Consider the following 139735-nt stretch of genomic DNA (forward strand, 5'->3'; position numbering starts at 1 on the left):
AGTCAAAGATTCAAAATAACCTACATCTTACACTGCCAAGAAAAATCTGGCCTCAACTTTGGGTTCATGTCACACTACAGGTGACCCTATTACACTACACTGTCTCTCACACACACCGTCTCACAGGTTTATACTCCGTCTCACACACTCTACCAAGCACTCTCACAGCAAACATACACTATCTCACATGCACTCACACCCAATGTCTATTGGGTGAATTTGCATTTGCAGACACATTCTATTTTGCTCAAAAAGCATACAGGCGTTCAACCCATATAACATTTCATAAATTCCTACTTTGGAAATAGAACCAGTCGGACTCAAGACTGGGATACAGACAGACTCTAACCTCACACATTTTAATGCATTGTCTGAGTTGAGGTGTCACTTATTTTTATTACGTTTTCTAAAGAATGTGACTTAAAAGTAGTTCTGGGATATAAATATTAATGAACTGAAACCTGCAACCCATTCAAAAAGATTAAATGTTTAATAGCAATCTATGTTTGTTCAATATATCGCTTTAGTTGCATGACACCATGATCTTTTGCTAAAAATTCTGTCTTATGATCCTGCTCCATGGCTACCTGATGAAGGGGTGGCGCTCTGAAAGCTAGTGATTGCAAATAAACCTGTTGGACTATAACTTGGTGTTGTGTGATTTTTAACTTTGTCCACCCTAGTCCAACACCGTTACCTTCACATAAAAAAAACTCTTAGCAATCTTCAGAGCTACCTTCAAATATTATGTAATAAACTTGCCTACAATATAACTGCTTTACTTCTCAAACCACTTCACAGTTCCTAAACCAAATATCCTAGACAATGAGACCCGAGTAATGATGAACTAATAGCCCCAGTCGTTATGGGGAAACCTAGTTGACATTAGTAACAGAAAAGTCAGATCCCCAAAAGTAACCTGACTGGATAGATCATAATTTTGTTTTGTCACCAAAACAATCTTTTTAAAATATAAGCACGCACTGTTGCAGTCTTTGTTCTAGGAATAAAACAAAAGTTTATTAACTGAAACAAACATAAACAAGAAATAATAACACTATTCCCATGTAACAGTGATTCAACGTTTTTGTTTAAACACAGTAGAAATAACTCAAGCACTCAATAGCTATAAATTGAACAGAAACAATAGCCTTGTAAATCAAGATACCTTTCTACATCGCATTTTGCAGTTCTAAGAACATCTAGTGCTCTATCTAGTGCAAAGACCCATTCCAGCTCATTTCCAAGGGGAAGAGATTTTTTTTTTAAAATACTCTAATGGACTTGAAGCAATTAAAATCTTAACTCAACTGATTGAATTCTAAATAGGTCTCAATTATTATGAAGCTCCTGACTTAGTACAGGACTGGAGAGAAGCTATCACTGTTGCAGCCTTAATTCCTTCTCTTTTTAACTACAAAAGCTTAACCTCATTTCATTTCCACTGACTGTATAGCAACATTGTGGTCTGGGATTAATGATAACTTCTCATAAAAAAATTTCAATGCTTTAAACTCCTTTTAAGGAATGCTGCTTCGCAGATGTTTCTCCATCAAATATTTCTCAGCACTTTGGAACATGATCTTCTTTCAAACAACGTCACAGCACACAGTAAAAATGTAAGTCAGTCTGGAAAGTTTTCCCCCAAACCCCTTGGGTAGTTCCTAGGAACTTTGGATAACTTCTCTCATTTGGATTTTTGGCCATTGTAGTTTTAAAAGCTAATGGTTAACTCCAAACACACAGGGGTAAGCATATCTTTAATTCAAAAAACCCAAACTTGCAGTAAATCATATTAAAATACACATATATGAATCTTACAGTTTTACTACAGTTATCCATAAAGGTTCTGGTTTGGTCCCACTGCATGCATTGAACTTAGGCTGCAGAATATGGATCGCTCATCTCAGGAGTAGTCCCAAGATATGCAATTCTCTTCCTGAAAAAGGGCAGCATTGCAACTTCACACATAATATTTGTGGTATTTAACATGACCTGATTTATCCTCAACTTGTGTTGCATTTACTTTGAAAAGTGAAATGCACAGAACACACATTGAATTGGACAGATAGACAATTCATTTTCAAAAACTTCAATTGCATTCTACAGTTGGAATAAATAATTTGTAAACGTGTCATGAGAGTAGTAGGCACAGCCAACTATAGTTTTTCTTTATCTCTTTATTCATTCAGAGATGAACTAATACACATTATTACCAGCATCTTAAATATCCAAATTGCTCAAACCAGATATTTTCTACAGGGTGTTTGGCTATAAAAAGATTAATAGCAAAGTCCACTTCTAAATATTGTAAAAATATTCCTGAAAAAACAATTAAGTGGAGTTGGTCACAACAGAAAATCACTAATATAGTGATTCTGTTGCTGATGCAAGAAAAATTAGAAAGAACTGACTTAATTTCTGAGGGACAGAGTAAGAGAAGGAGATAATGCAATACTGAGATCAGCATATTGTCTTCCTCTCTGACCATCAAGTAGTGTTAAACTGGAAAGGATCATGACTGTGTTTGAGGAGGCTCCATCTGGTACTGAAAGGCCCTCCATCACCACGAGAACATTCAGAATTATCTTCAACCAAGGGTGTTTATTAAAAACAAACTACAGAAAATTACAATTAAAAAGACCCCCAACTGAAATCATGGTTCATTTGAAACAAAAAGATAAAACTTCTATTTATACTTCTTATCAAGTACCAATGCATTTTTCAGCTGAACCTCCCAGTGTAACACATTGCTGGACTAGGGTTGATGGTGTAGGCAATGCTGACATATGTATATTCAGGAACATTTATACAGCGGAGTTTCCAAAAAATGGATTACATAAAGCCTCAATATTAATGCCAGAGATTTCAGATATAATTTCTCTTTTACACAAAAGGGCAGTAGTTTAACTTCCTAGTGTTCCTGCAGATGTGTATATTTGTACATATTTGCTTTTAAGTTAATACCTGACATTAAACAAGCAGATTGCTCACGTAGTTCGACTACCCACAGTCCTAACTGGTTTGGCCATGGTTAAACAAGAATTACAATGAATAAAACTAGTGGTCCATTCTCAAACAGTATGTAAGGCATCTGTTGTAATAGCTTAGCTCGTTCCTTTCCAGTTGCTCACAGATAGTCCAATTCCAGAGCTTGATACAACGACATCAGATCACCATTATCCAATATTCTCCAAAATGGCATGTTGTGCTGGAATTAAGAGTGTGCATATAATTAAATATGTGCAACAGGTAAACCCTAGCTCAAACAATTTTGTAATATTTGATCCAAAAAATTTTCTAAATAGAAAAAAGTCCACTCTGAGAATGGATTAAAGCGCAGAGCAAAATTACATGTGAAAATTGGCAACACACATTATGTAAAACTGGAAACTCAACCTGTGTAATAAAACAAAGAACTACAGATGCTGGAAATGTGTAACAAAAACAAATTGCAGAAATCCAGTAGGTCTGGCAGCATCTGTGGAAAGAGAAACAGAGTTAACGTTGGGCCCAGCGATCCACGTTTGGAACACTGTCAGACCGAATGAATTTCTCCAGCAATTTCTGTTTTTGTTTCAATTTAATTTAGGATTGCAAAGCTCAGTCAGTCAGTCTTCAGGTAGAGGGTTATATGTACGAAAGAAGGACATTTTAAACTGTAATATTACTCATGAGGTCATTTTGACAAAGTTTGTCAAAGTGAGATACACAAGCGTTAGCTGCAGACACATTTCATAATAAATTAGAGGACACTGTACAAACTTTGTCAAAACGAAAGTCTTATTCTTTATAGATAGTCCAGATGAATTAATTCAAGAGTCCTCTATCAATTGGTGCATGAGAGTTGTAACATGGATATCCACCATGTGTGTGTGGGGCAGGGGGGAGTCCAAGGATTGAGTGACCGTTTGTTTCTGTGATCACTGTTTTCAATAGTCATGACCAGCAAAAATACCAGACGCAAAAGAAAAAAACTATAGCAGATTTTTAGGTGCATAAAATGCAATAAATAGAAGATTTTGAATATATCTCCACAGAAAGAGATACTTTCTGGTCATATTGATGACAGCTACTTGGTCAACAATAGTATTTTGTTTTGCAATCCATTCAGAGTCACAGAGCTCAAACCCTCCAATCCTGCAGCGTCCTTGTAAATCTTTTCTGAACCCTTTCAACTTTCACAAGTTTCACAACTAAAGCTGGGAGACCAGAACTGAACACAGTATTCCAATAAAGGCCTAACCAATGTCTTGTTACAGCCGTAACACGACGGCCCAACTCCTATACTCAATGCACTGACCAACAAAGACAAGCATTCCAAACACCTTCACAATCCTATCTACCTGCAACCCCATTTTCAAGGAGCTATGAACCTGTACTCCAAGGTCTCTTTGTTCAGCAACACTCCACAGGTCCTTACCATTAAGTGTAGATGTCCTGCCCTGACTTGCCTTTCCAAAATGCAGCACCTCACATTTATCTGCCACTCCTCTGCCCACTGGCCCATCTGATCAAGATCCCGTTGTATTCTGGGGTAACCTTATTTGCCATCAACTACACCTCCAATTTTGGTGTCATCTACAAACTCAAGGCAAAATATCAATAGATGTATACAATATAACATCTGAGAGATCAAGCTATTTTCAACAACACAGAAAAGTGCATAACTACATTACAACGAAGTCCACTTTGTTTAACTTGGCAATAATTTCATTCCAATGTGCTTCTTCTGAAGGACTAGATTATGACCAGAGATATCGGCTTGGATTTTCTGATGATCAGAGTCATTCCTGCAGCTTAATTTGGAATTGCACACCGGGAACTGCCTGGGAAATTGAAGATCCTCGTGGGCAACTCCGCCATGCTTGGAACCTTCAGAAAGTATCTAAGCCAGAGAATTCAGAGGGTTCTGCTGCATCTAATAGCTACTCAGGAAATGTTGTTAAAAACAGTGTAACTGCTGAGAAACTATTAAACTTACCATACAATTCCACATCCACACCTCCCTTACATGCCTAGATCGTGACCCAACAACACCCTCAGATCCCAGCCCCCACACTGTGGGGACCGGACAACCCTCCACCAGTCCTAACCATGCCCTATCCTGGACCAGACACCCACACCACTTCCAATACCTGGAATCAACACCTACCCCCCAGCCCCTCTACCACTGGATCCAACATCAGTTTCCATTGGATCCGATATCTTCCACCCCCAATCCCCCACCCACAACATAGATTTATTTAGCTGGCCTCCTTCCCACCTTGCCCTCTGGTGCCCTAATATTATACTTACATAATTATTCTCTCACAGAAGCTGTCAAAGTGGCTGTCTTTGATGACGGACACAAATCAAAGAATAAGGTAAGTGAAAAAGGGGGTGGCTTGCCTTCCCCTAACTATCCAGTACTGCCAGGGAGCTGTAAGGCGTAAAGTTCTGTTCTGCATTTCTGAAGGAGCTCTGGTCAGAATCTGTCAGAAATGTGAAGTTCTTTCCTAACTTAAAAAAAATTACAGTAAATGCCACTCCTTAGAAAATCCAGCCTATGTTTGCAATGCAAGTTGAAACATTGAAAGGAAACGTAAACAAAGATCACCTAGTAATAGATTTGGAAAGATATATTCTTTTACTCTTTGAACTGGAACAACTTTCTCCAAGAAAAATTAGACCTCGATATTAGTTTTTGTTTTACCATTCTGTGTGTTGTTTATGGCTTCTGGCTACATGTGTACCTGGAACACTAAAGAGGTTTCAAGCGCTGTTGACAGAGAGGTCATCAATATGAATGGAAGTCTGTCCTTTTTCATCTATTCATGTATTCTAATAAAAATATATTTTAAGAAATTCAGCAAACTACCATCTTGTTTAAGAAATGCATCTTGGCAAACGTATCTCAGGGAAGAGAACCTTTTTTATAAAGCTTAAATTTCAAGCACACTTGTTAACATGCATGAAAATAGACAGGAACTCAACAATTTATACAAATGGAAGTAAGTAGCCAGGGAATGTAAAGGATAAGATTAAAAAATCTGTTTGAAAATGATAAGAAAATAAACAATACAATACAAGAAAATTGGGCTGAAAACCTGAATAACAACTGGTCTAATTTTGGAAAAAATAAATCACGGAAAAAACTAAGAAACAAAGCAAAAAAAAAGATAAAATGCTTGATCAAGTTTCAGACTCCATTTCACAGGTCAATATGACAGTTTAGTGTGATCATTTCAGGTATGCAACATACACTCAGACGTTAGCATTAAGCTCATACCTATTGCACAACGAGACATGATTGATTCAGGGAAGGTTATACAGCAAACTTCAGCAAAATTTCAAATAAAGCAAATGAAGGAAGGTGAAACTAGGATTTTCAAGTAATGGATGTTTAAAATGCATTTTCCAGACAACTGGATTTGACCCTGTTTCAAGTATAAGAAAGCAGTTTACCCTGCATTGATCTGTTAGGCTCAAACCTATGCGAAAAAGTTAGTTATGCAATAGTTACTAAAACCTAGAGAAACACCACTTTCTACAAAAAAAAAACATACATTATGACAATTTAAAACTATCATAGCTCATATTTTGCTAACCCTCAACCCTGGTCAGCTATGCATCCTTTTGCAATTTTTGACACATCACTTTAATTGTGCTGTTGCCCATCGTGTCTGCTACTTTTGTATCAAATGTGCATAATTTATATTCACTGAAAACCATTTTAAAATTAAACCTACCTGTTTGGCTGCGTATTCCTCATCCCGACCATCCCCAATGACTACATACGTAACTTTCTTCCCAAATCTGGACACAATCCGTTCAAAACAACTTTCTTTGCCTGAAAGAACAAAGAATTCATTGACTTTTGCAGCTTAGCCAAGAGGAGGTTGTGCTTATTAAGGCTTTATGCACTTTTCCATGTCTCCTTCAAGGCCAACTGTTAAATAAAAATAAAATTTCCCGATAATAATGGCGAGCATCAAAACAAACTTTGCTGAAAAGACTCTCGGGAGCAAAGTGAAGTGTACTTCATGCAGCTTAAATGTTGTGATGTTAAATTAAGGCTCTTTCTCCATTCAGAAGGTTTTAAAAGACCTCCCCTTCACCCTCAGGACAACTTGATGAAAAGGAGGAAATTAGCCAATAAGTACTTGTCTGTAAAGTGCATCCATAGAATAGAATCCTTACAGTGTGGAAACAGGACCTTCGGTGTCCACAAGTCTACACTGAGCCTCTAAAGAGCAACCCACGCAGACCCAAACCCCTACCCCATTACTCCGACGAATGCACCTAATCTAAACATCCCTGAATACTATGGGCAATTTTTTAGCTTGGCCAATCCACCTAGCCTGTACATATTTGGACTGTGGGAGGAAACCCATGGAGACACGGAGAGAATGTGCAAACTCCACGCCCGAGGCTGGAATCGAACCCGGGTCCCTTGCACTGTGAGGCAGAAGTGCTAACCACTGAGCCACTTTAAAAGTAGAAGTTGGCAATAAACAGCTACCTCATTTTCCCACCCCAGACAAGATTAAACAGTGAAAATCGAATAGTTTGACAACACAATGTTTATTCTCGAGAACTGATTTTTATATTAAACTATTAATAAACTTTTTATATTAAAGCTGGTGATTTCAAGAAAATGTTCTAAGCAGCTGGAACCTGTACTGTGTCAGTCTAAACTGGCAAGCAGAAGAATAGATTGAATGAAGACATCAGCTGGAAGTCAACATTCAACACAGGCAGACTGTATACTGTTTAAAATCAGCTAGTAAATAAAGGCTCACAATGCAGTACACAAGCATAAAATACATCTTTTCTTCAATGCGGCAAACTCATTCATATTTGGATACAATCCATATATATTTAAGAAAACAGTGTTGTGAAGTGGGCAGGTTCAAAGCTCCTTGAAAGGAAAATTGCTGGTAGATAGGATAGTGAAGGTGGCGTTTGGTATGCTTTCCTTTATTGGTCAGACCATTGAGTATAGGAGTTGGGAGTTCATGTTGCAACGTTGGTTAGGCCACATTTGGAATATTGCGTGCAATTCTGGTCCCCTTCCTATCGGAAGGATGTTGTGAAAGTTGAAAAGGTTCGGAAAAGATTTACAAGGATGTTGCCAGGGTTGCAGGATTTGAGCTACAGGGAGAGGCTGAATAGGCTGGGGCTGTTTTCCCTGGAGTGTCGAAGGCTGAGAGGTGACCTCAGAGGTTTATAAAATCAGGAGGATTTTATAATGAAGTCTTTTCCCTGTGGTGGGGGAGTCCAGAACCAGAGGATATAGATTTAGGGTGAGAGGGGAAAGATATAAGAGGGACCCAACAGGCAACTTTTTCACACAGAGGGTGGGTGTGTATGGAATAAGCTGCCAGAAGAGGTGGAGGAGGCTGGTACAATTGCAACATTTAAAAGACATCTTGATGGATATATGAATAGGAAGGGTTTAGAGAGATATGAGCCAAGTGCTGGCAAATGGGACTAGATTAGATTGGGATATCTGGTCAGCATGGATGAGTTAGACCAAAGGGTCTATTTCTGTGCCGTACATCTCTATGACTCTAGGTGGAAAAATCAATGGTCCAAGCTGAGAACAAGAAGACATTCATTTCTACCAGCCAACACCAGCATGAAGTATAAATTGAATACTGAATATTGCTTCATTTACCATGATAACTAGTGTTAACAACTGCTTAATGTCCCCATTGCACAGAGTTCTATGCTGTTGATGTCATTCAATGGTTAAATTGCACAAATAAACTGACACCAAACTTCATTTTAATTTAAAACCTGTTCATAATTACAGCCCAATCACAACTTTCCAGAATCCAGCGTGCAGCACATTCTAAAAATGTGAACATGGAGATACAAATGCAGACACTTAAAAAAGCAGGAATAGACCATTCGGCCCTTCAAGCCTGTTCTGCCATTCAAATATAATCATAGCTGATCATTGAACTCATTACCCTGTTCCCACTTTCTCCACATCTGCAAACATGGAGATGTTACATTTACATTTAGTTCCTTCATCTAAATTGTTAATATATATCACAAATAGCTGGGATACAAGCACTGATCGCTGAATACCCCACTAATCACTGCCACTTGGAAGACGACTGTCTGTATCAAATTTTTACTTCCTGCACGCCAACCAATTTTCTATCCATAGGCGAAAGGATCCTGATGAAGGGCTCCTGCCAATAACGTCGATTTTCCTGCTCCTCGGATGCTGCCCATTTCCAGCACCACTCTAATCTTGACTCAATTCTCTATCCATGTCAATACACTAATCTGAATCCCAAGCACTTTAATTTTACATGTTAACCTCTTACGTGGTAACTTACTGAAAGCTTTCTGAAAAGTCTAAGTAAATGATATCCACTATTTTATCAACTCCACCAGTTACATCCTCAAAATTCCAGTCGGTTTGTCAAGCATGATTTCCCTTTCATAAATCCATGGCAACTCTGTACGATCCTGTCACTATTATTCCAAGTTCTCTGCTACTTTAATAGGTTCTAGCATTTTCCCCATTATAGATGCTAGGCTAATAGATCTACAAATTCTCTTTTCTGCTTCCTTTAAATAGTGGAATTGCATTAAATACCCATCAATCCAAAGAAACTGTTTCAAAATATATAGAATTTTGAAAGATTACGACAGATATAGATTATTGGGCTTTATTCCTAATTTTCCCCAGCACCTTTTTTCTATTAACAACATTATTCAGTTCCTCTCTCTCACTAGACCTCCTGTGTTACCAACATCTAGAGTCAGAGATGTACAGCATGGAAACAGACCCTTCGGTCCAACCCGTCCATGCCGACCAGATATCCCAACCCAATCTAGTCCCACCTGCCAGCGCCCGGCCTATATCCCTCCAAACCTTTCCTATTCATATACCCATCCAAATGCCTCTTAAATGTTGCAATTGTACCAGCCTCCACTACATCCTCTGGCAGCTCATTCCATGCACGTACCACCCTCTGCGTGAAAACGTTGCCCCTTAGGTCTCTTTTATATCTTTCCCCTCTCACCCTGAACCTATGCCTCTAGTTCTAGACTCCCCGACCCCAGGGAAAAGACTTTGTCTATTTATCGTATCCATGCCCCTCATAATTTTTCAGGCATTATTTGTGTCCTACTTTGTCAAAACAGAACCAAAATAGGCATGTGATTCGTCTGCTATCTCTTTGTACCCCATTATAAGTGATTTTATTGAAATGCAGGCAAAACAATATTTACATTCTTGTTTCTGACTGACAGTCCTATATTTGTCATCACTAATCTTTATTTTTGCCTTCAACTATCTATAAAATATTTTACAAATCAGTTTGTATGTTCACCATAAGTTTACCTTCGTATCTATTTCTCCCCCTCCTAATCAATCCCTTTGTTCTCCTTTGCTGAAATCTAAACTGCTCCCAATCCTCAAGTCTATGCTTTTATGGGCCAATTTGTGTGCCACTTTCTTAGATGTAATATTATCCATAATAATCCTAGAAAGCCATGATTGGGCTATCTTGTCCATTTTGTTTTTGTGCTACACAGGAATGAAGAATTGTTCCAATTCCTGAGTGCTCTTTAAATGCTAGCCATTTCTTATCCACTGTAATGAAGTGGGAGATGGCACGGGGCCGGGTGATACTAGGCACACGGACACGCAAGATGGCCGCTGAGCCATCAGTTGGCCAGTTGACACACTATGGGGAGAGACAACAGAGCAAATACTGACACTGCCACCAGAATGCCAGCACAATGCTCTCTCAACTGAGTTGATTACTTTAAAGCGGGTGGGGGAGAGAATACACGAGTAGCGTATACTGCCTGCCGATGTGTCTGGGTCCAGCCAACACCTTTGATAAAAATACTAACAGTTTGATACGGACTCAATACAGAGTGATAATGGCCAGGGCTGCAATAATTGTCCTTCTCAGGAAGAGCAATTAGCGCCATTATTATAACAACGGACTTCCACACAGACATTGAAACTGACAATGTCTGCGCTGAAACAGACAACGACCACGCTGAAACTGACAATGACTGCACCGAAACTATTAACGAATCTGCAATGTTTACCATAAACAAACCATATTACAAAGACAATAACCTCATCACTGGCCTATTATTACAAAATGGATAAAAATATCTTCATGTGCTACGGGTTGAGAGAAGAATCACAGCTGATCATTGAGTAGTTGGTGTCCTTCTCTCCCCGGAGCTTGGAGAATAAGCTCTGCCGTTGAACCCCGACTCTGATTCAGAGGTTGGTGATTTTCCCCACAACAATAATCCCTTTAAGTAATGTTCCTGAATTTATCATAGCCAGTTTGCACTCATAGCATCATAGTTTCCTTCATTTAGTCTTAGAACCAACTGTATAACATCATAATGAGAAATTCTGTCATATTAAAGTCACTCTCAAGACACCCTCAATTATTACTTCCTCATTATGCAATACTCAGTGCTGGATGGCCTGTTTCCTAATTAGTTTTTCAACTTATTGATCCAGCAAACCATCCCAAATACACTCCAAAAATTCCTCCTCTATGTTACTGATTTGATTCGCCCAATCTATATGCAGATTAAAATCACTTATACTAAAAGATGTATCTTTATAGCTTGTGCCTCTAATGAGATACACTATACCTGGCTACTGAATTAATGCCAATGCACCAGGAGATGTAATGTGCATTCCTCCAGTATCATGTATTGTACATGATAGTGTGGAATAGTCTTCAATCATGAGTGGCATAAATAGCCTATTTATTGAGCATCCGCAGTAGCACAATTTGAGGCGACAATAGAATCTGTAGTTTTTACAGTAGCCTCTTTATACACAGTTCTTACATACATTAAAACATTTGGCATTATGGTTGTACATAGTTGTATCTATTGTACACAAAGATTTGTATGGCATCTGTCCTGAAGAGGCAGGAGATGGTTTAAAGGGGGTAGCGGCCCTATTTAATGTGCATTTAAAAAGTACATGCCAGTGGAGGAAATTGTTTGATGTTCTGTAATCTATTCAGGTGTCAAGAGACTATTATTAAGGGCTGATTAATGTTATAATCTTTGTATAGTTTTGAGTGAGTTGTGGAGACATGATGGTAGAGTGGGATTGTTCTGAGTAGGTTACAGTATTAATATTTATTCACAGGTAGCTTTTTATATAAAGACAGGTCTAAACACTGTTTGCAGTTTGGGGAAGAAAAGAACTGAAAGGCGTAAAGTAGTTGTAAAGGCTTAGAAGGGTGGTTTTAATTTGACTTGTTATAGTAAAATCGTCCACTTCATTACAGTGCATAAGGAATTTTTAAAAGCATGGTTTTATGAACCATGGAATGAATGAATGGAAACACAGTTTGGTAAATTTAGTGCGCTTGCGAGTGAGTTGGTAAAAGAGAATACAATATCTCACAATCTGCACTTTGGCTTCCTAGGACACTGAAGACAATGGTGCATACAGAATTCATATGCACCTTGGAATCAGAGAACCAACTGCATGCACCCTTGAGAATTTGATTGGCATGATGGCAGAATTACTAAGTAATTCACCTTAGCTTAGCTAATGTAAGGCATTATAATAGAAAACATTACCATGAATTCAAGCCCATATGAGGCCACAATAAGATTAGCCAAACTTACCATGCTGAGGTTTCTGGCGCTGTCCAATGCAACCAATAGCTTGAACTAAATTCATACCAGGCCCAGATGTGAACCGTGTTCTGATTGTCCTATTCAATGCAGTTCTCTCTGCTTATTTATTTAATATGCACAGAGTCTCATTTTAATTGTGAAATTTTGAACACAATACACTCGAAACTAACTGACATTTTCAATGTCAGTTGTGGCTTATTTAAATAATTATTTGCCTGCATTTCAATAAAATCACTTATTCCAATACACTCAAAATTTCAGAACTAACAATGACAAAAGCAGAGAAGGCTCCAATGATCAATATATGCTGTAAATGCATCTGGATCTCATCAGGATTACCTGATGGAAAATTACATAAATCTATAATACTTTGGAACATTCAATACAGAACAACACAACACATGAGAGAAAGTTAGGACTGCAGATGCTGGAGACCAGAGTTGACAGTGTGGTGCTGGAAAAGCACAGCAGGTCAGGCAGCATCCGAGGAGCAGGAGAATCAACGTTTTGGGCATAAGCCCTGATGAAGGGTTTATGCCCGAAACATTGATTCTCCTATAACAACAGATGGTCAAAATGTGGGGCTATATGGAATATTACTATGGAATTCACTAATCAGAGGATAAGATATTGGGAAACAACGAAAAACACATTTTCAAACTTTGCTTATTTTCCCTTCAAATCTACACTATTTTAAACAAATTATGTTTCCAGGTCTTTACCCAAATTACATGATGAGAAGTTGCAAGAATTTTCACAACAGCCTATTGCAATTCTCACCATTGCACAACAGTGAGAGAGGACCTAAAGACAGAGACCAGCACCAAACCAAGCAGGACAGAAAAGAACCCTGTCAGTCACCAGCACCTAAAAGAGCGAGAGGGGATGCAGACTCCAGATAAAATAACACTGAAGAGTCATGTATAGGCCAGGCCAGGATGTCCCTGAAGGACATTACTGAGCCAGATGGATTTTTTTTTAGACAATGGGTTCATGGTCATCAGTAGATTCTTAATTTCAGTTATTTTTTAATTCAATGCAAATTACACCATTTCAAACCCCAGATCCCCAATACACTAGCTGCATTTTTGGATTAACAGTATAGCGACAATACCACTAGGCCATGAGGAAAGATTGGAGGAGATGGCATTGTCTTCTCCTTTTCAAAGAAAACAAAGTAGTTTGGTGAAAGGTTTCAAAATAACAAGGAGGCTGGACAGATTGGGCATGAAGAAACTGTTTCCACTCACAAATGGATCAAGAACAAGAGGGCACAGTTTTTAAATGATTTGCAGAAGAAGCAACTGCAAGGTGAGAAAAACAAATGCACACGGTGGGTAGTTGGGGTATGGAATTCACAACTTGGAAGTGTGGAAGAGAAAAATTCAAACATTTGAAAAGGCACTGTATGATTATTTAAACAGAAAAAAAAGAGTATTCAAGGTTACAGGGAAAAAGGCAGGAAATTGGCACTAAATTAAATGCTCAGAGAACCAGCGCAGATGTGATTGACTGAATATTGTCCTTCATACACTAATCAGAAACACAAAATTGTTACAATCACAAAACATGAATTTCCACTTTACGTTGACCAGGCTTATTTGTAATGCAATGATTGAAGTTTGAAGACAACCAACCAATTAGTTGTGCCAATGAAGCAGTGTTTAATTATTCAATAGGAAACCATCCAAAGACAATAACTGAAAGCAAATTTGAGAAGATTTGTAGCTCAGGTTGAGGTTCTGGATGTAAGTTTGCTCACTGAGCTAGAAGGATCGTTTCTGGATGTTTCATCACCATACTAGGTAATATCTTCAGTGAGCCTGCTGGTGGTGTAGCCCACTTTCTATTTACATGTTTGAGTTTCCCTGGGTCAGTGATGTCATTTCCCGTGGTGATGGCATTTCCTGTTTTTTTTTCCTCAGGGGGTGGTAAATGGGATCCAAGTCAGTGTGTTTGTTGATAGAGTTCCGGTTGGAATACCATGCTTCCAGGAATTCTCGTGTCTCTCTCTGTTTGGCTTGTCCTAGAATGGATGTGTTGTCCCAGTCGAAATGGTGTCCTTCCTCATCCGTATGTAAGGATATTAATGAGAGTGGGTCATGTCATTTTGTGGCTAGTTGATGTTTATGTATCTTGGTGGCTAGTTTTATGCCTGTTTGTCCAATGTAGTGTTTGTTACAGTCCTTGCACGGTATTTTGTAAATGACATTAGTTTTGCTTGTTGTCTGTATAGGGTCTTTCAAGTTCATTAGCTGTTGTTTTAGTGTGTTGATGGGTTTGTGGGCTACCATGATTCAGCAAGCAAACCTACATCCACAATAACTGAAAATAAATTTGAAACCAAATCCCTTACCTATTTTTGTGGCACTGTAAATATTTTCAATAGGGAAAATTTCTCCTAGCCCATACAGCAACACTTTAGCCAGAGCTGGAACAAGTTGTGTTGTTGTGACCAGAATGTTAACACAGTTTCTTCTGGAATAAAAAAACAAGATTTCAAACAGTCTATCATTTTTCCGAATATTCATTATTTTCTTTATCTTCCCATTCTTTTCCATTTAATTCTTTATGAGATTACTAAACTGATGTTTGTCACTTTAGCTGTCAGCTTCAAAATCTCGTACAACTTAGAATTCTTCCACTTTTCATATTAACCATCCTTAAGCTCTTTCCAAGCAAGATTATTTGTGCTTATGTGCAGTTTTATACAGGAGTCCACTGGCTCTTGCAGACTAGATTGAAAACTTCAATTTAACTTTACATACAACGAACAGACGATTTCAAACATTGTTCAGATAAAATAATAGGAAAACAATACACAGCATGTACTCAAATTCACTATTTGCATTTGAGAGACAAGACTCCCAAGAATGTAAAGACATGAAATTGTAATTTAAAAAGTGCAACCACAAAGTTTGTACAAATCTTAACCTGGTGAATCAGAATAGGCTTTTATTTGAAATACCAGAGCATTGTCTAGATGAAAATGCATTAGAATGATGAAATAACAAATATTGTCAACAGAATCCAAAAACATAATGTTTTATATAGTAGTGAATTCTGGTACCTTGACTGAATTAGCAATAGTGATTTCAATGCAGTTGCTAGCCAGGAATCAGTTAAAACTTCAACATCAGCTCTTAACTGCTTTAAGGAATCCTTCTTGGCTGGACTGAGCAGCTCTGTTGCCAAAAGATTATACTTGTTAATTTTGCTTCACCAATAATGAATGGAAAAATAATTCTTAAAGTGGCCTACTTACAACTTTGCTATAAAGAAGCTTACCCCCAACATTTGTACAGTATGTGTTGTATATTTCTTTTACACGCCGATATCGAAAGGCCAGCTTTCTCATCCAATCAATGCCTCCCTGTACACCACCACCTGTGCAAAGGCTCGATCCAGACACTGATCCATGAAATCCATCAGTAGTAAAGTTATAGTTACTGAAATCAAAAATTAAAATATCTTCTTACAAAAGATTGTTCAAATGTAAAAGAAGTTGCTTTCATCAACAAAGGGCATGAAAAATCTTTGGCGGGCAGGATCAAGGATAACCCCAAGGCCTTTTATGCGTATGTGAGAAACATGAGAATGACGAGAACGAGGGTAGGTCCGATCAAGGACAGTAGTGGGAGACTGTGTATTGAGAAGGAAGAGATAGGAGAGGTCTTGAATGAGTACTTTTCTTCAGTATTTACAAATGAGAGGGACCGTATTGTTGAAGAGGAGAGTATGAAACGGACTGGTAAGCTAGAGGAGATACTTGTTAGGAAGGAAGATGTGTTGGGCATTTTGGAAAACTTGAGGATAGACAAGTCCCCCAGGCCTGACAGGATATATCCTAGGATTATGTGGGAAGCAAGAAAGGAAATTGCAGAACCGTTGGCAATGATGTTTTTGTCTTCACTGTCAATGGGGGTGGTGCCAGGGGACTGGAGAGTGGCAAATGTTGTGCCCCTGTTCAAAAGGGGAATAGGGATAACCCCGGGAATTACAGGCCAGTTAGTCTTACTTCGGTGGTAGGCAAAGTAATGGAAAGGGTACTGAGGGATAGGATTTATGAGTATCTGGAAAGACACTGCTTGATTAAGGACAGCCAGCACGGATTTGTGAGGGGTAGGTCTTGCCTTAGAAGTCTTATTGAATTCTTTGAGGAGGTGACCAAGCATGTGGATGAGGGTAGAGCAGTGGATGTAGTGTACATGGATTTTAGTAAAGCATTTGATAAGGTTCCCCATGGTAGGCTTATGCGGAAAGTCAGGAGGCATGGGATAGTGGGAAGTTTGGCCAGTTGGATAGAGAACTGGCTAACCGGTCGAAGTCAGAGTGTGGTGGTAGATGGTAAATATTCAGCCTGGAGCCCAGTTACAAGTGGAGTTCCGCAGGGATCAGTTCTGGGTCCGCTGCTGTTTGTGATTTTTATTAATGACTTGGAAGAGGGAGTCAAAGGGTGGGTCAGTAAATTTGAAGACGATACAAAGATTGGTGGAGTTGTGGATAGCGAGCAGGGCTGTTGTCGGCTGCAAAGGGACTTAGATATGATGCAGAGCTGGGCTGAGGAGTGGCAGATGGAGTTCAGCCCTGTCAAGTGTGAGGTTGTCCATCTTGGAAGGACAAATAAGAATGCGGAATACAGGGTTAACGGTAGGGTTCTTAGTAAGGTGGAGGAGCAGAGGGATCTTGGGGTCGATGTTCATAGATCTTTGAAAGTTGCCACTCAGGTGGATAGAGCTTGTAAGAAGGCCTATGGTGTATTAGCGTTCATTAGCAGAGGGACTGAATTCAAGAGTCGTGAGGTGATGTTGCAGCTGTACAGGACCTTTGTAAGGCCACATTTGAAGTACTTTGTGCAGTTCTAGTCGCCTCATTTTAGGAAAGATGTGGAAGCTTTGGAGAAGGTGCAGAGGAGATTTACCAGGATGTTGCCTGGAATGGAAAATAGGTCGTACGAGGATAGATTGAGAGTGCTGGGCCTTTTCTCATTGGAATGGCGAAGGATGAGGGGTGACTTGATAGAGGTTTATAAGATGATCGGGGGAATAGATAGAGTAGACAGTCAGAGACATTTTCCCCGGGTACAACAGTGTGTTACAAGCGGACATAAATTTAAGATGAAGGGTGGAAGGTATAGGGGGAATGTCAGGGGTAGGTTCTTTACCCAGAGAGTGGTGGGGGCATGGAATGCGCTGCCTGTGGGAGTGGCAGAGTCAGAATCCTTGGTGACCTTTAAGCGGCAATTGGATAGGTACATGGATAGGTGCTTAAACTAGGACAAATGTTTGGCACAACATCGTGGGCCGAAGGGACTGTTCTGTGCTGTATTGTTCTAAGTTCTATAAAGCATAGGCAAAGCTACATAAATGTGCAGGATCGGGTATAGGATCCGACGAGCAGCAAAATCGATGTTTCGGGCAAAAGCCTTTCATCAGGAAACGTCGATTTTGCTGCTCGTCGGATGCTGCCTGAATTGCTGTGCTCTTCCAGCAACACTGATCCAGAATCTGGTTTCCAGCATCTGCAGTCATTGTTTTTACCTTGGGTATAGGATTTTTAGCTCCTTGAGCCTGTTCCACCATTCATTTAGATCAAAACTTATTTGTATCTTAACTTCACTGACTTGATGGGGTACTTTAATTGTTAATATCCTTGCCAACAAACAAAAAATCACTAGTTCAAATTTCACTACAGTTATACACAAGGAGAGAGTTCCAGATTTCAAATACTGTGTGAAGAAGTTTTAAATAAAAGAAACACGTGTATAAAACAGAGACAAAATGCAAACAACCAATCTCTGACTTATCAATTTCAACCAGAACTTGTGTCATAGCACAATGAATTAAGAGTATAAGGCTTTGAAATTAAGATCATTACGTTAAGTCTTGTCCATTATCATCAGCTGCAACATCTTCCACGTGAACTTGATCACACTCCTGTTGAGTAATCAAGGCAAAAATATGAATTAGGAATTGTGCAGAGAAAGCAAACTCTCGGTTCCAGCCACCATGTTAATATTAGAGACCTAACATATGAACAGCGATACAATCATATAGACTCTGAGTTACATAGCACCAACAATCCATGGGTTTTTGTATCAAACTTCACGATCATGCACATTTGTGCAGTTTCTCAGTGAATAATGTTCCATTTTAGCCTCCCAAGAACTAGATTATAGAGATAGATGAAAGAAAAAGCTAAATGATTACTGTTTAATGTTGAATTGTCTGCAACACAGTAGATATCTCAGCCTACCAGTCCTGAAAATGGATGAAGTCTTGGTTTGAATTAACATTGTGTCCATTTTTTATCTGCTGCAAAAATGCAGTCTTTGTTCAGCAATACCTGAACAATAAAGATATTTAAAGTCCAATACCAATCCACAAACTACTGCTCTGTAGGAGGCATCAATACTTAACAGAACTGCAATTTGTTTTGCCTGAATAAAGTTAGGTCTTGATCTAATTAATGGTCAAGTATGGGTTCTAATGGTTGCAATGAGTTCAAAGCTTAAATGGAGAATGTTAAATTTTTTGACATGCTAATACTTAGTCACTAATCAATGTTCATTACCTCCAAATCATTGAAGAACAAGTGTGTGTCAGCAAGATCAAAAATCATTTCCTCCATTTGCAGTCCTAGTGTCAATGCTGATGTTGGATCCTGTAAAATAATCACAAGTCAATAAAGTCAGTATACACATAATATAAAAGTCCTATTTTGAGAAACTTTTAAACAAAATGTATGGGCTAATTAGTTGATGTCGAGTGTAGGGTGTCCCTGACAAACAGCAAAGTGTGTCAAGAGTCAACATATAATTTCAGATCCAAAGATAGCTTACTGAGACTCTGGAGTGTAATAGGAAGACTGAAATGAAAGAAATAGGTGCTTCAAAGCTTCCTTTCCTGATTAGCATCCACTGCCACTTGAACAGGAATGTGTTATGTAACACATAGAACAGTACAACACAGGAACAAGCCTTTCAGCCTGCCATGTCTGTGCCAAACATGATGTGATTCAAAACTAATCTCATTTGCCTTCAAATGGTCCATAGCCCGCTGTTCCCCTCCTGTCCATGTGTCTGTTTAAATATTTTTTTAAACATTGCTATTGTATCTGCTTTGAGCACGTTCTCTGACAATTGTTCCAGGCACACAGCACCCTCTGCATAAAAGACTTATGGAAACATGGCTCAGGGATAGGCAGGACTGGCAGCTTAATGTCCCAGGATACAAATGCTACAGGAAGGATAGAAAGGAAGGATAGAAAGGGAGGCAAGAGAGGAGGAGGAGTGGCATTTTTGATAAGGGATAGCATTACAGCTGTGCTGAGGGAGGATATTCCCAGAAATACATCCAGGGAAGTTATTTGGGTGGAACTGAGAAATAAGAAAGGGATGATCACCTTATTGGGATTGTATTATAGACCAATAAGGTGTCTTGGTTAAGAAAAAGAAGGAAGCATATGTCAGGTATAGACAGGATAGATCGAGTGAATCCTTAGAGTATAAAGGCATTCGGAGTATACTTAAGACGGAGGTCAGAAGGGCAAAAAGGGGACATGAAATAGCTTTGGCAAATAGAATTAAGGAGAATCCAAAGGGTTTTTACAAATACATTAAGGACAAAAGGGTAACTAGGGAGAGAATAGGGCACCCTCAAAGATCAGCAAGGCAGCCTTTGTGCAAAGCTGCAGAAAATGGGGGAGATACTAAACAAATATTTTGCATCAGTACTTACTGTGGAAAAGGCTATGGAAGACATGGAAAGTAGCTAAATAGATGGTGACAACTTGCAAAATGTCCAGATTACAGAGGAGGAAATGCTGAATGTCTTGAAACACAAAGGTGGATAAATCCCCAGGACTTGACCAGGTGTACCCTAGAACCCTGTGTGAAGCTAGAGAAGTGATTGCTGGGCCTCTTGCTGAGATATTTGTATCATCGATAGTCACAGGTGAGGTGCCGGAAGACTGGAGGTTGGCAAACGTGGTGCCACTGTTTAAAAAGGGTGGTAAAGACAAGCCAGGGAACCATAGACCGGTGAGCCTGACCTCGGTGGTGGGCAAGTTGTTGGAGGGAATCCTGAGGGACAGGATGTACATGTATTTGGAAAGGGAAGGATTGATTTTGGATAGTCAACATGGCTTTGTGCATGGGAAATCATGTCTCACAAACTTGATTGAGTTTTTTGATGAAGTAACAAAGAAGATTGATGAGGGCGGAGTAGGTGTGATCTATATGGACTTCAGTAAGATGTTCAACAAGGTTCCCCATGGGAGACTGATTAGCAAGGTTAGATCTCATGGAATACAGGGAGAACTAGCCATTTGGATACAGAACTGGCTCAAAAGGTAGAAGACAGAGGGTGTTTTTCAGACTGGAGGCCTGTGACCAGTGGAGTGCCACAAGGATCGGTGCTGGGCCCTCTACTTTTTTTCATTTACATAAATGATTTGGATGCAAGCATAAGAGGTACAGTTAGTAAATTTGCAGATGACACCAAAATTGGAGGTGTAGTGGACAGCGAAGAGTGTTACCTCAGATTACAACAGGATCTGGACCAGATGGGCCAATGGGCTGAGAAGTGGCAGATGGAGTTTAATTCAGATAAATGTGAGGTGCTGCATTTTGGAAAAGCAAATCTTAGCAGGACTTATACACTTAATGGTAAGGTCCTAGGGAGTGCTGCTGAACAAAGAGACCTTGGAGTGCAGGTTCATAGCTCCTTGAAAGTCGCAGATAGATAGGATAGTGAAGAAGGTGTTTGGTATGCTTTCCTTTATTGGTCAGAGTATTGAGTACAGGAGTTGGGAGGTCATGTTGCGGCTGTACAGGACATTGGTTAGGCCACTGTTGGAATATTGCGTGCAAGTCTGGTCTCCTTCCTATCGGAAAGATGTTGTGAAACTTGAAAGGGTTCAGAAAAGATTTACAAGGATGTTGCCAGGGTTGGAGGATCTGAGCTAGAGAGGCTGTTTTCCCTGGAGCGTCGGAGGCCAAGGGGTGACCTTATATAGGTTTACAAAATTATGAGGGGCATGGATAGGATAAATAGACAAAGTCTTTTCCCTGGGTCGGGGAGTCCAGAACTGGAGGGCATAGGTTTAGGGTGAGAGGGGAAAGATATAAAAGAGACCGAAGGGGCAACTTTTTCACACAGAGGGTGGTACGTGTATGGAATGAACTGCCAGAGGATGTGGTGGAGGCTGGTACAATTGCAACATTTAAGAGGCATTTGGATGGGTATATGAATAGGAAAGGTTTGAAGGGATATGGGCCGGGTGCTGGCAGGTGGCTCTAGATTGGGTTGGGATATTGGTCGGCATGGACGGGTTAGACCGAAGGGTCTGTTTCCATGCTGTACATCCCTATGACTTGCCCTCTGATAAACATACCTGACTCACCTTAAACGTTTGCCCCCTAGTTTTTGACATTATCACCCTGTAGAAAAAAAACCTATAACTATCCACCGTATACCTCATATTTCTATATTCTTCGATCAGGTCACCTCTCAGTCTCCAATGCTCTAATGAAAACAATCCAAGTTTGTCCAACCTCTCTTTATACCTAATACACTCCAATCCAGGCAACATCCTGGTAAATTTCTTCTTCCCCTTTCCAAACCATCTCAGTGTGATAACCAGAACTACCTCAAATGTGGCCTAAGTATTAAACAGCTGCAATTTTACTTGACAACTTTTATACTCAGTGCCTCAGTCAACGAAGGTAAGTATACCATACACCTTCTTTACCATCTTTATCCATCTCGAGAGTGTGGTGCTGAAAAAGGTTAGGCAGCATCCGAGGAGCAGGAGAATCGATGTTTCGGGCAAAAGCCCTTCATCAGGAGTGGTTTTTAAATTTTAGATTTCATCATCTGCTTTGGTGAGATTTGAACCCATCCACAAAACATTATCCAGGTGTTTTATATTATTAGCCCAGTGACACTGCTGTTATGCCACCAACTCCCCTTTTTCTCCTTTCATTCCTGATGAAGGGCTTATGCCCAAAATGTCGATTCTCCTGCTCCTCGGATGCTGCCTGATCTGCTGTGCTTTTCCATAACCACACTCAACTATGTTCTTCAGCATCTGCGGTCCTCACTTTCTCACACTTTATCCATCTGTTTTACCACTTCCAGGGAGCTATGGAATTTCTGGTAAATGACCAATACTAAAACTTTGTGAAAATTGCATCTAGATTTATAAATAGTAAATAAATTGCCCCAGGTTTCCAAATAACATAAATTACAAAGCAAAACTACACAATTGTGCAAGGAGGAAGTTAGAGGCGGCATTTTTCAAAAAAACTTGTGTAATGAGAAAATAGTGACATTCTGTAAAACCAAGAACAGCATCAGGTGCATTTTATAAGACCAGTGTTTAAACATGACACGAATCACGTAAAAGGAAATTAACAGCTATAATGGACTACTGCGTGCCTCTTTCTTACAGCCATTTTGAAGGTAACGTGGCTTGAAAGAGCAATCATGTCTATTTTTGCTAATTAATACAATAGCTGGCAACTGCCACACTAACCAGCAATTCTTAACTATTATTAGTTCAGTTCTGCTGCATTCTTTAGTGATGAGTGTTGAAATGACAGAGCTGAAAATTAGGACACTTACTAATTTCACCATCATTCTGTAAACTTCCAGTTCAGATTCTGATATAATTAAAAAAATTATCAAACTAGCAGATCACCTGGTGTCCTGATCATAGAATGTTAGAGGAAATTTTTTTAAACAGTTAGAAAGGAATATCACAAAGTATTATTTTACTGAAATGTTTCTGCATATAAAACTTAATATGTACTCCAACAGTACAAGTTGCAATTGATCTGGCTTCATTTGATCAGTTGAAGGCTGTGAGACTAACAGGAATTCAGGTTAATTAGCAGATGAAGACCTTTTTTTATTTAAAGGGTGATGCTGAAACCTGTACAAGTGTTTTGTGTTATTGAGTTAGCATGCATGTATTATGCAATTGCTTTTTTATTTAAAGCAGCAAAAATTATTATGCAGATTTGAAAAATAGACTTATTAAAACTAATTCATTAGTATTGTTCGGTTTCCAATTCTTTACTCTACATGAGGCCTTTCAAATCATTGCTGTACCTACCTTTCCAAATTTTTGTGCATATGATCCAGTAAGTAGTGAATGAAAGATGATAATGGTTTCATCCAAGTCCCACACAAACACACGCTGTAAAGGAATACGTGGAAAGATTATTATACACAAGGGATAAGTTACCTTTCCAAATCTTCCAAGCTATATGTGAAATACCAATTTTTTTTAACCATTTCTTCACACTCAATGCAATTTTGTTGCATTAAGCTTCTTGCTTTGCATTTTATCAGAGTGTTCAATAATTTCATTCTCAAGGACCATTACTAAGACAAACAGCAAGTTCAAAGCAGATGATGATAACGAAGATATATAAATCAGGAAGTTTAAATAAATGAAATTGGTAATGTCCAATTAACTCAGACAGTAGAGAATTAATTATATTTTTTGGTTAAAAAAATGAACATATACCTAAGACAAAATACCCTAATTTATTATCTCTTGTAGAATTCAAAACAATGCCCCTGGGTTTAAATGTCTGATTATTATCCAACCAAGCTGGCTGGGCTTTGAACAGCTCTCAACGTAAAACCTCAACATGACAGGAGGGAAAACAGTATTTAAATAAACTCAATATCTTGATAACTTCCAAGGCCTGTTTTATTATGAGTTCTGGCAAGAGATCTGGTGTTCTATCTGGGGTTGGTTTTATCGCTTTGATGTTGCAGTAGTTTCTCTACCTAATTATCATTGCAAAGATTTGATGATATATCAATGGTCACTGACAGCAATGACATGGTGATGTCAACAGGCAAATTCACAAATCTTTCCACATTTCCAGTCAGTGGCAGGAGTTATAGTAAAGAGCTTGCCCATTCTAACCTCACCCTCCTACACAAGAAGTTTGATTAAAAGCTAAAACATACCTCCAGTTCATTATCAGGCAGTGGGGAAAAACAATTCCTCTTTCCTTTCCCCTTGGACTTGCCACTTGGAGTTTTACGAGATCGCTCTTCAAGTTCTTTCACTATCGTGTGTGTTAGACTTTGACTTGCACCAGAATCTCCTGAGGAAAAAAGGGAAAATTAAGCCAGTGCTTTGAAGAGTGATTATGGAATTTTAACACACTATATCTTGACATTTTGCATGACTGCAAAAACTAAAGTGATGTCTTTTAAAGTTTTTCTCTTTTAACCCATATTTATTTTTGTTCCAATTAAATTTCTGATCCACAGCCACCACATATACTGAGGAGCTGGAACATTTTCCAAACACCATAAGAGCACTTTCGACAGCTTTGTCCTCCTTTTACACTACCAATCATTTTTCAGCAGACAGAGCAACATAAATCCTTTTCTAGCTTCTACTCTTCCACTGTCAGTTCTAAAGTCAACTTGTCAGTTTTCTACTACCTCAAATGAAATAACATTATCAAGATTTTGACTATGAACAATAACGTTCAGTATGGCAAAAATAGTGCAGCTTTTGATTTGGGAAAATATCAGTTTTCTGTTTTCTAAGTTGTTTCTCTACTTTTTGTATAATTTATTTATCTGCTACTGTAGGATCTGCAGCAAGAGTAATGCATCTAGTTCTGGGCCCAGCACTTTTGAAATAACGTGGAGGCACTGAGATCTGCATTCGAATGCAGAAAAGATTCATAAGAATTGTTCCAAGGAGGAGGAATGCTGGCTAGGCTGGAGAGTTATGACCGTTTTCCTTGGAAAAAAGGCTAAATGGAGATCTGATGTCAGTATTCAAAATCACGAGGGGCTAAAAAGAATAGATAAACTGCTCCCATGCTCAAAAATATTGAGAAAGAGGGGACACAGAATTAAAACGATTGCAAAGGAAACAAAAAGTGACATGAGAATAATAATTTTCACACATAAAAGTGGCTAATGTTTGGAATTTACTGAGAATCTGGCTGTGGCAAATTCAATCGAGGTATTCAGGAGGGATTTAAATCATCACAGTAGGCAGTGTGCAGTGGAATAGGGAGAAAGCAGGGGAATGGCACAGCATGGACTGCTCATCAAAGAAATGATGGATCAAATAGTCTCCTCCTGCACTGTTACAATTCTGAGAAGTCAACCTTTGAACGATGACTTCTGTCAACTGAGAAGTACTAGCATGGTAACTATATCAGTGCCCTTCTGTCCTTGTTTCACTCAGAATGAGTTTTCTAATATATTATGAAACAAAATCCTCACAATATTATGTAAAGTTGATTCAGGTTATTGTGAAATTCCAAACTGTACTTCTTCCCTTTGTCTGCTAAAAATAGAGACCAGAAATGCAGATACATAGCATTGGGAATGCAGATACAGCATTTAAGATTTCCCATATGACATAAATACATGGCCTGCCTTAACCTTTTAAGGGTCTTACTGTTATTAAACTTGAGAGGAAAATCATTTTTTAACTCGTTCACTACTCCATAGTCAATAAAAAAAGCGAAAAATCAATTGCAATATTAATTAACGGAGTCATTAAAATTGGCTTTAAAAGGTACCAACATATGCTAATCATTTATTTAATAGAAACTTTACTTTTAGCAGGAGGGCATGACTACCGAAGTAAAGGAAAGTCTGATCTTAATGCAAGTTAAGTGTCCGCTGGGTTTCAATAGCAATTTTCTTCAGGGAAGCCAGAAGTGTTCAATACTTAATCTTATTTACCTTATCATCAGACTGAGATTTAACATGTCCCTGGATTACTTAGTGCATTGGTTTTTCTTTATCAGTATCGCTTTATGTTACACTATCATAAATCTCAATATAAAAAGCATAATTGTTCCATGGCAATACAGATTTTCATCAGGCCAGTTCAAACAGAATGCTACAAAAATGCATTACCAGATTGGTAGTCCTGGTTTGATGAACTGGAAATGTTTGTTTGCATTTTACGCATCTGGAAAGTAACAGTTGTTGAGGTGTTATTGGCAGGCAGAGAGTTTGGAGTTGTGGTTCCATAATTTGAATTGGGAACATATGGCACAAACTGGCTTTGTCCAAGAGATGTATAGGAAGGATAATCCTATGGAAAGAAAATGGAGAAGGTGGTTAATAATATTTCTTAAATAAAGTGGTTTCATATATGACACAAAAAAGATTACATATTATCTACCTGATTAGAACTGCTGAGGCTTGCAGCACTGGTGACAACAAAAGCAGCAGCAGTTCCACCAGAGTAACTACTGGCTCTCGGGAAACAGGTACCTGTCAAAAATAAAAGCCAAAGCATTTTCAAAAATAAACAACATGTTTATATGCACACAACATAACAGACAGGCATTTCTGCAGTCGTCAGTGAAACATCAAGATGGTTGTGCTTCCCTGGTGCCAGGGTCAAGGATGTCTTGGAGCGGATGCAGAATATTATGAAGATGGAGTGACCAGCATTGGTACCAACAACATAGGTAAGGAACGGTATGAGGTTTTGCAGAGAGAATATAAGAAGCTAGGCAGGAGGTTAAAAAGCAGGTCCTCAAGGACAGTAATAGCTGGACTACTACCAGTGCCATGTGCTAGTGAGAGTAGGAATAAGAGGATACGGTAGATGCATGCGTAGTTGAGGAGCTGGTACAGGGGCAAGGATTCACATTGTTGGATGATTGGGATCTCTTCGGGGTAGACATTATCTGTGTAAGGGGAACCGGATCCTCAGCTAGTGTTATGCAGAAAGCTTTAGATTAGTTTTTGTTGGGGGGGGGGGGACAATTGTCAGAAAACAGGAAAGGCTGAGGCTGCGACAGTGGGTAAGGGGAGCAAGTCTAATAATCAAGACAGACAAGAGCTTGGCAGAGAACAAAGAAAGACTGATAAAATAAACTGCATTTACTTCAATGCAAGAGGCCTGACAGATAAGGTAGATGAACTCAGGGCATGGTTAGGGACATGGGACTGGGATATCATAGTTATTACCATAGCCATGGCTTAGGGATGGTCAGGACTGGCAGCTAATGTTCTGGGGTACAGATGCTACAGAAGGGATAGAAAGGAAGGCGAGAGGATGGGGAGTGGCATTTTTGATTAGGGAGAACATTACAGCTGTACTTAGGGAGGATATTCCTGGGAGATCACAAGGTGAAGTTCTATGGGTGGAATTTAAAAAATAAGAATGAGAAGATGACTTTACTGGGATTTTGTTATAGATCACCCAAGAGTTACAAAGTCATAGAGATGTACGGCACAATTGAGAAGCAAATATGTAAGACGATCTCAGATATCTGCAAGAAAAATAGGTTTGCAATGGTATGGGATTTTAACTTTCCAAACATAGACTGGGACTGTCATAGTGTTAAGGGCTTGGATGGGGAGGAATTTGTTAAGTGCGTATAAGAAAACTTTCTTAATCAATTTGTGGATGCATTAGAGAAAGAGCAATACTTGACCTTCTGTTAAGAAATAAGGCGGGGGTGGGGGGGGGGCAAGTGACTGAGGTGTCAGTGGGAGAGCACTTTGGGGTAAGTGATCATAATTCTATTCATTTTAAAATAGTTATGGAAAAGGATGGAACTGAACAAAAAATTAAATCAGAGTAAGGCCTATTGTGACAGTATTGGACAGAAACTTTCAGAAGTTTATTGGGAGTGGCTATTCATAGGTCAAGGAACAGTTAGGAAATGGGAGGCCTTTAATTTTGAGATAATACGTGTTCAGAGAAAGTATGTTCCTGTTTGTGTGAAGGACAAAGCTGGGAGGTGTAAGGAATGCTGGATGACTAGAGAATTGAGGCGCTGGTGAAGAAAATGGGGACATTTATCAGATATAAACAGCTGGAACTGAGTCAATACCTAGAAGAATATAAGGACAGTAGGAACATGCTTAAGAGAGAAGTCAGGAAGGCAAAGGATTACATGAAATAGCTTCAGCAAATGGAGTTAAGGAGAATCCAAAGAGATTCTATAAATACATAAAAGGCAAAACAGTAACTAAGAAGAGAATAGGGCCCCTTAAAGATCAACAAGCCCATCTATGTGTGGAACAACAGGAGATAAATGAGATACTCAACAAATGTTTTGTGTTATACTTACCATAGAGGAGGGTATGAAAGTTATAGAACTTGGGGAAATAAATAGTGATATTTTGAAAAGCATCCATTTATTGAAGTGGTGGTGCTGGAGGTCTTCAAGTGCATAAAGTTAGATTAACCTGATTATTCTGGTGCTTCCCAGAATGGAGATTGCTGGGCCCCTTGCTAAGACTTTTGTATCATCGACAGCCATGGGTAAGGTTCCGGAATACTGGAGTTTGGCTAATGTGGTGCCATTATTTAAGAAAAGCTGTAAGGAGAAGCTGGGAATACAGACCGATGACCGTCAGTGGTGGGCAAGTTGTTGGAGGGGATTCCGAGGCTCAGGATTAACATGTATTTGGAAAAGCAAGTTGATGAGGGATAATCAACATGGCTTTTTACGTGTGGGAGATTGTCACCTCAATCAAGTTAGTGAGACACAAAGAAGATTGATGAAGACAGAGCATTAGATATTGTTCATATGGACTTCAAGTAACGTATTTGACAAGGTTCCGCATGGTCGACTGTGTAGTAAAGTTAGATCACATGAGATCGAGGGGAAGGTAGCCAATTGGATACAAAAATGGCTTGAAGGTAGGAGACAGAGGCTGTTGGTGGAGGGATGTTTTTCAAACTGGAGCCCTGTGATCAGTGGTGTGGCACAAGGATCAGTGCTGTGGGTCCATTACTTTTCGCTTTATATATATTTGGATGTGAATATAGAAGGTATGGTTAGTAAGTGTTCAGATTAGAAAAATAGCTGGTGAAGTAGACAATGAAGAAAGTTATTCTGGATTAGTGGTGCTGGAAGAGCACAGCAGTTGAAGAAAGTTATCTCAGAGTAAAACTAGGGACATATTTTTAGGTGAGAGGAGAAAGATTTAAAAAGGTCACGAAGGGCAACTTTAAAACAAAACGGAGTGGTGTGTATTTGTAATGAATTGCCAGAGAAAGTGTGGGATGCAGGTACAGTTACAACATTTAAATGACATTTGGGTAATTTCATGAATAAGAAAGGTTTTTGAGGGATGTGGGCCAAGTGCAGGCAGGTGGGACTAGATTCGTTTGGGAACTTAGTTGGCCTGAACTGACTGGACCAAAGGGTCTGTTTCCATGCAGCAGGACTATGACATGCACAATGTGGAGGGGAGCACAGTGGCAGGTTTGAATGGGGGTTAATATTGAGGCCCATGTTATAAATTTACCTTGTGCTGGATATGTGTAATGTGCTGGGCTGGTTTGATTTGAGCTAAACCCTGTATCATAACTGAGGTATCCAGGCTGACTGGGTGATCCACATTCTGTTTTCACACCAGGCCACAATGCACCTAAGGTAAAAATAATTATTAATTAATGGCACTTTTACATAACCAGATGATCAAAACCAAATTGCATGAATGGAAGTATTGGATGCAAACTTATTTTTCTCTCAAACTATTAAGGAGGCTGTTCTGCAACAGATTAAGGTTTAATCACATCACAGTATCATTAAAATAAAATTGAACATTTGCATACCATTGAATCAGGAGAATTTGTATACATCAAAAGGGTTTTTTTTTCAAGTTTATATATGCAACATATTGAACAGCTACCACTTATTACTTCTTCAGGAAAGGACTATTATGGGAATGGAGACAAGGATAAGCTGGAATTTGAGACCTGGTTGTAAAACTAGACCAGGCGGAGAGGATGCAAGTTTCCTCTTCGCCTTTTCCATAAAAGGATAAAACCAAATGACTTTCAGTTATCAATCTGCTGACTGCCTGATTGTTCAAAGAAAGATGCCAAGCATGATCAACTGTCATTTTATCCAAGCAAATTGCAGTATTGCTGCGAAATGCATGATAACTGATGAAACAAAAATGACATGCTCACTGATCCACTCTTAACTTTTGCCCCCACAGTCTTTTTTAAAACTTTGTAGCTAGGAGGATCTTTAAGCTTAGTGCAGGCCATGTCAAGACTTAATAAGGCAATTTCAAGAAAAAGCCAATAAATTAAGCACTTTGAAAAATAATTTGATCTATTTATACACAAGGAAAATGTAAAATAAGCTTACCAAAAGGAGGTAGTCCATAAGGCTGATTTGGTTCTGGGTATGATGTGTAAGATGCTGATGGCTGCGCTGCTGGGTATCGAGCCTGTTCGGAATAAGCAGCTTGAACTATTGGCGGAGAAAATAAATGTGGATATGGCCTATAAAAAGAGGATGAAAACAAATTATTCTAAAGCATCTTAAACTTAAGTAAACTTAAAAGATGTTTTTACTAAAACCCAAGATGATCGGATTCTCATGACAAGTTGATAAGCTGCAGTAATTTCTAGTTAAACAAAATGGGGTAAGTGCTGGAGCATTACCACAACAACTAAGCAAAGGACCAGCAATTCATTAATTCTCATCTGTGAAAAAAACATATGTGATGTAGCTATCAAGTACAGTGAATGCAAGGTATAATACTGGCGTCAATACCAACAGATGGTAGATCACCAAGACATAGAAAACTTTCTATTAGTATTTCAGAGTTCAAAAATTTGCAAGAACTTACAATATGATGAACATATATGAAAAGAACTCTGCCCATTAATGTGCCATAAGTGTAAAGCAAGTGCGCTTTCCAAAATAATAAACTTATTGAAAAAATTCACATAGAAAAATACACTGGAGATCACAAAGCCAAAGAAAAAAAGTGGTCCACCATCCATGTTACAAACAAGTATAAATGAATAGATGACAAACCAACTGGAGTGCAAATTATTGTGCAATTAGTTAAAAAATGTTTTTCTAAACAAAACACAAACTAGCAAGTGTTTTTTTTGCCTTGTGCAGGTACTAATTTGCCTAATTTTCCATTCTCTGATAAAACTTGCTGCACCCATGCTCAATCATGTTTTTTAAATGAGCTGTGTAACTATAGAAACTACTACTCCTTACTCGATTCAACAAAAGAAACTTATCTGGTCCAATTATTCAATACAGGATAGGGCTCATGTAAGCAGCATAAATTTATACATAGCAAAAGGAAAATCTAATGAAAAATTTCAAGCAGCAAAAGTCATATGCAATAAGTTGCCAGGAAAGGCCTCTGAAATAGACAGAATGAATGGATTTGAAAGACAAGAGACAGGGAGGATAGAGTGAGTGAAATGGGAAAAAGAAAAGGCTGGTGAGATGGCTTGATCTATGAAATACATGTACTTGTGCCTACTGGTCTTCTCTATTATTTAAAAAAAAACTTACATATTCTTTGTATCCACAATCTTAAAAATATTGTTTCATCTAATTGAAAGATCGACTGTAACCTAAAACCAATATCATTCAAACAGCTGGAACTTACTTTGTAGGAAACATTACCAAGTTATCTTGATTTGGCATACGTGGACTAGAACCTGTGCAGGTTATAACTGTAAAAAGAAACAGGAGGAGATTTTCACTTCAATCACCTGGAAATCGAAACCGAACAGACAAAAATCATTTTGTCCTACTTGACAAGATTAAAATTGTTAATGTATATTTGCAAGGCCATAGCACCAGTGCTTCATCTGGAGGCTCACTGATGATGTTACCTAGTATGGTGATGAAATGTCTGAAAACGAAACGTTCCAGCTCAGCGAGCAAACCTACATCTACTGACATCTCAGCATAGCCCCATTCTGCCCTCTAGTTTCCCAATTTTATACCATTCCACCACACGTAGCTGTCTTCAGCTGCTAGGCCATAAGCTATAAAATTCTCTTTCTGAACATCTTGACCTCCATTAAGAGGCTTTTTAAATCTTAACTCTTTAGTCAAACTTGTAGTCATCTGTATTAATACTGGCCTATGAGATTCAGTGGTTTGATCATGCTCCTGTCACATGTCTTGCGATGTTTTACTGGAAAAGAGTTCTATATAAACACAAGCTGTTGCTTGCACTGGCAGTATGTTTCGGCAAATCACATGGTATACTGGCCAGGATTTCCAGATTGGCATTTAATCCATCATCATCTAAGCCTTGATCTGCTAGTGTATACTTCTTCTGACCTAGGGCTCATTACAGGATGGCAGTGTTTGTTTGAATGGATGGTATGTGCTCTTGTGGGGTCAGAGGTTTCAGTTTGATAGTTAGCCAGCAGTTAGAGCAGATGTTAATTCCTTTAACGTTTCCTGGCTAACCATTAAGCAAGTCTGAATATTTCACAGTCTCCACCTCAGAACTGGGGACATTTTGGTAAATTCCAGATCATAGGTAATTGCCGAGTATTGCAAATTCCCTGGTAATTGCCAGTCAACTGCATGAGGAATTCTGCATGATCCTGACAACTCTAGTTTAAGCTTCAGCAATGATAATTGTCCTGTTAAAAAAAAAATCAAGATCTATATCTTTTCTCAAATCCCCATTTAGCTGCAGATTTCTTCCTCCACCTCACTTCCATTTGTGTGGTCTGTAGGTTGTAAGTGTGATGGGTTCCGGATTATCTTTTATCGCTATCCACATGGATTCTATTTGTGTCTTTCAGAAAGTTGTCCTTTTTCTATTGCAATATGTTATCCTAAATAAGTATAGCTGCTCCATTGTTCATCTTCCCTCTATCTTTTTATTATACCTTGTAATATTTAATTTCTAGTCCTGTTTTCTCAGCAATCCATGTCTTGTTTCTCCCAAAACATGACTGCTTCCAACTCCTGATTTATGACACAGAGACTTTTGCATTGTTGTAAAGATATATTAACTGAATTTTACTGGGACTTCCTCTATGATTCTCATTTCAGTTTTCTGATTTCCTCTATAATTGTCATTCAAGTCTTCTGGTTCTGTAATGAAATTCACCTCCTTATCAAAGTCCTCCCTACGCTTTCTTGCCCTGGTTACACTTAGACTGCTTACATTTCTTGTAATGTTGTTCTCCTGACTGCTTACTGACTTTGCCCTCTCCCTATTTATCTTCTCCAATAGGCCGTACCCTAGTTTGGATGAAACCAATCCCACTGGTATGAATCATTTTTGGCTCAAATCTCATGCCAATATCCCAAGATCTGCAAAAGATCTTGTGTTAATCATCTTCTCTGGGTCCAATCCATAAATTGTTTTAACTTCTTTGGCAAAGTAAACATTTTAAACAAGGTAACGGAAAATAGCGATATCCACTTCTAAGATTTTACCTGAACTTGGATATGCACGAGCAGATCTTTTCCTTGTCAGAGTTTCAGAGTCACTGCCTTGTATCATTTCATTTTTAACTATGGAAAGATTGAAGATTAAAAATAAAGATTGGTTCAATGTTCTAATACATAAAAGCCTTGTTCTAAAATGGAGAAATAATCCACAAGTAGTGAGACTGCGTACCACAGTTGACAAATGGGGATGAAAAAGGAAAGACGTTTACAACCTAGAGAAAAGTTGCAATTCAGCTATAAAAGCAAAGTGAAAAAGAAAATAAGAAAATAAAACCTGCAAGAATTAACAAAGTTAAGAGAAGAGTTTTGATAAATACAGCACATTAAAGTAAATGGCAAATGATGAGTTACTTGCCACAGAATTCGTTAGCCTCTGACCTGCTCTTGCAGTCAGTAACAGTATTTCTACAGCTGCCCCAGTTCAATTTCTTTGATCTCCCACTAAGATGCTGACTGTGGGAGACTCAGTGGCTGCAATGCCATTGAGTGTCAAGGGTAGATAGTTATATTCACTCTTGCTGGCAATGGTCATTGCCTGACACCTTTGGAATTGGATTAACTGATATTGAGCTTCGTAGCGATGCCCCTCAGTGGTCAAAGTAGCCATGAATTTAACTCACCTTCTGCTTCATTCAGCACAGTTAAGTTACTAGACAGACAGTCAGACCTACACTTTTGCTCATCATTTCTGTTTGTTTGACTCTGCAGTTGGATTATGTTGTGCAGTTCCTCAGTCCTGGGGAAATAAGAGAGAGGAGAATTTAATTTTCTTAAGGATTGTCATTATTCGATCATAAAATATTAATTGAGATGCAGTTGATGAAATCCTCTTTCTATCAACTAAATCATTTTAAGAGGAAGAATAGTGGACTGTATCTGATGTCCACTCCTAGCATTCACATAATTGAAAGCAGGGTGATGTAGCCAATGAAATTTAATCGAACCTTCCAAATACTAGTTTACATTAGGCAGCAGTGCGTATTTTCCCTATTTTGTTTAATTGTAGGTGAAAATGGAAAAGAGAGATTTGAAAATTACCTTTCTGATTAAATTTATAATACTAAAAACAAACTCAGCATTTATAGAGGCGGATTGAGAGATAGAAGGATTAATTGTCCCTATCAATACATGAACATGGTGTTCTTCTTTGAATCATCAGTTGTTTTATTTTTCATCAGTGACCTCTGAACAATATATTCTATTTGACTTCGCTTCTACTGCAAAAATGCTTTTATTAAAATGTTCAGTAGTTTTTGTCCATTTTGGCTATATTGTATTTGCTCAACTCAGATCACTCTGCAGATTCACATTACTGCATTAATCAAACTTGCCCACAACTGGAGTTTTTAAAAAATCGCATGCAAATTAATAGTGCAAAGTGCACGTTGGAGCCCATCAATTTTTCCCAACTAAAATCACTGTTGATTGCTAGGGTCTTTCAAGTTTTTCATAAGCCACAACTGTATGAAATGTTCTCTGAGCAATGATTTATCTTAATGCCCACAGATGAGAGGCAACCAAGTTCTTCCAAAACTTCCTATCCCCCAGAGTGCTCTGGGTTGTCTCTGTAACAATGACCCTTTATTTGTAAAGATTCCCCCACACAACCCAGATCGCTCAGTTGGTAGATGATAGGACTCCATAACAGGGTCATGTTGCAAGCCCCATATTAGGTGATTTTAATATTTTCAAGAAATGTTTGTTTTAATTAGATTTTTAAACCGGATTAAATCAGAAAGTACAAGGAAGGAAGGTTAACCACAAGTAGGACCATAATGTATTAAGTATATAAAAAAAATCCAAAAGTACAATTTGGAATGTTTGGAAAATTCGCAATAAGGGAGATGAACTAACATCACAAATATTTTTAAATGCATACAATATGATTACAATGTGACTGCAATCAGAAAGACAAAGCTGCTAAATGATCAAGCCTGTGAACGGAACAAAAAAAGTTGGTGTCATTACTGAAAGATGAGATCAGTACATTTACAGCAAATTTCATACCAATATTTAAAAATGGTGGAAGGGAGAAAAAGCTGGAGTTTATTATAAAGTATGAGATAAGGGGACACTTATGTAATACTGTTGGTATTTTCTAAAGTCACAATGGGCTTAGAAAAGGGAAATCACTTTTTAAAAGGACATAGCTCACAAAATAGATGAGCGAGTGTGAATGGATATGGTGTACTTGGATTGTCAGAAGTATTTTGACAAAGCCCCACGTAAGAGGTTAGTGTGCAATATTAAAGCACATGGTAGAATATATTGACATGCATTGAGAATTAATTAGTAGACAGGAAAGAAGAAATGAGTGGGTCCTCTTTGAAGTGAAAGACAGACAGTGGCAAGCAGGGTCCCATTTATTCACAACATATTAGTGTGGATGAGGTAATCAAATGAAATATTTCAAATTTGCTGACCACACAAAACTGGGTGGAATTAAGAATGGTGAGGAAGATGTAAATGGTCTTTGAGCAGATTTTGCTAAGTTGTGAGTGGGCAAATGCAAAGCAGGTACATAGATAAGCACGAAGTTGGCCATTTCAGTTGGAAAAACTGAAGAATCCTAGGTTTTCTTGTACACTGGTCACTGAAAGCAAGCACGTTGTTGCAGCAAACAGTTCAGAAAACAAATATTATTTCAATTTTCATTACAAGAGGGTTTGAATACAGAAGAAAGTAAGTGCAGTTGTACTCGGCCTTGGTAAGCATCTTTGGTGTCCTTTTCAAAGGGATACTTGCTAGAGAGGGAACATAGCAGTGGTTCACTACACTGATTTCTGGGACAGCAGGTTTATTGTATGAGGAGAGACTGGGTCCACAAAGCATTTATGGACTAGAATTTAGAAGAATCAAAGATATAAATATCTTTGAAGATATGAAGAAGAATGAAACATATAAATAACTTTACAGGGCTGGACCAGACGAGATGTAAAGATGGCACTTCCTTGGCAGGGTTAATCCAGAACAAGGGGTCACAGTTTTGAGATACATGGTAGGTCATTTCAGATTGAAATAAAGGAAAGAGGGTGGTTGAACCTGGGTAATTTTCTACTACAGAAGGCCATGGAGGCAAAGTCAGTGAAGATATCCAAGAAAATAAGAGAAATTTCAAAAGGCTAATAAAAGTGCATGGGGAGAGTTCGGGACTATTGCCAGAGGATAAAGATCAATCATGATCATGCTAAATGGCAGAGCGGACTTGATAGGCTGAATTGCCCACTCCTACTCCTATTTTCCATATTTTCAGAGCACCAACTGTTAACATCTGTAGAGAGAGTGTATCAGATCGACTGGGTTTTTCAGCACTTTGAATTTATTGCTTTATTTAATAATTTAAAAGCCTTCATCTTGAGTGAAACTCTCCATCATAAACAAAACTCTAAAATATACTAATAGAATGCAGTTAATAAGGAAACACATTTAAGTTTGTCCACTGAGTGTGCCTGCGTTGGAAGTGCACCCTCTAATGCACCAATAGATGTAACTTCATTTGTTGTACATTCATTCATTCAGAAGTTTCTGGTTAATATTATAATCTCAACTTAGTGGCTCAGTATTGGAAGGTCACAAGATAGGTGAAGACAAGCTGTGAATTTTCTTCCTGTCTTATATAAAAAAAACATACTAAAGATTTCAATTACATAACAATACCGACAAACCTTAAAGCTTGCTCATCTGTGGAATCTAAATCACGGCGTGATTTCTTTGCCTGTCAAGGAAAGATATTAACATTTTAATCTTTAAAAATAACAGATTTTCAAAACTTAAGCAAGCTAATTAAAGATTTTTAAAAAGGTCTGGGAATGACCCAGGCTACAATTTGTTATTCAAGCAACAAACATATGTATCTTGCTAGACATCTCTATTATACACAATCTTAGCATGGATCAAAAGAAAATTAATCCCGAAAATTTCAGCAGTCCATCCCATATTCCGATGAGTGTAGATGATATAAAACAATACATTGACAAAGAAAATGGACAAAGTATCATCTATTGACACTGGGGGAGCTTTACTACAATAACAAGGATTGGAGAGTTGTACATTGCTATATTAGCAGCTCAAGGTTTTAAGCAGGAAGGAGGAAAGAGGAAGGTTGTGAAAGGGGCAAATGCATAAGGTGGGTGGGTGAAATAAAAGCACTGGGATGGATACGAGAATGTTCAGAACGGTTTGTAAAGTCATTGCAATGAAGGAGCCTAGAACTGCATGCAGAGGGAGGGGTGAGGTCAGGATTGAGGAGAACGATGTTGCCAGGGTTGGAGACTTTGACTTATAGGGAGGGGCTGATTAGGCTGGGGCTGTTTTCCCTGGAGCAGCAGAGGCTGAGGGGTGACCTTATAGACGTTAATAAAATCATGAGGGGCACAGATAGGAGAAATAGACAAGGTTTTTTCCCTGGGGTAGGGGAGTCCAGAACTAGAGGGCAAATGTTTAGTGTGACAGGGGAAAAATTTAAAAAGGGACCTAAGGAGGAACTTTTTCCTGCACAGGGTGGTGAGTGCATGGAATGAGCTGCCAGAGGAAGTGGCGAAGGCAGGTACAATTACAACAGGTCAGGTACAGAAAGGGCTGAGAGGGATATGGGCCTAGTGCTGGCAAATGGGACTAGATTAGGTTAGGATATCTGGTCGGCATGGATGAGTTGGACCAAAGGGTCTTTTTCCGTGCTGTACATCTCTATGACTATGACTCTATAACTGGAGGTCGGTTGGATTGAGGGAGACAAGGGAGGGAGGCAGGCAGGGTGGAAGAGAAAGTGGGAGATGAAGCTGGAGAGGAAATGCTTCACCTTTGCAACAGAGCTGAAACTACATGGAAATATCTGCTTAACATTTTTTGCCATTGCTCACTCAGATCAAAAGTACTTCAGTGAAAACCATGATTTAATATTACAGAAAAATACACAGTAAAATTCATATTTTTATCTGAAGTGAGCATCATATAACTTACAACTTGCTCCCGAGAGTCCTGTGGATCTTCCATGGATGTGAAGTGTTGTGGTTCTCTCCCCTTTGAGGAATGGAACAATGATGATTGTTTACCTTCAAAGGCAATAATGTCTGAAAGAGTTTTCTCAGCCTTATATACTCTAATCATAACAGACTGCCTGATGTCAAATGCTCTCAAGTAACCGATTTATTTCAATGTGACACGAAACCCGACCTGCAGCAAGACAACTGTGATAAATGAAAATATGAAGTACACCTGCACTCTTAATCTCAAATAGATCAATTAGCTAGTCATAAAGGATAAAATGTTCAACACACAAGGACACCATGCAGAATTATCAGGGCAACAGCCACGTGTAGTTGCTATCCTACCAGGTGAAAGACACACTCACATGGATTTGCCAATGAGGGGTCAAATAATCTAAAATCCAATTAGTAGAAGAAAACTCTTTTCTGAATGCATGAGAGCTACAAGAAAGGTGTCCTTAGAGAACTTTTGTTGCAAACAAATATAGAATCACAAATTCACCGCAGGAGGTTGGACAAATGCAGTATCACAGGCTAATCTCATTATGGCATACTGTACAGTGCATCCCCAGGAAATGTTACCAAACTCATTCAATTCAGCCACTTTTTAAATTCTGGCTACCAAATATCAAAATAAAGCAGAATCACTGTTTTGAAAAAAATATTTTTGTTGCAGTATTCAAATTATCTGCAAAGGCGGTAACATTTACAGAAAATATCAGAAATCTGTTGAATTGTTCAAATGTGTCAAGTTTGACGCTCCCCCAAGAAACTTCCATTTGAAAATTCAAGGTGTAAATGAAGGACAATCACAGCAAGGAGCAGTCATCCATATTTGAAGTCATAATTTTGTTAAGTACTAAATATTGTTATTGCAAATATTAACTGTGTTGAATTTTTCAAAATATTTTTCCACTGCATTATCTATTATATAAACACAAAAATTAAAATAAAATTCAGTTCTTGACTCTTCTATCTTTTAGCAATGTGAAACCACCAATATCAGAAATTATGCACTAAAAGCTTCAATAAATTGGATTTTCTTTGGCTGCAGAAATTTCCACAGAGAATACAATGGCCATTTTGAAAATAAGGATAACAGCAAAAATAAAGATAGTTGATGTCATAGTTAAATGGATCCATGGTCAGATGAAGTGCAAACAAGACAAATCTGGCACACTAAGTTTATTCACAGAAGACAGCATTATAGATCTCTGCCTAACAACTAACCCCGTGTCACAGCACATGTACTTCATGGCATATAAAGATCTTTTCCAATCAACTTGCTCAGAGATGTTATTGCACATCTTTGGAGCAAATGGAACTTGAATCCAGGCATTCTGGCCCAGGCACACTACCATTCCACCACACATGCCTCCATCATGTGCTCTCAATCCTTAATTAATGTCTATCAACTGTGCATCTATAACAAATCATCCAATCATTAATAAATTCCCCTTTCTTTAAATAATTGCTTTATATTTGATCAAAACCTTTGCAATCAAAAGATGAAATGAGAGTTTACCATATTTTTTGCATTTCATTAAAACAGAGCCTCTCACTTCCAAATCTCCAATAATTTCTTGGAGTAAACATTCCTCTTTGCAAGAGGGTTTGGTAACTAGTGATTTCAAATGACCTATTTTCTTCTTTTAAAAAAAAAAGACCCCTTCCCTTTCAAAGGCTTCCTTTACATTAAAATATATCAATCCTCAACTTTCTTGCAGTGACCTTTGTTAAATTATTATCCAAGCAATGGATATTCATATCTTCAGCAGCTCTATTGATGACTCCCTCCATCATAATATCAGATGTGGACATTTTGCTGATGATTGCAAATTGGTCAGCACCATTTGCAACCCCACAAATACTGAAGCAGTCCATGTTCAAATTCAGCAAGACTTGGACAATATCTAGTTTTGGGTTGACAAAGTGCCAAGTAACATCGTGCCATACAAGTATGCGACAATGATGATCTCCAGTCCCCCACTATCAACATCCTGGGGGTTACCACTGAAGAGAAGCTCGACTGGACTAGCCAGATAAATACTAGCGAGGAATCCTGCAGCAAATAATTTACCTCTTGACTCCCAAAGCCTGTCCACCATCTACAAAGCACAAGTCAGGAGTGGGGTAGAATGAAATAATCATTACCTGCATGGATGAGTTTAGTTTGACAAAGCTGATTGGTACCACATGAACAAACAGTGACTCCCACACTAATGACCAATGTCAGTAGCAATAGTCTACTCCAAATACAAGATGCACTGCAAAAATTCACCAAGGCTCCCTATACAGCACATTCCAAACCCACAACAACCCGCCATTTAGAAGGTCAAGGGAGCAAACACATCAGCACCTGCAAGCTCTCCTCTAAAACCATTCACCACCCATACTTGGGGAATATATTGCTGTTCCTTCACTGTCGCCAGATCAAAATTCTGGAATTCTGATGAACACATTGCATGTTTACCCAGAGCAAATGGATTCCAGTGGTTCAAACCAGCAGCTCAGCACCACCTCCTCAAGTTCAAGCAGGGATGGAAAATTAATGCTAGCCTAGACAATGATCCTAATATCCCATGAATGAGAAACCTCAGAGGAGTATAGAAAGTACAGGATGAGGTTAAAAAAAAAGGAAATTTAGGAGAATAAATAATTGAGAAGATATGAAAAATGAAATTAATGCAAATCTAAAAATGTTTTATCTGAAAGTGTACACTAAGAGCAAGAGAATGATTAAGCAATGGGGAGGGTCTATCAGCTATATAGGACAACTTTTGCATGAATGCAGGAGGAAAAAGTGGATATGCTGAGGAACATTTTGATTAAAACCTCACTAGATACAGACAAGATTTACATAGGGCTGGAGTTCTGCAAACATTTTACCATTAGTCAAAAATGCATGCAAGAAATTGGCCAAATAATTATAGGCTAGTCAATCTGAACTTGCGAGTGAACAAATTACTTGAATCAATATGGAGAGAAGATTAACCATTACTTAGAAAGTCGCAGATAACATCAGGAATAGTCAGAGTGGTTTTACGTGAAGATCATGTCTTACTAATAACTAAATTTGAGGAAATAAGAAGGATTGATGAAAGGTGATATAGTGCATTTTGTATACTTGGATTTTACTAAGGCCAAAGATTCCACATGGCAAACTGATCAGAACAAATAAAGACCATGAGATACAAGGTAATATGGAAAGTCAGACCCAAAATTGGCAGGAGGAAATCGATTACATTTTTTTCTTCAACTGAGAAGCTTTTCAGAGAGGTTTTACACAGGACTGGGTTGGATCCATGACGTTTGTAATGATATTAATTTAAACTTAAATGTAAAAGGCATGAGTGGGAAATTTGCAGACAACACAAAATTTGGCCATGTTGTTGACAGTAAAGATAATAGCTGTCAACTGAAGGATGATATTAATGGTTTGGTTAAGTGGAAAAGTGACAACTGAAAATCAAATCTGGAGAAGTGCAAAGTTATGCTCTTTGGAAGACAAACACTGCAATGGAATACACATGAAACAAGTAGTGTTCTGAGAGGGCACTCTGAGATGTCTCAATTCCTCCACCCACGTCCACAGCTGGAATTGTACACCATTCTGGTCTCCACATTAGAGGAAGGATATAATTGCTCTTGATAGTGAGCAGACATTTTCAAGAAATTTTCCAGACATTGAAAATCATAAGTATGACGAAATATTGGGTAGGCCAGGACTGTTTTTCTGAGAAGAGGCAGCTGAGAGATGACTTAATTGAGTTGTACAAAACAATGAGGTTAAAAATCACATAACACCAAGTTATAATCCAACAGGTTTAATTGGAAGCACTAGCTTTCGGAGCGCTGCTCCTTCATCAGGTGGTTGTAACCCGAGTTAGAGTGGACAAGGAAGATATTGGAGAGCTAAATTATCAGCAGAGATTTAAAACAAATTGCAGAAGTATCGTAAGGAACATAAGAAAAATGGTGGAAGTATGGAATTCAATGCCGGTTTGATGGTCGAAGTAGAAGCATTCAGCTGATCAAAAGAACTAGCAAATAGATGTATAGCGAGGGAAAAATGTGAAATTTTGCATCTTGGCAGGAGAACAAAAAGAAGCATTTTAGCCAAATCTGCAGATCTCTGAGATGCAGAGGGATTTGGGTTTCCTGGCACATGAAGTGCAAAAGATTAATGTGCAGGTACAGCAAGTAATTAGGAAATCTAACAGATGTTATTGTTTACTTCAAGGTGTATGAATATAGGAGGAAGAAGGTTGTGCTTTAATCATACAGAAAACTGGTGAAACTACATTCAGAGTAGCATACAGTATCAATCTACTTATTTAAGGAAGCACGTTGGAAACAGTTTAGTGGAGGTTTACTGCACTAACATTTGGAATAGACAGATTAATTTATGAGAAAATGTTGAACAGACTAAGCTTGAATCCTCTGGAGTCCAGAGAGTCGGAAGAAACTTGAATGAAACATTATGCAGGGTCTTGACAAGGTAGATGTGGAAATGGCATTTCCTCTTGTGGAATAATCTAAGACCAGGGGTCACTGTTGGAACAGCCCACTTATGACAGAGATAAGACAGAAATATTTCTGTTTTGAATTGTTAGAACACTCCTCCTCAAAGGAACTGGAACTGATGTACTTGAATACGCAAGGAAAAACAGTAAGTACTAAGTAAATATTTTAAATCAACCCACTCTGCTTTCCAATACAGGTGGGTCATGAAAGGTAAGTGGTAAGCAAATGGATGAAAGTGTTTGGAAATATGGAGCAAGTCAGATTAGCCATGATCTTACTGAATGTCAGAGTCAATTAGAGAGGTCCAGCTGTCTAATCCAACGCCATGTTGTAGGACCAATACAGAATGTTTCAAAATCTTCTCATTGCTCAGATTCTGTAAATTTGCAATCCTAATTAATTGGGATTAATGTAATCTAATATCTTTACTAGGCCACTGGACAATAATTTTATTTTCATCAAACCCTATTGCTTCACCTGGACCTTCCACACTTTGACTGTTTTAAGGTATACCAAATCCCAAGATTAAAGTTTATCTCTAAATGTCCAATATAATTTCAAAAAACTTGGGAAATTTGAGAGACTTTTGCCTTAATGTGTGCCCCTTTCGCTGCATGCAGAGGATTCAAGTGTGCAGAAATCATGCATATCACTGCAGTCCATTTTGAGACCAGGGAATGATCACACATCACCAAACGCAATTTTGAATTTGCCCAAGACAGAGTTACACAGCCCTAATGATCTAATATGAATTCTTCAATTGTAATGCCCAGACAGACTTTAGCTTTCAATTTGTTTATTCAACTCAGATCTAAGGAGCATCTCTTTCATAGTGCCACGATTTATTTTCATATAGCCCAATTGACTTTCATCTGTAGTATTTGTCACTAGAAGGTTTATATAGTTGCACATATAAATTCATCATTAGCAATTTGAACTTAGCTAGTGCTCCCATCCCAGTTCCTGCACTTTGCCAAGGTTTTATATACAATCACTTTTATCTTTTCTATGTATTACTGGAAAGACTGAATTTGTCATGTCTTTGAAATGTAAATTGAAAAGGTTTCAGACCTTGTCCTACATCTTTAATGAAATAGTAGCTATGGGTTTAAAATCTTGTGCTGATGGGAGATTAGCAATAGGCCATCACATATCCTTGAATACTTTTTGTCAAACAGTACATGGATGTACCTACGACAGAAGGTGCAAAACTTGACCTACTCTTGGGAAATAAGGCAGGGCAGGTGATTGAGGATTCAGTGGGGGAGCACTTTGGAGCCAGCGACCATAATTCGATGAGATTTAAAATAGTGATGGAAAAGGATAGACCAGATCTAAAAGTCGAAGTTCTAAATTGAAGAAAGGCCATTTTCGATGATATTAGGCAAGAACTTTCAAAAGCTGATTGGGGGCAGATGTTCGCAGGTAAAGGGACGGCTGGAAAATGGGAAGCCTTCAGAAATGTGATAACGAGAATCCAGAGAAAGTATATTCCTGTTAAAGTGAAAGGAAAGGCTGGTAGTTATAGGGAATGCTGGATGACTAAAGAAATTGAGGTAAAAACAATGACTGCAGATGCTGGAAATCAGATTCTGGAATAGTGGTGCTGGAAGAGCACAGCACTTCAGGCAGCATCCGAGGAGCAGTAAAATCGACGTTTCGGGCTTTTGCCCGAAATGTCGATTTTATTGCTCCTCGGATGCCACCTGAACTGCTGTGCTCTTCCAGCACCACTAATCCAGAATAAAGAAATTGAGGGCTTGGTTAAGAAAAAGAAGGAAGCATATATCAGGTATAGACAGGATAGATCGAGTGAATCCTTAGAAGAGTAAAAAGGCATTCGGAGTATACTTAAGAGGGAGGTCAGAAGGGCAAAAAGGGGAGATGAAATAGCTTTGGCAAATAGAATTAAGGAGAATCCAAAGGGTTTTTACAAATACATTAAGGACAAAAGGGTAACTAGGGAGAGAATAGGGCCTTCAAAGATCAGCAAGGCAGCCTCTGTGTAAAGCTGCAGAAAATGGGGGAGATACTAAACAAATATTTTGCATCAGTACTTACTGTGGAAAAGGATATGGAAGACATAGAAAGTAGCTAAATAGATGGTGACATCTTGCAAAATGTGCAGATTACAGAGGAGGAAATGCTAAATGTCTTGAAACACAAAGGTGGATAAATCCCCAGGACTTGACCAGGTGTACCCTAGAACCCTGTGTGAAGCTAGAGAAGTGATTGCTGGGCCTCTTGCTGAGATATTTGTATCATCGATAATCACAGGTGAGGTGCCAGAAGACTGAAGGTTGGCTAATGTGGTGCCACTGTTTAAGAAGGGTAGTAAGGACAAGCCAGGGAACTATAGACCAGTGAGCCTGACAGCGGTGGTGGGCAAGTTGTTGGAGGGAATCCTGTGGGACAGGTTGTACAGGTATTTGGAAAGGCAAGAACTGATTAGGGATAGTCAACATGGCTTTGTACATGGGAAATCATGTCTCACAAACCTGATTAATCGAGTTTTTTGAAGAAGTAACAAAGAGGATTGATGAGGGCAGAGCAGTAGATGTGATCCATATGGACTCCAGTAAGGTGTTCGACAAGGTTCCCCATGGGAGACTGGTTAGCAAGGTTAGATCTCATGGAATACAGGCAAAACTAGCCATTTGGATACAGAACTGGCTCAAAGGTAGAAGACAGAGGCTGGTGGTGGTGGAAGGTTGTTTTTCAGACTGGAGGCCTGTGACCAGTGAAGTGCCACAAGGATCGGTGCTGGGTCCTCTTCTTTTTGTCATTTACATAAATGATTTGGATGCGAGCATAAGAGGGACAGTTAGTAAGTTTGCAAATGACACCAAAATTGGAGGTGTAGTGGACAGCGAAGAAGATTACCTCAGATTACAACAGGATCTTGATCAGATGGGCCAATGGGCTGAGAAGTGTTAGATGGAATTTAATTTGGATAAATGCAAGGTGCTACATCATTTTGGGAAAGCAAATCTTAGCAGGACTTATACACTTAATGGTAAGGTCCTAGGGAGTGTTGCTGAACAAAGAGACCTTGGAGTGCAGATGTTTCAGAGAGAAAGTTCAGGCAAGAAATATCTGTTGAAGCACTGAGGATGTCACCCAGACAGGGGACGAAACGTTTGCAAGACAAATTCCCAGCTTGGCGAACAGAACCACAACAACGAGCACCCAAGCTACAAATCTTCTCCCAAACTTTGAATATCCAGCATTAGTGGAGGCAGACAATCAGCAAAATGAGCTGAGTGAACAGGAACCTACCCATAAATGTGGAATTTTGGCATGCATTTATTCCTCTGCACTGCTGGATGTTGGGCAAGAAATATATTATTGCAAATCAGGGACATTTATTTGAATCATAGGTAGAAAATATTGTGGTACCAAATTTAACAACAACATTGAAAATGAAATTAAGTAAATAATTATGAAGGAAAAAGATTGCTGGCTACAGGACAGGAACAGGAGTGGAATAAATTGTTTGCCTCCAACGAACTGACATGAGGGCTAAATGGTCTTGTATGCTTTACCACTAACATTTTATTCATGAAGGGTTTCCAAATGTGCTTATTGATGGAATATTGCCACATTAAAAATTTATCAAAAAATTACCACAATACAATTGTTATTGAATTTTTTAAAATTGTATGTTTTTCAAACTTTCACTACCATACAGGGAAGTTTGATACTTGACATTAAATTTAATGTGATCTTTGAGAAGATTGTAGCTCAGGTTGAGGTTCAGGTTGTAAGTTTGCTCGCTGACATCTTCTCAGACATTTTGTCACCATGCTAGGTTACATCATCAGCGAGCCTCCGGTGAAGTGCTGGTGTTCCGTCCTGCTTTCTATTTGTGTGTCTTGGTTGGTTGTGGTGGGTGATATCATTTCCGGTTCTTTTTCTTAGGAGTTGGTAAATGGGGTCCAAATTGATGTGTTTATTAATGGAGTTCCGGTTTGAATGCTAGGCATCTAGGAATTCCCGTGCGTGTCTCTGTTTAGCCATTCCTAGGATAGATGCGTTGTCCCAGTCAAATTGGTTTCCTTCTTCGTCTATATGTAAGTGTACTAGTGATAGTGGCTCATGTCTTTTGGTGGCTAGTTGGTGTTAGTGTATCCTGGTGACCAGTTTCCTGTCTGTTCGATGTAGGGTATTTTGTATATGACATTCTTTTTGCTGACTGTTGATACAGGGTCCTTTGGGTTCATAAGTAGCTGTTTCAGCGTGTTGGTAGGTTTGTGGACTACCATGACATCAAGGGGTCAGAGTAATCTGGTAGTCATCTCCAAGATGTCTTTGATATATGTTAGTGTGGCTAGAGTGTTTGGACATATTGTGTCTTCTTGTTTGGGTTTGTTGTTTGAGAATCAGTGGACTGTGCTCATCGGGTACCTGTTGCTCTTGAATATGCTGTATAGGTATTTTTCTTCTGCTGCTCATAGTTCCTGGGTGATGCAGTGTGTTGAGGCCCATTTAAATAATGTCCTGATGCAACTTCACTTGTGGGTGTTGGGATGATTGCTCCTGAAGTGAAGTATCTGGTCAATGAGTGTTGCTTTCCTGCAGTCCTCCATTAACTGTTGGTTCCACTGTGACATTTAGGAAGGGGAGTCTTGTTGTTCTCTTCCTCTTATGTCAGTAAGGATGTTGCTGATGATATTGTAGGTTTCCTCTAACTTGTTCCATTCCATTATGACAAAGGTGTCATCCATAAAGATAAGTGGGGGGTGTTGGATCCATCAGATTTAATTCTTTGGGGATTTCTTGTTAATTTCACCTGATTTATGGAGTTTCTTCAGTGTTGTTGTGATACAGCTTTCTAGCTGTGGAGTTGGATCTATCGCCACCTGTTGGTACATGTCGGTGAGCGTTGAGTTTGCCTTTACAATGTACTATGCTCTGTTTAAGATGATGGCCTTGCGCCCTTTGTCTGCAGGTAGGATTACAATACTTCTGTCTTTCTAGGGCTTTTCTTTCCTGTGTGTTGAGGGTGTTTCCATCTTTCTTCCTGCTTAGTGTTGATGCTACTGTTTGTTGGATGGTCTGCTGGGTTTCTTCCGTGAGTCCATTATCTTTCAGGATTGATTCCAATGCTGCTATGAAGCCCTTTTTGTCTGCGTCTAAGTAGTTGTAGTTCATCCCTCTTACTAGGATGGCTTTCTCAGTGTCTGTTAGTGGACTGATTGTTAAACAACAAACCGAAACAAGTAGACACAACACGCCAAGAGACCCTAGCCACATTACCATACATCAAAAACTTCTCGGAGATGACGACCAGACGACTCCAACCTCTAGGCATCAAGGTAGCCCACATACCTACCAAAACACAAACAGCTACTGATGAACCTAAAGGACCCTGTACCAACAACCAGCAAAACAAATGTCATATACAAAATAGTCTGCAAGGTCTGTAACAAAAACTACATTGAACAGGCAGGCAAGAAACTGGCCATCAGGACACATGAACACCAACCTTACACACAAAGACCACTTCGACTGGGACAACACTTCCATCCTAGGATAGGCTAAACAGAGACATGCACAGGAATTCCTAGAGACCCTGCATTCAAACCAAAACTCCATCAATAAACACATCGATTTGGACCCCATTTACCAACCTCTGAGAAAAAGAACTGGAGTTGATATCATCCACCTTAACAGACCAAGACACACAAATAGCAAGCGGGACAGAACATCAGCACTTGTCCGGAGGCTCACTAATGATGTTAACTAGCATGAATTAAATTGAATCGAATTGACTTTATTGTCACGTGCACCGAGGCATCGATAAGTAAACAATAAGTAAACAGCAGTGAAAACAAAAACACAGGTACAGGTGAATGTTAAGAGTTTGAGAGTCCATTCAGTATTCTAACAACAGTAGGGTAGAAACTGTTGCAAAACCAGCTGGTGCATGTGTTCAGGTTTCTGTATCTTCTCCCCGATGGCAGAAGTTGTAGAAAACCATTGCCAAGATGGGATGGATCTTTAAGAATGTTGGCAGCCTTTCCTTGACAGCGGGCCTGGTAGATGGATTCTATAGATAGGAGGTTGGCCTTTGTGATCGTCCAGGCCAAGTTCACCACTCTCTGTCACTGTCTCCGATCTTGGATGGTACAGTTGCCATACCAGGTAGTGATACATCCAGATAGGATGCTCTTGATGGCGCACCGACAAAAGTTGGCAAGGGTATTCGGCGTCATGCCAGAAATCCTCAGCTGCCCGAGGAAGAAGAGATGTTGTTGGGTCTTTGTAACCAGTGCGTCCACATGAAGAGTCCAAGAAAGCTTGTTGTGGATGACCACTTCCAGGAGCTTGACACTCTTCACTTGTTCCAACTCTGTGCTGTTAATGTGTAGGGGGCATGAGTAACATCCCGCCAAAAGTCAATAATGAGTTCCTTGGTTTTGCTGGCATGAAGAGCTAGGTTGTTCTCAATGCACCATTTTTCCAGGTGTTCCACCTCCCATCTCCAGTCTGTTTCGTCGCCATCTGAGATTCGACCAACTATGGTGGCATGGTGACGAAACATCTGAGAATTAAACCTATCAGCTCAGCAAGCAAACTTACAACCATTAAATTTAATGCTTTCAGCAAGATTAAAAACACATTGAAACTATAGTAAGATTAATGCCTTTTAGTCAACTGGCATCAATTTAAATCAAAAATAGTAACTAAATATTCTGACAGCAATGTGTCAAAAATAGCAGTGTTACTATTTTTCATAAGCCTGATAATGGCAAACTGCATAGACGTGGCAACTGGAAAAATGGGACCATAAGATGTAGGAGCTGGAGGACATTTGACCTATCAGGTCTGCTCCACCATTCAATAATCTGATAATAGAACATAGAACATAGAACAATACAGCACAGAACAGGCCCTTCGGCCCACGATGTTGTGCCGAACATTTGTCCTAGCTTCAGTTTCCTGACATTTCTCTGTAATACTTTATTTATAAAAATACTTAATGATCCATCCTCTACAACCACCTCAATGTCATAGAGATTTACAGCACGGAAACAGATCCTTCGGTCCAACTCTTCCATGCTTACCAGATATCCCAACCCAATCTAGCACCCAGCCCATATCCGTCCAAACTCTTCCCATTCATATACCCATCCAAATGCCTTTTGAAATTTTGCAGTTGTACCAGCCTCCACCACTTCCTCTGGCAGCCCATTCCACACATGCACCATCCTCCAAGTGAAAAGGTTACCTCTTAAGTCTTTTTTATATCTTTCCCCTCTTACCCTAAATCTTTACCCTCTAGTTCTGGACTCATGGATCCTATCCATGACCCTCATGATTTTATAAACCTCTATAAGGTCACCTCTCAGCCTCTGACGTTCCAGGGAAAACAGCCCCAGCCTATTCAAACACCCCCTATAGCTCAAATCCTCCAACCCTGGCAACATCCTTGTAAATCTTTTCTGAACCCTTTCAAGTTTCACAACATCATTCCTATAGGAAGGAGACCAGAATTGCACGCAATATTCCAAAAGTGGCCTAACCAATGTCGTGTACAGCCGCAACATGACCTCTCAATACTCTGACCAATAAAGGAAAGCATGCCAAATACCTTCTTCACTATCCTATCTACCTGCGACTCCACTTTCAAGGAGCTATGAACCTGCACTCCAAGGTCTCTTTGTTCAGCAACATTCTCTAAGACCTTACCATTACGTGTATAAGTCCTGCTAAAATTTGCTTTCCCAAAATGCAGCACCTCGTATTTATCTAACTTAAACTCCATCTGCTACTTCTCAGCCCATTGGCCCACCTGATCAAGATCCTGTTGTAATCTGAGGTACCCTTCTTCGCTGTCCACTACACCTCCAATTTTGGTGTCATCTGCAAACTTACTAACTATACCTCTTATGTTCACATCCAAATCATTTTTATAAATGATGAAAAGTAGTGGACCCAGCACCGAACCTTGTGGCATTCCACTGGTCACAGGCCTCCAGTCTGAAAAGCAAACCTCCACCACCACCCTCTGTCTTCTACCTTTGAGCCAGTTCTGTATCCAAATGGCTAGTTCTCCCTGTATTCCGTGAGATCTAACCTTGCTCACCAGTCTCCCATGGGGAACCTTGTCGAAAGCGTTACTTGAAGTCCATATAGATCACATCAACCACTCTGCCCTCATCAATCTTCTTTGTTACTTCTTCAAATAACTCAATCAAGTTGGTTAGACATGATTTCCCACACACAAAGCCATGTTGACTATCCCCAATCAGTCCTTGTCTTTCCAAATACATGTACATCCTGTCGCTCAGGATTCCCTCCAACATCAGGCTCACTGGTCTATAGTTCCCTGGCTTGTCTTTACCACCCTTCTTAAACAGTGGCACCACATTAGCCAACCTCCAGTCTTCCGGCACCTTACCTATGACTATCAATGATGCAAATATCTCAGCATGAGGCCCACCAATCACTTCCCTCGCTTCCCACAGAATTCTAGGGTACACCTAATCAGGTCCTGGGGATTCATCCACCTTTATGCATTTCAAGACATTCAGCACTACTTCCTGTGTAATGTGGACATTTTTCAAGATGTCAACATCTATTTCCCTACATTCTATATCTTCCACATCCTTTTTGATGGGGGCACAAGCGAGTGAAAAGCACAGCAGTTCAGGCAGCATCCAAGGAGCACATCCAAAGTTTTACCTGCACATCCACCAATATCATTTATGTATCCGTTGCTCCCGATGCAGTCTCCTCTACATTGGGGAGACTGGATGCCTCCTAGCAGAGCGCTTTAGGGAACATCTCCGGGACACCTGCACCAATCAACCACACCGCCCTGTGGCCCAACATTTCAACTCCCCCTCCCACTCTGCCAAGGACATGGAGGTCCTGGGCTTCCTACACCACCATTCCCTCATTACTCAACACCTGCAGGAAGAACGCCTCATCTTCCACCTCGGAACACTTCAACCCCAGGGCATCAATGTGGACTTCAACAGTTTCCTCATTTCCCCTTCCCCCACCTCACCCCAGTTCCAAACTTCCAGCTCAGCACTGTCCCCATGACTTGTCCTACCTGCCTATCTTCTTTTCCACCTATCCACTCCATCCTCCTCCCTGACCTATCACCTTCATCCCCTCCCCCACTCACCTATTGTACTCTATGCTACTTTCTCCCCACCCCCACCCGCCTCTCATTAATCTCCCCACCCTTCAGCCTCTCTGCCTGTATTCCTGATGAAGGGCTTTTGCCAGAAATGTCAATTTTACTGCTCCTCGGATGCTGCCTGAACTGCTGTGCTTTTCCAGCACCTCTAATCCAGAAGCTGAGTGATTTGTGCAATGATAACTGAAAGCTTCATTCACAAGTTAAAACAGAAATAAACATTGAGGGAGATTATGCTTTCAAGAAGATTTGAATAGAATTCGCAGATGGCAAGAACATAGGTGGAACATGATGTGGAAAAATTAGAGATTATCAACTTTGGTAGGAAAAACAGGGGATTTCTTAAATGGTGAGAGATCAGAAAGCACAGGTGCACAAACGGATTTAGCTGTCCTTATCGATGAGGCACTGATGGCTGACAAGCAGGTGCAGCAAGCTATCAGAAAGGTTAATAGTCCATTAGTCTTTATTGCAAGAGGATTTGAGAACAGGAGTAATGAAGCTTTGCTTCAATTGTACATGAATTTGGTTAGACCACACCTGGAGTACTTTGTGCTATTTTGATCTCCTTATATTGGGAAAGGTATGATTGTTATTGAGTGTAGGCAACAAAGGTTCACCAGATTTTGTTCCTGGGATGTGCGATATGTCGGCAGCCTCTTTTTTGGGGTGAATTTGTACTTGCAGAGTTACATTGTACTTTGCTCAAAAACTGCATGAATCCATGTAAGACTCTGTTAAATCATTTTTTTAAATTAGAATCAGTCTAAACATTATGGCGCAGACAACAGCACACAGGGGGCGAACACCTTCAACATATTATCTGGGCTGACACCAATTGTTAAAGTTAACCTAAGAATGTAACTTTTAAAAAAAGGTTTTGTGATTTACATACGAAAGAAGTGAAATTAACATGGTCATTCAAACAGATGAGAGACTTAACAAACAATCAAGGTATTTTTCAATGTATAATTTCAGTTACATCACACTGTAAACTTTTGATATAAATTCTGTGTCTTACAATTGTGTACTCCACAACCACCTGATGAAGGAGCAGCGTTCTAAAAGCTCGTGTTTCCAATTAAACCTGGTGTTGTGCGATTTTTAACTTTGTACACCCCAGTCCGACACCGGCATCTCCAAAGCATATACACAAGTAATAGTCAATCTCATGCAAAAGTTGACCCCCTACTTTTGGCCAATTAACCTGGAATTTTCCAGGTATCTCACGTAAACGTCAACCCTATTCTTTCATAGATAACAAATCAACGTCTGAGTCAGTGTGCCGGCCGTCATGTCCCGCTCCAGCTTTCCAGTCTGCCAATTGTTCTACTCCACTGCTGGTCTTCCAATCCACAGGCTGTTTTGTTCTGGTCTGGGTTTTCAGAATTACCATAATTCTTTTTTGTAAACTTTATTCCTTTAAAGATCAATTGGGCTTCTGCTAATGATAAGGTATGAATTTTGACTGAATTTTAGCCCCTCAAAAGTAGTATCCATCTAATAGTCAATCCCATATATTTAACCTTAAAAAGTAGTCAAAAAATTTTGACTATTACTCGAGTATATACGGTAGCTGTCCTGATAATTTCTTTCAAGTTACTAAAATTTTGACTCCTCTGCTGAAACTGTAAATATTTATGCTCCTGACCTGGTCTCCTTCTAGTGCCATATTTTCCTTGCAGAAACTAATTTTTAAACTTCTCACCACCAGCTATGTCCCAACTCTAGTCTGGGACAAATAATATCAACCTTTTATTCCAAAATCACTTCATTATTTTAAACTTCTCAGGAATGCTACTTAGCACATGTCACTCTTTTAAAGAACTGCTCAGCACTGGAACATGGCACATGCTTCTCTTTTGAATGGCTTCCCAGACCAGACTGAATCAGTCAATTTGGAAAATACTCCCCTTGCCCCTCTGCACAATTCCCTGGGTAATTCTGGAATTCTGGGTAATTTCTTTGTGCTTGGAATTATGGGTTACTATGCTGCTGACTTAGTGCACTGGAAGGAAACTACCACTGCCATAGCTACAACCCTTTGTGAAGTTTTTAAAGTTTAAAACAAAGACATTTTTTCCAATTATATCCCAACTCTGTGATTATTAATAAATTTCTCAAATATAATTTCATTGCTTTAAACTCCTTTTCTTAGCAACACTGCTGAGCACATGTTTCTGTATCGAAAGAACTCTCAGCACTGGAGCTTCGTACACCACTTCGCAAACAACTTCCTCAGTCTGGAATGAATCAGTCTTTAAAATTGTTGCCATATGACCTTTGTAATTCCCTCAGAATTTTGGGCAACTTCCTCATTTGGAATTAGAGATATTATAGTTTTTAATTGTTAACCCCATTGACACAGACAAACCCATTTGCAAAAACTTAAAATTTCATGATCCAAGCTTGCAGTAAAAAATATTAAAATACAGTGTCCTAGGCCCAACCAAGCTATTTTGACAATGGCTTTTCCTATATCATGGGGTCAGAAATAGAGATATGTGTAGATGATTGCACAACGGTCAGCACCATTCATGACTCGGACACTAAAGCATTTCAGGCCCAAATGGTTTGGTTCCAAGACAGCTGCAGAGTACCAGCACTGTGTTCAAGCGCCTGAGCTCTTTCTTTCTTTTTCCCCTTTGTTTAACAGGTTTTCTTCAGTGCAGCACAGGTGACAGTCCCTGCCTGACCATGATACAGGAAATGCTGATCACAGGCTGCAAACATACTTTGCCCGAGCATGTTTCAGGATCTGGCAATTGGAGACTGTGGGAGGACCCTGCCCGAGCATATTCCAGGCCCTGGTTGCGACACCAATGGTTATAGAATCAGAGGTGATAGCCTAGATCACCTCTAGGCTGTGGCTTGGCCTGGGTGCCTGTCTGGAGATAAGACTTAAATAAGACTTTATTACCTGGATATTTCTAATTCATTTTGGCTTTGTTTCCTTTATTTTTGTTTGTTTTATTCCGGTTTTGTAACCAAGACAGTGCTGACTATGTTGGTGGAGGTGAGATGGCGCTGAAGAGTGCTGACTTTCATTACAGCTGGAGTGACACGGTGAAGGGGAGTCATGCCTGGCCATAAGGCCCATGACCCACATCAGAGCACTTAATAAGGATTTTAAAGTTGGACGTTATTTCTTAATTCTTCTTCTTTTATATTCTGTGTTATGGTTTATTTTTCTGTGTTTTAAGGTGGTGTTGGAAATATCAATATTATGCAACACTTTTTACTGTATTTTGTAACAAGATACACGTGACAACAAATCAAATCAAATCAAATGCAGTAAAGACTTAGACAATATCCAGATTTTGGCTGATATGGGGTAACATTGGATGATGGTCACCTCCAACAAGAAAGAATCTAAACATCAGCTCTTGACATACAATGTCGTCATCATCATTGAATCCCCCATTATTAATATCACTGGGGTTACCACTGCCCAAGAAAATAAATTGCACTGGTCATACAAATGCACATTCTCAATAATCACAACTCAGAGGCTAGGATACTGCAGTCACTGATAACTCCTGATTCCCCAAAGACTGCCCACCAACTGTAAAGCACAAGTCAGAAATGTGGTGGATTATGCCCTTGCTGTCTGGATAAGTGCAGCTCCAACAACACAAAAAATATCTTGCTACGAACCAAGACAAAGCAACCCACGTGATTGGCACCACATCCTCAAATACCCACTCCCTCCACCACCACATACTGAGTAGCAGTGATGTGTACTGTTCAAAGTTCCTTAGATAGCACCTTACAAATCACTCAAGAAGGATGTACAAGAGCACCTGCTTTTTCTGCAAGCGAGTCACCATTTTGACCCGGAAATATTTCACTGTTTCTTCTGTGTCTTTGGATCAAAAAACTGGAGCTCTCTCTCGAACAGCACTCTACTTACAGGAATGTGGTGGTTCAAGCAAGCTGCTCCAACCGCCTTCTCAAGGACAACTAAGGTTGGGCAATTAATCCTGGCCCATGCAGAGACACCATATCCTATATATGAAATTTTTAAAAATCCAATATTTCTCAGTCACACAAATACCTTGTGGACTTCCATCACGTGCAAGCCTGTCATGCTGCATCTGCTTAACAGGAAATTAATTCCTTGCTGATATTAAGACCTAAGTCGGTTATTAGGATGCTAAAGGTAACAAAGCAAACAGATGCTGTGAACTAATTTCATACATTTTTAATAGAATTAACTAAAAAGAAGAGTCAGTCAGAGGAGGAATGTTTTATGCTTGGTGGTTGGTTGAAATAAAACTAATTGAAAAATGTATGCCTGAACACTCAAGAACTTATAGTGAACAATACTGTTCACAGAGGATGACTCAATCAAAATGCAAGGTTTTAGGGAATGATTATCTAGCCATGTTTTCTAAATGTGCACCTTATTTCTTGCGGAACAACAGAAAGTGCTCACATGGACCAAGGTTACACTACCAAAGAGATGACGACAAATGCCTTCACTACCATATCGAAACAGGACCATTAGTTAGCGCTAATTTTTGTGGATAACATTTCCTGGCCCAGGTCCTGGGCCTCCTCCACAGCCAAAACCCTAACCACCTGATGCCTGGAGGAGAGGTAATGTTAAAAAATTAAATTGGACTATCTCTCTGCACATTAGTGTAATATTAAAGGGTTAAACTGTACTGTCTTCCTCCAGAAGCTGAACATTCTGGAAGTGGGTGGGGACGACATTCATGCAGGAATGCAAGTGACTCCCATTTCATTTAGATAGTCATTTACTACTACTACTCTCCTACCATTATCAAAATTAAACTCTCATTCAGCCCCTTCCATTAGAAATGCTTTCATAAACATCCCCAGTCAATCAAATTCATTTGCGCGATCATCCCGCGATACTGAAGCATATCACACCTACATTGTCTGGGGAAGTAGCAGAGGCAGAAGTCATTTGCAGGGCCACCCCGAAGTTAGAACATATCACACCTACGTTGTCTTGGTGAATCACGGAGTCTGGAAACCTTTTGCATATGATTCCCCAAGATTAGGGCATTTACATTTACATTATCTCCAAGGATGACCTCATCCCACCCTTGTACCTGGGGTAACATGGGGGAGTGGCCAGAGTAGCTGGAAGCAATACCAACTGACCTGTATAAAGGGGATGTGTTTTCTTTGTTTGGGGCCTCGACTTTGCACAACCAGTGAAGAGTGTCAGAGGGGTCACCTGGCTTGTACAAGCTTTAATAAACTTTAACTGTTTGCAGAAGTTAGTGTGTGCGAATTGCATCTCATGTGTGAAACCTCGGGAATAGAACCTAACAGAGAAATGACTCATCTTCTGCCTTGGGACTCTTCAACCACACAGGATCAATGTGAGTTTCACCAGTTTCCTCATTTCCCCTCCACCCACCTTATCCCAGATCCAGCTTTCCAACTCATCACTGCCCTCCTGAACTGTCCTACCCATCCATCTTCCTTCCCACATATCCAATCCACCCTCCTCTCCAACCTATCACCATCACCCCCAACTTCATCTACCTATTGCATTCCCAGCTACCTTCCACCCAGTCCCACTCTCCATTTATCTCTCAGCCCCCTTGGACCACAAGGCTCATTCCTGATGAAGGGCTTATGCTCAAAACATCAGTTCTCCTGCTCCTCGGATGCTGTCTGACCAGCTGTGCTTTTCCATCACCACAGTCTTTGACTCTGATCTCCAGCATGTGCAGTCCTCACTTTCTTCCAGATAAAATTCATCAAAAACACGTACTAACTGCTTATGTAGCATGGTCAGATTTGGACAAGTTTAGAAAGAGTTAAGATAAGCCATAGTATTAAGGGCTTAGATGTAGTGGAATTTGTTAAGTACGTTCAGGAATGTTTCCTCAAGCAGTATATGGAGGATCCTACTCAGAAAGGGGCAAAACTCGACATACTCTTGGGAAATAGGGCAGGACAGGTGACCGAGATGACAGTGGGGGAAGCACTTTGGGACCAGCATCCATAGTTCTATTAATTTTAAAATAGGTATGGAGAAGATCAAGTGCTAAAATGGGGCAAGACAAAATTTTGATAGAAATTAGACAGGAGCTTGCAGGTACTGATTGGAGTAGTTTGTTTGCAGGCAAAGGGATCTCCAGCAAGTGAAATAGCTAGAGTTCAAGGTCTATGTGCTCCTGTGAGGGTGAAAGGCAAGGTAAACAGCAATAGGGAACCCTGGATGACAAGAGATAGTGGCTTTCACCAGAAAAAGGAGGTTTGAACAGGTCGAGGTAGCGGGATTAAGGGAATTCCTGGAGGTACATAGCGGATACAGGAATTTACTGAAGGAGGAAATCGGGAGATAGCGGCATGAGATAGCTTTGGCTGAGAAGATTACAGTGAATCCAAAGAGGTTCTTTAAGTATATTAAAAAGGAGAAAGAATAACTAGAGAGAGATTAGGACCTGTCAAGGACCAAAGTGGACGTGTGTGTGTAGACCCGCAAGAGATGGTCGAGGTCCTCAATAAATATTTTCGCCTCTGTTTACTGTGGAGAAAGACAAAGACTTGGGAAAGTTAGTAGTCATATCCTGGGGTCAGTCCATATCACATTAGGGGTAGTGTAAGACATATTAGAATGTATGAAGGTGGATAAATCTCCTTGTCCTGACCAGATATATCCAAGAACACTGCAAGGGGCTAAAAAAAACATGGGAGCCCTGGCTAATATTTTTGCATCATTGTTAGCCACAGGTGAGGTCCCAGAAGACTGGAGAGTAGTGATTGTTGTGCTCTTATTCAAGAAGGGCAGCAAAGAAAAAGCTGTGGACTACAGACCAGTAAGCCTAACCTCTGTGGTAGGTAAGTTACTAGATAAGATTCTGAGAGATGTGATATACATGCATTTACAAAGGTAGGGTTTGATTAGGAGTATATTACTTCATGTATGGGATATTATGCCTCACAAATTTGTTAAGAGTTCTTTGATGAAGTAACCTGGAAGTTTTATGAGGGCAGGACAGTAGACGTGGTCTATATGTCTATATGGATTTCAGTAAGGACTTTGATAAGATTTCACATGGTAGGCTGCTCTGGAAGGTTAGATTGCATGGAACCCAGGAGGAGCTGGCAAACTAGGTACACAATTGGCTTGATGGTAGGAAGCAGAGGGTAATAGTGCAAGGATGCATGCCAGACTGGAGGCCTTTGACTAGTGGATTGCCTCGGGGGTTAGTGCTGGACACATTGATATAATTAACAACTAGCAATGATTATGATGAGAATGTACAAGGCATAATTAGGAAGTTCGCAGATGGCATATGTGGTATCATGGACGGCAAGGAAAGTTATCAGAAAATGCAGCAGGACCTTGATCAGTTGGCAAGTGGGCCGAGAAATGGCCGTTGGAGTTTAATATGGATAAGTGCAAGGCCTTGCATTTTGGAAAGTCAAATCAAGGTAGGAGTTTCTTGGTGAATGGTAGAGTCTTAAGGACTGTAGTGAAACAGAGGGACCAAGGAGTTCAGTTACATGGTTCTCAAAATGGAGTCACAGGTAGACAGGGCAACGAAGGTAGCTTCTGGCACACTGGCCTTCATCAGTCAGGGCACTGAGCATAGAAGTTGGGAAGATATGTTGCAGTTGTACGGGACATTGGTGAGGCCGCACTTGGAATATTGTGTTCAGTTTTAGTCACCTTGCTATAGGAAGTATGTTATTAAACTGGAAAGAGTTCAGAAGGAATTTATAAGGATGACGCCAGGACTCAATAGTCTGAGTTACAAGGAGAGGTTGAACAAGCTAGGACTTTTTCTTTCAAGCTTCAGAGAATGAGGGGGGATCTTATGATCTTATACACTTCTATAACAGGCATGGATAGGGTCAATGTACTGTCTTTTTCCCAGGGTGCTGGGCTACTAGAGAAAGTGGTCGAAGTGGGTACATTAACAACATTTAAAAAGCATTTGGACAAATATATGGATAGGAAAGATTTAGAAGGATATGGGCTAAATGCAGGGAAACAAGGTTAGAGTGGTTGGCATTTTGGTCGGCACGGACCAGTTTGGGCCGAAGGGCCTGTCTATATGACTCTGAGTTCATAAGAAGGTACATAATGGGAGTTCAGTAGATTGTATGCAAGACTGCAAACATTTCACACTGTGCTGGCATTTCAGTTGTTAGACAGTGCTAAAATATGGAATACGGACAGACTTCTATGCTTGAAAAGAGTAACATTTAAAATGAGCACACACTGCTAAAACAAATGGCAGAAACACTAAAAAAATCCTCTGAAAGTATTTCTTTCCAGCAATGTTCAGGTGCAAAGGGTACAATCAGCAATATGACAGAAAATATAGGCCACAATGTCAATGAACTTGTGAAACCATTGAGATACAGGTTGCAGGCAATAGTACAGAAGGACAATCTTTAAAATCAAGAAACATTTGGGTTTTACAGTAAGAGAATGAATCCTGGAAACACCAAGGATCTGGTGAATCAATCACTCAGATGCAATTCAAAATAACATTATGCCACAAGGGAACAAAAGTCAATTTCAAATACAGAACTAAAGCAATATTTGTGCCTTTTCAACCCTACACCAGGTAAATTAAGCTCATATCCAAAACCATGTTCCCTCGGGATTGTAGATGAATGTAATCTTGTCCTTGAGTTTGACCAATTTGTTTCAATGTTTTTCTGGTCTGTAGTTATCATAGTGCGTTAATTGACTTCTTTCACATAATTTTCATTCCCACTATCATATTAAAACTGAAATAAAGCACCTAACATTCCTTCACTATTCACATGCTCATAGCAGCCTAATAGAGAACATAGAAGCTCTTAATTTTCTTAATATTCTGATTACCAACTTAAATGATACCCACTATGAATAATGTTGTCAAATTTAGGCAACCAGTCAACTATCTCCCAGAATGCAGTCACCTCTTTACAAATGTCTCCATCAATGAAAGGACACAACATCTGGCTCATACAATGTGAGGCCATAATTTAGCCACCTTTCATTAGTAGCATATAAATCTGTTTACATTCCAGGAAATTCATCAGGGCCACATTTCACTGATAAAACAATGCCTTCAGGCAGTATTAGCCTAACTGAAACATTGCGACTGCTCAAAGGGCTGCTGCCCATCACATACCAATTGACTTCTCAAACACTAATGATCAAGTCAATTGCTATAACGTTTGGCAAAACCAGCATTTTGTTGTGCCTTTGAAAAAGAAGAAAAAAATCTGAGAAAGTGAAATCATGATTTCGTCATACACAGATTATGGAAAAGTTTAAAAGTGAGATACATGCATAGATGTTCAAGCTCCTTGAATCACAAGTCATGGATCAAATCTATTCTATGCACAGTAGATACTTCCAAGACCTCAAATATTAAGACATGCAGGATTCGGATGCAGCATGGGATGTCTACAAACTCAAAGATGATTTCATTCTACGAAAGAATTCCTTACCATTTGCAAGCATGGCAAAAACTCAAAGACATGACGGAGAACAATGTTAACACATTACCAAAATACCTTGTACAAATTTCAATTGAAGCCAGTTGTTGAGAAGTACTGGCATGTTTACATTTCATGCTCTTGGAAATCCATAAAAAGATGAGTTTTAACAAACAATTTGGAAATACAGTATTTAGCTGTCATCCCATTTTCCACTTATTCCACAGGGTGGCAATTACAGTTTTTCGATAATGCTTAAACATACAGATGATAAAGTTTCTTTTTACATTAATACTATACAAACAGGACCACAGAACAGCTATGAATAAAATATGCACTTGGCATTTCCTACACAAATTAATAAACCGGAAGCTTGTGAACAATTAGTCTCATGAATGAAGACATTTGACTTCCCCATAGCTCATCATTGTAACACCTTTTCCATTCTGAAGTTCCATTTTTGCCCTACTACATGATTTCAAATCAACTTTCAGCAACAACACATCGACCACCTCCTGTATCTGGTACAGCCCTGCCTCAAAACAGTCAAATACAGTACTGACCTTGACTACAGGTGACAAGGTTACATAGTTACAATTGTCATCATGAGGGGATGGGGAAATGGGTGTGGATCATGTCAAAACAAGGTTAGTGGGCCTGCACTCGGGGTGCTGAGTATTCTTATCCTCCTTGGCATATCGACAGATCCACTGTTCACAGCATTTTGCTTTTATTTCTGATTAAGTTACCAGACTCAAAATGTTAACTCTGCTTTCTTCCCACAGATGCTGCCAGCCCTGCTGAGTTTCATCAGGAAATTCTGTTTTGGTTTTTACAATGTTATTGAGGAAATTTGCAGTTATCATCCAGTATACCCTAATTAGACCATATGTCACAGAAGCAAAAATTACGCCATTCAGCCCATCGAGTCTGCTCCACCATTCGATCATGGCTGATAGATTTCTCAACCCCATTCTCCTGCTTTCCCCCCATAACTCTTAATCTCCTTGACAATCAAGAACCTATCTATCTCCGTTTTAAATATACTCAATGACCTGGCCTCTACAGCCTTCTGTGGCAGTGAATTCCATAGACTAACCACACTATGGCTGAAGAAATTTCTCTATCTCCATTCTGGAAGTTCTTACCTTTACTCTAAGGCCTCAGGTCCTAGTCTCTCCTACCAATAGAAACATCTTCCCGACATCCACTCTGTCCAGGCCATTTAGTATTCTGTAAATTTCAATTAGATCCTCCACTCATCCTTCTAAATTCCATCGAGGACAGTCCCAGTGTCCTCATATGTTAAGCTGTTCATTCCTGGGACCATTTTCATGAACGTCCTCTGAACACGCTCCAAAGCCAGTACATCTTTCCTGAGGACCCACTTCGACAGTGCAGCGAGGAGAGAAAGAGGAGTGAAGTGAGGGCTGATGGGAAGGATAAGTTTTCCCACTTAAAAAGGCACTTACCTCGGGAGTCAGGCCTCCATTTTGACAGTGTGGCAAGGAGAGAAGGAGGAGTGAAGCGAGGGCTGCCGAGAAGGTAAGGGCTTAATTTATATTTGGGCAATGGCTAAACCAGAGATACTACAAGTGTAGTACCTCCCTCCCTCCTGCCCCCCCACCCCCCAACCGGAAGAAAAAGACTCAGTAAGGTAAGGCTTTTATTTTTTCTTTATCTTTCTTTTTCATATATTTAAGTGCATTGTTTGGTTTTAGTTAGTTCATATAAAGCTAAGTTTACAATGTCAGGGGACCTCAGATCCATGGCATGTGCCTCTTGCTTGATGTGGGAGCTTAGGAACGTGTCTGACGTTCCTGACTCTTACACTTGGAAGAAGTATGTCCAGCTGCAGCTTTGGTTTGACCGCATGACGGCTCTGGAGCTGCGGATGGACTCACCGTGGAGCATTCGTAATGCTGAGATGGTCATGGGTAGCATGCTTAGTGAACTGGTCACACTGCAGGTTAGAATTGCTGAAGGAGACAGTGAATGGGTGACCAAAAGACAGGAAAAGAGTAGGAAGGCCGTGCAGGTGTCCCCTGCGGTCATCTTCCTCCAAAACAGGTATACCGTGCTGTTCAGAAGGGCAGGAAAAAGACTCGTAGGGCCATAGTCATAGGGGATTCTATTGTGAGGGGAGCAGATAGGCGGTTCTATGGCCGAAAATGGGACTCCCGGATGGTATGTTGCCTCCCAGGTGCTCGGGTCAAGGATGTCACTGATCGGCTGCAGAGGGGAGGGTGAACAGCCAGTTGTCTTGGTGCATATAGGCACCAACGACATAAATAGAAAACAAGATGAGGTCCTGAAAGAAGAATTCAGGGAGCTAGGAGAGAAGTTAAAGCGGAGGACCTCAAAGGTAGTGATCTTGTGATCAGCGCCACGTGCTAGCCAGCATGGAAATGAAAAAATAGGCAGGATGAACATGTGGCTTGAGAGATGGTGTAGGAGGGAGGGATTCAGATTTGTTGGACATTGGGACCGGTTCTGGGGAAGGTGGGACTATTATAAAATGGAGGGTCTACATCTGAACCAGACTGGAACCAATGTTCTTTGGGGAGTTTTTGCTACTGCTGTTGGGGAGGTTTTAAACTAATGTGGCAGGGGGCTGGGAACCAGAAGAGAAAACAAGTAGGCAGCGAGGTGGAGACTGTAAGAATTATGAAGATAGCATTAATAAAGGGAAGAGTAGGCAGAGAGCAGATGATCGCAAAAGAACTGGTGGCTTGAAATGCATCTACTTTAATGCAAGGAGTATAGTGTGTATAAAGCAGATGAACTTAGGTCTTGGATTGGTGCCTGGGAGTATGACATTATTGCAATCACAGAGACTTAGTTGAAGGAAGGGCATGATGATGGGCAACTAAATGTTCCAGGATATAGACGCTTCAGACAGGACAGGGAGGGAAGTAAAAGGGGGGGGGGGGGGGGGGGTTGCATTGCTGGTCAGGGACAATATCATGGCTGTGCTAAAGGAGCACACTATGGAGATCTTGGGTAGTGAAGCATTATGGGTGGAGCTGAGAAATAAGAAGGGTGCAGTTACATTGTTGGGGCTGTATTACAGGCCTCCCAACAATGAGCGTGAGGTAGAAGAACAAATAGGTGAACAGATTATGGAAAGATGTACAGGCAATAGGGTAGTGGTGATGGGAGATTTTAATTTTCCCAACATTGACTGGGATACACTTAGCGTCAGAGGTCTGGATGGGGTAGAATTTGTAAGAAGCATCCAGGAGAGTTTTCTAGAGCAGTATGTCAATAGTCCAACGAGCAAAGGGGCCATATTGGACCTGGTACTGGGGACCGAGTCAGGACAAGTGGTAGAAGTTGCGTTGGGGGATTTCTTTGGGAACGGTGACCACAATTCTGTAAGTTTTAGAATACTCGTAGATAAAGAAGAGAGTGGTCGTAAGGGAAGAGTACTAAACTGGGCCAAGGCCAATTATATCAAAGTTAGGCAGGAGCTCAGATATGTGGATTGGACACAGCTATTTGAAGGGAAGTCGACATTTGAGATGTGGGAGGCTTTCAAAGATAGGTTAAAGATAGTGCAGGACAGACATGTCTCGTTGAAGGCAAAGGATAGGAAGGGCAAGATTCGTGAACCGTGGATGACAGGAGAAATTATACGACTAGCCAAGAGGAAAAAGGAAGCGTACATAAGGTCTAGGCAGCTAAGAACAGAACGGGTCCTGGAGGAATATCGGAAGAATAGGCCAAGTTTTAAACGAGGAATCAAGTGGACTAAAAGGGGTCAAGAAATAGCTTTAGCGAGCAGAATTAAGGAGAATCCCAAAGCATTTTATTCTTATATAAGAAGCAAGCGGGTAACTAGAGAAAGGATTGGTCCACTAAAGGATAACGAAGGAAGGCTGTGTGCCGAACCTGAGCGAATGGGTGAGATTCTGAATGATTACTTTGCATCAGTGTTCACTGAGGAGAGGAACATGATGAATGTTGAGATTAGAGATAGAAGTTTGATAGTCTGGATCACATTGACATAAGTAGGGAAGATGTTTTGGGTAGGCTAGAGATTATTAAGGTGGACAAATCCCCAGGTTTGGCCGCATTTAGAATACTGTGTACAGTTCTGTTTGCCACATTACCAAAAGGACGTGGACATTTTGGAGAGGGTGCAGAGAAGGTTTATGAGGATGTTGCCTGGTATGGAAGGTGCTAGCTATGAAGAAAGGTTGAGTAGGTTAGGTTTATTTTTATTAGAAAAAAGGAGATGGGGGGGACCTGATTGAGATTTACAAAATCATGAAGGGTATAGAAAAGGTGGATAGAGACAAGCTTTTTCCCAGGGTGAAGCATTCAATAACGAGAGGTCACTCTTTCAAGGTGAGAGGTGGAAAGTTTAAGGGAGATACACACGGCAAATACTTCACACAGAGGGTGATGGACATTTGGAACGCATTGCCAGCAGAAGTTGTAGAGGCAGGCGCGGTAGATTCATTTAAGATGCGTCTGGAGAGATGCATGAGTAGGTGAGGAGCAGAGGGATACAGATGCTTAGGAATTGGGCGACAGGTTTAGACAGTTGATCCAGATCGGCTCAGGCTTGGAGGGCTGAAGGGCCTGTTCCTGGGTTGTAAATTTTCTTTGTTATATCAGGCCCAAAACTGCATATAATACTCAAAATGTGGTTTGATCAGAGCCTTATAGAGACTCAGAAGTACATCCCTGCTTCTATATTCAAGTCCTCTCAAAATAAATACCACAATTGCATTTGCCTTCCTAACTACTGACTCAACCTGCGAGTTTACCTTGAGAGAATCCTGGACTAGAACTCCCAAGTCTCTTTGCACTTCAGACTTCTGAATTTTCTCCCCATTTGGAAAACAGTCCGTGCTTCTACTTTTCTTACCAAAGTGCATGACCTCACGCAGTCCCATGTTGTTCTCCATCTGCCACTTCTTTGCCCACTCTCCTAACCTGTCCAAATTCTTCTGCAGCCTGCCTGGCTCCTCAATACTAACTATCCTTCTACCTATCTTTGTATCACATGCAAACCTAGCCAGAATGCCCTCAGATTCTTCATCTAAATCATGAAGGAAAAGTGAAAAGCTGTGGTCCCAATACAGACCCTCGCGAACACCACTTGTCAGCAGCTACCATCCTGAGAAAGACCCTTTTATCCCTACTCTCTGGCTGTTTTCTGCCGGACAATCTTCTATCCATGCTAGCACCTTGCCTCTAACACCATGGATCCTTCTCTTACTCAACAGCCTCCTGTGTGGCACATTGTCAAATGCTTTTTTGAAGTCCAGATAGATAAGATCCATTGGCACTCCTTAGTCTTACCTGCTTGTTTCTTACTCAAATAATTCTAGCAGATTTGTCAGGCATGACCTCTCCTTGATGATTGCAAACTGTTCTGCACCATTCACAACTCCTAAGATACTGAAGTGGTCAATGTCCAAATGCAGCAAGGCTCAGACAACATCCAGGCATGTAAGTGGCAAGTAACATGCATGCCATACAATTGCCAGGCAATAACTGTCTTCAATAAGAGACAGTTGGAGATATGGTCATCATTACTGATATTAGTGACTTACTTTGCTCCATATTTCTTTAACAATCTAACCCATGACACTCAATTGCACTACCATCACTGAATCCGCTATCAACATCCTGGGATTAGCGCTGACCAGAAAGTGAACTAGCCATATAAACGCAATGCTACAAGAGCAGGTCAGAGGCTAGGAGTACTGCATTTCCTGACTCCCTAAAGCCTGTCCATCATCTACAAGACAGAAGTGAAGTTTTTGATGGAATACTCCCCACTTGTCTGGATGAGTGCAGATCCAAAAACACTCAAGGGCATCAGAATACATGGGAACACCACCACCACCAAATTCCTGTCCAAACCACACATCATCCTGACATTGCCATTCTTTCATTGTTGGTGGACTAAAGTCCTGGACTCCTTCCCTAATGACAAGGTTCACAGCCAGTGAGTGATTTTATTTTTAAAATGACACTACAGCGACAATGTGATTGATTCTTGAATACTTTCAAATTGTATCAAAAGCCACTCACCAGTATTCAAGAAGGCAGTTCACCACCAGCTTCACAAGGGCAATCACTGATGGGTGATAAACTGTGTGCCAGAAATGCCTGTATGCCACAAATCAATAAGAACGCTATCCAAACATGATGTGGAGGTACCGGTGTTGGACTGAGGTGGACAAATTAAAATTCACACAACACTAGGTTATAGTCCAACAGGTTTATTTGGAAGTACTAGCTTTAGGAGTGCTGCTTCTTCATTAAGTAGCTATGGAACAGGATCATCAGCTGTTCCACAGTTACCTGATGAAGGAGCAGTGCTCTGAAAGCTAGTACCATGTACTTCCAAATAAACTTGTAACACTATCCTAACAATTTACCTTGATAGAATTTTAAATCCAAAACCAGGTTGTAGTTATTGTGCCAATGCTTTGACATAGTTCTTTCTTTAAACAGAAAATGTTAAAACCAACTAATACAAGTTCTGAACTGTATAATGAACCAAAACTTTCACGTTAAATTTATCTAAATTACAAACGTTTTTGCCATTGCAATCAGATAAATTTCAAATTGTGGTACGGACATTAAACATATAACAAGAAAGGTAATAACTAGAGTTTATTCTATTCCTAAACGTTGTTGAGCTGCAGGAGTTAACTTCGCTCCAGCTTACTATGCAGAGGCACACAACTTTGCAGGAAGTGTATACTGAGCTCACGAGAGTGCGCGTGCGATCTTGTCACTGAATACTCACTATTTGGCAGAGGACACTCGGGGCCTGAGTCCTGGCTGCCCCATCGAACCTACTTCTTCCGGAACGCGCACAACAGTGAACTCTACCAAAGCACTAACTAATTGGCATAGGAAAATACTAGGCGATAAATCTTCAGCTACAAACCGGGCAGCATCGATTTCACAAAGCTGACTTGCCCCAATGTCCGCTTTCATCGCCCTTGTTTAGTCGCTATGAGTTAACGGCCACCATTGCAGGACCACATTGCACGCTGGGATTCCGTGTTCCCCGCCCCTTCAGCGGTCACATGACCCTAACAGTACTCCTTCCCGCCAGTGGGGTGTGTGCAATCTACTGAAAGGTGCCGTGTGTGGATGGGGGAGATTGCTCCAGTGGTCAACAATTCTCAGTGTCATCAAACCAAGACAAAGGTGCCCTATGAAGTATTCTTTTGTTTTAAGAGAGGTGTAGTTACTTTAAGCCTGTTAGCTGTTGACTAAAGTAAACTTATGAATTTAAATGTTGTTTTCTTCTTTTCAAATCCCTCCAGTTTAGAATAACAGGGACCTTATTGAAACATGCGTACTGTAACATTATTTATATCTAAATATAATTTATTTAGAGTTTGGATGTTGAACTCGTGGCATGAAAGCTTAAGTCAGTGTGCATGAGGGGTTTGATGATTAACTTCACTGTATTTTTGAAACTTCTTAAAAACTATTATGAGAGTGATACATCCTTCAATGTTAGTGTGAATTTGTTTGTATTGGGAGACTTTTGCCAGCAGATAGACTAAACATTGAAAAGATAAGTTTTTCTGACAATTGGCAATGGATTTATAGATTCTTAATTCCAGATATATATTGAATTCAAGTTCCACCTTTTACCATGATGGGATTTGAACCCAGGTTCCCAGGACATTACCTGGATTTCTGGGTTAACAGTCCAGTGAAACTATCACTAGGCCATTGCATCTCCTCATTAGTGCATTACTCAAGGTGGAGGAAAAGAAATTTGGGAATGTAAACTAATTTATGGTAATGAAGAATTCAAATTTTCATTCCTGAAAATTTAAAGCCTTATCTAGCTTCAGTAAAGGTGCAGTCCTGGTAGATATATAGGAAATCTCTCAGTTACAGATAGGAAGATAGTCAGATGGAAAATGGCAAGGCATTGGTTGGAATGGAAAATCTTTGATAGTCGAGGCACTAATTTTAGAGAACAGATGGAGAGATGCCAAAATAATAAAACAGAAAGGTTAGAATCAGGAAACTTAAGGAAATAAATGTGTTTTCATTGTAATAAGACTGGACATACAATTGCTGGAAGTTAAATGGGAGACCGATTTGAAGTTGTAGGAATGTCGAAGTAATCTCCAGAATGGGGGAATCACAAAAAGAAATAAGTATTCAAACTGTAGTGGTAGTACAAAGAATGTGTTTTCTTAGAAGTGTACTAAGAAGGACAGAGTTCAGGATGGTCATGACGATTTCTTATTGAATATCCACAAGGAGAATCAGACCGCTGGAGATTGAGTATTTTATCTCAAAGATCCTTCCTTATGTTTTGAATTAATGAGGTAAACCTGTAGGGATATTGAGTAACATTAGCACAAGTCAGTTATTGATGTGGATTGATGTCTTCCAGAAGGCATAACAAAGGAGAAGTATTCACTGGAGATCTACACTGAGTGTAGAAACCAATCGCATTGTACAGAGATGGATTAAAGAGTTATCTGGTAAATGGAGGTTATTGTAGGAATTGTGAATGAAAATTCTTTTCAAAGAAGTTGATTTCATTTTGGGTAGTGACATGGCTGGTTCAAGAATACTGCCTTAAACAAGATTTGGAGATGCCGGTGTTGGACTGGGGTGTACAAAGTTAAAAATCACACAACACCAGGTTATAGTCCAACAGGTTTAATTGGAAGCACACTAGCTTTCGGAGCGACGCTCCTTCATCAGGTGGTAGTGGAGGGCTCAATCCTAACACACAGAATTAAAAAGTGAGATAACGAGTTTTACATAAATTCATGCAGTTTTTGAGCAAAGTACAATGTAACCCTGCAAGTACAAATTCACCCCACAAAATATATATGCGCATTTGGGTCTTTGTCTGTCTGTCTGGGTTGGGGGTTGTGAGTGTAGTGAGTGCAGAGTGTCTTAAGTCTGTGAGGGGGTGCATGTGTTCGTGTGGGAGTGTGTGTGTGTGTGTATCTGTGTGTATGTGTGTTCATGTGTATGAGTGTATAGGAGTGTGTGTGTGTGTAGTGCAATGGTGGTCACCTGTAATGTGACATGAACCCAAGGTCCCGGTTGAGGCCCTCCCTATGGGTACCGAACTTAGCTATCAGCCTCTGCTCGGCCACCTTTCTCAACTGCCTGTCCCAAAGTCCACCTTGGAGGATGGTCACCCGAAGGTCCGAGGCTAAATGTCCTGGACCACTGAAGTGTTCCCCAACTGGGAGGGAACCCTCCTGTCTGTTGATTGTTGTGCGGTGCCCATTCATCCGTTGTTGTAGCCTTTGCTCGGTTTCCCCAATGTACCATACCTCCAGACATCCTTGCCCGCAACGTATAAGATAGACAACGTTGGCTGAGTCACATGAGTACCTGCCATGTACAAGGTGGGAGGTGTCTCCATGTGTAATAGTGGTATCTATGTCCACACTTTGACACGTCTTGCAGCGCCTACCGTGACAGGGTTGTATGGAGTTGTCCTGAGAGCCGGGCAGCTTGCTACAAACAACGATCTGTTTGAGGTTTGGCGGTTGTTTAAAAGGCATGTGTTGTTTAAAACACATCGATAATGTGTTGCAGGTCACGAAGAACATGGCGTAATTTTTCAGCTCCTGGGAAATACTGAACAATGAAGGGTACCCTGTTGGTTGCAGCACGTGTGTGTCTCCTGAGGAGGTCATTACGGTTCCTTGCTGTGGCACGTCAGAACTGGCAGTCGATGAGTTGGGCATCGTACCCCGTTCTTGTGAGGTCATCTCCAAGTACTTCCAGGTGTCCGTCACATTCCTCCTCATCTGAACAGATCCGTTGTATGCGTAGGGCTTGTCCATAGGGAATGGCTGTTTTAATATGTTTTGGGTGGAAGCTGGAGGAGTGTAGCATTGTGAGGTTGTCTGTGGGTTTGCAGTAGAGTATGGTGCTAAGGTGTCCATCCTTGATGGAGACGCATGTGTCCAAGAATGAGACAGACAGTTGAGAGTCGACAATGGTGAGTTTGGTGGATGAAACTTGTTGATGTCACTGTGTAGTTTTATCAGTGACTCCTCACCATGGGTCCAGAGGAAGAAAATGTTGTCAATGTACTGGTGTACAATGTTGGTTGAAGATCCTGCATAGAGAAGTCTTGTTCGAACCTGTGCATAAAAATGTTAGCATATTGCAGTGCAAATATGGTCCCCATGGCTGTTCCGTGTGTCTGGATGAAGAACTGGTTGTCAAAGGTGAAGACGTTGTGATCAAGGATAAAGCAGATGAGTTGTAGGATGGTGTTTGGAGATTGGCAGTTGTTGGTGTTGAGTGCTGAGGCTGTTGCTGCGATGCCATCCTTGTGGGGGTTGCTGGTGTAGAGTGCGGAAACGTCCATTGTGACGAGGAATTTTCCCAGTTTGACTGGTCCGTGGGTGCTGAGTTTCTGTAAGAAATCCGTAGTGTCGCGACAGAAGCTGTCTGTGTCGATGTGTGCGATCTTCTTGGAGATCCTCTCCACTTTAAGCCGGCGGTTAGTGGTGTCGATAGTAGTCATGATTTGGAGATGCCGGTGTTGGACTGGGGTGTACAAAGTTAAAAATCTCAACACCAGGTTATAGTCCAACAGGTTTAATGGGAAACACACTAGCTTTCGGAGTGACGCTTCTTCATCAGGTGGTAGTGGAGGCCTCAATCCTAACACACAGAATTTATAGCAAAAATTTACAGTGTGATGTAACTGAAATTATACATTGAAAAATTGAATGTCTGTTAAGCCTTTCATCTGTTAGAATACAGTGATAGTTTCACTTCTTTCACATGCACACATATTTTGTGGGGTGAATTTGTACTTGCAGAGTTACATTGTACTTTCTCAAAAACTGCATGAATTCATATAAAACTCTGTTATCTCACTTTTTAGATTAGAATCAATCTAAATATCATGGCATAGACAGAGAACACAGGGGGCCAACACCTTCAACATATTGCCTAGCTATCACTAATTGTTAACAGCTAACCCGAGAATGCAACTTTTTAAAAACCAAGGTTTTGTTACTTACACATGAAAGAAGTGAAACTAACAGATGAAAGGCTAAACAGACAATCAATTTTTCAATATGTAAATTCAGTTACATCACACTGTAAATTCTTGCTATAAATTCTGTGTGTTAGGATTGAGCCCTCCACTACCACCTGACGAAGGAGCATCGCTCCGAAAGCTTAGTGTGCTTCCAGTTAAACCTGTTGGACTATAACCTGGTGTTGTGTGATTTTTTTTTTATCCTTAAACAAGGGTGATGGAACAACCAGTGGAGGAAAAACAAATTGAAATTTACAAGAGGAACATCCTAACATTATTTTTTTGACTGTGTTGTGACTTAAGCCAAGGCACAGAGGATTAGACAGAAAAGAAAAGGAATCTATGATGCAGGAAGTTGATTTGGCAATTCAGTTACTGGAAATGTAAGGAAAAGGGTGATGGTAAAGAGAATGAGGCTGATATGTTAAGTTCATCTTCATGAATAGAAACGCAACAAACAGATTCACATATATAGGAGTTATACCAAACATCCAACTCCGAAATTGAATTAGAAACAGTATCTGAGTATTGCTACATGGAAGACAAAGTATAAATGAGGAACTGGAGACCACCACAGATACCAGCCTATGAGGAAAGTGTAATGTTCCATCAGCCAATTGTGCCCAGTATTAAAAATATTGACTAAAAGTTCATTTTACTGTTTTGCTAAGTTATCATATAACAAAAAAAAAATCTTAATGTTGACTCCTGAGGAACCCCTACATACATACTTGTATCACATAAACTTGCATTCACCACTTTGCTCTTTCTTGAGCCTATTCCTCAAACAATGTTATGCTCATTAATTATGTATCTTTTATGCCATCACTTCAATACTTGTGCTTCTGTTTTCTAGTAAAGTCTGTTATACAGCACTGTTAAAGTACAGATTTTGAGATGGCCCAGGGAATCCCTTATGGACTCAGACTTGTAAGCCCCTCTCCTCCCTCTCTCTCTCTCTCTCTCGGTTTGTCCTGGAGATCGTACTCTTTGGAAGTCTGGAATAAAAATACCTCTTACTGACAGATTAGTTTAATTTTAGTCATCCCCTTTATTTACCAATAGCATCACTGTTACAACATTACACTGATACCTATAAGCTAAACTAACTAGCTTCTAATAACCTAGGAGAGTAGGGTACCATCTCTTTAAGTGCCCCAGCAGGCTACTCCGATGTACTGCTACAAAGTGGTTTCCTTTTACACACGTTTACAAAAGCCTTGCATGTTCTTAATTAGACAGATAACAGTGAAAGACAATAATTCGTAAGGAAGAAAAGTTGATTGACAGGTCTGTGTATGCTTGACTAATCACTCGTACAGGCCCTAAGCCATTCATCAGGTAGGAAAAACATACCCAGCTGAGTTAGGTGCCTGTTAGCGAGATAAACTCTTATCATAAAGAGGTACCAGCCTGAGCCAATTGGAGAGTTCATAAGGTAGCCTTGCGCAGCTCACATGTCCGATACAATTGTTTTACAAACTGGCTCCTTAGCAAGGAGGACGAACTTTTGACCACAAAATAACTTCCTGACACATTGTGCCAGAATCTCTTCAATGTTAGGCCTAGAATAATTTCTAAGCTAGGAGCAGACTCTGGCTTTGTAAGCACAGAATCATTCTGTTCGTGAGGCTGAGATGTTACCATAAGGTTGCATTTAAACTGATTCATTAGTGTTCTAATTAAACATGCTTTCTTTTCAGGGTTGTGATTCAAATTCAAATAAGACATGAGATCTGATTAGTTAGAATTGACAGTGGGGCAGTCTGTAAGGTCTGTAGAGTGGTCTGCAAGAACAGCACATAAGTTAAAGCTTCACTGATATTACCTTTTACTGAGTTTGTATTTAATAACCGGTAATGGCTACTCAATATCATCATAAAGTCCAAAATTGCAATTAAGTCCAATCCATAGCAGATAAGCACTAAGAGTTCATTTTCCATTGGCTTCAACAGCCTCAGCACTAAAATGATCTCTCTCCCTAGTGTCCTTTTGAACTCTCAAGTCAGGGTCTTGTAACAGGTAAGATGTTTTTCTCTCTGTGTCTGCTCCACTTGCAAGGGGTAATAAGAATCCATTATAATTGACAGGATCTGACCATCAGTTACAAGGCTTTTGATAGTACTGAGTTTCGTTTCAGGGTCAGAATCAAACACTGTCATTAATTTCACAAGGGAACGGCAGTGAATGTTATCACTTGGTATCCTGTTCACACAGATTCACCGATGCTAAGGCAAATGTTCTTAATTGCTTTAGAGCATCCTGTTATCACTTGGTGAGCACAGATGTCCCTATCTTCTGCAATCCTTGAGTTCCCCCCCCCTTTTTTCTGAGCCTTCCTGCCTGTTTATTTTCTAATGTGCAGCAAATGTGTTCTATAGTTCAGCATTGCATTTTAGTCTAAATGTTTACAGACAAGTTTTAAGGCTATAGACTTTCTCAGGATTTCATAAAACGATTTTTGTGAAGTCCCTCAATTCAGTATCTACTACACTACCTTCATCTAGCCTCTGTTACTTAATCGAAGCACTCAATCACATTAGCCAGATCTGAATTACCTTTGGCACACCCATGCTGGCTGTCCATTAATTTGGCTTGTTAGTCTGGGGGTTTGTAGTCTGGATGAGTTGTAGAAAGATATGAGAGGACCTGTGCTCTGTTCCCAGATGACCCCTCATTGGGGGAACCAAATGCAACATTTCCAAGTTTATTGATGACAAAACTGGGTGAGTGGGTTTGAGAGTTGTGAGGAGGATGTGGAAAGGCTTCAACGTGACCGAGACAAGTTGAGTGCATGAGCAAACACATGGCAGAAGCAGTACAACATAGCTAAATATGAAGTTGTACACTTCATTGTGAAAAAAACGATGTATTTAAAAGTGTAGATATATAAAGGAATCTAGGTGTCCTTGAAGCCCTTCCTGATGCTGCCTGACCTGCTGTGAATTTCTGCCACCACAGACTTGACTGCAATCGCCAGCATCTGCAGTCCTCACTTTCATCCTTGAAAACCAGTCAGTAAAAGTAGGCAAGTTGGTGCAGTTAGAATTAGGAAGACAAATGGTATATTGACCTTCATTGCAAGAGGACTTGAGATCAGAAGTAGAGATGACTTACTGTAGTTATACAGGGCCATAGTACAATCACACCTGGAGTATTGCATGTAGCTTTGGTCTCCCTACCTAAGAAAGTACATACTTGCCTTAGAAGCAGAGCTATGGAGGGTACTGCCATCCCTATTAATTCTGTTTTTCCCTCTCTTTTTGTTGGTTGCCTTATTGTTGATGGTGCCAGTATTTTCTGTCTTGTTTGGACTTACACTACTACTGTCTGTTACCATAGCACCCATGATGTAGCCAAGTATCTGAAACTGCCATTCTACAGTGCAAGAGAATGTGTCAGCTTCTAGAACAATTGATTCCTCTATCACTATGGCATTTTTAACTGTGTCATTATTCATTTTTCCTTAAACTGTTTCGTATGAGCATGTATCACATTGATATTCATTTGAGTTTCATTATCCTGTAGTTACTTTTTAATTTGAGCCAATTAGCTGCTTAGCTACTTTCATTTATCTTTAGCTTCTTACCTTATTTCCCTGTGTTTCCCTACAATTGTTCCAGTAAGTATTCAATGTAAGTATCTGATGGAGAGACCAAGCTACCAATTTGAATACAATCTTCTCTCTCCATAATCTGTTGCATTATGAATTGTAACAAGATAGCAAAGCAAATCAAAATACTGTCTGGCAGAAAAGTGGAGTTTTGGATTATCAGATCAGCCAGGATCTTATTGAATGGTAAAGCAAACTTGATCAGCTGAATGGCCTACTTCTGATCCTACATCTTATGAATGTATAAGCTTAAATTAATCTTGAGCATAGTGTGAAGCATTGATGTCAAAGTATATGCTGTTGACAAATAAGATAGAAAAACTCCAAAACATTTTTTTTCTTGTTCTGGGATGTTGGGGTCACTGGCTCGGCCTGTATTTATTGCCCTTCTCTAATTATCCAGTCAAGAGTGAACCACATTCCTGTATCTTTGGAGTTACATGTAGCCACACCAAAGATGGCAGATTTCCTTCCCTAAAGGATGTTAGTAAACCAGGTATGACAATCGGCAGTACTTATGTGGTTGATTTTAGGCTAGCTTTTTATTCCAGACTTCATTGAATTCAAATTTCATCATCTCTGGTTTGCACACATGATTCCAAATCCTGAGTCTGTGATCTTTGAACTAGTAGCCCAATGACATTCCCATTATGCCACCAAATCCTCTCATAAGCATATTTCCTCCTGTTCTACATTCATAACTTAGAAAGAAAGAAAGACTTGTATTTATATGGTAGATTTAACAACCTCAATGTCCCAGAGTATTTTTGAATTACAGCCACTGGTGATATGTTTAAAACGTGGTAGCCAGTTTGGACACAGAGCTTCCAGAAGCAACAACATGATAATGATCAGATAATTTGCTTTTCTGATGTTGATTGAAGGATAGATATTTGCTAGGACACTGGGGAAAACTGCACTACTCTTGTACAAAATAGTGTCATGAGTTGTTCAAGTTCAGTTGTCAGCATGGTTCTGGACTTGCTTTTCCTACATTTAGTATGAGATCATTTCAGAGTTATCTAATTTCTAGACTGAAAAGCTTAAACTTCTCTCGTCTATCATCAAAACTAAGTTTGCTCATCTCTCGTCTTTGCACCACTCAATTTCACCATGCACCTATATTCGCTGGAGAAACCTTTTTATATATCTCAACTAGATTTGGATGCAATGCTCGTGGAACGGCCTGGCTAGAATCTCTCTACACCTCAGCATGCCTCCAACTTGCATTTTACTATTTTGACTACAGTGTATTTTTTCTCTCCTGTCTTCATCAACTATTGGTATTGGCCTTTTCAAGTAAAGTTCCCAGAAAGTGAATGTCCACTCGAAAATGTCATTGCATCATTACTGTCATAGAGTCCTACAGTACAGAGACAGGTCCTTTGGCCCAAACTGGTCCATGCTGACCAAAAATGTCCATCCACGCTAACCCCATTTCCCTGCACTTGGCCCATATCCTTCTAAACCTTTCCTATCTATGTATTTGTCCAAATGCCTTTTAAATGTTAACGTACCCGCCTCAACCACTTCTGCTGGCAGCTTATTCCATATGCGTACCACCCTCTGTTTTTTAAAAATAAAAAGTTGCCCCTCAGGTTCCCTTTTATTCTTTCCCCTTTAACCTAAAACTGATGCCCTCTAGTCCTCAATTCCCCAATCCTGGGAAAAAGACGGAGTGCATTCACCCTATCCATGCCTCTCATGATCTTCAAAACTTCTATAAAATCCCTGTCCATCTCCTATGCTCTAAAGAAAAAAGTCCTAGCTTTTCCAACTTCTTCCTATAACTCAAAGCCTTGAGTCCTGGCACCATCCTTGTAAATTTCTTTCGTCTTTCTTTAGAACTTTTGGGTAAAGAATCTAACTATCCAAAATGTAATATGATGCACCAAATATTAAGCATAACTAATACACCAGTTGAAAGTAATGAAATGCAATCCAGAGAAATATGACATAAAATTGATTCAAATGATGTGAGAAGGAACCTAATTTCGAATAAGCTCAATAATTTCTGGTTCTTTGGTCTCAATGCGTTCTATCTTCAATGGACTCCATTCAGTATCGATGCAGATGGGTTCTGAATGTTGTATTAGGCATAAGTTGTTCTGAAGAAGGAGCACTGGATTCAAAGTGTTAATTCTACTTTCTCTTCACTAATTCTACCACATCTGCTGAGTTTCTCCAACAATTTGTTTTTGTTTCAGATTTCCAGCATCTGTATTTTTTTGTTTTCTTACGTAAGTTGTCAGACAAAAAAACCTACAGAATGGCCATGGTTAATCTATCTTGGAGTTGTTTTTCTTTTTGGAATCTCCTCTAAAACTACTAAAGAAAACCTAAAGCATAAACAGAAAGTGCAGGAAATCTCAGCAATGCTTACTGCAATCTCTTCCATTCTGAGAAAAGGTTATGAAACTCGAAAGGTTAACTCTGATTTCTCTCCATAGATGCACCCAGATCTGCAGAGAACTTCTAGATATTTCTGTTTTTGTTTCTGATTTACATATCTTCAGTTCTTTTGGTTTTTTTTACTTAAAAAACATGACACTTTGCTTGATTCCTCCTTAGAGTCTGTTCCAACTGAAACTCTATTTCAATTTCAAATGCTTTGTCCCACTTGAATTCCAGTAGTTAAGCACCTGTAAACATATTTATGCAGTGTTTTGACCTGCGTTCTTCCCCATTTATGGAATGTTAGTGACCGGTACACATGCAAAGCATATTTGTTGGAAGCAAGGTGGGGTAGGGATACTACCACTGTGCCAGAAGAACCCCATAACAAGTCAGACTGGGCCAAATCATCTTGCAAGTATTGTGAAGCAACCTGTTCAGATATGTTGAGACATTCAATGCATTGGTGGGATCTAAACCCAGACTTTCTAGCCCAGAGGCAGTGACCCTAACATTATGCCAAAATAGTCATCTAAGTTTTCATGGATATTGCATTTCTGAGGGGCAGCTGTGTTGTTGAAAGTGCCATTTCATCATTACAAAGTTAGTCTAAATTTCCTTTAGAAGTTAGTGCAAGAAATCCAATTTAAAGAGCAAGGATTCTTGATCAAAAAACAACTTCAGAATCATAGACGGACTGATCATTCATCTCAACTACTATTGTGGAATCCTGTTGTGCACGTTTTCTTACATAACAACAGAGACTCAATTTCATAAATTGATTAGTTTGTTGCAAAGAACTCTGAGATGGGCTGGAAATGTGCCAAGAGGCAAATAAGTGTAAGCTGCTCTTGTCTCCATGTCTGGCAGATTGGAATTGAAATAACTCCACAGTATGCTGTCACTGAGTCAACATATGAACAGTCCTTGACTGTAAGAATTCCTAGAATCATAGAATCCTGACAGTGTGGAAGTAGGCCATTTGACTCATCAAGTCCACAGCAATCCTCCAAAAAGCATCCCTCCCAGACCCATTTCCCCCAACCTATAACCCTGCACTGCCCATGACTAATCCACACATCTGTAGACACTAGGCAGTTTAGCATATTGCTCGTAATCTGTACGTTTTAAGACTGGGAGGATAGCCACTGCCGATATACGAAGATAGTGCAAACTCCACACAGACAGTTGCCTGAAGGTGGGATCAAACCCAGGTACTTGGCACTGTAAGGCAGCAGTGCTAACCACTGAGCCGCTTTGCTGCTTCATTCATAGTACTGTCAGGTTCAGTGTCAGGTGCCAGAGTGTTAGTATCTCTGACACTCATCCTTTTTATTCCTCGGGGCTCCCTGATTGGACCAGGTTAACAGTCTCGGTCAGGAAATCATATTCCATGAGGTTCAGCTGACTGACCTCATTATAATGATACATCCCTCTTATTCTGAGTCCAGGGATAGAGGCCAATCCTTTTTCTTGGAGAGCCCCCATGGGTCTTTTTAGCACTGGGTCAGATTCCTCCCACTCATCATCCCATGTGCCTCTGAGGACTCGCTGCTGATTGCTCAACTACCCACCTTTTCACTGCCCATACTGCAACCGCCCCCCTTCCTATAAACATTTGCAATTTATTTTTTACTTCTATTTCTGGTCTCTTCTTAGCCACTATTTTAATTGCTCCACCTTTTATCACAGTGCCTTGACCCTGAAATCTGAATTCCTTCAGAAAACGTATCCACTTCCCTGTCCCTCACTCTCTCTTTCTCACTCTCTTATTCTGTAATTCTTTAAATTTCTCCTTAAAACTCCCTCTGACAAAAATTTTGGTCACCTGATCTGATGTCTCCTTCCTTGGTTTAGTGGCAAATTCTCCTTCACAATGCCTTTGTGAAACACCATAGGGTATTCTGTGATGCTAAAAGTTGGCTATAGCTGTAAATTGTTGTTACTGTTCCTTTGTGATCTGATTTCTGTTCTGATTTTTTTTTTTCTTTTGCCATTTATCCTGCCCATAAACTAAATCTGTGCTAGAGTTGTTGTTCTTTTAGGAACCACCTCTTAAACTGTTTAAGAAAATGTTGTCACATTCCTGAATTCCTCTTTAATGTATCTATTACAACTACAATGCAATGAAACGTCAAACCCTTTGACCCATTTCAGTTCCAGGAGCTTGGTTCCTGTAAACTTTATGAAGTTACTCTTGCAGTATTTGTCTTGTGTTCTCCCCCATTTACGGAATGTTAGTAACCAGTGCACATGCCAATCATTTTTTATTGGAACCAAGGCGCAGCATTTCTTTGTCTTTGATGTACTCCCAACGATCCTAATAGAAGGACTGAGCTCTGTATGCAGTGGCTCATCATGCTAAGAGCTCTCTGGTATTATTATGCATCAACACTGCCCCCAGCAAACCCACCCCCACCTCAGATACCTTCCCCTGCAACCAGAAGAATCATTCCCTTTGATAGTCCTTGGTTTGCACCACTCTTCTTCTCCCCCCCCAGGTAACTTCCCCTGCAACTGGAAAAGATGCAAATCCTGCTGGAATGCTACCCACCTCACTTGCCCTAACAGAGCCCTAACAGCCCTTCCAGATGGACAGAGTTTCACCTGCCTTGCTTCCAACCTAGTTTACTGCATCAGGTGCTCCTGATGTGGTCTTCTCTATTTTGGGGAGACCAAACGTAAACTTGGGAAATGGTTCGCCGAGTATCTCAGCTGGGCCCACAGAGGCCAGCCAGACTTCCCAGTCACAGCCCATTTTAAATACCCTTCCTACTCCCTTTTCGACGTGACCATCTTCGGCATCCTCCATTGCCCCAACAAATCAAATTGCAAATTGGAGGGCCAACACCTCATCATGCACCTAGTCAACCTGCCGGAGGATTCAAAATTGAGTTCTACAATTTCAAATAACCTCCTTTCCCAACCCCTGACTCCCCAGCCCCTCCCCCTTCCTTCCACTCCTCCCTGCCACCAACCGGATTCATTCCTCCCATTGGCCAATCAGGTCATACCCTCTACCTGTCTTCACCTATCCCCACTTCACCACCCTGCCCCCAACACCCCCTTTATCTCCCACTATACCCACCCCCAGTCCTGAAGAAGGGTTACCCAAAACATTGACTTCTCAACCCCTTGATGCTGCCTGGCTTGCTGTGTTCTGCCAGCCTCCTGCCTGTCTACTCTAATATTCTGTCAGCAGTTGGAAATAGAACATATGGCTCCAGCAAGTTTAACGTCAGAGTGAAACTGAAACTTGCAAGTTTTGATTGTTGCTATGGAGAACATTGCTTTCAATTGTTTGGCAACTACATGTATGATTCATTTGTTATTTTTGAACCATTTTGGGGTGCTTCTTCGTAATTCTACTAATTGTTAATGATTCTTTAACCCAAATTCTACTCTGGTAGAGCCAGCACTTACTTGTTATGCAGGTGACCTTCACAATCACACTTACGCACAACAGTTCGTCATATTATGCAGTGATTCCAGTCCCTACACCCAGGCTTTTGCAGCTGTCATGTGAAAGCAAACTCAACTGTGAACTTTAAAGCCTCAATTAAATTGGCAGAAATGCTCTGCAGTTTAAATGGAATTAGACATTGTTGTTCAATCAAAACCTTTTGTTTCTCTTTTATTGATCTGAGAGATGTTTTTTGCTGTGGAATAAAAAGAAAATTGCTGAAACACACAGCAGAGAGAAAAGGTGAGTTTAAATATCAGCAAGAAATCACATTTTACTCTGCAGCTGGTTGGGTTTTCGACTTCTTACGAGGTAAGCATAGGAACAGGAATATGGTCTGATAACTAACAAACCCCAATTTAGCGAGTTTTGAGAAGATTTGTAGCTCAGGTTAAGGTTCTGGATGTAGGTTTGCTTGCTGAGCTGGAAGGTTCATTTTCAGATGTTTCATCACCCTACTACATAACATCTTCAGTGAGCCTCGGATGAAGCACTGCTTTGTCCAGAGGTTCACTGAAGATGTTACCTAGCATGGTGACGAAACGTCTGAAAATGAACCTTCCAGCTCAGCGAGCAAACCTACACCCAGAACCCCCCTTCAACTTCAGAAAGACCTCAGACTGTGGTCTTCCCCCACAGCAGCTGACCTAAGCTTTAGTGCATACCTCAGCATATATATTGGACCTTAAATTGTGCCAGTCTGCAAGACTCAGTCAACATCAGTTCAACAGGATGAGGCTCAACAAAAACCACCGCATCTGTCTCCAGACTTGCTTTGGAGGTGGTGCAGACCGACGAGGTGTACATTAAACATCTCTCAGGTCATGCCCTTCTCATCACCAGCCAAGTGATATCTTGGTGCTTGTTGGAAAGTTCTGGTGATATGGCATTCTGCCAATGACTTTGACAGTCCCTTCAGGGGATAACCTAACTGACTTCATTCTCTCCTTTTCCCTCTGGGTCTCAAGGACACTATGTGCTGACCACTCCCTGATGAACTTGCAAGTTTCTGCACGAAGGACAGCTGAAATGGAACCGTCCAACTACCTGGAGTGTTCAGTGGCAACAAGGCCAGTTCCATTCTTCATAACACCAGGGATAGGTGAACCCTCAGTATGTAGTGAGACTTGATGTTTGCATACCAAGGGTCTACTCACAGTTTGATGCAGGTATATACAAAGGTGGCCATCAGGATGAAGGCAGTGTTAGGTACATTCTTATCCAGAGTTTTGTGCATGGTGGCCCTGCGGTTCATCTTCAACCTCCCAGATGAAGTGGAATGTGCCTCGAGTGACTACGACGGCACAGTTTCGGGTAATGGGCCATACCTGTGCCACATACAACAACAGAGAGTGCCTCATAATTGATGACCAGGTTTTCACCCATGATGGAGACCCAGCAGTGTTCCCAAAAGACCAGTTTCTGCTTCACCTTGGCAATGTGTTCCTCCCAAGATTTTGTGCACGCCTGAGCCACTCCGACTCCTATTCCCAACACCTTCAAGTAATCTGTCCTGACGGTGAAGAGGATAAAGGATCGGTAAGCCCAATTTCCAAAGCTCATGGCCTCGCTTTTGTCTTGATTTACATTGGCTCCTGAGGCCAGTTCAAACTGGTCGCAGATCCTTGTGAATCTGCTCACTGACGGCGGATCTGAGCAGAAAATGGCAATGTTATCCATGTACAGGGAGGCTTTGACTTGCAGGCTTCTGCTGCCTGGAATAGTCACCACTCTCAGACTTGCCTTCTTCCCTAGGGACTCAGCAAAGGACTCTATACAACACACAAACAAGGCAGGAGAGAATGGCAGCCCTTCCTGACTCCAGGTCAGATCAGGAAACTTTCTGATTACTACCCATTGATTGAGACTGTACTAAGAATGTTGATGTAGAGCAATCGGATCCAATTGCAAATTCCGTCCCTAAAGCATGTTCAACATGTAGGTGTGCAATATCCTGTCAAAGGCCCTTCTCCTGATTGAGGCTGATGAGGCAAGCGTCCATGCCTTTGCCCTGCATGTAAGCAATCATATCTCTGATCGCCTACATGCAGGGTAGGAGCATGAAGCTCTGAGTATAGCACTGTCATGTGGGCAAAAGTTCATCTCTGCACTACCTTTACCTTCTGATTCAGAGAATTTCATAGATTTCCCTTTCTCTTTTAAATTAGGACAGGTTGTTATCCCTCATTGTAGCCCCTTTCAAATAGTTGGTCCGTAGTAGACAGGGAGAGGTGTCATATGCTCATAAGTTCAATCTGATTTTGGGGCCAAAATCCGATCAAATGTTTGGTCCTTTCTGCATGCTTTATGTACTGGCAGGTGGTGGAATATGAATTCCATAAAAGTCTGGAATTAAGAGCCAAGTGATAACCATGATATAATTGTTCATTCTCAGGAAAAAACCATCTGGTTCACGAATGTCATTTAGAGAAGTAAACTGCCCTGCTTTCCTTGTCTGGCCTCGGTGTGACTCCAGACCCAGAACAGTGTGGTTGCTCTGGGCAATTACGGATGGGCAATACATGGTGTACTAGTCAGCGATGCCGTCCACCTGTGAATACATTTTTTAAAGTGTTACATTGTGCCTAAAAAGGTGGTTGACAGAAAAACCTTTAGCTTTCTAAGTGTTTCTGAGCACCAATCCTTCAACAAGTTCAGGCTATCATGGCCATTCATTGTTGACATTTGCAGCTAGATGGAGAGAGAATTCTGGATTAGTGATGCTGGAAGAGCACAGCAGTTCAGGCAGCATCCGAAGAGCAGTAAAATCGATGTTTTGGGCAAAAGCCAAAAGAGAGAGAATTCTATTTCATTGAAGGTACATCAGCAATGTCTGAGCAGTTGCCTGTCACTGGAGGCTATCCCATCCTTCAGTTTCTGTTTCTCATCAAATTGTGAGCTTGCTTTCCCCGAGTGTAAGTATTTGTGAGGACTTGTCTAAAGAGAGTGGAACAAATTTGAGGACTGGGACAGCGAGATACGGGTACAAGAAGGTAGTAGGTCAAGGGCATTGTTGCTGGAATGCAGATGTGAGGTACCAGGAGAGAAGGTGTTGTGGAGCTGCAAGGTGTGTCATCCTGTAAAGTGCTGTGTCTTGGGAGAGGCGGTGTCTTGGCACTGGGCATTGTTCAGCCATCACCTGTCTTGCAACGTGAGGCGCTTGCTCCTTAACCCCAATAATGCTGTGTTTCTTCAGTTAGCAATTCTCCCCTCACCAGAATGGATGTCCTCTCTTACCAACCCTCCCTAACTGAAGAACCCAGAGGCTGGATACTGATGAAAAGAGCCTCAGCTAATTTCACCAATCATTAAAGCCAAGCTCTAGCCCTGGAAATAATTCAAGCATTCAGGGATAGATTAGGGACACTTGCTCCATATTCCTGTATTAGCCAAATTTAGACATAATGGCCAATTGGGTATTCCTATTGTGGCTTCCTTAGTGACAGAATGAAATATATTTATATAAGAAGCAATTTGGAGAAGTTCATATGTCCAATCCTGGAATGAGAACTTTAGAAAAAGTTGAGTCTATATTCATTGCTGTCCTGAAGAATAATAGGTGAACTGTCACATATTTCTTATCCTAAATCTATAAACACTGGATGGCTAAACTCCTCTTATAAATATGCAGTTTATATCTAGAGATCTATATTTCACCTATGTACATCAACCAACTCAAGGGCTACATGTTGACGTCTTGATATTAAATTCTTTAGCCAGTTCTCCACAAACCCATATGCACAAAATCTAATCGAGATGTACTTTCATTCAGATTACCATTTGGAGAGCATGGGGGTCACAAGAGCAGTAGCTGCTTGGAGCAAAACGTGTCAACTCGTTCTTTCTGAATAAGTATCTAATGTTGTCAAATACACCAACTCTTCCTCATTAATTGGCATTTCAATACTAGATCCAGTTTTGTCATTGAACTGATCAGGCATGCTGGAACCAATCCACCAGGGGAAGAATTATTCTTACAATCTCTAGTGCAGTATTCTTAATTCCTTTCAAATTGATCCCCATACTAATGCTTTAGCCTAATGTTATACAAGCCACGTTGCACTTTCCAAAAGTAATTGGGTGTTCAAGAAATTACGTGCTTATCATTATACATTGTAAGAACATTGGTAACAATACTGAGTCAATGCATCATCAGGTCACAGCTATTCTCTTTACCACAGTGGTACAACTGAAAACTAGGCTTCATAAGGCAACTACAGCACATGGCTGTCAAATTCAGTGCTGTCAGGATTATAAAAACAGATATTCACTAAGTTTCTAAGATATGTACCATAACATTTTAAATATTGCTCATCTCATCTTAAATGTGCCCAAGGAATCCTTTTGTTTAAACATATTAAAATAAGGAGAAGTTAAATATAATCTTCTAAATATGATAGAAATAGCAAGATAACTGTTATTTGAGTCTTTTTAGTGACTGAATAGTCTAAACTCCTAACTGCAGTCTCATAAGTCAGTGATATGCCAGCAGATTGTGTTAGTAATTCTGCCACATCCCACAAGGACTATCACATGAACCTCTTCCCATTGCACCACAACCCCTTTCACACCCCACTGTTCAAGCAATTTCAAAGTTGTTTGCTATCCCCTGTCATCCTTATGATTCTTCATTCCAAATATTCTCCACCAGCCACCTCTCCAGAACTAATTTCTTGCCACTCCTAGAGCCACACAAATTGAAGAACTCGAAAACCAACTTCTCCCTTGCCTTTCAAAATCTCTCCTTCCTCCAATTTCCATTTGGCCATTAAAACATAGCCCAGTTTGGATTTATTGAATCCATTTTCTTTCGACTTGGTGTTGTCTTGCTGGTCCTTTATCTATTCTTGGAGTTGAATCAAAACTTGATTCACATTATGATGTAATGAGAAATTTAGAGAATTGGGAACAATTTGGTACAGAGTATCCTCTAAACTGAAGCAAAAGTAACTGGATTAAATTTGGTGCAGAAAAACTAACTATAGTCTTCAATGGATCAAAGAATAACATCGAGCAAAACATCGATCAAAGAATAACATCGAAATCAAAACAACTGCAGACGCTGGAAATCAGAAATAAAATCACAAATTGCTGTCAAAATTCAGCAGATCTGGCAGCATCTGTGGAGAGCAAGCTGAGTAAATGTTTTGGGTGCAGTGGCCATTCAGAACTGATTGTAGCTGGGCAAATGTTGGTAATTACACTGATGACAGGGTGGCAAGAGAGGGCAAGAGTAAACAAAAGGTGGAGATGAATCCCAGGGGAGAGAACAGCAGCTGGGCAGACAAACCAATTGGAATGGTCAGCCTGGCAGAATTAATAGCTGTAAATCAGGGCCATTTGCAGTTGACTATACTTTCGTTGTGATAGCAGCCCATGTGATGACAAGAGCTAACGTATGGATGTTGGAGAAAGAGATCCCTTGCAGCCTTCAGGAATCAATATAGAGTTCAATAACTTTAGGGCCTGAGCAGCATCTTCTATGTCTGCTGTTCAATACAATTGATCTTTCTAAAACATCAAACAAAGTCTTCAGTCATATCTTCAATGTCACCTAACGTCTGTCTAAAGTGGTATCATGCATTCTTGTGAAAATAAAGGACTTGCAAAGTCTTGGATCTGCTGGTATACTTTTCTTGTTGCAAATAGTCCTGACTGTATTGTCATTAATTACTTTAGTGAAACACTCGACTGAAAATTTGCCAGTTCTTGTGTGGAATGTAAGACATTTTCCTGTCAGTTGATGGTAATCTTGTGGATTGAATTCACTGTGGAGAAATACCATTTTCCTTAACTCTTTTGGCAAATGAGTTTTGCAAACAAACCATCTGAGAAGTAGGGACAGGTTTTCTCCAAACTGTTCCTTCCTCCAAAGAAAAACGTATCGCCATTACAGGATGATAAAGCTTTGTTAATGGAATGTTTAGTATGTTTCACTGCTTGGACAGAGGTCATCTGCTGAAAAAAGTGTTGCTCGAAAAGTGCAGCAGGTCAGGCAGCATCAAAGGAGCAGGAGAATCGACGTTTCGGGCATCAGGCCATTCCTGAAGAAGGGCTTATGCCCTTGCTGCCTGACCTGCTGTGCTTTTCCAGCAACACTCTTTCAGCTCTGATCTCCAGCATCTGCAGTTCTCACTTTCTCCCAGAGGTCATCTGCTCTGAGCAACTCTGAAGAATGCACCCCTTAGCCTTGACATATTTCAGATTGACAGTTATCTACAAAGCCCCCTTGCGTAGATGTTGCCCAACTGAAAGGGAAGATCGAGTGTGCATAAAGTTTATACGTTATCAAACTTTGAAGAGCAGATTTGACGGCATTCATCAATGGATCCTGAAGTTTGCAATAGGAAGATACTTACTCCTACAGAGAAGCTCTTCAACAAAGGAGATTCTGAGAGGACAGCTCTCATGATGTAAGGTGCACAATGTGTGGAAGGTTGAAACTGGTTGTTATGTAAATTCTGGGTCAAAGTGTTGAACATCACTGGGTCCAATCTACGAAAAATGAATGGAAATATAGTAATGTTAAGATGGATTTTTTTATTTATCAGTTAGAAGGACAGTCACAATAAATATTGTATGATTAAGCTCTGAACATTTGTGCAGTTAGTCTCAGCACATTCCTATGGAATCCTTTCAATGATTATTTAAGGTTAATATTAACCCATTTAAATGACATAGATTGCAATCATTTTAGATTAACAAAGAAGGTTGCATTGAAACGTATCAAAATGTTTCTAAGCAAGTCACCAGAAGTGTCTAATATTAAGACATTTACCCTATATTAAACATTAAACCCTGATAAATCATGCAAATTGGGGTATCAGCAAGAGCAAGGGCCAAGTGAAGCCACAAGCTATCCATGAAAGCCTGGGATGTAATTTATCGAGCTAACAACTGACATGATGGAAAGTGGGTTAAAGAGAACTTTTTAAAATGTTAAGTGCAATGATCCAGGGTGGTGTCAGTGGTGGCATCAATAACTGACACACTAGGATCATTCAGTGTAGCTGATGGGAACTCTCACCCAGTGGCTGGAGAACCAGCCAAAGTTTATTTGGCAAAAAGACCAGCTGCTTTTAATGCTGGCTGTTAATTGCACAGCGACAGACCTTCCCAAGGACCATTGAAGTAGACATCCTGTCCTCTAAGAAATGAGCTGCAGGTCTATCAGAGGTCAGCAAAGCTACCAAAGAATGTTATGTTTCGATAAGGTCTCCTCTCATTCCTCTAATCTCTAATAAATACAAGCCTAACCTACTCAATCTCTCTTCTAAGAAAATCCCAGCAGCCATCACTTGATGCCAGTCCTGTCTGAACTCCTCTGCTGCTGAAACTCTCAGCCATTCTAGGTTTAGTGATTCCAGTGGATGCCTGACAGGTCTCCCACCTTTCACTCGACATCAATTTGTATTCATCCAAAACTTTGCTGCCCGTGTTTTAACTTGTGTCATGTTCTGTTCATGCGTCACCCGTAAACTTGTTGGTCTAAAGTGCCTTCCAGTCTGGTAAAATAACAATTCTCAAATGCCTCCGTAGACTTGCCTTTAATTGCTCCCCTCGCCACCCCCTCCCCCTGTCCTACAAAACATCAAAATTTCGTTTTTTACTTTTGACATAGAGTCATAGAGATGTACAGCATGGAAACAGACCCTTCGGTCCAACCCATCCATGCCAACCAGGTGTCCCAACCCAATCTAGTCCCACCTGCCAGCGTCCGGCCCATATCTCTCCAAACCCTTCCTATTCATATATCCATCCAAATGCTTTTTAAATGTTGCAATTGTACTAGACTCCACCATTTTCTCTGGCAGCTTTTTCCATACACGTACCACCCTCTGTGTGAAAAAGTTGCCCCTTAGGTCTCTTTTATATCTTTCCCCTCTCACCCTAAACCTATGCCCTCTAGTTCTGGACTCCTGTGATCTATATGGACTCAGTATGGCGTTTGACAAAGTTCCCCATGGGAGACTGGTTAGCAAGGTTAGATCTCACGGAATACAGGGAGAACTAGCCATTTGGATACAGAACTGGTTCAAAGGTAGAAGAAGGAGGATGGTGGTGGAGGGTTGTTTTTCAGATTGGAGGCCTGTGACCAGTGGAGTGCCACAAGGATCGGTGCTGGGTCCACTACTTTTTGTAATTTGTATAAATGATTTGGATGTGAACATAGAAGGGGCGGTTAGTAAGTTTGCCGATGACACCAAAATTGGAGATGTAATGGACAGCAAAGGTTACCTCCAATTACAGCAGGGTCTTGATCAGATGGGCCATTGGGCTGAGAAGTGGCAGATGGGGTTTAATTCAGATAAATGTAAGGTGCTGCATTTTGGGAAAGCAAATCTTAGCAGGACTTATACACTTAATGGTAAGGTCCTAGGGAGTGTTGCTGAGCAGAGAGACCTTGGAGTGCAGGTTCATGGCTCCTTGAAAGTAGAGTCACATGTTGCGGCTGTACAGGACATTGGTTTGGCTACTGTTGGAATATTGCATGCAATTCTGGTCTCCTTTCTATCGGAAAGATGTTGTGAAACTTGAAAGGGCTCCGAAAACATTTACAAGGATGTTGCCTGGGTTGGAGGATTTGAGCTATTGGGGAGGCTGAACAAGTTGAGGCTGTTTTCCATGGAGCGTAGGAGGCTGAGGGGTGACCTTAGAGGTTTATGAAACCATGATGGGTATGGATAGGATAAACAGACAAAGTCTTTTCCCTCGGGTGGCTTCTCAACCATGATTTTAATTGCTGCACGTTTTGTCATTCTGAATTCCTCCAATCTGAATTCCTTCAGAAAGCGTCTGCACTGCCCTCTCCCTCCGTGTGTGTCTCTCTCTCTCTCTTTGTCATTTTTTACAACACTCCTTAAACCTCCCTGGTTGACCAAGATTTTAATCACATGACCTGATGTCTCCTCTGGATCAGTGGCAATCTTTCCTTGACAATGCCTTTATGAAACACTTTGTGACATTCTGCTGTGTTAAAGGTGCACTATAAATGTAAGTTGTTGTTATTGCTGTATCCCTTAGTGACCTCATTCCTGATGTTCTGATTTCTCTTTTGCTGTTTATGTGCCTAACCATAAACTACTTTGCTGTTTCATTGCTATTATCCTTGACATTGTAATTTACTTGGTATTGGAAATTATATGTCTGCTAGTTAATTGAGGGTATTAATATATTCACTCTGGGAGGTTTAAAGAGTGGACAAAAGGAATTTAACAGAATGGATTGTATAAATTTACACACAACCTACAGCACTGGCCCATATTTGATCCAAGTTGGAGTTGTTGCTCTTCTAGGATGCTCCTCCAAAACTACTTCAAACCTTGTCATTTTTCTGGCTTCCTCCTCAATGTATCTCTGAGTATATCACTCAATGAAGCTTCAAACCCTTTGTCTGATTCGAATTCCAGCCGTTATTCATACAATGTTTTGACCTGTGTTCTCCCCCATTTATGCAATGTCAGTAACCAGTGCACATGCAAATCACATTTTATTGGAACCAAGTTGCAGCATTTCTTTCTTTTTGTGCGCCAAATGATTTTAAAATGAAGGGCTGAGGCCTGTATTCAGGGACCACCACCAGGGGTATATTTCCCTCCACACCCCTATCTGCGTTCTGTAAAGACCATTCCCTCCGCGATTCCCTTGTTCGGTCCACACCCCCCACCAACCCACCCTACCCTCTTGGCACCTTCCCCTTGCCCCTGTAGGAATTGCAAAAACTGCGCCCACACCTCCACCCTTACCTCCGTCCAAGGCCCCAAAGGGGCCTTCCACATCCAACAGAGGTTTACCTGTTCCTCACCTCCCCACACGTCATCTACTATACCCGTTGCTCTTGATATTATCTCCTGTACATTGGGGAGACCGGATGCCTACATGTACAAAACAACCCCACCGCCCGTGACGGAGCACTTTAACTCCCCCTCCCACTCTGCCAAGACATGCAGGTCCTGGGCCGCCTCCACCACCAAACCCTTACCACCCAAAGCCTGGAAGAAGAATGCCTCAACTTCCACCTTGAGACCCTCTAACCACACGGAATCAATGTGGATTTCACCAGTTTCCTCATTTCTCCACCCCCAACCTTACAATTCGGCACTGCGCTCTTGACCTGTCCTACATGTCCATCTTCCTTCCCATCTATCTGCACCACCCTCCTCTCCAACCTATCACCTTCACCCCTAACATCATTTACCTATCGCATTCTCAGCTACCTTCTCCCCCACCCACCCCCAGTGCCACCCCACCCCCCTCCCATTTATCTCTCACCCCCTTGGGTCACCCCCTCATTGCTGATGAAGCACTTATGCTCGAAACGTCAATTTTCCCGCTTGTTGGGTGCCACATGACCAGCTGTGCTTTTCCAGCACCACACGTTCGACTCTGATCTCCAGCATCTTCAGTCCTCACTTTCTCCCAGTTGTCTGTATTCAGGGACTCACTGTGCTAAGAGCTCTCTGGTAGTGTTATGCAGCAGCGCTGCTCTTTAGTGTTCTATTGGCAACTGGAAACCTATCGCTCCAGCAAGTTCAAGGTGAGAGTGAAGCTGAAACTTTCAGGTCTGACATCTGATCCCTGCTCAGTTTTATGATATGTCTTGATTGTTGCCATGGACAACATTGCTTTCAATTGCACAGCAACAGTGACTGGGTGTGCGATTCACTCGTTATTTTTGAACCATTTTGGTAAGCTGCTTCCCTTAAACATTGTCTAAATTGTTAATGATTCTTTAACCTGAACTCTACTTTGGTAGAGGCGGCACATGGTTGTTGTGTAGGTGACCTTCACAATCTCACATTCACACAACAATTCCTGATATTATGCAGCGTGGTTCAGATCTCTACACCCAGATCTCTACATCTGTGAAAACAGATGCAACTGCAAACTTGAGGTTTAAACCCTTACTAAAATGCCAGAAATGCTTTCCAATTTAAATGGAGTTTGACTTTATTGTACAGTGGTAACCATGGACAAAGTTTGTCTTTTGTTGATCTGACATGCAGTGTATATTGTTTGTTTGGAGTAAAAAGAGAATTACTGAAAAACACATCAGAGAGAGAAGGTGAATTTAAACATCATGTAGAATTCATGTTTTACAGTCCAACACCGGCATCTCCAAATCATATTTTACTCTGCTTGTGATTGGATTTCTGACTCCTTACTGACAAACATACTTGCAGGTTAGGAACAGGGATAGGTCATTCAGCAACAAACCTGTTGTGCCATTTTGTAAGACCATGGTGATTTTACCGTAAGCTCAATGGCACATTCCCACTTAATCCCAATAAGCTTTCACCCCTTTGCTTATGAAAAATCTAATTATCTCTGCCTTCAAAATATTCAGACCTCCTTCCAGTATGTTTTGAGTCACAGCGATGCAAAGACTCATGACCCTCAGAAAAAAAATCACATCTCATTTCGGTGTTCAATGGAAGACTCTGAGATTGTCCCAGGAAGGAAACATCCTCCCACCATCCAGCCTGCTAAGCCCCTCAGAGTTTAATATTGTTCAATCAAGTTGCATCTTATCCTTCTGAACTCTAGTGGATAAACACAAAAACTTAGACATTTGAATTTCTCCTTCTGAGAGCTGATTGAAAGCTTGTTTTAATGTTTGCATTCTAAACATTGACTTGGCTCAAAAGAAATGTCAGTGCATAACAGTTTACAGCTGAGAATTATCAGTCTCCTGTGCTTTTTCAGAGGAGTCCCAAGTTGCAGTTTGGTTGTGTACAACAGCATATGGTGAAAACTTTGACTTGCAGGTCTCCACTACGTGGAATAGTCATGGCTGTCAGGGAACCATATGACAGGAACCACACTCTCCTTTTCCCTCAGGGTCTCAGTAAAATTATGTGCCGTCCACTTCCTGATGGACTTGTGGTCAAAGGTGTTTTTCTTTGTACGTTTCTCCATGAAGGAGAGGTGATTCGGAACGGTCCAACCACCTTGAGTGTTCTGCAGCAAAGAGGCCAGTCCCATCCTTCACAACAAAAGGACAGGTAGTACCTCAGTATGTAGTGACACTAGGCAGCACGGTGGCTCAGTGGTTAGCACTGCTGCCTCACAGTATCATGGACCCAGGTTTGATTCTCGCCCTAGGTGACTGTGCAAACTCCACACAGACATTCTCCCTGTGTCTGCATGGGTTTCCTCCTGCTGTTCCGTTTTTTTCCCCACAATCCAAAGAAGTGCAAGTTAGGTGAATTGGACGTGCTAAGTTGCCCATAGTAGAATATAGAACACCTTTGGCCCAAGCGTTTATCTTAAACTGATCTTAGATTAAGATACATAGTGTTCAGGGATTTGTAAGTTAGGTGCATTCATCGGGGTAAATATGATGTAATAGGGCAGGGGAATGGGTCTGGATGGGTTACTCTTTGGAAGGTCAGTGTAGACTTGTTGGGCCAAATGGCCTGTTTCCACACTATAGTGACACTGGTGTTTACTTACCAAGTCTATGCACAACTTCATGCAGCCACACAAAGATGGCCATCAGGATGGGGGTGATATTGGGTACATTCTTCCCCTATCTTATCCAGAGGTTTGCACACTGTATCCTGTGGAAACAGTCCATCATAAATCTCCAGATGAAATAGAACATGGCTCAAGTGATTGCAGTGGCATAGTTTTGCAGATGGGCCACACCTGCGCCATATACAGTAATAAAGAGAATGCCTCACATCTAACCACCAGATTTTTACCCACAATGGAAACTGAGCGAAGTTCCCAAAAGACCAGTTTCTACCTCACCTTCATGATGTGCGCCTCCCAAGGTTTTGCACACACCACAGCCCCTCCAAACTATATTCCCTACACCCTCAGGTAGTCTGTCAGGATTGATTGATCTAGTTCCCAAAGAACATGGAATAACTCTCCTCGATTTACCTTGGCTCTCGAGTCCGGTTTGAACAGGTCACATGCTCAAGAGTTTGCCCATTGATAGTGGATCCGAGCAGAAATGGTGATGTCATCCATGTACAGGGCCACTTTGACTTGCAGGCTTCCATAGCCTGGAATACTCACCACTTTCAGGCTTGCCTTCTTCCTGATGGGCTTAGCAAAGGACTCTGTACAACACACAAGCAAGGCAGGAGAGAATGGCAGCCCTGCTTGACTCCAGGTCAGATCAGGAAGCTGTCTGATTCTAGCCAGTGATTGAGACTGCACTAACGATGCTGGTGCCCCTCTCGAATCCAAATGCGAATTCCCCAAAGCCCAATTTGGAGAGCATGTCCCACATGTACTGGTGTAATATCCTGTCAGAGGCCTTCTGGTCGAGACTGATGTCGTAGGCATCCATTCCCCTGTCCTGCATGTAGGCAATCATATCTCTGAGCAGCATGACACTTCTGTCACTCTGCCCTGGCCCTCAAATCTGAATTCCTTCAGACAACCTCTCCACTTCTCTCTCCCTCAGACACTCTCTCTTTCTCACTCTTTGTCTGTCATGGTTTGAAATGCTCCTGAAGGAATATCCAAGATGGCGGCAATCTGAGAAGTTCGCACTGCAGAGCTCCGCATCACAGCGCAAGCAGAATGATCTTTAACTTACCCAAACCAGGTCATCGCGATATCTTGGGACTCTGGAAAGATCGTGGAGTCCCAAGAAACCTCTAAAAATTAACTTACCTGTGTTTTCAGCTGTCCAGAGATGCCTAAAATCTGGTGATTAGATGTGAGGCACTCTCTTTGTTACTGTATATGGTGCAGGTGTGGCCCATCTGCAAAAAGGGAGGAGCAGCATCCGAGGCTGGGTCTGCAGCTCAGCCTGCAGCAGCCTTAGAGACGATTACTCTCCAGGCCCTGGTGAACCAGCTCTCGAAATCTCGTGAGATGCTGGGGAAACAGGTTTGAAGAGAAGCTGGCTCCAGTCTCTCTCATGCTGCAGAAACATGAGCAGCAGCTGGGAGACCTGGAGAAGTGGACAGATGAGGGTAAGCACAGGGTCACAGTGGTGGAAGCTGATGCCAGTTCATCCAAGAATAGGATCCAAGCCCTGGGGACACACGTCTGCAATTTGTGTGGCCAAGTGGATGATCTTCAGAACAGGGGCAGGAGAAAAAAACATTTGGATCATCTGCCTGAGGGTAAGGAAGGTGAGTGGCTTGCGGAATTTGTTGAGGACTGGCTGCTGAAATTCCTTGATGTGGAGGCTGGCATGGGAGGATTGAAGATAGAGAGGGCTCATTGGGTCACTGCGCAGAGATCGGTTCTGGGTCAACGTCCTCGTCCTCGTCCTCTCCTGGTGCGGTTCCATCATTACCAGGATAAGGAGGGGGTCATGGAGGCTTTTGGAGTCCAGGGGAAGGATCTGAAGGTCCTAATTTACGAGGGCTCTAAGTTCATGTTCTTTCAGGACTTCTCAGCGGTGGTGATCCAGAAACTAAAATCTTACAACGGTGTCAAGTGAAGACTGAGGGAGCTTGGGATTCAGTACTCCCTGAGGTATTCGGCGGTGCTACGGTAAACCTTACGTGGATCCATACATCTCTTTGACATGTCGGAGAAGGCAAGAGACTTTGTGGACAAACTAACCTAATTTGAACAATGTTAGTATGTATAAATAGTGTTGTTTGGGTATGTGGTTATTATTCTGTAAAAGAAATGGAGGAAGTCCGGTTGGAGCTTTATTTTCTTTTCCCCTCTATTGATGATAATTTGGTTTAAACTATGTTTGGCGGCGGTTGAGATGTACATTTTCAATTTCTAAGTTAGGATATACCAAAGGATGGGTGGAGTATTTATTCCCGTTTTTAAAGAAAAATGTTTTTTATTTATATTGGTATTCGATGGGGTGTTTATTCTTTTCTGATTGTGTTTGCAGTGCGGCTCTAGCTGGGAGAAGTGAAGGTGGTTGTGATGGTTAGATGCCTACTTATGGGCAGTTTGGGATGGGTGGTTGCCCCCTCTGGGTAGGGGGTAATTTCCCCTACTCACCGCTGTTGGCACTTTATATGTTGGGTTTTATTTTGATGTTTATTTATTCTCAATCGTTTTGCAGGTTTGTTAAATGTAGTGGTTTTAGTTTATGTAGTTTTTATATTTGGTGGATCATGTGACACTAAGGCTCAGCGATTTGTGGTTCGGGTTCCTCCTCTGGAATTTAAATATTATTGCAGAAGATTATCGCTAATGATCTGATTAAATGGTGTACCTGGAATATCAAGGGAAGTCACTCACCAATTAAGAGGAAGAAGGTACTCTTGAGTCTTGGAAAGGAGAATGTAGATACTGTTTTATTACAGGAGACATATTTGGATGACAAGGAGCATTTGAAAATACAGCAGAATGGTTTTGACTGAGTTTATTTTTCATCATTTAATACCAGAAGTAAGGGAGTGGCTAGATTGGTTAGGAAGAATCTCCCATTTAAGTTGTTGGAGTGTGTTAAAGACACATATGGGAGGTTTGTAATTCTTAAAGCCTTGATAAATGGGGAAGAATATGGTGTCTTAAGTGTTTATTGTCCCCCAGCTCATCCCCTTAAATATTTGGTAGATGCTTTTTTTAAACTGATAAGCTTTGAGTCCCGGCACATCATTATAGGGGAGATTTTAACTATCTCATGGATTCCACAGTAGACAGGTTGCCCAAAGGTCCCTCAATACAAACTAAATAGTTTGTGGGTCTGTGTGGGGAATTAGAGTTGGTGGACATCTGGAGGTGTCTCCACCCTACAAGTAGGAATTTTATGTTTTTCTCCAATCTGCACAGATGTCACACCAGGATTGAATTTTTTTTCTGACCCCTGCGGTAACTCTGGATTTGGTAGCATCTTGTACGATTGGTAATATTACCATCTCTGATCATGCTCCAATGTACCTTATGGTTAAGATTAAGGACGTTATAGTCGGTTCGAGGTACTAGTGAATGGATCCCTTTATCCTCAAGGATAATAATTTTGTGGAGTATTTCTCTAGGGAATTTCGGGCGTTCCTAGACATCAACATAGGCTCGGTTGGTAGCTCATCTGTCCTCTGGGAAACTGCCAAAGCCTATGCGACGGTGTTAGTTATTTCATATTCTGCCAGTAGGAAGCGGCAGAAGCACGGTTGAAGGCAACCAAGAAGGCCTACTTTAACAGACCCTCGTTGGTCCAACTACAAAGGATGATGGCGCTGCGGTCTGCATTAAATTCCGTATCCACGCAGACGGCAAAGAAGGAGCTGGCTTTTGCAAAGCAAAGGTTATATGAGCATGATGACAAGCCAGGCAAATACTTAGCATTACTTGCCAGAAGGAGGAGTGCTCTACAAGTCATTACAGCAATTCGGGAGGGGTCTGGGAACCTAACATGCGATTCTAAAAAGATTAATGTGACTTTCCAGAGATTTTACTCTAAGTTATATCAGTCTGAGGGTTGTGAGGAGGGGCAGGCCAAAATGGAATCCTTTTTTTTAGGGATCTGAAGCTCCCAGGTGTGACCCCCAAACAACAGTCCTTTCTCAATGCCCTGTTATTAGAGCAAGAAGTGCAGGAAGCTGTGAGACAGCTTCAGAGTGGAAAGGCGCCTGGTCCTGATGGACTTCCCAGTGAATACTATAAGGAATTTATAAGTATACTGTCAATCCCGATGCTCAATATGTTTAATGACTCATACAGTCATGATTGTCTCCCACCAGCTCTGAGAGAGGCCAATATTTCACTTATCCTTAAAAAAGGGAAAGACCCGGAAGGCTGTGCTTCGTACAGGCCCATCTTGCTTTTAAATGCACTTTAAAATCCTCTTTAAGACTCGCATTAAGGCTGGAGACTGCGTTACCTTCTATTATTAAAGAGGATCAGATGGGCTTTATAAAGGGTCGCAGATCTTCCAATAATGTTAGGAGGCTGCGTAATGTAATTCAAGCACGCCAACAGCAGTCAATACAGGAATTGGTGATTTCTCTAGATGTAGATAAGGCATTTGACCGAGTTGAGTGGTCGTATCTTTTCTACACTCTGGAGCGGTTTGGTTTGGGGGAAGTTTTTATAAGATGGGTAAAAGTTCTCTACGGTGGCCTTCTTGCAGCGATCATCACCAACAGAGAATGACCAAGCAATTTTAATATTTTTAGGGGCAGCCGGCAGGGCTGTCCCCTTTCACCATTGCTTTTTACGTTGGTGATTGAACCATTGGCGGTCGCCATTCGTGGGGATCCCAATATATCAACTCCAGAAGTGGGGTCAAAATTACATAAGATTTATTGTATGCAGACGATGTCCTAATACTTGTGACAAATCCAGCAGATTCAGTGCCTTGCCTGATACAATGTATTCGTGCTTTTGGCGCTTTTTCGGGATACAAGATTAATTTTGCTAAATCAGAGGCTATGCCTATGGGTGGTCTTATGAAGGAGCTGGCTCTTGAGGGCGGCTATAGATTCCCATTTAGGTGGCCACAGGAGGGATTTTGGGCATATTAAATTAGATTAGACTACTTACAGTGTGGAAACAGGCCCTTCGGCCCAGCAAGTCCACACCGATCCGCAACCCACCCAGACCCATTCCCCTACGTTTACCCCTCATTACTCCAGTTCTGGATCGGTTGTTCAAAGCCAATTTTGAACAATTATTTGGAAAAATTAAACAAGATCTTCAAAGATAGGAGGCACTTCCAGTCTCGTGGTTGGGTCAGATAGTACTTATTAAGATGAATATTCTCCCTCATTTGCTGCACCCTACACGGATGCTCCCCCTGACTTTCAATATGCAAATATTCAGGAGGCTGAACGGCTGATTCAACTCCTTTATTTGGCATCAAAGCGGCCCCTCATTAAATTAGCCAAACTGCAACTGCGTCACAGATGAGGGGGAAGTGAACCTTCCAGACATGAAAAATTACCAATTAAGCTCGCTTTTGTCCTACGTGTGTGATTGGGTTTGTGGGGACCCTCTTTCAATATGGCTAGATATCGAAATCTCCCAGGCAAGGTGCCCCCTTACCAGTTTGCTGTTTTTGGACAAAATGAGGACAGTTAGGGAATATTGCCATAACCCAATAGTCATCAATACTGTTAAAGCATGGAGGGCAATTCAGCAGAGGGGAGGCAATATTGGCAAAACATCTTTGTTTACACCTTTAGTGGGTATGCCGGGTTTTCAACCGGTGATGATTAATCAGGATTTAAATGTTAGGCAGCTGGGGGGGTGTTTTGCATGGGTGATTTATTTGAGGGAAACGTAATTATGTCCTTCAATCAGTTAGTACAGCAGTACGAGTTATCTAATAGATACCCCTTTCGTTTTTTTCAAGTTAGGGATTTTATTCAAAAAAGACCACACTTATGACTGATCCATGCAAATACAAAGAGGGGAGTGCTTAGTGCTGAGTACACTTTCTGTCAGTACTTTATATCATCAATTGGGGGGGTGCTCCCTCAGGTGAGTTTGAGAGACTCTGCAGGATGTGGGCAAGAGAGCTGGGTGTTGAAGTCTCCTCAGAGGCTTGGGAGGATATTTGGATGAATGCAAGGAAGATATCATTTTGCAATAGGACCCATGCTTTACAGTTGAAGATTCTCCACAGGGTCCACTTGGCTCTGGACCGTTTGTCAAAATTTAAATCAGGGATATCTTCAGCATGTCCCAAGTACAAGGTCTGCACAGGCACTCTTACCCATTGTCTTTGGTCTTGTGATAGGCTTCAAACATATTGGAGTGCTGTGGCAGGTATAATCGAGAGGATTTTGGGTGTAAGGGTGGAGAAGGACCCTATCTCTCTTCTTTTGGGCCTGCCCACTATTTTCTGCAGGTGCGCAAAGGAAAAAACCTTTCAATATTCTGACATTCTATGCAAAAAAGAATATCTTGCTAGGTTTGGATATCTGAAACTCTGCTGCCCCCCCGGAAGTCGGGTTGGTGGAAGGTTGTTATGGAGCATATTCCCCTTGGTTTTCTCACACAAAACTGAGAAATTTTTACAAGACATGGCAGCCCTTTTTGGAATACCTTGACACAGATTTATCTGCCACACTAACAAGGGTTTTAATATAGCCATAACAATTGTGTTTTGAGCGTCCAATATCCAGGGGGGAGGAACTGTGAACATATGAGTTATTTGGCTGGGCTGAGTTATTACTATTTATTAGTTTGTTGTTGGTTATTTATTTATTTAGTTAAAATAGTTCTTTAATTCTGTTTTTGTGTATATGTTTATACATTTGTACGTGAGGGTAGGTTGGGGATTTTATTTTACTTGGGTTGTTTTTTTGTACTGTTTTGAATTGTATTGTTTTGTGTTTGTAATATTAAAAAATCTATTTTTTTCAATAAAAATATATTTTTAAAAAATGCTCCTTAAACCACACTTTGACTAAGATTTTAAGCAACTGACCTGATATCTACTTCTGTTGTTCAGTATCAAATTTTGTTTCACAATGCCCATATGAAACACTTTTGGACCTTCTGCTGTGCTAAAGGTACACTACAAATGTAAATTGTTGTTGTTATTGCTGTATCCCTTAATGACCTCATTTCTGTTGTGGTTTTTCTTTGGTCATTTTTGTGCTGCCCATAAATTACTTTGCTGCTTCATCGTTATAATCCTTCACATTGTAATTGAAGTTGTGGAAATTCTATGCCTGCTACTTCATTAAGGGTACCAATGTGTTCATTCTGGGAGGTTTAAACAATGGACAAAAGAAATTTAACAGAATGGATTGTATAAATTTTCAGAAAATCTGTAGTACTGGCCCATGTTTGATTCAAGCTGGAGTTGTTGCTCTTTTAGGAACTTTCTCCAAAACTATTCAAGAAAACTTTGCCATTTTCTTGGCTTCCTCCTTAATGTATCTCCTGAGTATCTCGGGAGGGTCGGTGTGGAGTTGTTGGGCCGAAGGGCCTGTTTCCACACTGTAGGGAATCTAACCTAATCTAATAATCACTCAATGAAGTTTCAAACCCTTTGCCCCATTCGAATTCCAGAAGTTATTCATACAATGTTTTATCCTGTGTTCTCCCCATTTATGCAATGTTAGTAACCAGAGCACATGCAAATTACACTTTATTGGAACCAAGGTGCAGCAATTCTTTCTCTTTGATGTATTCCCAGTGATTTTAATGGAAGGGCTGAGGTCTCTCGTGCTCATCGTGCTAAGAGCTCTCTGGTGTCGTTATGCAGCAACACTGCCCTCTGGTGTCCTGAAGAAGTCCAAAACATCGACTTCTCCACCTCATGATGCAGAATTTATAGCAAAAGATTACAGTGTCATACAACTGAAACTGTAATAATTTGCTGTAAATTCTGTCTTCTGATCCTGCACCATAGTTTCCTGATGAAGGAGCAGCACTCCGAAAGCTCGTACTTCCAAATAAACCTGTTGAATTATAACCTGGTATTGTGTGATTTTCAACTTTAGGATATTACTATGGAGAATATTGATTTCAATTGCACAGCAACAGTGACTGCATATGGCGATTCACTTATTATTTTTTGCACGGTTTGTGGTTCTTGAACATTCTGTAAATTTTTAATCAGCCTTTTTAACAAGCTATACAGATTTTGACATACTTATGCTGAGATGAGACTTGATTGTTAGGCAGAGGAACTTTATAATTACACATTCACACACTAGTTCCTGATATTATGCAGCGTGATCCCGATCCCCACACCCAGGCTTTTGCAGATGTCGTGTCAAAATAGACTCAACTGTAAACTTTGAAGTCTGAACCCTCAGTAAAATGCCAGAAATGCTTTGCAATTTAAATGGAATTTGACTTTGTTGTTCAGTGGTAACCATGGACAAAGTTTGCCTTTTATTGATCTGGTCAAAAGTCACCCACATTTGTTTTGCGAGCAATACAGGCAGATCACATAGTTAAGTAGCATAGATAGTAACATCCAGCTGCTGAAAAGTACATCCTCCCTGTGAGAAACAGAATTAGAAATAAGAATGGATCCCATTTAAGGCAGAGATGTGGAGATTTTTGTCTCAGATGCTCGAGTGTGGAATTTACTTTGAGACCACGGTGGCTCAGTGGTTAGCACTGCTGTCTCACAGCACCAGGGTCCCAGGTTCGATTCCGGCTTGCACATTCTCCCCGTGTCTGCGTGGGTTTCCTCGGGGTGCTCTGATTTCCTCCCACAGTCCAAAGCTGTGCACGTCAGGTGAATTTGCCATGCTAAATTGCCCCATAGTGTTAGGTGAACTTGATGGCCCTAAGGGCCTGTTTCCATACTGTAGCTAGATTCTCCATTGATAAGGGGCATGCCAAAGGATATCCACCAGGAGTAGACAGTAGAAATTTGAGATCGGATCAGTAATGATCCTATTGAAAGACAGAGCAAGCTCAAGGATATCAGAGTCAAAACGTATGGTACTGGAAAAGCACAGCAGGTCAGGCAGCATCTGAGGAGCAGGAGAGTTGACGTTTCGGGCATATGCCCTTTATCAGGAATGTGTGTGTGTGGAGTGGGGCTGCGGGTTGGGGGGAGCAGGGAGAGGCGGGTATGAAGGGGGCTGAGAGATAATGGATGACTTCAACTCCCCTTCCCACTCAACCAAGGACATGCAAGTCCTGGGCCTTCTCCACTGCCTAATTCTAGCTAACTGGCGACTGGAGGAAGAACGCTTCATCTTCCTCCTTGGCACCCTCCAACCACATTGCAGCAAGATCGATCTCACCAGTTTCCTCATCTCCCCTCCCCCCACCTCATTCCAGATCCAACCCTCCAAATCGGGGCCCTCCTCTTGTACTGACCCATCTGTCCATCTTCCTTCCCACGTATTCATTCCACCCTCCTCTCTGACCTATCACCATCATCCCCCACCTGCATCTATCTATCACCTTCCCCGTTACCTTTTCCCCTGCCCCACCCTTACCCTTCTATTTATCTCTCAACCCCGTTCACCCCCACTACATTCCTGATGATGGGATTATGCCCGAAACGTCAACTCTCCTGCTCCTCGGAAGCTGCCTGACCTGCTGTGCTTTCCCAGTGCCACACTTTACTTCTCTGACCTCCAGCATCTGTTGTCCTCACTTTCTCCTTCAAGGATATCAGAGCCTACACCTGCTCTCATATTCAAGATTTGATTTCATAAAGAAATAAAAGGACAAAGACATTGAGAGAAAAGTGGAACATGCTTGTTAATCATTGTTGCTGGAAGAATCCATTTTATTGGTTCAATCACAATTTGTCCATTATAAACCATGACATAGGATTAAAAATACATGTTCAATTCTCAAGTCAATAAACACTGAGATGGCTGACCTTGTCTTGTAAATATGCAATATATCTAGAGATCTATATTTCACATCATGTACCTCAACCAAGTAAAGAATACACATTAATGTCTTTATGTACTAAATTCTTAGACTAGTCCTCCACAAATCCATGTTTTCTAAAACTTATCGAGATGAACTTTCATTCAAATTAATTATTACAAGAGCAGGGAAGTCAGAAACAAATTAGCTACATGGAGCAGAAATTGCAAACTCATTCCTTCTGAATACATTTGAACATCTCTATAGGCCAACTCTTCCCCATTAACTAGCATTCCAATAGTACACCCAGTTTTGCCACTAAGCTGATGAAGCATGCTGGAACCAATTCACCATGGAGAAAATAGTTCTCACAATTGACAATCTAGTGCAATATTCTTCATTCATCTAAAATCCATCCTGATGCTAATAATTTCCCCTAATATTATGCAAATCAAGTTGCTGTTTCCAAAAGCAACCAGGTATTCAAGACATTGCATGCTCATCATTGTACATTGCAAGCATGCTAGTGACAATAGTCAACCCATTATTGGATCGCACCTATCCCCTTTACCACAGTGATTCAACATGAAGACGAGGCTTCACAAGGCAGCTATAGCACTTGGCTGCCAAATTCAGTATTGTCAGAATTAAAAAATGAAAATCAATATTTACTGCATTTCAAAGATATGAACCAGATGTTTTAAGTACTGCAGTGTCTCACCTCAACTGGTTCTGAGCGGTCCTTTGTCAGATTTAGATTTAGAGTGCTTTGTCACGTGCTCAAGTACAGTGAAAAGTATACAAAGTCACCATCTCTGGTGGCATCTTGGTTACAAAACCAGAATCTCAAAAACAGCAAAAATAAAAGTCTATGTCTACATTTACAACCTGCAAAAAAAAATTAAATGCAGTCTTCCAAATATGAAAGGAATATCAAGATAGCAGTATTTACTGAATAGTTACTTCCAATTTGCAACCTCATCAGTGGGTGATACAGCACCAGACTGAGCTAGCATTGCTGCCACATCACACACGGCTGATCAAATATTGGATTGTTGAGTGAACCTCCTCCAGCTGCATCACAAACCCCTTCACAAACCCAACAATTTAATAATCATTTTAGAATTTGATCACTATCTCACATCATCTTTTTGATTCTTCATACCAAAGGTTCCCTACCAGCCCCCTCACCAAAACTGATTTCATGCCACATCCTGAAAATCGTCTCCTCCCCTGCCATTCCAAATCTATCCTTCCTCCCATAGCCATCTGGCTATTAAACCTAACCCAATTGGGTTGATTGAATCCATTTTCTTGAGCCTTAATGTTATCCTGCTGGCACTGCATCTAGCCTTCTTAAAGTTAAAACAAAATCTTAAAGGTTGATTCACATTATGATGCAGTGAGAAATCCAGAGAATTGGGAACAATTTGGTACAGTGTTCATCCAAACTGAAGGACATGTAACTGCATTAAATTGTAAATTAAACTGCAACATATCAAGGAAACAAACACTGGAGTTCGACTATATTAAACAAACAAAGATATCCCTTACTTGTTCAAGCCTATACGTGCATGCGGTTAGAACACCAGGAAGGTCTGATAACCGAACAGACCCCCATTTAACTTAAGCAGAAAAAGCTCAGGGAGTGGTCTTTCCCTACTGTGCCTTGGTTGCAGCTGCCCCAAGGTTTAGTGTTTCCCTCAACACGTAGTCCTGCACCTTGGAATGTGTCAGTCTGCAACACTTTGTCAGGATCAACTTGTTGCCCTTCAAGACCACCAGGTTTTTATCAGACCAAAGAGCATCTTTCACCGAGTTGATGGTCCTCGAGGCACTGTCGATAATTGTCTTGGGTGTGCATCCCAGGAAACAGACTGCAGAGCACAGACTCCTGTGCTGTTGAGCTGCTTAGGACAAACCTCAACAAAAATCATTTAATTTTTCTCCAGGCTTTCTTTGAAAAGGCACATTCCAGTAGGAGGTCTATGATAATCATTCCCCCACCACCCCACCCCGTAGCTGCTTGGAGGGCACCATGCAGTAGCACAGACTGACCAGGCTTGTTTCGTCCACTCACCATATGAATGAATCGTGTCCTTTTCGAGTTTTATCGTCGCTCGTCGACATAAGTGTACCCCTATCTCGCTAACCACAGCCAGATGATCTTAAAGGGAATGGGATAAAATATTGTAAGTCAGAATTACCGATAAAGCGAGGAGTGAGCTGGGTTTTTCGACCGTTGGGTCATATTCTCGTTCATCATTTGTCGTGTATTTAGTGCACTTTAATTATAATACAACCATATTACCCACCACTCTTAATTAGTGAATTAAAATAGTTTACTTTTATTACTAAAACATTAAAATATTAAAATACTAAGTAAAATTTAACATATAATCCTAGCTAAAATTGAACATTAAAAAATTCTAAAAAGTTATTAAATTATGTCAAATAGAGATTCCTAAGAGTCCATAAAAATCCTTAAAAACTCAAGAGTCAAAGATAAAACCAGATTCGTGATGTTTTGGGCGAAGGTCTTATATTTCTCGATCCCGAGGTCTTTCGTTAACTCATTGTTCTTCTCAAACAATTTTCCTCGGGATCCCATCACGCATCCATAAAAGGATACCATTGTTCCTTTTGTGAGAGCCATAATTTCGCTCTCTAGATGTTTATATTTGTCCTTCTTTTCCTCCCAAGCCTGATCAAGTGAGTTAGATTAAGTGCCCATTCTAATTGTCACATCTACCACTAATATGCGATTTTCCTTTTTAAATATTAAGTCTGGGATCCATAATTTCCCAGTTTTATCTTTAATGCCTGGTTCCACGTAGGTCATCCATCCTTTTATCTTAATAAACTTCGTTAATTCTTCTACTATTCTATTGTGTCTCTTAATCCTCATATTTTTTACATAGGGACACCAGCCCGAAATATGCGCGATCGTTTCTGAAGTCTCATTACATCACTGACAATTTTTGATGTTAAATGGCCTTCTATAAGTTAACGACGCTCTTGTAGGATATAAATTTGTTCGTAATAAAATCAAATTTATTACTTTGGACATCTTCATATGTGTATCTTTGTTAACCAATTATTGGAGATACTATCGTTCTTGAAATAATGGATGCCTGCTCCTTGACAGGGCAAGGCCATCCATTTCTGTAGTTCTACATTCCTCCAGTTGGTGTAATTTTTATTATTAAATTCTTCTACACCGTTGTTCTCCTCATTGGTATTATTCATTTCTTCCAATTGCCCATTTATGTTTGGATTTCAGATTTCTTTTAATGCATTCAATTTACTAAATTTTTGCATTTTTGTTGTTATACTAGTACTCTCGAATGAAAATGAAGCATGTAAAATTTCATCCGCATACCTGTATAACATTTCATATTTTCTTAAAATGGCAATTGGAATAAATGTTAATAATTTATTCAGTGCAAGGCCACCATCGCGAGTCCTAGTATATAGTCAGAAATAGGAAAGGAGCAGTCACCTTGTTGGGTGATTACTATAGGCCCCCCAATAGCAGCAGAGATGTGGAGAAACAGATTGGGAAACAGATTTTGGAAAGGTGCAGAAGCCACAGGGTAGTAGTCATGGGCGATTTCTACTTCCCAAATATTGATTGGAAGCTCTTTAGATCAAGTCGATTGGACGGGGTGGTGTTTGTGCAGTGTGTCCAGGAAGCTTTTCTAACTCACTATGTAGATTGTCCGACCAGAGGGGAGGCCATATTGGATTTGGTACTTGGTAACGAACCGGGACAAGTGATGGGCTTGTTAGTGGGTGAGCATTTTGGTGATGGTGATCACAATTCTGTGACTTTCACCTTGGTTATGGAGAGAGATAGGTCGTGCAACAGGGCAGGTTTTACAATTGGCGGAAGGGTAAATACGATGCTGCAAGACAGGATCTGAGGAGCATAAATTGGGAGCATAGGCTGTCAGGGAAGGATGTCGTGGAAATGTGGAACTTTTTCAAGGAACAGATACGATGTGTCCTTGATATGTATGTACCTGTCAGGCAGGAAAGAGATGGTCGTGTGAGGGAACCTTGGTTGACGAGGGAGGTTGAATGTCTAGTAAAGAGGAAGAAGGAGGCTTACGTAAGGTTGCAGAAACAATGTTCAGACAGAGCGTTGGAGGGATACAGGATAGCGAGGCGGGAGCTGAAGAAAGGGATTAGGAGAGCTAAGAGAGGGCATGAAAAATCTTTGCCGGGTAGGATCAAGGATAACCCCAAGGCCTTTTATGCATATGTGAGAAACATGAGGTTGACGGGAACGAGGGTAGGTCCAATGAAGAAGGGCTAATGCCCGAAACATCGATTCTCCTGTTCCCTAGATGCTGCCTGACCTGCTGCGCTTCTCCAGCAACACATTTCCATCTCTGATCTCCAGCATCTGCAGACCTCATTTTCTCTCCAATGAAGGACAGTAGTGGGAGACTGTGTATTGAGTCAGAAGAGATAGGAGAGGTCTTGAATGAGTACTTTCCTTCAGTATTTACAAATGAGAGGGACCATATTGTTGAAGAGGAAAGTATGAAACAGACTGGTAAGCGAGAGGAGATACTTGTTAGGAAGGAAGATGGGTTGGGCATTTTGAAAAACGTGCGGATAGACAAGTCCCCTGGGCCTGACTGGATACATCCTAGGATTATGTGGGAAGCAAGAGAGGAAATTGCAGAACCATTGGCAATGATCTTTTCGTCTTCACTGTCAATGGGGGTGATGCCAGGGGACTGGAGAGTGGCAAATATTGTGCCCCTGTTCAAAAAAGGGAATAGGGATAACCCCGGGAATTACAGGCCAGTTAGTCTTACTTCGGTGGTAGGCAAAGTAATGGAAAGGGTACTGAGGGATAGGATTTATGAGTATCTGGAAAGATACTGCTTAATTAGGGACAGCCAGCACGGATTTGTGAGGGGTAGGTCTTGCCCTACAAGTTTTATTGAGTTCTTTGAGGAGGTGACCAAGCATGTGGATGAGGGTAGAGCAGTGGATGTAGTGTACATGGATTTTAGTAAGGCATTTGATAAGGTTCCCCATGGTACGCTTATGCGGAAAGTCAGGATGCATGGGATAGTGAGAAGTTTGGCCAGTTGGATAGAGAACTGGCTAACCGGTCGAAGTCAGAGTGTGGTGGTAGATGGTAAATATTCAGCCTGGAGCTCAGTTACAAGTGGAGTTCCGCAGGGATCAGTCCTGGGTCCTCTGCTGTTTGTAATTTTTATTAATGACTTGGAAGAGGGAGTCGAAGGGTGGGTCAGTAAATTTGCAGACGATACGAAGATTGGTGGAGTTGTCGGCTGCAAAGGGACTTAGATATGATGCAGAGCTGGGCTGAGGAGTGGCAGATGGAGTTCAACCCTGTCAAGTGTGAGGTTGTCCATTTTGGAAGGACAAATAAGAATGCGGAATACAGGGTTAACGGTAGGGTTCTTAGTAAGGTGGAGGAGCAGAGGGATCTTGGGGTCTATGTTCATAGATCTTTGAAAGTTGCCACTCAGGTGTGTAGAGCTTGTAAGAAGGCCTGTGGTGTATTAGCGTTCATTAGCAGAGGGATTGAATTCAAGAGTCGTGAGGTGATGTTGCAGCTGTACAGGACCTTGGTAAGGCCACATTTGGAGTACTGTGTGCAGTTCTGGTCGCCTCATTTTAGGAAAGATGTGGAAGCTTTGGAGAGGGTGCAGAGGAGATTTACCAGGATGTTGCCTGGAATGGAGAATAGGTCGTACGAGGATAGGTTGAGAGTGCTAGGCCTTTTCTCATTGGAACGGCGAAGGATGAGGGGTGACTTGATAGAGGCTTATAAGATGATCAGGGGAATCGATAGGGTAGACAGTCAGAGACTTTTTCCCCTGGTATAACAGAGTGTTACAAGGGGACATAAATTTCAGGTGAAGGGTGGAAGGTATAAGGGCGATGTCAGGGGTAGGTTCTTTACCCAGAGAGTGGTGGGGGCTTGGAATGCGCTGCCTGTGGGAGTGGCAGAGTCAGAATCCTTGGTGACCTTTAAGCGGCAATTGGATAGGTACATTGACAGGTGCTTAAGCTAGGACAAATGTTCGGCACAACATCCTGGGCCGAAGGGCCTGTTCTGTGCTGTATTGTTCTATGTTCTATGTTCTAACCCATCTGCGATAAGATGTAATAATTCTTTGACCGCACTTTTAATTATATTATCAAGTCTATTTAGATAATTTTGTGATGCCTCTGATAAAATTAAATAATAATAAAGCCTCGGGATAAAATATACTTTTAAGAGTTCCAATTTTTGTATGGGTTTTTTAAGATTATCTATCCAGTTTCCTAGCTGGTCCTCCTAACACGATTGGCTTACCCCAATCCATGGTTCAATTTTTGCACCTAGATATTTATCGGTGCTTCCTGGATCTATAAACTGTATCTCTCCCTGATTAAATTTCCTATTAAATGGCCCTATTATTCTAAATAAATGTTTTGATTTTATAAGCAAAGTAAAATCCTTTTGGTTTTTCTCACATTAACTTCCATACCAGTATTATTGCAAAATCTTTCTGAGAGTTTTAAATTGTATGCCATTCCTTCATAAGATTGGCTGATCAATGCTGTATCATCGGCAAAAGCTAGGGTTGCACAATGGTGACTGTCCCTATCCTGACCTAAAAATGTTCCTTTTTTACCCTCTTCAATTGTGTTTATGAGAGGGTCCATAACTATATTAAAAAGAATCGGTGACAAGGAGTCACCCTGTTTAACCCCTTTTAAAATTTTGATCAAATTTGTTTTACAATTAAAACCTTCAATCCTTGTAAAATTATTATTGTATAAACTTATAATTAATTTAATAAAAACTGTGGGAAGTTGAATTCTTTTGAGGGCATTAATTATCAATTTGTGCCCCACGGTATCAAAGGCTTCAGCCAGGTCGACAAATACCACAGCGAAGTCAATTTTCTTTTTCTTAGCTCCATTAATAATGTTTTCAAGTATTTTGATGTTCTCTTCACAACCAGCGACTCCTGCCAAAAAACCTTTTTGCCGCTCATTTAGATTTATTACCTTACTTAACCTATTTGCAATAATTTTTGTGAAAAGTCTCAATAAAATTGGGCCTATTGTGATGGGTCTCCAATTATTAATATCTTTTTAACCACCTTCATCATTGACTTTAGGGATTAATACTGTTCAGCTTATCTTTAATACATCTGGGATACTGCCTATTTTAAGCCAAATAGTATAAATTCTAGGGATTACCGTATTATCTTTACTAAATATTCTAATTACGTCTTTGAGTGTCATCTGATCCGGTCCCGCCGTGGTTTTAACATCCATCACCTTTAAGGCCTGATTGACGTCTTCCACCATGACAGGGCGGGTCAGCATGTCACACAGGGACCCCTCAATTTCACCTTTATATTTGGCAAAGCCTCTTAAATTACTTTTATCGTTCGGAGTAGACAACCTGTTTCTAAAATATTCTTCCAGCTCCTCCTTACTGAGTGGACACATACAGTTGGATGGAGCTCCCATCATAGATCTTGCGAGTTACTGTCTTTTATTTTTATATAAAACCTGTATCTCTTTAAATTTTCCCTTTTTCTTATTATGTCTTCTCTTAGCGTTATTTAATCTCATATTATATCTTTGTCTATTATCCTTATGCTTGGTAGTTAGATCCTTTTTGCATTTCTTTTTATCCGATTTATTACTATCATTATTACTTCCTAACTCACCAATTACTATGTTCATAATGTTATCATAGTCATTTATTGTTATAAGTTTGCTTTTACTTATTTTGTCCTCCATCATGTCGAATAATTCTATTAGTGGCCTATTTATAGATTCTGAACTCCCATTAATATTAATATTTTCTTGCCGATTATTTCCTTCTATTACTACAAGTTCCGTTGGAGAATCTAAATCAATGTCACTAATCTCCTCATTTCTATTATTATTAATGGGGACTATTTCTTGACTAATGCCCACTTCTTTATCGCTAGTCCTATTTTGTTTTAATAATAATCTTCTTTTATCAGAGATTTGCTTTGGTGTTTTAGTTTTTAGTTTTACTGCGATAAGTTTATTAATATTTTTACAGCCTAAAAATTCCTGTTCTAACAGTTTTAACATTTCTATTTCAGAGTTGGACCAGACTCCTCTTCTACCTTTTTCAACCTTTTCCAAATTATCTTTTTTATCTTTATTTCTTTTAGTATTCCTTAAATTTGGGTGCACGTGCCTCTCGTGCTGCCCTGAACCTATAGCTGTTGTAAACCTGAGTGTTGTAAACCCGATTCCTGAAGAAGGGCTTATGCCCGGAACGTCGATTCTCCTGTTCCTTGGATGCTGCCTGACCTGCTGCGCTTTTCCAGCAACACATTTTCAGCTCTGATCTCCAGCATCTGCAGTCCTCACTTTCTCCTCGTAAACCTGAGTGGGCAAACTTCGCACTGGAACAATTTATCTACATCATTATTTCTTTCATTACTATTGCATTTAGGATAGTGACAAGCGACTGAGTGGTAGCTACCCTCCCAGTTGCATTTGCTACACTTTACTCTTACTGATTTTATCCCTTTACATTGGTTTAGATGTTTTCTATATTGCTCTATCGTATTATAAATGTTATTACAAAATTTATATATAAAATTATCTATTGGGTACTTTATTATTATTTCTACTTTATCTTTCTCTGTAACAATCAGAGGAATAACCCTACTCTCACTTCTCTCTCTATCGCTCACTGACTCTCTATCGCTCACTGACTCTCTATTATGACTAAAATCGAATGGCCCTTTAAAATTTGAATTAAAAATTGTCAGGATATCGAGCGGACAAGATTCGAGAAGGGCCTTCTCTTTGGATCCTTCAACTCGATTCAGTCTTGTCCCGACCTTATAAGCGGTCCCCTCATGCCTGCCTGAGGGTAACCTTGTCGGGACGATCGTGAGGGTCTCTTCCGTTTGTGTGGAAACAAATGGCCGAGTCCTTATTTGGCTAATACATTTGGTGCACAGTGCCGCCAATAGCAACCGTGCGGGGCAGTTATTTTCCCGGTCTCCCACCCAACCGGAAATTTTGGAGCTCGACATAATCGCCAATTTGTTAATAGATTGACCAAAAGGTCACCAGCCGTCTCATATTCTTGCTCTGGTCGTATTAGCTGACCTGATAAGAGTAATGCTCTTGCAATGGAAAGAGTAAATTAAAACCACCAGTGGCCACACAGCGCTGGATAAAACCAAAGGTAAAATCAACAATAAAACCAATGATTAAAACCTACGTCAGTAAAACCACCTCAAGCAAGCTAAAATCACTCTTCCGTTATCGAGCTTCTTCTTTCAGGTCGTTTTCAGGGGGAACCACGTGGAGATTTGACCAACTTTGCAACTGGTAAAAATACGTAAGAATGATTGCAAAGGTGACTACACAGGCACAGTTGGGAGACCAACCAAACTATCAATCTGTAGTCACATCCCCCCATGAAGGAACTCACAGGTAGTGCCCTTCTCACCACCAGCCAAATGATGTCTTGGTGCTTGACATTCTGCTCAGGGAACTATGCAATGGGATCTAGCTTGTCCGTTTCCCACATGGTCTCAAGCTGACAACATGCTGACCACTTCCAGTTGGACTTGTGGTCAAAGGTTTTTTTTTTGTCAGTTTATCCACAAAGTGCAAGTGATGCAGAATGGTGTAACTACTTCGAGTGTTCAGTGGAAATGAGACAAGTCTCATTCTTCACAACACCAGGGATCGGTAGAACCTCCGGATGTAGTGACACTTGGTGTTTGCATACTGAGGGACTACGTACAGCTTGATGTAGCTACACACAAAGGCCATCAAAATTGGGGTGGTATTGGGAACATTCTTACCCCTTGTCCAATGTTTTGTGTGACATTGCCACTCCTTTAACGAAGTTATTTGATTAAAGTAGATTCCTTACAGTGTGGAAACAGGCCCTTCAGCCCAACCAGTCCACACTGACCCTCCAAAGAGTAACACCCCCTCCCCCCCCCCCCCCCGACTAATGCACCGAACACTATGGGCAATTTAGTGTGGCCAGTTCACCTGACCTACACATCTTTGGACTGTGGGAGGTAACCGGAGCACCCGGAGGAAACCCACGTAGACACAGAGAGGATGTGCAAACTCCACACAGACAGTCGCCCAAGGCTGAAATCGAACCTGGGATCCTGGTGCTGTGAGGCAGCAGTGTTATGTTGTCCTTGTTTTTTTTTCAGAGGAGTTGTCAAGGCAGACGTTCTGCTATGTCTGGAAGTATCAACTTTAAAAAGCTTTTAAGTGATTTTTTTTTAAAAACACTTGTACAATGAAAGGGGTGTCAGCAGTTATCCCAGTTCAGGGGTTGGTTTGGTTTGGTTTGAGCAAGCTATTTTTGTTTACAATTGCTTTCCAAGTTTTATCTGGGAACCCAGAGAAGCTGCTGGGGACCCAAAGAAGCAGTTCCATGCTGATCCTCTCTCTTTGCTATCTCTCTCCAACGAACCTATGTTTGATTTTTCTTTCCCTAGGGAGTGTGTGTGGGGATGTTGCAAGAATTTGGAACAGCACCATTAATTTGCAATAGAGTCAATTGGGTTTTCAGATTATTCGTAATTCTACATTCGGTTCACTTTTGTGGGATGCCTTCTTGAAATGTTTTAAGGAGGTCTGGCCTGGTCCAGAACATTTATACATGGTGTCCCTGTGGACCCAGTTCATGCTAGACCTCCAGATGAGGTGGAACACCGCAACGGCACAGTTTTTGGGGAATGGGTCAGAACTGCACCTAATACAACAACAATGAGTGCCAAACACATGATGACCAGATTTTTACCCACAATAGCAATAGAGTGGTGTTCCCAAAAGACCAGTTTCAGGTAATCTGTCCTGATAGTGATGAGGTTAAACGATGTGTTGGCCCAGTTCCCAAAGCACATGGCGTCGCTCTTGCCTCGATTTACCTTGGCTCCCGAGACCAGTTGGAACTGGTCGCAGATGCTCATGAGTCTACACACTGACAACGGATCTGAGCAGAAAATAGCAAGATCATCCATTCCATCCTGGAATAATCATCGCTCTCAGACTTGCATCCTTCCTGATGGGGTCAGCAAAGGACACGTTATGTAACACACAAACACGGCAGGAGACAGTGGGCAACCGTGCCTGACTCCAATCTGATCAGGAAGCTTTCTGATTCCTACACTTCAATTGAGACTGCACTCACAATGCTCATGTAATGCAATCAGAACCAATTGTGAATTGTAGACAGGCCAACAAGAGGTGAGGCCATACTGAATTTGGTTCTGGGTAACGAACCAGGCCAGGTGTTAGAATTGGAGGTAGGTGAGCACTTTGGGGACAGTGACCACAATTCGGTGACTTTTACTCTAGTGATGGAGAGGGATAAGTGTGCACTGCAGGGCAAGAGTTATAGCTGGGGGCAGGGAAATTATGATGCGGTGAGGCACGACTTAGGATGCGTGGCTTGGAAAAGTAGGCTTCAAGGGAAGGGCACAATTGATATGTGGAGCTTGTTCAAGTAGCAACTATTGAGTGTCCTTGATAAGTATGTACCTGTCAGGCAGGGAGGAAAGGGCCGTGTGAGGGAGCCGTGGTTTAATAAGGAATTGGAATCCCTTGTTAAAGGGAAGAGGGTGGCCTATGTAAAGATGAGGCGTGAAGGTTCAATTGGGGCGATTGAGAGTTATAAGGTAGCCAGGAAGGATCTGAAGAGAGAGCTAAGAGCAGCAAGGAGGGGACATGAAAAGTCCTTAGTTGGTAGGATTAGGGAAGACCCTAAGGCTTTCTATAGGTATGTCAGGAATGAAAGAATGACTAGGGTAGGAATAGGTCCAGTCAAGGATAGTAGTGGGAAGTTGCGTGTGGAGGCTGAAGAGATTGGGGAGACACTGAATGAATACTTTTCATCAGTATTCACTCAGGAACAGGATATTGTTGCCGACGTGAATACTGAGTCACAATTAATTAGAATGGATGGCTTTGAGGTATGTAGGGAAGAGGTGTTGGAAATTCTGGAAAGGGTGAAAATAGATAAGTCCCCTGGGCCTGATGGCATTTATCCGAGGATTCTCTGGGAAGCAAGGAAGGAGATTGCAGAGCCATTGGCCTTGATTTTTATGTCCTCGTCTACAGGAATAGTGCCAGAAGACTGGAGGATAGCAAATGTGGTTCCCTTGTTCAAGAAGGGGATTAGGGATAACCCTAGTAACTATAGGCCGGTGAGTCTCACTTCTGTTTTGGGCAAAGTCTTAGAGAGAATTGTAAGGGATAGGATTTATGAACATCTGGATAGGAATAATGAGATCAAGGATAGTCAGCATGGTTTTGTGAAGGGCAGGTCGTGCCTCACAAACCTTATTGAATTCTTTGAGAAGGTGACTAAGAAGGTGGACGAGGGTAAAGCGGTAGATGTGGTGTATATGGATTTTAGTAAGGCGTTTGATAAGGTTCCCCATGGTAGGCATGGCATTGAGGTATGGCATTGAGAGTGAGTTGGAGGTTTGGATTAGGAATTGGCTGGCTGGAAGAAGACAGAGGGTAGAAGTTGATGGTAAAGGTTCATCTTGGAGTGCAGTTACTAGCGGTGTTCCGCAAGGATCTGTTTTGGGACCATTGCTGTTTGTCATTTTTATAAATGACCTGGAGGAGGGGCTAGAAGGGTGAGCAAGTTTGCGGATGATACGAAAGTCGGTGGAGTTGTTGACAGTGAGGAAGGATGTGGCAGGTTACAGCGGGATATAGATAAGCTGAAGAGCTGGGCAGAAAGGTGGCAAATGGAGTTCAATGTAGGTAAGTGTGAAGTGATTCACTTTGGTAAGAGTAACAAGAAGATGGGGTACTGGGCTAATGGTCGGATACTTGGTAGTGTGGATGAGCAGAGGGATCTTGGTGTCCATGTACACAGATCTTTGAAAGTTGCCACCCAGGTAAATAGTGCGGTGAAGAAGGCATATGGCGTACTGGCTTTTATTGGTAGAGGAATTGAGTTCCGGAGTCCTGAGATCATGTTGCAGTTGTATAAGACTCTGGTGCGGCCGCATCTGGAGTATTGTGTGCAGTTTTGGTCGCCATACTATAGGAAGGATGTGGAGGCACTGGAACGGGTGCAGAGGAGGTTTACCAGGATGTTGCCTGGTATGGTAGGAACATCGTATGAGGAAAGTCTGAGGCACTTGGGGCTGTTTTCATTGGAGAAAAGAAGGTTTAGGGGTGACTTGATAGAGGTGTACAAGATGATTAGGGGTTTAGATAGGGTTGACCATGAGAACCTTTTTCCACGTATGGAGTCAGCTATTACGAGGGGGCATAGCTTTAAATTGAGGGGTGGTAAGTATAGGACAGATGTTAGGGGTAGATTCTTTACTCAGCGAGTCATGAATTCATGGAATGCCCTGCCAGTAGCAGTGGTGGACTCTCCCTCTTTATGGGCATTTAAACGGGCATTGGATAGGCATATGGAGGATAGTGGGCTAGTGTAGTTTAGGTGGGCTTGGATCGGCGCAACATCGAGGGCCAAAGGGCCTGTATTGTGCTGTATTTTTCCATGTTCTATGAATTCCCTCCCCAAATCCCAATTGGAGAGCATGTTCCACATGTAGATGTACGATCTCCTGCTGAAGGCATTCGCCTGGTCCAGGCTGATCAGGCAGCATTCCCCCTGACCTACTGATAGGTGATCATATCTCTGAGCAGTGTGAAGGTCTCAGAGTACAGCACCATCATGTGGTTAAGAGATCGTCTCTGCATGACATTTACCTCCTGTTTCAGGAAATCTCACAGATTTCTCTTTTGAATTGGGTCAGGTTTGTATCCCTCATTTCAGCAAGCCCTTTTCAAATCATTTGGTCACTGTTAGACTGGGGACAGATGGCATTAGCTCAAATCTTCAATCTGATTTTGACCCCACTGTCATTTCTGCATGATTTATGTATTGGTAGATGGTGGAATTTGAATTGAATATAAATTTGAAATTAAAAGCCTAATCATAACCATGATGCAAATGTTGGTTGTGTTACAACGCCGAGTAAACACATCCGCTAATTTGAACCAGACCCATTCGCCTCATAATCTGTTAAAGTATGAATAACAAAAAAACCCACCTAAATCCCTCTTTGTAAAAAAAATCAATTTATTCTTTAAGTCCAAGGAACACAAGAACATTAAACAACAACTATCTCCACGGCAATCTTCCTTTGTCTGATCAATTTACCTGTCTTCCACTCTACAACAATATACTGATCTGATTAAAATGGCCCGATTAATTTTAACAAAAAAAAAATTCAAATTTCAAACGCAGCTAGTTGTTGCTGTTCCCTTGGCATCCTCGTCGATACTTTCCTGGGTCTTTTCTTCGGTTTTCTGCTTCACAAATTTCATATGAAAAGCTAGCTTTCAGGGAGCGATTCTACAGGCCGTCAGTGTTTGTTGGTGCCCTTTACTGCTCTTGTTAACTGTTCAAAATATCGAATTTATATACCCCAAAATATCATTGATTTGATGTCATCAAAACATTAAAATTCATGTCTTCATCCTGCAGTGCTGTGCAGAGGAATGCTGAGAGAGGCAGTATCCAGGGGATGGCACCCAGCAATGTTCAGCCATCACCTGTCTTGCAGCCGGAGGTCATTGCTCCTTAGTTCTTGTAATGATGTAGCTCTTCAATTAACAATTCTCCCCTCACTGGAATGGATGTACTCTCTTGCCCATCCTCACTGACTGGTTGAAGAACCTAGAGGCTGGGTGCTAATGAAAGAGCCTCAGCTAATCTCTAACATGTTTCTAATCCTAAATCAATAAACACTGAGATGGCTGAACTCCTCTTACAAATATGCAATATATACTGAGAGATCTATATTTCACATACGTACATCAACCAACTTAAGGAATACACATTAATGTCTTTATATACTAAATTCTTAAACCAGTTTTCCACAAACCCGTGTGCACAAAATCTAATGTAGATGGGCATTCATTCAGATTAACCATTTGGAGAGCATGAGGGTCACAAAAGCAGTACGTGCTTGTCGCAAAAATTGCAGACTCATTCTTTCTAAGTATATTTCTAATGTCTCCTCACAGGCCAACTCTTCCCCGTTAATTTTCATTCCAATACTAGACCCAATTTTTTTCACGAAACTGATAGAACATGCTGAACTAATACACCAGGGGAAAATTATCCTTAGAAGGTATAATCTAGTGCAGTATTCTTAATTCCTTTCAAATTGATCCCAATGCTACTGCTGTGCATGCCAGGTTGCATTTTCCACTAGCAATTGGGTTTTCAAGAAATGACACGTTTCTCCATTTTCAGAATGCTGGTGACAGTACGGAGTCAAAGCATCATTAGATCACAGCTATTATCTGTACCACAATGTCCAACTGAAAGCTAGGCTTCAAAAAGCACATGGCTGTCAAATTCAATGCCATTAGAATTATAACAGTAAATATTTACTGAGTTTCTAAGAAATGTAACACAGCATGTCAGATACTGCTCTATCTCATCTCAAATGTTTGCAAGGAATCCTTTTGTTTACAATGTGCGAAACTAAGGAGAAATTAAACATAATCTTCCAAATATAACAGAAGTCGCAAGACAACAGTTATTTAAGTCTTTTTAGTGACTGAATAGTCTAACTTCCAAATTGCTACCTCATCAGTGATACGCCAGCAGACTGTTAGCATTCCTGCCACATCCCACGAGGACTATGTATTGAACCTCTTCCCCCACTTCAAGCCCCACTCTTTAGCAGTGAATTTAGAATTTGATCGCTATTCCCCGTCATCCTTATGATTCTTCATACACAATGTTCCCCACCAGCCTCCTCTCCAAAACTAATGTCTTACCTCACAAATTTAAGAACTCCTAAACCAGCATCTGCCCGACATTTCAAAATCTCTTCTTCCTCTTATATTCCTCTGGTCTTTAAAACATAACCTGGTTTGGATTTATTGAATCCACTTTCTTTAGGTTTGGTGTTGTCTTGCTGGTCCTTTATCTAGTCTTGGAGTTAAAACAAAGATTGATTCACATTATGATGTAATAAGAAATTTCGAGAATTGAGAACAATTTGATATAGAGTGTCATCTAAACTGAGGGGCAAGTAAGTGGATTAAATTTGGTGCAGAAATACTAACTTTGTCTTCAATGGATCAAAGAGTGACAGGGAATAAGACTGTAGAAAATCAAAACAACTGCAGACGATGGAAATCAGAAACAAAATCAGAAATTGCTGTCAAGACTCAGCAGACCTGATAGCATATATGGAGAGCAAGCGTAATTAATGTTTTGGATCCAGTAATTCTTCTTCAAAAGTGATTGTAGCTGGGCAAAGGTTGGTAAATACACTGACGACAGGGTGGGGAGAGAGGGCAAGAGTAAACAAAAGATGGAGATGAAGCCCAGAGAGAGAGAACAGCATTTGGGCAGACAAATCAATTGAAATGGTCAGCCTGGCAGAGTCAATTGCTGCAAACCCGGGACCATTTGCTAACCAACGGTACCAATCGCCAACAATAGGTTTATTGTGGTAGCAGCCCGTGTAATGACAAGGTCTAATGCATGTGATTTGGAGAAAGGGATCCTCTGCAAACGTCAGGAATCAATATAGAGTTCAATAACTTTAGGGCCTGAGCACCATCTTCCATGTCTCCTGTTCAATACAATTGATCGTTCTAAAATATTGAACAAAGTCTTCAGTCATTGCAATACCAACAATATCTTCAATGTCTCTGAACTTCTGTCTAAAATGGTATGATACATTCTTGTGGAAATAAAGGACTTGCAACGCCTTAGATCTGCTGGGAGTACGTTTCTTGTTGCAAATAGTCCTGACTGTATTGTCAATAATTACTTCAGTGAAAGACCCGACCAACATTTTGTCAGTTCTTGTGTCGAATGTAGGACAAACTGTGAAAGAGGAAAATAAATGAAGTAATATTAAGATGGATTTTTTGTTTATCAGTCAGAAGGACAGTCACAATAAATATTGTGTGATTAAGCTCTGAGCATTCATGCAGTCAGTCTCAGCACATTCCTCTGGAATCCTTTCAATGGTTAGTCAGTCCTGTCTGAGCTCATCTGCTGCTGAAACTCTCAGCCATTCTAGATTTAGTGATTCCAGTGGATGTCTGGCAGTCTCCCACCTTTCATTCGATATCAATTTGTGTTCATCCAAAACTCCGCTGTCTATATGTTAACTCAGGTCATGTTCTGTTCACATGTCACCCTTAAACTTGTTGGTGTAAATTGCCTTCCAGTCTGGGAAAATACCAATTCTGAAATGCCTCCACGGACTTGCCCCGAGTGCTCCCCTAGCCCCCCCCCTCCCCCACCAACGCTGCAACTTCCTCTTCTCCTACAAATCTTCCAAATTTCTTTTTTATTTTTGACATCTTCTCAACCACGATTTTAATTGCTGCACCTTTTGTCACTCTGCCTTGGCCCTCCAATCTGAACTCCTTTAGAAAACCTCTCCACTTCCCTCTCCCTCAGTCTCTCTCTCTCTCTCTCTCGCTCTGTCTTTCTCTGTCATTTTTTAAAACACTCCTTAAACCTCCCTGGTTGACCAAGATTTTAATCACATGACCTGATGTCTCCTCTGGTTCAGTGGCAAACTTTCCTTGACAATGTTTTTATGAAACACTTTGTGACATTCTGCTGTGTTAAAGGTGCACTATAAATGTAAGTTTTTGTTGTTATTGCTATCTCCTTAAGTGACCTCATTGCTGGTTTGTTCTGGTTTTCCTTCTGCCGTTTCGGCGCCTCCCCATAAACTGCTTTGCTGTTTCATTGCTATTACCCTTGACGCTGTAATTTACTTGGTATTATTGGAAATTCTATGTCTAATAGTTAATTGAGGGTATTAATGTATTCATTCTGGGAGGTTTAAACAGTGGACAAAAGGAATTTAACAGAATGGATTGTATAAATGTACAGAAACCCTGCAGCACTGGCCCATATTTGATCCAAGCTGGAGTTGTTGGTCTTTGAGGCATCTCCTCCAAAACTGGTCACTTTCCGAGCTTCCTCCTTCATGCATCTCTTCGTACCATCATTCATTGAAATTTCAAACTCTTAGTCCCATTTGAATTCCAGAGTTTGGGCTGCTCTAAACTTCACGAAGTTATTCATGCAGTGTTTTTTCCTGTGTTCTCCCCCATTAATGGAATGTTAATTCACCAGACTTTACAGGTTTTGACATAGCTCCAGGGGGGACTTGATTATTACTCAGTGGAACCTCACAATCACACATTCCCACAACAGTTCGTGATATTATGCAGCGTGATTCCGATCCCTATACATAGGCTTTTGCGGAAACCATGTGAATGCAGATCCAATTTAGGACTGTGAAGTTTACACATGAAGGAAACTGTCAGAAATGCTTTGCAATTTAAATGGAATTTGACTTTTTTGTTCAGTAGTGACCATGGACAAAGCCTGTCTTTTATTGTTCTGACATGCACTGTACTTTGTTTGTGTGGACTAAAAAGAGAATTGCTGAAAGACACAGCAGAAAGAAAAGGCAAATTTAAAAATCATGAAGAATTCATGTTTTACTCGGCATCTATTTGGTTTCTGACTCCTTACTGACAAACATACTCACAGGTTAGGAACAGGAGTGGGTCATTCAGCAACACACCTGTTGTGCCATTTCATGAGACAACGATGATTTTAGTGTAAGCTGGACGGCACATTCCCACTTAGTCCCAATAATCTTTCACCCCTTTGCTTGTGAAAAATCTAATTATCTCTGCCTTCAAAATATTCAGACCTACTTCCAGCAACTTTTGAGTCACAGCGATGCCAAGATTCATGGCTCTCTGAGGGTAAAAGATGCATCTCATCTCAGTGTTCATTGGAGGACTGAGATTGTCCCAGGATGGACACGTCCTCCCACCATCCAGTCTGCCAAGCCCCTCAGAGTTTAATATTGTTCAATCAAGTTGCATCTTCTCATTCTGAACTCTAGTAGATAAACACGTAAACTTGTAAGACATTTGGATTTCTCTTTCTGAGAGCTGATTAAAAACTTGTTTTAATGTTTGCATTCCAAATGCTGATTTGGCTCAAAACCTGTCAGTGCATACCAGTTTACAGCTGAGAATTAACAGTCTCCTGTGTTTGTTAGAACAACAGCATATGGTAAAAACAAGCAAACGTTGGAGTTTGACTCGGTCCAACAAACACACCTAAGACTTCTCTCACCAATATTTCAAAAATATCCTTTATCATAAAAATACCTTTATGTATTCACATGGTCACAAACACAGTTCAGTTCTGTACTGCAGCATATCAAGGAAACAAACAAACATTGGAGTTTGACACTATCCAACAAACAAGCCAAAGGCACCACTTACTCGTGCAAGACTATACCTGCATGCACTTGAGGCACCAGTAGTGTCTGATAACTGAAAGGACCCTCATTTACCTTCAGCAGAAAAAGGTCAGACAGTGGTGTTTCCCCACTGTGGCTTGGCGGACGTTGCCCCAATCTTTAGTGCATCTCTCAGCACTTCGTCCTGGACCTTGGAATATGCCAGTCTCAATACTTGGTCGGGGTCAACTGTTTACTTTGGAAGACCGGTAGGTTTTGGACAGACCAAACAGCATTTCTCGCTGAGTGGGTAGTCCTCAGGGTACACTGGATGTTTGTCTCAGTGTGCGTACTGGGGAAAAGACCAGAGAGAATAGAGTCCTGTATAACAGAGCTGCTTCAGACGGGCTTCGACAAAAATCACTGCATTTTTCTCCAGACTTCCTTTGAAAAGGCACATTCCAGAAGGAGATGTGTTACAGTCTCTACCCAAACTGCAGCTGCTTCGCAGGAAGCATGTGGTGGCGAAACTCAACCGGGAGTGCAGAAAGGATCTCACAGGTAGTGCCCTTTGCACCACTAGCCAAGTGTCATCTTGGCGCTTGCTGGAAAGTTCTGGTGATGAGGCATTCGGCCAAATGACTTTGACAGTCTGCTCAGGGAACCACGCGACAGGAACCACCCTCTCCTTTTCCCTCAGGGTCTGAAGGAAACTATGTAACATTGTTGTTTGCTTACCGAGATTCTCCACACAACTTGATGCAGCCACACATAAAGGTGGCCATCAGGTTGGGAGTAGCGTTGGGTAGATTCTTCCCTCATCTTATTCAGAGTTTTGCACAGGGTGTCCCTGTGGACATAGACCTCCAGATGAAGTGGAACATGGCTTAGATGATTACAGTGGCACAGTTTTGGGGATGGGCCACACCTGCGGCATATACAATAATAACAAAAGTGCCTCACACTTGATGACCAAATTTTATCCACAATGAAAAAGGAGCGGTATTCCCAAAGGATCAGTTTCTACCTCACCTTCATGACGTGCTCCTCTCAAGGTCTTGCACACACTACAGCCCCTCCAAGCCATATTCCCTACACCCTTAGGTAATCTGTCAAGATTGGTTGGTCCAGTTCCAAAAGAACACGGCCAAACTCTTTCCTCGATTTGGCTCTCGAGTCCGGTTTGAACAGGTCACAGACGCTCAAGAGTCTGCTCATTCATAGAGGATCCGAGCAGAAATGGTGATGTCATCCTTGTACAGGGACGCTTTGACTTGCAGGGTTCCACTGCCTGGAATAGTCACCACTGACAGGCATGCCTCCTTCCTGAAGGACTGTATACAACACACAAACAAGGCAGCAGAGAATGGTAGGCCTGCCTGACTCCAGGACAGACTAGGAAGCTTTCTGATTCCAGCCAGTGATTGAGACTGCACTAATGAAGCTGGTGTAGAGCAATCTGATCCAACTGCAAATTCGCCAAAACCCAATTTGAAGAGCATGTCCCACATGTACCTGTACAATATCCTGTCAAAGGCCTTCTCCTGGTCGTGGCTGATGATGCAGGCATCCGCTCCCCTGTCCTGCATGTAGGCGATCATATCTCTGAGCAGCATGGAGCTTTTGTCACTCTGCCCTGGCCGTCAAATCTGAATTCCTTCAGAGAACCTCTCCATTCTCTCTCCCTCAGACTCTCTCTCTTTCTCACTCTTTGTCTGTTATGATATAAAACACTCCTTAAAGCACACTCTTTGACTAAGAGTTTAAGCAACTGGCCTGATATCTCATTTTGTGGTTCAGCGTCAAATTTTCGGATGTGCTCATCATGCTAAGAGTTCTCTGGTGTAGTAATGCAGCAACACTGCCCTCTGGTGTCGCAAAGAAGGGTTACATCTGAAACATTGACTGCTCTCCCTCCTGATGCTGCCTGGCTTGCTGTGTTCTTCCAGCCTCCTGCCCGTTTATTTTGGATTACAGCACCTGCAGTTTTTTTTGGCTCTAGTGTTGTATCAGCAACTGGAAATAAAAGTGTGGCTCCAGCAATTTCAAAGTCAAAGTGAATCTTAACCTTTCCAGTCTGAGATCTGCTCAAATTTAGGATGATGTGGAGGTGCTGATATTGGACTGGAGTGGACAAAGTTAAAAAAAATCACTCAACACCATGTTATAGTCCAACAGGTTTATTTGGAAGTACTAGCTTTCGGAGCGCTGCTCCTTCGTCATGAGCTTTGGAGCAGGATCAGAAGACACAGAATTTATAGCAAAAGATTACAGTGTCACGCAACTGAAACTGTAATCATTTGCTGTAAATTCTGTATCTTCTGATCCTGCTCCACCTTAGATACAGAATTTATAAGGAAAAGATCAAAGGGTCATACAACTCATGCAAACGAATTGAACACACCTAAAATGTCTCTTCATACTTTAATCAGTTTGAATGGAGGTGCAGGTTTCAATTGATTAATATGCAATCCCAGAATTTCTTTTAAGCCACTGCCCTGAGATAATTTAGGGTGTTATCAATAAAACGCAGGTGACACCTTCTTTCAGACCGACAATGTACTGGAGGCATGAGGTCTCGATTTGCCCGAAACGTGATTTTACTGCTCCTCGGATGCTGCCTGAACTGCTGTGCTTTTCCAGCACCACTCTAATCTAGGCTCTGGTTTCCAGCATCTGCAGTCATTGTTTTTACCTGGCATGAGGTCTTGTTTGGAGTCATTAATTTATTTCCAAAGTAGGAGTTTTATTTCCAAAGTAGGAGTTTATAAAATGCCACATTGACTGACTGTCTACAATTTGTATGCTTTTTGAACAAAATAGAATATATCTGCAAACACAAATCTGCAAATGCAAATTCACCCCACGGATTTATATGTGCATGTGAGAGAAGGGGAAAGTGTGCACGTGTGTATATGTGTGTGTGTATGTGTGAGTTGCAGAGAGAGTGTGCGCGATTGTGAGGGAGTCTGTGCATCTGAGAGAGTATATGTTTGTTTAAGAGATACTATGTGTGTGTTTGAGAGAGTGTGTGCACGTGTGTGAGGGAGTACAGTAGAATCTCGGATTCGGTTTCCACGGTTTCAGTTCTCCACAGTTTACCGCAGCCCGAAAATATTACATGGAACATTCCAGAAATAAATGAGAGGGGGCTGCCGGGAAGGTAAATTTCCCATTTAAATGATAGGGTTCGCTACTATCCACGATTTCGGGCATCCATGGTAGGTCTTGGAACGTATGACCCGCGGATACAGGAGGATACCTGAATATGCATCAACAGAGAATGTGCATCTGTGTGTGTATGTGTGAGAGAGTGTGTGTATGAGAGAGGGTCTGTATGAGTGTGTTTGTGTAAGAGAGTGTGCATGTATACGTCCCTGTGTATGTGTTTGTGTGAGAGTATATAGCGTGGTGGGGTGTATCAGCAATGTCTGAGCAGGTGCCTGTCACTGGAGGACCATCCCAACCTCCAGTTTCTGCTTCTCATCAAGTTGTGTGCCTGCTTTCCTTGGATGTGAGTGAGTATTTGTGAAGACTTGCCTGAAGAGAATGGAACAAACTTTGAGGATGGAGACAGAGAGACATGTGTGTGAGAAGGTAACAAGGAAAGGAATTTGCTGCTGGAATGCAGATGTGAGGTTCCAGGAGAGAGGGTAGTGTGGAGCTGCGAGGTGTGTCATCCTGCAGAGTGTTGTGTAGAGGAATGCTGGGAGAGGCCGTATCCAGGGGTTGGCACTTTATGTTGTTCAGTCATCACCTGTCTTGCAGCCGGAGGCCCATGCTCCTTAGCCCTTGTATTCCATTCCAACAGGGATAGAGTAGGGAGATTCCATACCATACCCCTTAACGAGGCAGATTTCAATCGGATGCCCTGTGTTTTCATGTGTTCAGTGTTTTCCTTACTGACAGAATGAAATACGTTTACGTAAGACGCAATTCAAAAGTTCACGTGTCCACTCCCTGGAATGAGGAGGCTAGAGGGAGGAAACCTTGAAGCTGTAATCATTAGCACCTTGAAGAATAAGAGGAGAATTATATTTCTAATCCTAAATCAATTAACACTGAGATGGCTGAACTCATCTTATAAATATGCAGTGTATATCTAGACATCTATATTTCACATATGTACAATAACTAACTCAAGAAGTACCCATTAATGTCTTTCTGTACAACGTTCTTCGGACATCGCGTGCAAACCCACGCACACAAAATGTAATCGAGATGGACTTTCATTCAGATTAACCATTTGGAGAGAATGAGGGTCACAAAAGCGGTAGTTGCTTGTAGCAAAATCTTTGGACTCAATCTTTCTGAAGAAAGATTGGGCGGCACGGTGGCACAGTGGTTAGCACTGCTGCCTCACAGCGCCAGAGACCCGAGTTCAATTCCCGACTCAGGCGACTGACTGTGTGGAGTTTGCACATTCTCCCCGTGTCTGCGTGGGTTTCCTCCGGGTGCTCCGGTTTCCTCCCACAGTCCAAAGATGTGCAGGTCAGGTGAATTGGCCTGTAGTGTTAGGTAAAGGGGTAAATGTAGGGGAATGGGTGGGTTTCGCTTCGCTGGGTCGGTGTGGACTTGTTGGGCCGAAGGGCCTGTTTCCACACTGTCAGTAATCTAATCTAATCTAGCCAGTAATCTAACCTAATCTAAATTTGTAATCTTACCATACAGGCCAACTCTTCCCCACTAATTGGCATTCCAATACTCGATCCAGTTCTGTCACTGACCTGGTAAAGCATGCTAGAACCAATACACCAGGGAAAATAGTTCTTACAATTTACAAGCTAGTGCTGTGTTCTTAAGTTCTTTCATACTGATCCCAATGATAATGCTTTAGCCATAGAAACTTATAAGATAATGCATGGCTTAGAAAGGGTGGCCGCTGGGAAGTTGTTTCCGTTAGGCGGGGAGACAAGGGTGCTTGGGCACAGCCTTAGAATTAGAGGGGGTCAATTTAGAACAGAAATGAGGAGACATTTCTTCAGCCAGAGAGTGGTGGGCCTGTGGAATTCATTGCCACGGAGCACAGTGGAGGCTGGGATGTTCAATGTCTTAAAGGCAGAGATTGAAATATTCTTGATCTCGCAAGGAATTAAGGATGACGGGGAGAGTGCGGGTAAGATGCAATGCCCATCAGCCACATTGAATAGTGGAGTGGACTCAATGGGCCGTTGGCCTGACTTCCACTCCTTTGTCTTATGGTCATATAGTCTAAAGACAAGTTGCTCTTTCCAAAAGCAATTGGCTGTTCAAGAAATTACATGCTTATCATTATACAATGTCAGAATGTTGGTGACAATACTAAGTCAATGCGTCATTAGATCACAGCTATCCTCTTTACCATCTGAAAACTAGACTTCATAAGTCAACTGCAGCACATGGCTGTCAAATTCAGTCCCGTAGGTTTGGGAAAGTAAATCTTTCTTGCGTTTTTAAGATACATAACACAACATTTTAAAAACTGTTCTATCTCATCTTAAATGTTTCCAAAGAATCCTATTATTTACAACATGAAAAGATAAGTAGAAATTAAATATGATTTTCCAAATATGAAAGAATAATCAAGATAACAAGCCTTTTTATGGACTGAATAGTCTAAATTCCAAATTGCAGTCTCATCAGTCAGTGATATGACAGCAGACTGTATTAGCATTACTGCCACATCCCACGAGGTCTATCCCGTGAACCTCTTCCCATTGCACCACAACCCTTTTGACACCCCACTCTTCAGGCAATTTCGAAGTCGATCGCTATCCTCTGTCATCCTTATGATTCTTCATACAAAATGGTCCCCACCGGCCCCCTCCCCAAAACTAATTTCATGCCACTCCCAGAGCCTCACAAATTGAAGAACTGCAAAACCAACTTCTCCCCTGCCTTTCAAAATCTCTCCTTCTTCCGATATCTCTCTGGCCTTTAAAACAAAACCCAGTTTGGAATTATTGAATCCACTTTCTTTAGGCCTGATGTTGTCCTGCTGGCCCTGTATCTACTCTTCTTGGGGTCAAAACAAAATCTTAAAAGTTGATTCACACATAGTGAGAAATTTGGAGAATTGGGAACAATTTTGTACAGACTGTCACCTAAACTGAAGGACAAGTAATTGAATTAAATTTGGTGCGGAAATTTTAACTGTAGTCTTCAATGGGTCAATGATTAACATCAAATAAGAATTAAAAATATCAAAACATCTGCAGATGCTGGAAATCAGAAACAACATCAGAAAATGCTGTCAAAACACAGAGGATCTGGCAGCATATTTGGAGAGCAAGCAGAGTTAAATTTTTTGGGTCCAATGACCCTTCTTCAGAACTGAAAAGGTTGTTGAATATGCAGACGACAGGGTGGGGAGAGAGGGCAAGAGTATACAAAAGGTGGAACTAAATCCCAGGGGGAGAGAACAGCAGTTAGACAGACAAATCAATTGGGAATGGGCAGCTTGGCAGAATCAATAGCTGTGAATGAGAACCATTTATATTGTTCTTTGTAATTTACCAACGTACGAAGTCAGACTCACAGGTCTATGGTTCCTAAGCTTCTCCTTACATTCCTTTATAAACAAAAACACAACATTTGCCAGTCATCTGGCAACTTACCCACAGTAATAGATGATACAAATATTTCTGCAAAAGGCCCCACAATTTCCGCTCTAACTCCCACATCGTGGGATAGACTAGATCGTGATCGGAGATTTATCCATTCTATACTTTCTAATACATCCAGTAGAACCTGTTATGTCGTGTGAACTGTATTTATTATGGGCAGGTGATAGTCTAATGATTTTATTGTTGGATTGTTCATCCAAAGACCCAGGTAAATTTCTGGGACGCGGGTTTGAATTCCAGCATGAAAGATGGAGGTTCACATGGGCAATGTAGGCACTGTAGTGGGACAGCTGTTGGTGCACAGTGGAGTAACTTATAAAACTTTTCACTATATTTTCCATGTAAAATACACATGACAATAACTTTCTGTTCCGTTCTGGGAATGGGCAGTAAATGGTGTCCTAGCCAGTGACGCCCTCAACCCGTGAATATATTTTTTAAAGTGTTTACTTTGTGTCTAACCACATGATTGGCAGAAACACCTTCACCTTTCCGTGTGTGTCTCAGCACCGATCCTTCAGCAGGTTCAGGCTGTCATGGAGATTCATTGCTGACATTCACAGCCGAATGGAGAGAGAATCGTATTTCATTGAAGGTGCATCAGCAATGTCTGAGCAGGTGCCTGTCCCTGGAGGACCATCCCAACCTCCAGTTTGTGCTTCTCATCAAGTTGTGAGCTGGCTTTCCCTGAATGTGGGTGAGTATTTGTGAGGCCTTGTCTGAAGACAATTGAACAAATTTTGTATCCCTGCTATCCTTCTTAAAGAATGGGACAACGTTGGGTATTCTCCAGTCCTCTGGGACCGCATCCTCTGTGGCCAAAGACGATCCAAAGATGTCTGTCAGTGCTCCAGAAATTTGTTCTCTTGCCTTCTTCAATATTCTGGGATAGATTCCATCAGGACCCAGGGACTTACCTACCTTAATATTTTTTAAAACACACAACACCTATTCCTTTTTAATAGCAACTTGACTGAGAAGCTTGATGCTCTCTTCCCTGCAATCAAGCTCCACGAATTCCTTCTTTTTGATAAATACTGACACAAAGTATTTGTTTAGGACCTCAGCTACTACTTCTGGCTTCAAACATAATTTCCCTCCTTTCTCCTTGTGTGGGCCAACACTTGCCCTGGCTACCATCGTGTTTTTTATAGATGTATAAAAAGCTTCTCCTTAATCATGTTCGCTAATGACTTTTCATGACTCCTTTTAGCCTTTCTAATTCCTTGTTTAAATTTTTTCTACTTGCCTTTCTCAATTTAACACTTTCAACCAAGGACTGCTGTTCTCCCCATCCATGAGTATCTTACAACTCACAGTATTATGGCCACTGCTCCCGAAATAATCCCCCACTGAAACTTCACTCACCTGGCCAGGCTCATTTCCCAAAATCAGGTCCAGTTTAACCCCTAGGAGAAAGTGAGGACTGCAGATGCTGAAGATCAGAGCTGAAAATGTGTTGCTGGAAAAGCTGCCCTTCATGCCCGAAACGTCGATTCTCCTGCTCCTTGGATGCTGTCTGACCTGCTGCGCTTTTCCAGCAACACATTTTCAGTATAACCCCTTCCCTGTTTGCATGTTGTGTCAAGAATCCCTCCTGAATCATCTTTACAAATTCTGCCCCATTCAAGCCTCAAGAGGTGTAATGAGATCCTGTCAATATAGGGGAAGTTAAAATCACCCACCACAACAAACCTGCTGTTTCTACATCTTTCCAAAATTTGTGTACATATTTTCTCCTCTATCTCCCACTGGCTGTTGGGAGGTCTGTAGTATAGCCCACCATTATGATTTCATCATTCCTATTCTCAGTACAGCTGTGAGATACTACTTTAACAGTAATGCACTCCCTTGCCCTTTTACATCCCTTTTTATCACACTTGAAACATCTAAATCCTCGGAGATCCAGCTGCTGAATAGTACACCCTCTCTGAGAAACAGAATTAGAAATAAGAATGGATCCCATTTAAGGCAGAGATGTGGAGATTTTTGTCTCAGATGCTCGAGTGTGGAATTTACTTTCTGAGACCTGTGCAGGCAGGTTGATTAGCTAGATTCTTCATTGATAAGGGGCATGCCAAAGGATATCCACCAGGAGTAGACAGGAGAAATTTGAAATCGGATCAGTCATGATCCTATTGAAAGACAGAACAAGCTCAAGGATATCAGAGTCGAAAAGTATGGCACTGGAAAAGCACAGCAGGTCAGGCAGCATCTGAGGAGCAGGAGAGTTGACATTTTGCGCAGAGGCCGTTCGTCAGGAATGTGTGTGTGGGGGGGGCTGCGGATTGGGGGAGGAGTGGTGCATGAAGGGGCTGAGAGATAATGGATGACTTCAACTCCCCCTCCCACTCCACCAAGGACATGCAAGTCCTGGGCCTTCTCCACTGCCTAATTCTAGCTAACTGGCGACTGGAGGAAGAACGCTTCATCTTCCTCCTTGGCACCCTCCAACCACGTGGCAGCAAGATCGATTTCACCAGTTTCCTCATCTCCCCTCCCCCCACCTCATTCCAGATCCAACCCTCCAAATCGGGGTCCTCCTCTTGAACTGACCCATCTGTCCATCTTCCTTCCCACGTATTCACTCCACCCTCCTCTCTGACCTATCACCATCACCCTCCACCTGCACCTACCTATCGCCTTCCCAGTTACCTTTCCTCCTGCCCCTCTTATTTATCTCTCAGCCCCCTTACCCCCCCAATCATTCCTGATGAAGGGCTTATGCCCAAAATATCAACTCTCCTGCTCCTCGGATGCTACCTTTCCCAGTGCCACACTTTCTGACTCTGATCTCCAGCATCTGCTGTCCTCACTTTGTCCTTCAAGGATATCAGAGCCTACACCTGCCCTCATATTCAAGATTTGATTTCATAAAGGAATAAAAGGACAAAGACATAGAGAGAAAAGTGGAACATGTTTGTTAATCATTGTTGCTGGAAGAATCCATTTTACTGGTTCAATAACAATTTGTCATTATAAACCATGACATAGGATTAAAAATACATGTTCAATTCTCAAGTCAATAAACACTGAGATGGCTGAGCTTGTCTTATAAATATGCAACATATCTAGAGATCTATATTTCACATCCTGTGCGTCAACCAAATAAGGAATACACATTAATGTCTTTATGTACTAAATTCTTAGGCTAGTCCTCCACAAACCCATTCATACTAATACTTATCGAGATGAACTTTCATTCAAATTAATTATTACAGGAGCAGGGAAGTCAGAAACAAATTAGCTACATGGAGCAGAAATTGCAGACTCATTCTTTCTGAATACATTTGAACATCTCTATAGGCCAACTCTTCCCCATTAACTAGCACTCCAATAGTACACCCAGTTTTGTCACTAAGCTGATGAAGCATGCTGGAACCATTACACTACGGAGAAATTAGTTCTCACAATTTACAATCTAGTACAATATTCTTCATTCATCTAAAACCAATCCTGAAGCTAATGATTTACCCTAACATTATGCAAGTCAAGTTGCTGTTTCCAAAAGCAACCAGGTATTCAAGACATTGCATGCTCAACGTTGTACATTGCAAGCATGCTAGTGACAATAGTCAACTCATTATTGGATCGCTCCTATCCCCTTTACCACAGTGATTCAACATGAAGACCAGGCTTCACAAGGCAACTAGGGCTGCAGATGCTGGAGATCAGAGTCAAAGAGTGTGGCACTAGATAAGCAAAGCCAGTCAGGCAGCATCCGAGGAATAGGAGAATTGACGTTTTAGTCATAAGCCCAAAATATCAATTCTCCTGCTCCACGGATGCTGCCTGACTGGCTGTGCTCTTCCAGCACCACACTGTTTGATTCACAAGGCAACTACTGCAATTGGCTGCTAAATTCGGGACTGCAAGAATTAAAAAATGAAAATCAATATTTACTGCATTTCAAAGATATGAACCAGATGTTTTAAGTACTGCAGTGTCTCACCTCAACTGGTTCCGAGCGGTCCTTTGTCAGATTTAGATTTAGAGTGCTTTGTCACGTGCTCAAGTAAGTGAAAAGTATACAAAGTCACCATCTCTGGTGGCATCTTGGTTACAAAACCAGAATCTCAAAAACAGCAAAAATAAAAGTCTATGTCTACATTTACAACCTGCATAAATGGAGCGAAACTAAATGCAGTCTTCCAAATATGAAAGAAATATCAAGATAGCAGTATTTACTGAATAGTTACTTCCAATTTGCAACCTCATCAGTGGGTGATACAGCACCAGACTGAGCTAGCATTGCTGCCACATCACACACGGCTGATCAAATATTGGATTGTTGAGTGAACCTCCTCCAGCTGCATCACAAACACCTTCACAAACCCAACAATTTAATAATCATTTTAGAATTTGATCACTATCCCACATCATCTTTTGGATTCTTCATACCAAAGGTTCCCTACCAGCCCCCTCACCAAAACTGATTTCATACCACATCCTGAAAATCGTCTCCTCCCCTGCCATTCCAAATCTATCCTTCCTCCCATAGCCATCTGGCTTTTAAACCCAAGCTAGTTTGGATTAATTGAATCCATTTTCTTGAGCTTTAGTGTTGTCCTGCTGGCCCTGCATCTAGTCTTGAAGTTAAAACAAAATCTTAAAGGTTGATTCACATTATGATGCAGTGAGAAACCCAGAGAATTGTAACAATTTGGTACAGAGTGTTCACCTAAACTGTTGGACAAGTAACTGCATTGAATTTGGTGCAGAAATTCTAACTGTAGTCTTCAGTGGGTAAAAAGTTTCAATACAATTATTTCCTAAAAAAAAGTCTTCAGAACATGCAATACCAACAATATCCTCAATGTCTCTAACTTCTGTCTAAAATGGTAACATATATTCTTGTAGAAAAAAAGGCTTGCAAAGCCTTAGACCAGCTGATATAATTTTCTTGTTGCATATAGTCCTGACTGTATTGTCATTAACCACTTCAGTAAAAGGCTCCACTAACAATTTGTCAGTTCTTGTGTGAATGCAAGACAATTTCCTCTTAGCTGAGGGTAATCTTGTGGTTTGGAATGAACGTAGAGAAATGCTGTTTCCCTTAAAACTTTTGGCAATTTCCCTCTCACGCAAATTACCTCAGAGGGAGGGATTCTGCCAAATTCTTCCTGGATTCCAAAGGAAAAAGTACTGCCATTATAGTGGCTCAGTTAGTAGAATGTTTGACACACTTTGCTGCTTGAGTGGAGGTCAGCTACCATGAGTAATTTCGACAAACGTACACCTTTCAAGTGACAGTCATCCGTGAAGCCCTCTTTTGTATTATTTTGCCAAGTTGAAAGGGAAAATCGAGTGTGCACAAAGTTCATACGTTATCAAACTTTGACGAGCAGAATTGACAGGATGAAGTTGATGAATCCTGTAATCTGCAATAGGAAGACTCTTATTTAAGTGTCAGCATTAAAAGCAGCTGATTGTTCCCAAAAGCAGTCCTGCTGGTTCTCCAACCAGTGGGTGAGAGCTCCCATCAGCTGTATTGATTGATCCCAGTGTGTGAGTTATTGACCCCAAATCCCAATGCCATCCTGGATCATTATCCTTCATCTGTAACAGGTTCTGTCTTTAACCCAGTTGTTGGGTTATATCACCTTTATATCAGTTGTTGGCTCGATAAATCTCTCAATCTCTCCTCATACGAAATCCTAGCCGCCATCACTCAATACCAGTCCTGCCTGAACTCACCTGCTGCTGAAACTTTTAGCCATTCTAAATTTAGCAATTCCAATGGATGCCTGACAGTCTTCCACCTTTCACTTGACATCAACTTGTGTTCATTCAAAGCTTTATTGCCCATGTTTTAACTCAGGTCATGTTCTATTCACATGTCACCCTTAAACTTGTTGACTTAAATTCCAATTCTAAAATGCCTCTATGGACTAGACCCTGATTGCTGTCATAGCATGCCTTCTCTTAACCACTCTGCACCTTCCCCTGTCCAACAAATTTTCAAAATTACTTTTTTTCTTCAAATTCTGGCCTCTTCTCAACTATGATTTTAACTGCTCCAGCTTTTGTCATTGTGCCTTGGCCCTGAAATTTGAATTCATTCAGAAAATTTCTCCACTTCTCCCTCCCTCAGTCTCTCCATCTCTCTCTCTCTCTCGCTCTCTCTTTCACTGTCATTCTTTAAAATGTTCCTTAAATCTCCCTCTTTGATCAAGATTTTGATCACCTGACCTGATACCTTTTTCGCTGGTTCAGTAGCAAATTCTCCTTGACACTGCCTTTGTGCAACACTTTGGCACATGCTGCTGTGCTAAAGGCACTCTCTCTATATAAATAATTGTTGTTGTTGCTGTATTCCTGACTGACCTGTTTCCAGTTCTGATTTTTCTTTTGCCTTTCATATGCATACGTATTAACGACTTTGTTGATTTATTGTTATAATCCTTGAAATGTAATTTCATTGATTGTATTGAAATTCTGTGTCTGCTAGTTCATTGAGGGTATTAATGCATTCATTCTGGGACCTTTAAACTGTGGATAAAAGGAATGTAACAGAATGGATTGTATAAATTTACAGAAAACTTACAGCACTAGCCAATGCTTGATCTAAACTGGAGTTGTTACTTCTTTCGGAACCTCTCCAAAACTATTTAAGAAAACCTTGTCACTTTCCTGGGTTTCCCCTTTAATGCATCTGTTTCAAACCCCTTGTCCCATTTAAATTCTAGGGGTTAGGCTGCTGTAAACCTTATGAAGTTATTCACGCAGTGTTTTGTTCTGTGTTCTCCCCCTTATTTGGAATGTTAGTAACCAGTGCACATGCAAATCACATTTTATTGGAACCCAGCTGCAGTCTGCTTTCTCTTCGATGTATTCCCAATGATTTAAATAGAAGGGCTGAGGTCTGTCGTACTAAGAGTTCTCTGGTGTAGTAATGCAGCAACACTGCCCTCTAGTGTTCTATTGGCAGTTAGAACTAAAACATGTCACTCCAGCAAGTTCAAGGTGAGAGTGAAGCTGAAGCTCTAGCCCTACATACGACCCATGCTCAGTTTTAGGATACTATTGTTGCCATGAAGAATATTGCTTTTAATTGCACAGCAACAGTGACTAGATGGACTAATCACTTGTTATTTTTGTAGGTTTTGGGAGGCTCATCAGAAATTCTATAAAATGGTAATCATACCTTAAGCCGAACTTTACAGGTTTTGACATATGTCTGGTAGAGGCAGGACTTGAACCCAAAACGTCTAGCTCTGAGGTAGGGGTACTACCGCTGTCTGCAGGGACCTCATTACAGGGAGATGTGTCGGACTGCACCAAATCATTCTGTAAGCTTTGTGAAGCATATCTGTTCAGATGTGTTGAGAGATATTCAATGCATCACTGGACTTGAATCCAGACCTTCCAACCCAGAGGCAGTGACATTTTGTCAAAACACGCATCCACGTTTTTCTGGACATTTCTGAGGGGCTGCTGGGTTGTTGAAGGTGCCTTTTTTTGGTTACAAACTTAGTCTTAATTTCCTTTAAAAGTGGATCTAAAAAATCTAAGTTGAAGAGCAAAGATTCTTAGTCAAAAAAATTCCTTAAAAACAAAGTCAGGCTGATCATTCATTTTGATTACTGTTTGTGGAATCATGCAGTGCACATATGAACTGCAGTAATTTCTTACTTAACCATAGAGACTATATTTCAGAAATTGATTAGTTTGTTGCACAGAACTCTGAGATGAGCTGGACAGGGAGGCAAATAAATGTAAACTTTTTTTCTTCTCCATGTCTGGTGGATTGGAATTAAAATAACTCCGGAGGCCAGTGGCCAGTAGCCAGTATCTGATTACCAAGTCATCCTTTATTGACACGTGCATAGTACTTGACACTGATCCAGCTCCCTCAGAGCCAGCTCTCAGAGTGAACGGAACCTCTGACTCTTCTGTTTTTTTGTTTTGTTTCTCTCTTTTTATTCTTTCCTCCACGCTACCACCCTACAGCAGTAGTGCTTATATTTTCCCTAGCACCCATGTTGTGTGTGTGCAGGTGTGAGACACAGTGAAAGACACAAGGTGCACAAATCTTTATTCAGTTTCCACCACCAGGAAGAAAGGAAACACCCGAGTGGCCAGTGACAAGCAGTGCCCTTCACATCAAAGGGCAATGCTGTGTGATCATACAGTGAAGAGGAGGGCAGGGATTAAATCAGTATAGAGTTGGAGGGGGAAATAATACACTCCACTCCCTTCGGTACCCACCTTTCCCTGAAAGTCTCAAGGGTTTTGGTGGACACCGTGTGCTCCTTCTCCAGGGACACCTGGGCTCTCACGTAACCGTGGAAGAGGGGCAGGCAATCGGGCCTCCCGCGCTTCTCCATGGCCCGCTGCCTGGACCTGACATGCGTTTTTCATTTTTTTTTCTTTTTCTTTTTTTCCCCCACACTACCGCCTAACTGCAGTAGTGCTTATTTTCCCCCAGGATCCATGGTGTGTGTGTGCAGGTGTGAGACACAGTGAAAGTCACAAGGTGCACAAATCTTTATTCAGTTTCCACCACCAGGAAGAAAGGAAACACCCGAGTGGCCAGTGACAAGCAGTGCCCTTCACATCAAAGGGCAATGCTGTGTGATCAAACAGTGAAGGGGACAGCAGGGATTAAATCAAAATAGAGTTGGAGGGGGAAATAATGCACTCCACTCCCTGCGGCGCCCACCTCTCCATGAACAACTCCAGAGTGTTGGTAGAGACCGCGTGTTCCTTCTCCAAGGACACCCGGGCTCTAACGTAACCGCGGGAGAGGGGCAGGCAGTCGGCCCTAACGACCCCCACCACGGCCCGCTGCCTCGACCAGACGTGTATCATTTCTTTTTTTTCTTCTTCTTCTTTCTTTTTTTCATTTTTTTTTAGTGCGGTAGTGCTTATTTTATCCCCAGCACCCATGGTGTGTGTGTGTGTGCAGGTGTGAGACACAGTGGAAGACACAAAGTGCACGAATCTTTATTCAATTTCCACCACCAGGAAGAACCTTCTGTTTATTTATTTATTTTTTTAGTGTGTGTGTGCAGGTGTGAGACACAGTGAAAGACACAAAGTGCACCAATCTTTATTCAACTTCCACCACCAGGAAGATAGGA

At 41.0% G+C, this 139735-nt stretch overlaps 1 protein-coding gene and 1 long non-coding RNA gene across 6 annotated transcripts; one reads left to right on the forward strand and one right to left on the reverse strand.

The window, feature by feature from the left end:
• Nucleotides 1-994: 994 nt before the first annotated feature.
• Nucleotides 995-68988, reverse strand: LOC122563517 (protein phosphatase EYA3-like). 4 transcript variants are annotated; one of them, XM_043717340.2, is made up of 19 exons: nucleotides 68957-68988; nucleotides 38855-38914; nucleotides 37561-37610; nucleotides 34567-34631; nucleotides 33881-33958; nucleotides 32076-32142; nucleotides 30800-30936; nucleotides 29946-30068; nucleotides 26851-26942; nucleotides 26580-26760; nucleotides 24648-24787; nucleotides 23776-23859; nucleotides 19228-19317; nucleotides 18532-18590; nucleotides 15943-16103; nucleotides 15725-15839; nucleotides 15011-15132; nucleotides 6732-6832; nucleotides 995-3211 (listed from the first exon to the last, which is right to left on the reverse strand). In XM_043717340.2, the coding sequence occupies exons 1-19, from the start codon at nucleotides 68972-68974 to the stop codon at nucleotides 3131-3133; spliced, it is 1824 nt and encodes a 607-aa protein (XP_043573275.1). In that variant the 5' UTR covers nucleotides 68975-68988; the 3' UTR covers nucleotides 995-3130. The 4 variants fall into 4 exon arrangements, with proteins under 4 accessions (XP_043573275.1, XP_043573273.1, XP_043573274.1 ...); XM_043717338.2 differs by having other exon boundaries at nucleotides 34516-34631; nucleotides 68957-68987; XM_043717339.2 differs by having other exon boundaries at nucleotides 34516-34631; nucleotides 68781-68973.
• Nucleotides 68989-69102: 114 nt separating this feature from the next.
• LOC148142138 (uncharacterized) lies at nucleotides 69103-113366 on the forward strand. 2 transcript variants are annotated; one of them, XR_015752122.1, is made up of 3 exons: nucleotides 69103-69190; nucleotides 71579-71770; nucleotides 112846-113366. It is a non-coding gene; the product is annotated as an uncharacterized LOC148142138 (long non-coding RNA). The 2 variants fall into 2 exon arrangements; XR_015752121.1 differs by having other exon boundaries at nucleotides 112918-113366.
• The last annotated feature ends 26369 nt before the right edge of the window (nucleotides 113367-139735 follow it).

The sequence above is a fragment of the Chiloscyllium plagiosum genome, unplaced genomic scaffold (assembly GCF_037043375.1).
Source record: "Chiloscyllium plagiosum isolate Xiang-an unplaced genomic scaffold, Cpla_swu_hap1 HiC_scaffold_30, whole genome shotgun sequence".
Lineage (NCBI taxonomy): Eukaryota > Metazoa > Chordata > Chondrichthyes > Orectolobiformes > Hemiscylliidae > Chiloscyllium > Chiloscyllium plagiosum.

What these genes read in the sequence shown, in the direction of transcription:
- LOC122563517 (XM_043717338.2), bottom strand. An exon ending in TTGGTAATGTTTCCTACAAA is followed by an intron (nt 30,937 to 32,075) that starts GTAAGTTCCAGC and finishes CTCTTTTTATAG; the next exon opens with GCCATATCCACATTTATTTT. An exon ending in AGGAATACGCAGCCAAACAG is followed by an intron (nt 3,212 to 6,731) that starts GTAGGTTTAATT and finishes TCTTAATTCCAG; the next exon opens with CACAACATGCCATTTTGGAG.